We start from the raw sequence: 129918 nt of genomic DNA, 5'->3' as shown, positions 1-129918 counted from the left end.
ATTTTTGCATTATGCATCATACATCACGCATCATGTTGAGCATCCATTCTCATTAGTTAATAATCATCTGCTTGGTTTGAACGAGATTTCAAGTCTTTGTACTTTGCCTTGATAAGAGAGAGAGAGAGAGAGAGAGAGAGAGAGGAAGGACATTGGTAGCTGTTGGTGAGGTGAGGCCCCAAGATACTAGAAAGTGAGCTTCACCATAAGGGAGAGAGAGCTACAGGAAAAACTTACAGCGACAACCTCCTTGGCCACAAACAAAATGTCCCAAAGGAGAGAAAATAGGTTATGTGAGCTCTCTGTAGCCCTTAAGGATGGCAACACCTTCGGCTTGAGTGGAGCAAGTGACAAAACATAGAGAACATTCAGCTGCAATCAAGTTACCTTTGTACATCCCTAATAATATATCCATAGCGTTAGTGTTGATGGACAAGTTCCCATCACATCTCTTGTTGCATCGAAGGAGGTCATCGGTCGAAATCACCACCTTCCTCCTCCATAATGAAGAAGCTTTTTGTTTTGGAGGTTGCGAAAGCAGGAGTTGTTGCGATTTAACTAGAGATGTTAAAGTGAAAGGCCACTGATACTTGGTCGATCATAATCTGGAATAAGGTTGGAAGGATGCATTTCAAGAGGCCAGGAAATCTTGATGCCAAGTTTACCATGTCTACAAGGGTCAGAATATTGCTTGCACATATGACAAATATCCGTTTGAGAAAAAGTATTCTAGAGATATAGATAAAGGTAGGTGATCTGTTGAGCAGCAGTTTCGAAAGAAATATTTTGGTTTTGGGTGAAACATTTAGGCTCTACATAAGCCTTCATCATCAGGGTGGGTCAGTCATCTTCGTTTTTGTGACTCTCTTTTCTTAACACAAGTGATCAACACTTTTAACAAAGGCTTATTACCCATTTGGATTAAAGGGCAATACCCAAGATTCATCATCATCATCAGGGTGGATCGAAATATAAATGCTTTGAATCATCTGAATTATCAACGGGGTGAAACGATCTTTCAAAAATGTGAAAATTCCAATTGTTTTAGGAGAGTTGAGATTTAGGGTTGAAGAAGATGGACCATTTAAAGAGAGGAATGTTTGAGATTGCAAGGGTCATCTAAAGTATTTTTTTAAATAATAATAATAATAATAATAATAGTATATAGCATATGTATATTCATCAACTAAACTAATCAACACTATCATCAAAATCTATATGTTCCTATAAGTAAAAACCATTGATGATAATGGGTATCACATTTATAATGTCCGTCCGAGTGAGAATAATGAATAGTCAAGTCTCAATGGTCGAGTCTCATCCTTAGGATGAATCCACTAAAAGATCTCAATGGTATTCCGAAAAACATAAAAAGCTTTTACGACTTTTACGATGACTTTTTTTATGCTCAAAGTTAAAATATAATAATATTTAGAGGGAGGTAAATCTTCATGATCCTCGAAAGAAAAAAGATATGTTATTTTTTTTCTTCTTTTTTTAATTATTTTTTTAGTTATTATTGTTGCTTGTTATTATATAATCGCTTTACTCTATATAGAGATAGATTTGTTTAGTATTAAGAAAATTATGATACGTCATTATCCTATATAGTATTTAAAGGATATTATTTTTGTAGAGAAGAGTCATAGTGATAAAGTATCCTATGAGGTAGGAAAGGGATGACTAAAACTCACCTAGTTGATGAAGTTTACCATGGTTCCAGAGGTTGAACTACATGAGCATAGATTTGATATAACAAAAGTATTAACCTAAAAACATAAAACAATGACGAAAGCTATCTATCTCTACAAGACTTTCTTATTAATTTCTTTATACGTCGATTGTGCCCATTTTCTCTGGTGCATACATGCCAAAAGGCAAGAACACTGGGAGTGATAAATTTCTTTTAAAAAATAATTTATTCTATAATTATTATAAAATTATAGGTCATACACGAGAAGTGTTAGAAAGTTCACTTAGAACTCTTCCTAAAAAAGTGGAAGAAGAACAATTAAAATCAACATATGACAACTGCGATCATAAGGAATGATCAAACTAAACTAGCAATAGTTTCATACTTGAATTCTGAGTCTATATTTTCAAATTCTACCCATAGTCCAAAAGTTGTAGAAGAATTGTTCACTCTTAAGATTCGAATGAAACAAAAGTGACATTGATGCGATCATTAACTTTAGAAACTAAAAGAACCTCATTTCAACAAGCTTGGTGCAAAAGCTTGGACTCAAAACCACTTCTCATTTGAAGCTAATATCCTATAGGTTGAATCTATAAAAATATTGAGACAAAGATAGATCGTCGATGCACATTCAAATTTGTGGTCACTAACAAATACATCGATAAGATGACATACGAGATAGTGCCCCTTAACATATGTCAAATAATCTTCAGCAGTTTATACTTGTGGGATTGCAAGCCATCTTCTACCATCAGCCCCAATTATATATATTCCGAAAGGATGGAATGAATATCACATTAAGAATGACAAAAGCATATGGCTAATCGACCTAGTAATAACCGTCCAAGCAAAGAGGATGGTGAATACGTGCCAAAAGTTTATATTGCTCATCCGATCAATTATAATAGTGAGACATACATTAGCTTTGTCTTCAACACATGAAATCATATAAGATAAAGACCTATAGTAGTTCATCAGGTATCTAAAGCTATTGAAGAATACAATGGCCTTCCCCTGGAATATGTAATGGAGTATGAAATCCAACTTATCTATGATAGATGAAAAATAAAAAAAATTCAGAGTTAGTTTATTATGATTATTGAGAGTGGCATCATTCAACTAAGTAATTCTCCTTGTGGCTCGCCGATAGTGATAGTGCCAAAGAAAGACTAAGCTTGGCATATGTACATTAACTATCATATCTTAAACAAGATTATGGTGAAGAACATGTCGGAAAATCTAGGGGGTGACATCACAAGCGTAACGGAAGAACATTAAAAATAAAATTTTCAATTTTCCAAAAGATGTGTTCATCATCTTGCGAAGATTGGTGCGCAAAAACTATGAATATGAAATATTGTGTTACCTAGGGAGATCGTATATCCCTAAATCCCTATAAATCTCTAAGAAAGGGTGAAGGAGGTCAAGCGTCCTCCTCTCTAGCGATATCCATATAGCAAGGTTTTGACGATACTCCACAAAACTCCAAACCTACTATTTGAGGAAGAGAAGGGGAGAAAAATAGGAGAGACAACCCAAAAAGGCTCTAGCCTATGAACCATTAGTTTCCTCCTATTTATATAAGTCTTCTGTCAACTTAACCCTAATGGATCCTACCCTATTGAGTATTAGATCTCCATCCAACTACCCAAGCCTCTTAGATTAGTGGATCTCTATCCAATAATCTCTTATTGGCTCTTATTAGATCTCATCCATAGGATCATTGGATATCTAATAATTCAGGGGCTTATTGGATATCTAATAAAATATGGGCTCCGACGGATATCTCATATCTGAACATATACTCATCACAATGCCTACCATATGTGTATGACCCTTTAGGCCTAATATCGAGCTGGTCGTAAGTCATACCTGTCATAACTCCTTTTGGCTCAGTCCCGAGACGATACAAGGGAATCCAATCCATTAGACTTGTCTGTTCTCAGTTACCATATACCTATAGTCCCTTATTCATCTAATATCCCAAAAATCGTATACTAGGCATGGTGTTGTCAAAACTATACGATTTTTGCTCGAGTCTCGCTCTAATCAGATTCTCCCGGAAAACTTTTTTTCTCTCAATCTGAATGATCCTAGCCAGAGATTTGTCTAAGCAAGAATATATGAAATATTTCTCTCATGACTCTGAGAGTGGATGATTCTCTATCGACACTTAATAATTCTTGTATGGTTGGCTACCACTCCCGATGACCAGTTGTACTAGATTTGGAACCTTCAGACCTATAAATCTGGTATCAAAGAATGGAGTACTCATATAGGACATCCTTAGTGTCTTAAGTCTAAGGACTAGATACACTACTAGGACTATGGAATCATTGTATGATAATAAGGCATCATCAACTATCTAGTATTCTGTAAGCGGATCAATCAGTGAACTCATTCTCCAATAAGCACTTATACTGTATCTCCAATGTCCTCACACGAGCAGTTATGAGACTAGCTGCATCCATCATATGAATGAGTATACAACATACCCGTCTGTCTGGTTATCTCAATGTCCCTCTTGAGTAACCTATAACCGAAATTATTTAGGATTTGTGTTTAAAGGCGAATCGGTCTCATTATCATGAACTCATCACGATCTGATTCCCATTTTACAGCTCCATGGATATCATAATATATTCAAGCAACAAGCAATATAAAGTGATAAAATATCAAATAATAATAATAATAAGCAAAAAGACTATGTGTCAAGTCACACGTGCTATCCAAGACACCTATAACGTGATTAACTTACAGGGCACCTATAACTAGCAGAACCGATAGCCGCTATCATAAATCAATGATTTACTGGACCAATTATAACTTATCATAGTCTTCTTAAAATTGGATTTCAAATCAAGATATCATCAATTTTGAATCCGAAAAGAAGATACTTGAAAAATAGTATTAAAGATAAGACAAGGCCCGTTTGAACGATTGGTAATGCCTTTTTGCCTATATAATAAACCAACCATTTTCATGTGACCCATGGATGATGTATTATGCTCTTATATCAGAGATTTCATCATTGTCTACCTCGATGACATCTATAGCAAGTCATAGGAAGAACCATTTTCATGTGACCCATGGATGATGTGTTATGCTCTTATATCAGAGATTTATAACAAGTCATAGGAAGAACCATTGTCTACCTCGATGACATCTATAACAAGTCATAGGAAGAACCATTTTCATGTGACCCATGGATGATGTGTTATGCTCTTATATCAGAGATTTATAACAAGTCATAGGAAGAACCATTGTCTACCTCGATGACATCTATAACAAGTCATAGGAAGAATGTTGAGCACGTGTGAAAGGTATTCGAGCTCACGATGAAATACTAACTATGGCTTAACATAAAGAAGTGTGAATTTGACAAAAAAAACCTTGTCTATCTTGGCTTTATCATTAATGGAGGAAGAATTCATATCAACTTGGACTAGGTCAATATAATTCGAGAGGAGCCAAAATTAAGAATGATCATAGAAGTTTGAAGCTTTCTAGGCACATGTCAAAACCTACTTGAGATCATTTGAAACTTCTCTATTCTTACAGCTCCTTTATATTCCCTTACTAAGGCAAGTAAAGATTTGAGTGGATGAAAGAGCATGATGATATGTTCCACTTGTTGAAGATGAAAATTTATAATAACCATTTGAGTTGGAAGTGGACACATCGGGATGTGCAATGAGAGTTATTTTGATGCAAGATAGTCAATTTACGACATATCAATTTGGGATGTTATAAGAATTTCAGAAGAATTATTTAACTTATGACAAAGAATTGTAAGTACTATACCAAGAAATCAAACATTGACCTATATATCTCCTAGGAAAGGAGATAATTGTCTATACCAACAATTGACCATTTCAATACCTTCATATGTAATCTAAATTACAATAAGAACAACACATGAAGTAGATGTCATATATATAATAATTCAACTTAGTGATCATTGCGACCCCCCGATTGTGAGTATTTGCTCTAAGGAGAATTGCTAATTAAAGTAAGAATTGACATGAAATTTATACTCCAAGGTGAATTGCTCTACAAAGGCTCAACTTTGCTTATCAAAGAAAGCATATCACGTAAATTGAATACGAAAAGCATATGCATCAAAAGTTGATGACACTTCACTATGCACAAAACTGTGATGATTCTACAACATGTTTACTAGTCCCGCATGCAAGAAGAGATAGCTAAATTGGTGCAAGGATGTGTCCTTGGCAACACTTTAAAGTTAGCCAATGGGAAATTGAAGTTGTACACTCTACTGTGCATTTTGTTGCAACTATGGGAGAGCATATCTATTGATTTCTTGATAGGTCAACTAACGATAAGATGAGTACATGATTATCTCTGTGTGATGGTCAATAGGTTTTCAAATATGACTGTAGTCATGCCTTGCCTTGCAATCACCGAAAATGGAGCAACCCGACTATTTTTTTTAATAACTATGGACACATTCTTTTTAATAACTATGGACACATTATGACGAGCATTTTAAGTAACTTTTGGAGTTTACTATCAATCATGATGGACACTAAGATAAAAAAGAGTATAGACTTCCATCCACAAACTGATGGTCAAATTGAAGTAATAAACCTACATCATGGTTCATCTCCTTCAAAGATACAACTCTTTATGCTTGAAGACATAGGGTAAAAGCCTATCATACATTCAATTTGCTTTTAATTAAGAAGTGCATAGTTTGGCCAATAAATCATCATTCGAGATATGCTCAGGTTATTTACCTCAAAGCCCTTTTGAGCTATAGTTTATGATCGATTTAGAATTAGCTACATCTAACAAAAGCAATACAACACAATAAGTCGAAAAATCTTTAACGAACATTTATAAGGTGCATAAAAAGGTTGAAAAGTAGTTTCGGCGAAGCTAACAAAATTACAAGAAATGGCATGATCGATATATGTTGAAAGATGATTTCATAAAAGAGACCTTATTTAGCTACACCTTGGAGAAGAAAAGCTAAATGGAGAAGGAAAGAAGCTAAAGGCCATTTGATATAAACTGTTTAAGGTCTTGAAATAGATTGGAGATAATGCATGTCATCTTAACTTGTCACCCTACTTGTCACCCTATATGGAGATGTATTTAGTTATGAACATTAAAAACTTGAAGTCATTTAAGTCTTCAATGCTAGATGATGAGTCAAATGAGACGCTATTATCTATCGAAGAGTTGATGACCGATTAAGAAAAGCTTCTTGAAGAAGGCACTATCATAAAATAGAAGTCCACTACCATCTAAGAAGCGTTTAAGTTATCTTCTGAATTAGATGCAAAGGGCAGAATCCAAGTGTAGCAAAATGGTTCTACAAAGAAATTGTTGAAGCTGAGTTTTTCCTATTTCAAAGTAAGATTCAATAGGATATGAATCATTTAAATAGGGGAGCTATGATTAGGGACGATCATAATACCACTCAACCAATTTAGTCAACCCCTATCCAAGAGCTTCTTAAAGATTTGAAGCCCTATTTGGCTAAGCCAAATCGGAAACATAACAACCTACTTACCTTGGTCCAAGTCCTAATAGAACTTGGATTATAGCAACCCTCATCTAGATATGGGGCAGCCATCATGCAATGAGGTGTAGTAGCCAATGAGCAAAGAGTGTAATAGCCCTACAAGAAAAATTCTTAAACCCTAAGAACTTGATAAAACAAGTGGTGCATCCCATCTAAAGACAATAAAAAAGGTCTAAGTAAGAATGCCCTAGCTATTCTAGACTTAAAAAGAGAAAATAGAGAAGGGAGAAACTTTGCGAGGAGTAACTAGTTTTTTTAGTCATAATTTTCTTTCTCGAGTTTCAGTAGCTGAAGCTTTGCATCAAGCTTCGCTCAACTGTTATAAGAAGTTTCTATTTCTTATTGCCTATTATCCAAACCTCGGGATGAGGTTCTAGTAACAAGAGAGAATGAGAAGACGGAATCCAATAGCAATATGCAATCTGTTGAGAATTCTCAGATGATGTCCAAAGATAACCTACACTCTACGCTTTCATAATCTCTTTAATTTTGTCACTTTAAGACTTATAATTAGTACTTTAGCTTTACAAACAATAAATATTCTTCTTTATTCTAGTCTTATGCTTGATCTTCTAATAATAGTTCTTTTCTTATCAAAATTTTCATTTGAAGGGTGATATCGAGTTGTCAAATCATCGAACCTAAACCATATATCGATAAGTTCCCGTAAAAAGCTCTATTAATATTAAGTATAATTCAAATCTATAAGAGTCTATCTTAATGTACTTAAATATATATATATTATTTTTCCGTATTCTTTTAGAATACAAGATTTAGTGTCGTTCAGGATGCTTAGTATCATTATTCTGAAATATTATTTGGACTTTTAGTTTTACAGTATGTTCTACAAACTTAAATCAAACATCTATTTTGCAGTAACATAAGTATAATATGAAAGGAATATATCCTTCAATCCATAAAACTAGTGGCAATCCATCATCGTGCAGCTTAATTTGCTTTAGAAGAAGAAATCTAAAAAGCAAGGCGGAGTACATTATTAGAGTCCTCCACCTCAAGGAGCATCATTACCGAACCACCAGCACTACCGTCTCCGTGCTTGTAAGGACCGTACATGCTCGGTGGGCGACATTTCATTTTCAACCGCACCATAATAACAAAGAGATCCGTCTTCCACACCCACCCTCTCTTCATCCCTGCCCAGTGATCCCTAAGTAGCATGCATGCAGCCGACGCAGAAGAAGGCGGCTGTTAGGAACTAGGAGACGCGGACACACAGTCCAGAGAGAGAAGGAGATCAAAAGAAGGCGAGGGAGGAATGGACGGCGCGGAGCTGGCGACGATGCCAACACCAGCTTTGAATCATCCCTCGAGACCGACGCTGGGGTTTCCGCTGGGCACCGCGCTTCTGCTCATCGTCATCTTCTGCCTCAGCGGCATCTTCTCTTGCTGCTACCACTGGGAGAAGCTCCGTTCCCTCCGAGACCGCAGCCGCCGCCGCCACGGAAACCAACCTTCCCTGGCCGCCGTGGAAGATGGCCAGCTTCCCCAGTTTTCTCTATCATCTCCTGCGTCCAAGGTCGCACTCCAGCATCAGGTACCAATCACCACCCGTTTCATTGGCAACTGTCACACCTCTTTTCTTTTTCTTATTTTATCTTCTCTCTTAGATTTTTGTTTTTTTAATGTGTGTTATTTCTAAGGCAGAATTTTGGATCGGATTCCCCTTCCCTCTGAAACTTTCTTACATCTCCCAACAAGTTAGATTCGGTTGCATCGCTAAAATTCACGCATGATCCAACTAAATTCCACAAATAGCACTAATTTGATTATATATATATACATATATATATTTATATATACATGTATATATTGATAAATAAAAACTATAAAGACAGATTTAATAAATAAAAATGATAAAATCATCCATTAACAGCACCCATAGTGTTTTGTCCTTTTAAAATGTTTGTTTCATTTTAATAATAGATGCCTTGAAATTGAGTACCACACATCCAGAAGTAAAGATTTTAAACAAAATTTACTTTCAATATTGATTGATGTATAGGTTATAGTGATTTATTTTAGGAGAAAAAAAAGGGGGAAATTTTTAATAATTTGTAAAAAGGTTTATAAATGCAAACCATTTTACGTACGTCCGAAAGAGTAGCTTAGTTTGATTATGAATTATATGAAAGATCATTTATTAGTCAAGTTTTAACCGAGCTATTTAGTATTGTGAAAAAGAGCCTTAATTGTTTTTCAACCATGGATATTTGTGTAAAATAAATTGAAGATGTAGAGATGTTATTCCATAAATTGAAGTTTAGTGAAAGATAACATGATCAAGTAACAAAGACCAATTCCAAAGTCATATGAGAACTTTTGAAGGCCAAACTGACTAGGAGAGCGAAAGAGTGATCTATAGAAAGAAACATCTGCACTATGTATTTTATTTATTACATACATGCAGTAACAAATTCTCCCAACTTGTTCCTTCCTTGTGTGCAGGAGAATAAGGCGGAAAGAATCCCAAGCTTTCCTGTCATAATGCCGGGGGATAGAATGCCCAAATTCATGGCGTGGCCTTGTCCACCCGGAGGACACCAGGAGGCATTCACGAACAATCCCTCCTCCATTTCGTAGAGCAAGCAGTCACCTCCTTTTTGTGTTAGTTGAACTACAATATGCATTGCTTCTTATTCTTGTATTATTTAAGCAGCAGTTGTAACCTTATTTATTGGTTCTCCAGCCGGTTGCCTACTTTCTAAAGAAAACTATATCTTGTCATTGTGTATAGTTTCAAAGTGCTACTAAAAACAAAAAAAAGGGGTTAATTTTCTGAAATTTCTATTTTTTTTTTCTTTATGAAGAAAAAAATTACAGAAGCAAGATTTGTTGCTGTCGCACCGCTAAAATAGCAATCATCAATATATCTCCACAAACCTTTTACTCTAAAATTCCATCCAAATTAGCCTAATTCTTGGAATTTTCCATCGGTACCATATTATCTATAAGATTTTAAGTTGTAGAATTTTTGCTGATTAACTCTCTCATAGGTCTTCAATAAATTTACTATTTCAGGCCAATTCCACATTGACTTAGCTGAATCATTAAATCTGATACTCATCTCATCATCGCATAAGTATTACATACATACATACATATATACATACATACATATATATATCAAAGATATTCGTGAAGATAGAACAAATATAATATGAGGTTATGTGTAGTCAGAGGCACCAATATCTTTATCCAATTGAATACTCGAAACTAATTTAACTTGGCGTACCTGTAAGGTTTGCTGTAGAATATTTTGGTTACCATCAACGTTAACTCGCGTACGTGATGAAGTGAGTTAGATGTGCTCGAGACTGATCATTTGGTAAATAGCTATAAAAGGCTCAATTTTTATCCTTGTAATGACTATGAAATATGTAATAATGTTACAATGCCATAAGATCGGTTGTTCTTATCTGTATCTAACATCATCTAGGATCAATTTTTCAATCACATATTTCAGAAATATTAAGAATCCTCATTCGTAACCTAATTCATATAACTCAATATACCTACCTTCTCTCTAATTCTTATCTATATAATTATTATAACCACCTTTAACCCATATCTTTTTCTTTTTATTATTTTTATTCTTAATTTTGTGGAAATATTTATATTAGCGTGCATGAGAGTGAGCAAATTGTAAAATTGCTACTCAGCAAATCTAGGTGATCAAAATGCTAATATTGAAAACATTCTCAAGTTCTTAGCTTGAAAGTATTAGGCAGCTTAGTTGGTAAAAATCTTGATAACTTATCACAAGGTCTTGGGTTTAAATTCCATCTTCACTACTTATCCTTTGTAACAAATATATATATATATATATATATATATATATATATATATATATATATATATATATATATATATATATATATATATATATATATATATATATAAAGTTCTCATTGGCTAAAAGATGACTTTTGATGCAGTGTCATAGCGGGTTTTGATGATAGACGAGGTAAGAAAATGAGAGATGTAAGTTTCAAAGTAGAAGATTCGACTCAAAAACTTCTAATGAAACCATTAGACATTCATCCGGTAACATATGTTATTCGGTACGTTTGATGAGAGGGAAAAACTCACAAGTATGTCTCTTTGGGCACATACTTATCCGATAATCACTAAGTTTTCTTCTAATAATTTCTTCTTCTTCTTCTTCTTCTTCTTCTTCTACATACGAATACATTAAGAGTGCTTATGTAGATTTTATAGGTTTTTGATAAAAGTAAAAATTAGAGTAGCAATGTCGTTGGAGTTCTAAAGGAAGCCACCTCCACTATAAGTAATTAGAGCTTTTGTATACCCAATGTGGCCTCTTTATAGCAATCCCTTGATTTTTGGTATGATAAATGCTCTTTTCTTATTTAGATTTGCTTCAAATGGGGATGCTTTCTATGACAAATTTCTCAATCTTATCCCATGGAAGCTTAATTTCCAACTTATGTTGGAAAATGTCACTACTGCTCTTATGTGGATCCATTTGAATATTGGAACAATGAATCCATTTTTCAATTAGCTTCTTTTATTGGTCGGTTGGATAATCCATCTTTAACCTTTGAAAGGGGTCGTTTTGTATTCATTTTTGTAGAGATTATATTAAGTGAATGCTCTTCTTTCAACCCAATGATGAACAACAATAAGTTAATTATGAGGGTTCCAACATCAGATGAGCAATCGCTGAAAAGCTTCGATGGCTCATCTATGCCTTTCATAGATGAAATCTTATCTAAATAATTTGCTATTCAGTAGTTAATCTGTCTTTATCTCAGGTCATAATACATATGATAATATTTTAGTTATCCAAAAATTAACCAATATTATGTTTGATTTCAAATGGAAAGAGACTCTTTAATCTTAATTAAACTAGACATAAAAAAGGCTTATGAAAGACTTTCATTCATGGATTTATGAGTGCATTTCTTCATCTAGTTTCAAATTCCATATTAATGGTGATCTCTTTACAGAATTCTAGTATAAGGCAATTTAATCCACTCTCACTTTATCTAAATATTATTACTGCCCATACCCTTTCATACTTCATTAATGAGGTTTGAGATGATATTTTACTAATTTTTAGAGAAAAAAAATCAAGTATTTTCATACAAAAGATGTTTTAATACTATGAAATATTGACCAACTAGAGGATTAATCTTAGAAAATCGAATATTTTAATATATATATATATATATATATATATATATATATATATATATATATATATATAGGGGTAATTACCCTTTTAAACATCTTGGTACTATGATTTTACCTTATAAGCCTACTTTATTTTTATTGTTTATGAATCCCATATTACTTTTCTAAGCTGGAAGAATATGTCTAATCTATGACTCATATACTATGTAAGTGTTACTTGCATGCCCAAGAAAACTCACCATCTGATTGAAAACTCTATGAGGGACTTTCTATGTCAAAATTATTTTAATATTAAAGGAATTCATCTCCTAGCCAGGGACACTATTACTAACACTAAATTGGATAGTGGTTTAGATATTAGTGATCTTATGACTGCTTTGCATGTTAAAAGAATTCACTCCCGTGTTGTAGGAGTGTAAACAGATGAATCACGATGGGAGATCAAATCACCTTCTAGCGCACGCAAACCCACATTTGTGAGATCTTTTTATAATATAATATACAGAAAACATAGGCAAATCAATATTTGACATAGTAATTTTGAACTTCGACGCTACTATTATCATAAAATTAAATTTTGAATGGTGCTATCACTGCTATAAGTGATCCCACCGTCACTATAGGCTAATAAGCATAAACAATACTTGTTGGTTGAGTGAAGTGATATTATCACTTGGGCCTAGCAGTACCTTCACCCATGCTTATTTTATTGATATTATCACTTAAACTGAACTGGTATTATCACTTCAGTGGTATTATCACTTAGGACTAAAGTGGTATTATCACTTAAGGTCATCAGTCTGACCTTTTAACAAATCCAATTTGGTCTTACTTTAAACTCAATGATTTTTTCGATAAATTAATATTGTTTCGACTCAATACCAAGTCAAATTGATTCAAAATGATCTTATCAAGACTTTTAGCTTTTAGCATATTGTATGCTAAAGCTTTTAGCATATTGTATGCTCTTATGGCAACATCTAATCTTCCAACACTTCTGTGCCACATCGCACTTTCTTTCATTGTATTACTCATTTTATTGACATATTGATTTTCCCATGACATCCAATCTTTTGACGCAATATCCGATCCTTTCGGCATGATGCTCGAATTTATAGCATAAAGTTTGATCTCCGACACATCGATCAATCCTTTGGCTCAATATTTAATTTTTGATATAATATTTTTTTAGTATGACATCCAACTCTCTTGCTCGATAGTTGATCCTTTGATAGTCTAAGTATGAAGTATTTCCTACATTATTTATCTTAAAAGTATATTAATCTAATAAACCCATCAATTGATCTCTTCATTAAAATTTAATATTCAACTCATCAATTTATGAAGAAAACACAAGTCAAAATCATAAAAGAAAATATTGAAAAAAAATTAAGCCCAAGTCAAAATCTTTTGATGTAATGAGACAAGGTAGTGATTGAATCATAAGTTTTTTTTTAATTTCATTCTTACAATCATATATATTATATTAAATATTTTATACAAAAATAACATGATAAAAATATCTTGGTTTCTTTAATCTACATAGATACAAAGGAGAGTATACAAAAATCTTGAGGTACTCATCTTCCTCTTTCGCCTCGGTGCCCTTTCCTTCGTTGCTTTGGCTCCCAAGCCCCTCAATCCAAGAAAGAATAATTCTAACATATTTGCAAGTATCAATTGTCTATTTCACATCATATACGTATATTCATAATATATCTATGCACTCCTATATCATACGTCATCATATATGTATACATATAATATATTTTTATTACAATTTATATTTTTATACTTATACAATACGTATATTAACTTTGAGCTTATGACAATCTTATCATTCAAATCATACCTTTCAAAATACATTATGAATATAATAATTTATATTGCTATTTTATAGTAAATTAAAATTATACTTACATCATTTAACTAAAAAATGATCGAGTATACTATATAGTAGTAAGCCTATCAAATTAAGAGCATAGAGTCATGAGATATCTTAATTAAGAATCCTATCTCTTGAATTATTAATTTATAATAGTTTATAGAAATAATTTATAAAAATTTTGATAAATTCCCTTCAAAAGTAAACTTGTAGTGCTCAAGTCTCGCCCACGTTAAATTACAACCAGCATATTAATATGTATATATTACCCTCACTTAGTAATATGATTTGTGATGTCTATGTTTAATAAATATGATAAATGACATACTCATATTTTTAGCTTCTAAAGTTGAAGTACATGTTTTTCAAAATTATTATTCTCGATATTTTTTTGAAAAAGATACTATCAACTTCTAAAGTTGGTTGAGCATGCATATTAATTAATATTTACTTTAAGGATATTTTACAATGAAAAAAGTATAATCCTTCGACGCAATAATCTTAAGTGTACTATCAAATTTAAGTATAAGATTAAGTTATAATAATAAGCATACGTGTAGTAAGTAGAAATGATGATTGAATTGTAGTTGACCTTAAATGAATCTCAAGACTTGAATGAGTTTGAACATATGATTAAGGCAAGAAAGTTTAAATTTTAGACATAATATATATAGAGTATAATAAGCTACCTAGTATGGATGAAATAATATAAAATTAAATAAAAATACAAATCAAAGAAGAGTGTTATAGTAAAAAAATTTATGATACATAAGTGAGATTGAAGGATGAGTTTAGATAAAAAATTATCATCTTTATCAAACCAAATTAGATTTAATTGAAGTTATTATAACCTTATAATTATATTAATAAAAAAAACTTGAAATAAAATCCAATGAGATTGAACACTAGACCTCAAGGTAACCTCCTAAATACCTCTATATTATTTTAGCCTCATCCTCTTTATATCAACCTGATAACTCATAACCCTTTCTTTCTTTCTTTAACCATTCTCTTAACTTTTCTCGTAAAAACTAGGAAACCCCAGTTCTAAAAAAGGTTGAGGTAAGAAAAACCTAAATCTTCTCATGCTATATCTAGGATTTTGATTTTATAGATTATAGACTAATATTTTCGGTTACTTTTGCATAATCTAGACTTCAAATTAATATTTAAATTTTGGATATATTTTGTACAATTATCTTATAGTTCAAAAACATTTTGTATGATTTTAATTTGAGATCGGTGTGTAGAGTTTTGAGTATCTCAATATAAGGTACTCAAGATCTACTATTTTCTATGAAAGGGTTCTATTTGAGTTAAATTGACCTGTGTGGGGGATATGATTAGATTTTATCATTTTGATATGTTTTAGAAGATTCCTTGAAGGTACTGTGAGATTTAGAATTGAGTAAATATCACCTCTACACACTAAGATATGAGGTTTATAAATTCATAATTCCTAACCCAATTTCAATATAATAGAATAGGTGTTAGTAGCAAATTAAGAGGGTAGTTTAGCCTCCAAATGATCCTTTTTTAGAGCTAAAAATTTATGTGCATTTAGTTATATATCTTCTAGTTTCTTACAAAATTTCATAATAATTCAATATTGTTTAATCAACTAAAATAGTGAAGTAAATTTTTTTATAGACTTGTGTGATGGTTTGAATAATACTAACTAGTTCATTGATTATAGAGTGAATTATTAAAAAAATAATAGTAAAATTTAGATAAACTTTTAAGTTGAATATAATCTGTCTTATTATTGATTTTATTAAAATTTTTCTATGAATTATTGTTATGAGTTATTATAAGTCAATAATTTAAGAGGTAGGATTCTTAATTAAGGTATCTCATGACCCTATGCTCCCAATTTGATAGGTGTATCACTCCCTATCACACTTAATTATTGAAAATTTTAATCTTTCACTAACATCATTGTGTTTAAATTAAATTAGGTAAGTATACATTTAATTCACTATAAAATAATGGTTGTATAAATTTTTGTATTCATAATATATTTTGAAAAATATGTTTTAAATGATATGATTGATAATAGCTATACATGAGTAAACATGAATATATATATTTTATAAGCATAAAAATATATGAATTAAGATGAAAATATATTGTATGCATGTATATACGAAGGTGTGCGATGTAGGAGTACACGTGCACATGTTTTTTATAGCATATGGTGTAGAAATGCACAGATATGTTATGATGTATAGTGCATGTATATACTATAGCATGCAATGTGAAAGTACATGTATGTATTGTGACATATGGTATGAGAGTACATATATATGTTATGATAATATGTGATATAGGAGTGCACATATATGTTATGATATTGGATGTATAATTATACCTATGAATTTATTATATTTCCTACGTATGCATATAAATATTTTAAATTATTTTAATATAGAATTTTATCTCTTTATTTTACATATGCAATGTTATAGGGCTATTTTTGCTAAAGAAGTCACAAAATGAAGTATTTACCATTAAATATCTTATGCCAATGATTTTTAATTATTATATATATGACATGATACATGCTCACCTAAATAAAATTATAAAGGCTTATACTTATTAAATAATTAGTAATTATAGACCCTATTTTGTTGGTAAAAATACTAGTAGCCCACCCAAGTGATTGGGTTGAGAAATAAGCATGTGTAAGCCAATGTTAATACATATATAGATGATCTATAGACATTTATATATGTATAATTTTTAGACATATTGTATGGGTATATTTTTCTTTTAGTTAGAGATCAGAATTATGTACAGGTGTCAAAATCACTATGTATAGAAAGAATGTGTTATTTTGTATAGTAAATTAGTATATTTTACTTTTTAGATTGTCTACTTTTTTGCTATACACCTATTAACATGGTAACAAAAAAAAATAAAAAGTAACATTCTACTTTAATCATACATATAGGGTATATAGGGTATGGATGAGACTAGGAGTAGGGTGTTACGAGACTATACTCAATTAAAAATTTATCTATATTCTACCATTAATTTTTTAAATAATTTACTCTATAATCAAATGAATTAGTTAATATCAATCAAACCACTACACGATTCTATGAAATATTCTTACTTCACTATTCTAATTGACCAAACGATAATAAATTATTATAAAATTTTATAAAAAATAAAAGATATATAAAATAAAAACACACCAAATTTTATCTTAAGATAGAATCATTTGGAGGCTAAACTATCCTCTTGATTCAACTATCATAATCTATCCTATTATGCTAAAAATGGGTTAAGATCATTTAAATTTATACACCTTATATATTGATGTACAAAATAGTATTCACTCAATTCTAATAACTATAGAACTCTAAGGAGTCCCTTTAAGACATCAAAAAATTAGGATCTAATCTTATCCCTAAAGAGATCAATTCAACTTGAATAGAAATCCTTCATAAAAAATAGAAGATTTTGCATACTTCAAAGTGACATATTCATAACTTAAATTACAAAATTCATATTATAGTGATTCTAGAAGCTATAAAATTCAACTTAACCATACAAAATATATCAAAAAATCATATCTTAATTCGAGCCCTAGGTCACACAAAATCAATCAAAAATAATAGCTTGCAAGTTGTAAAACTAAAATCGTTATAGTAAGAGAAAAATTAGGTGTTTTTTATCTCAATCCTCCTTAAAACCGGGGTTCTTAAGCTTGAATGCAGAAAAGACTTAGTATTTTAGGGAGAAAAAATAAAAAATTAGGAAAAGGGGTCGAGCTAGTGAGGTGGGTAAAGCCAAGATAGGAGGTTGTTATTTAGAGTTGCTTGCTTAAGAGACAACCTAGAAGTATTGTATTCAATTCAACGTACCTCCGTTAATATATATTTTATTTTCTTCTTCTTTTAGTTATAGTTCGAGGGTTGACATAGCTTAATATGAGTTTAATCTAGATTGATATAAAGAAAAGGTTTTTACTTTAAAATTATCTTTCAATCTCACTTATTGATCTCAATATTTTTTTTAGGGTAGCACTCATCTTTGATAGAAATCTCACTTATTGATCTCATTTTTACTTAATCATCTACTACTCCACTTATACATATATAATTCAAGTTGTTATCCATCATACAAATGATGTTTAAACCTCAAAGTCATTTATTTTAATTATATTCAAACTCATTCAAACCTTGAGATTCACTTAAGACTTATTATAATTCAATCCTTATTTCTAGTCACTATATATATATGCTTATTATCATAACTTAATCTCATACTCAAGTCCATCAGCACACTTAAGCTTGTTATGCTAAAGGATTATACATTTTTGCTATAAAATATGCTTAGGATAGATTGATATTTATTCATACTCAATCAATATTTTATAGAATATTATATATAATGCCTTTGAAAAGTATATATTTCAATATTAAAAGTCAAAAATATGAGTATATTATTTATCATATTTATAAAACATAAACATTATAAATTATATTACTGAGTGAGATAACACATATATATTATTTATGCTTCGATTAGCATGCGATTGGATTCATTTCATGGTAGACTAGAGTGCAATCGAGAACAACTTCAAGTTTTCATCACTAATCTTGAATCATGATTGTATAACAGTACCCTTACTGCAACATCCAACCTCCCTTTATGATTATCAAATAGCTTTGATTAGGCATATCAATCTTAAATGGTGGCCTAAGGCTAAATGATTTTGGGTTAATGACAGTGATAAAAATGTCAAATATTTTTAATGTACCATCATCATAAAAATTTTATTAAAGCTATAATAGGTCCGGAAAAGGGTCTAATACATGATACTAATAATATTATGGCTTTATTCTATCATAACTACACTGAGCTTTGGAATACATCTCACTTTATTCCTTCACAAATACAAATGTCTATCCTACGTTGAATAACCTCTATTGTAAGCTCCTCACTTATCAAATCTTTTCACTCTATAATCCACTTTTTAGGTCTTAACTAAAGTTCAAGACATGACAATTTCACTAGTGAATTTTACGAGGCTTATTGGGACACTCTTGCACCTTCCTTTATTAACATTTTTAATTAGTTTCAACAGCATACTCATATCCCAACGAGTTAAAGGTTAAAAATTCCTATTGTCGTTATGCATTTTGGACTGATTGTTCTATCTAGTGTGAACTATATAATCCATGCTGAAGCTATTTCTAATCACTTAAAACCTATTTTATCTAATCTAATTTGTTTCAATCAATGTGTATATATATATGTGTGTGTGTGTGATGATGATATTCTTTTATGTTTTTTAGCTAATAGGAAATCTTGTTAAACTATTCAATCCATTTTTTAAACCTATGAGTTGCTCACTAATCAACATGTCAGTCTTTCTAAATCTAAAATTTATTGTCTCATATCCATACCCTAACATATTCGTGTTAACATTTGTTCTTGACTTCGTTTCAGAGAAATTTTCTTTTGAAAATTAATCCTAATACTAAAAGTATTCACCTTCTTAACTAGACTAGTGTGACCAATGCCAAAGATGTGGGGGTCTTTTAATTTAGTATCTTTCTCTATTTAAGTACACCCTACAAGCTTCTCGAATTCATCATTACCTCAACATTGATAATAGCTTATGATGCACAATTGTTCATGCACAATATGGTTCTTTCAATCCTTGATTTTAAACATTGGTAATGACTTGGTTTCTTCTTTATGTTAAGCATGTTAGTTGTGGTTGGTTCCTTTTTTTATGCAAATGTTAATTAAGCTTAGACTTAGTTTTATTAAACTGATTGGAAATGGTTTTCTAACTAGTATTTTTAGTCAACCTTGACTGTTTGACTTACCTATTTTGCTAAAACCTACTTTTGTGAATCTTTTACTCATCTCTAAGGAAGTTACTATTGATGCTCTTAGTCCATCTTTTAGAGTAGCTGGGACTTGTAGTTGCAATCAAAAGGGTTTAAATAGAAATTGATTTATCGTATTAATTTCATTGAAATTGCTCACTCTCCTTGTGATGATAGATGAGTTTGGAAAGCATACATCACATAGGGAAGGCTACTCTAAAGGGAGCTTACACTTTTCTTGAACAGCAAAACTATGCCTCAGATCCTAGTAGTTGGCATAGCTGGTATGCCTTATGGAAACTTCTTATTGCCTCCAAAAATTCAACTTTTGTATTGGAAACTACTACACAACAAACTTCCTACTACAAATTGACTTCAAATACTTGATTTAAGGCCACAGTAACTTTGCCCCTTATGTCCAACTTTTTTTCCTGAAATCATAGTTCACTTTTCTTTTTTTTTTTTAATACTCATTCTGTATCAAAATTTGGGATTGTTGGAAACATAACTTTCCTAACACATTCTATCTTAGAACTTCATAGGCCATGGGTGATTGGTTTTGAAAAACTTCTCCAAGCTGTCATTGCAAATCAATTTTGGTTTATCTGGAAGGAGCAAAATTATTCTCTGTTTTAAAGAAAACTTCCTTCTATTATTCTATTTTTCATTAGCCACTATTTTTCATTTTTCAGTGTGGGTTAAATGGGACAAAACATCTCATGGTTGATGAAATTGAATATTTGATGGGTCCTTTTTATTGCAGGACGGAGGAATTGACTGCATGCTTCAAAATCATGAAGGATTATGTATACTTGCTGGCCAACAATATGTCCATAATAAATCAGCAATTTTATAAAGCTGTGGTAATTGATATTGGTTTTCAAATAATCATTGATAAAGGCTTTTCAATGCTGTTTCATGATGTTTTACTAAAAATTTGGGCTCACCATGGAGCATTCTCACCACTATCAGCAGCATCAGCAACCTTCTATGTACAATGACTACTTACACAACTCTGTATTGTTACAAGCAGCTAACTAGGATACAAATAAGATTGGATCAGATAAGTCTACCTTTCAATGGATGGACTCTTTCTCATTTGATTTGTTATCCATTTTAAATAATGACCAAGCAAGGATATAACATTGAAATCTTAATAAATTTTGGAAAAAATTATATGTCACCTACAATTTCACAATAAAGATAGTTGTCAAATCCAATCAGTATCTAAGCGAAGTGGAGAGACAATATTATCAAGTATTTTGTATCATTATTTTGGTGCTTTCTAAGTTCACACTTTTACAAGAAATAAATAACATTTAGATTGAATAGTATAAATCTCTTCCCGAAAATCATGAAAACAAACCGTATTTATGTTAGTTTATAAATAAACCAAGGATTGAAATTTAATATCGTATCGAAATTTCGAGCTTCGCTTAATACGGTACAATATTGTATACCGAGCAATACACCTAATTTAGATGTAAAATCCTTTGGAAATATATGAAAATAAAAAAAATAAGATAAAATTTTTAAGTTACAAAATAAATATAGTAATAGTATAAGTTTAGCAAAACCAATGTAAATTAAGTAAGAATAATATCATATATCTTTTTCATACTATGAGGAATAGCGTTATGTAAGGTTCGTATTTTGATTCGTTACGAATTACTCTTCTGTAAATATTAAAATATCTATAGAAAAATCATTTGAATTGTCAATTCACAAATCGTTACTGAGTTTAGGAGAGTGTAAACGTGAGAAAAAATAAGTTTGAAATAGTTTAAAAGAATATGAGAGTGAAATGGAGTGAAATAGAGGAGAATATGAGTTTAAAAACCCATGAGAAAGGGCTCCAACGATCATTTTGACTATTGAAGTACTGTAGATCAGTAACAATCGATTTCGATCGTTACCGAGCTATGCCGAGCAGTAACAGTCGATATGCTGGGTGATAATGATTGAAATTTCAACTATTACCGTCCAATATACCCCTGTATCATTCGATACAGGATGATATTGAGCGTTTTGCCCGATAACAAATGGTTTGCGTATTGGCATGCTGTGAAACCGATACGTATCGTCCGACCAAACTGTATTATTCAAAATTAAAAATCCTAGAATAAACAACTTATAAGATTAAAGCAAACAAAGGACCAAATAATGATGATACATGTCATAGATGGATGGGTATGAAAGTAATTAAACCTAGTTTTTTTAAACCTCAGTTACGTGTTGATTGCACGTAAAATTTTCCATTATTTATTGGGTCTTAGCTTCTCTTCCAAAATCCACTTGTACCCTAAAGGTTTGTTCTTAGAAGACAAATCAGTGAACATCTAAATGTTGTCAGCCAGACTAATTCAATTTCAGTATTTAGTGCCTCCTAGGCTTAAACAACATTCTTAAGATGAACTTGGTGATTTTTCTTTCAGAAATGTGACAAAAGCATCAAAGTTTCTTTTAGTTTGGGCTCTCTCCTTCTAAATTTAGGCTAACTAGTTAAATGTATAGAAGTAGTAAGAAAAAATGAAGATAGAAAACATAAATCCTAGATTTGATAATATATATCCAAAGATAGGGGCTTCTTTTTTTTTTTTCAATCATGGTGTCATTAAAATTTTCACAAATCTTACAGCCTCAAACCACTACAGAAGAGTATGCTTATCACTCGTCTTGCTACATATATATTTTTTCAGATCAAGTATATATCGAAACAATACATTCAAACTCCTAAAGATCAATCACAAACACTAAGATTTTCTGTTTTGGGATTGATGTTGAAGGCAAAGGTATAATGATAGAAACATAGGACAACTGCAAACATGTTAGGTAATCTCAATCAGAAAGACAATAAAATATAATGCAGCATAACACATCTTGTTAGGGGCTCATTAAGATGTATCTACTCTACAAACCTCTAACAACAATCAGTTTCACAGGGAAAACTAGATCAACCCACTGAGTTTGGCATTTGTGTTTGAATTGTACAAGGCAGGGAACTTTGCCTACTTTTTCCGATGCCGTGCAATATGTGGGTATGCATTACGTCATACATTGCCGGAAACAGCTCAGGTTGGTTTTGATGGTCGGTAATAAGCATCTCATTTATTTCATGGCAAGTGTATGCATTCACAAATTTTGTTGGCAGCTCCAATTGATGTTTTGATCAGTTCTGGTTTGCAAATACACCATGATGAACCACCATTTCTTTGTCAGTTTGTGATATCAGCATTTCCAGAACATATCAGTTGTAATTATCCACCAACTACAAGAACAAAGGCAATGATAGCATGATCACCAATTATACTATTAACCATCTAGAATCATATTGTGACAATGAAAACAGACTTGAAAGAAATTGAATCAGATAAGTGGGCTAGTTTCATTTGTCTACATCACTAGCCTACTTGTTTAAGGTTTATTACAAGTAACACTACCTCAAAGTTGCACTTCTTTAGTTCTAGGTGAAGAGGTGGTCTCCTATGCTATCACCTTGAGATTGAAGCCACTAAATTAAACTAACAGTATTGCAGGAAAATATTGAAAAATACAAAAGATATGTAAAGAAAGGTTTGTCGTGTGTATCAAGCCCTGGCCAGACAGGTACATATCAGTGTCAGTCAGCTCTGGTGTACACAGTCCCGATGAAATAGATGATGGTGGAGGAAGAGGAAGAAGGATGAAGAGGAACAAGGAAGAGGAGGAAAGAGGAAGAGGAAGTAACGAAGAAAGAAGAGGAGGAAATGTTCCCAAATTCAGGTGGTGGGAGGTAAATATGACTCGCAAGTGCATGTCGAGGAAGAGGGCTCCAAATGCGAGCCCTAGACCTATTAAATCATTTTTCTCTTTTCTTTATTAGTCAAATCGGACTACCTAAAATAGGGGCAATCCAACTATTATTTGGGTTCACAGTTATAGTTCCTTTTGGACCTATCCTTGTGGTCCAGTGAAAGGAATAGTGTATTGAACAAGATTTCCTCATGCCCATATTGGTAGGAAAAGGTTGTATGGATCCTTATCCCTCTCACTTTCCTACTTTAACACGATTATAGTAAGAATAAGACTCTCACAAGACCTCCACTATATGGTGTTGTGCTAGATACATGTTGGATATTAACTTGGCTCCTTTTAGCGCCTAATGCTTTCAAAAATACTACTTGAGACTAACACTTTAAAATATAACTTCCATAGGTACTGCACGGGTTACATAGTCTCATAGCAGAGATAGCTCCTTGTAACAATTCCATACCCCTAAAATCCAACTTGCTCCACAAATGGAGCTAGGAATTATGGGATTGGATAATAATTTTTAGTTTCTTTGTTGTTTATTTCATCTTCACATGATTTCATATATAACAATAAAAAACTTGATGCTTAAGTTAGATAAAGTCATCAACTCCTTATGTTGTTGCTTCAACAAAAAAAATCTAGGAACTTCATGTCATTGGAATGGCGTGCAATTAACTGTTGCATTATAAGAGAGATCCATCTTGAATTTGTTGTCCACCATGCAAGTTTATATATCTTCAGTGCCTTTTCTTGTTGTCCTTGTTCATCATTATATATTGGAGCTCAACCCTAACTATGGATATGGTTCCCAGATCAAATAGCTGTTAGTTGTATAATCATATACTTGCTGTTCTAGGGTTGTCATGTCAAATTAAAGCTAAAATTTTCAACTTGCTACAACTTCTAAGGTATGATTTGGGGGCTATTGAAACCTTTAAAGTTGTCCTCATAGAAGGAAGATGGTAGAGCCTTTGTTTGATACACTAGAATTTTTAGTTAGAGATTGTAAAGGTGGAGATGGCGATATTATTTAATACTCCAGCCCATTATCCAATGAAGACTGGAAATTTCTCTAGAACTCTTGTATACTACTTTGTTCGAGCCCTTATACATCCATTTGATGGACTTGTAATTGCATAAGTTGAGAGAAGATGGCACTGTAGATAGTCCATGTAAAAAAATTTCTTTAATGCTCGTGGCTTTAGTAGAGGATTCATCAGCAGTAATTGTCACCATGGAATCTCATAGGAGCACCATTGCTGCAGATGTTGTCCAAAAAATTTGCTTGAAGATGATGTCACTATAAGGGTGAGCACCATTCATATTATGCTGCTTTCTCATTATTGTACCAAGACAAAGAAGCACCACAATATGATGGTTGTGGCAAATGTCTAGTCACAGTAATGGATAGGTCATGGCATTGTTGTGCAGTGGGGTTGTCAGAGGTAACGGGATCTAAAATGCACCAAGGCTCTAAAACACGCGAGGCACTAGGCTCTCGTCCTCGCAAAGGCGCTCGTCAATATAAAAATTGTAAATAAGATGATTATGGAGAAAGAAAATATTTAACATAATAATTAGATTATACAAATTTTATATCATTTCATAATCAAAATATTATTTTTTCCAAGATAAAAACAGGTCTTCTATTTAAGAAATAAGGTTGTATTACAATGCTTATAGCATCAGCACCCAAGAAAGAAGAGGGAGGATCAAGGCAATGATCCATCCACAAAAAAAAAGTTCAATGGGCATATTTTGCCAACCAATCAGCACATTGATTTCATAATCAAAATATCACCACTAGAACATTGAATTACATTCATTTAACCATCTATAAAGCATTAAAGCATTAAATTGTCCAAATATAATAACAAAAATAGCTAAACAAAATAAAATTAACATCAAAAGTCCAAGAATTTTGACAAAAATTCTAGCAATGAAAATTCAAAATCCTAACAGTTACAAATTCAATAATTAACTTATTTCATAAACTATTATCAACTAGAATTACATATTATTAATTATAATTAACATTACTATAAGTAACAACCCAATAAGAGGTGGGGGTTAAGAATAGGAAGAGATCAGCTGCATGTAGAGGAAGGCAAGGGCTGGGGTCTAACAACAACAGAGGATGTAGGTTGGATGGTAGATGGGGACTATCAGAGAGAGAAAGGAGCAGGAAGATGAAGGGGCATCGATGGGAGGGGAAGGCTAGTTAAGAGAAAGGGAAGTTGCTCAGGAAGACGATGAGGGAGAAAGAAGAAGAGGGGAAGGGGGTACCATCAATCGTATGTGCTGCTGATAGCCACCAAAAAAGAGAGGGAGAGAGGGGTTGAGGGAGAGGGGAGATGACTTTGTTAGGGAGAAGCGCTCTAGAGGGGTCAAGGGGAGAGAGAGAGAGAGAGCCCAGATAGAGAAGCGGGGTCCGACTCTGTTTAGAAGAAGCAAAGAGCGAGGGAAGGGGTTGTACCGTTGACTTTTGGCGCTATCAAGAGAGGAGGGGGGTCAAGGGGAGGGAGAGGCAAGAGAGAGGTATCATCATCGGGAGGTGGAGGCGCCAACATAGTAGGGAGCATGATGATTAGCACCATCAAAAGGTGGACAGGGACGAAAAGAGAGAGAGGGAGAAAGAGACAAAGATACCTCCATTCATGAGACAAGAGGCACCATCGGCTTACAAACGTGCTCGGAAGACAGGATCTAGCTGCCTCACACAAACACAAAGACGGCGTTTAGATTGCTAGGTGAGGTGTGTGGTGTGAGAGGGGTTAGTAAGTTAGGTTATGTGCTTGATTGAACCGAATCAATAAATTTGGGTCCAGCTCAAGGTTAGTCAAACTGATTTGGGCCAAGTGAGTGATAGGGCCACCCATTGCCTCCTAAGCTATGCCTAGTTAAAGGCACCCACTCAAACCCTAATCGAGGCACTCAAGCCTCGTCTTGCCTCAACTTGTATAAGCGTCTAGGTGAGCGCATGAGAGCATATTGATTTTACTAGTGTAGATGATAAGAAAATACGAAGATTGTTAGCTAAGTCATAATAGATCAGAGTATCACACTCTTTCTAATGGTCAGACTCTTTCTAATGCATGCTTCTGCAATTCGAGATAGAGAATAGACCTCCCATACTATAAACTAAGAAAATATATTGAACTAATATAACTGTAGAAGAATCCTAAAAGATATAGAATTAATTGCAAAGAGATGTCTTCACATCCTCTTCGGTCAGTCCACTAAGCCTCTTATTTATAATATTGCAGTAGTTAAATGCTAAGTAAAATATTGGACACATAAATATGTTTCTAGAGGTTTCCATAAACTCATTGATAGAGACTATCCACAAGGTGTCATGCAGTCCATGTGGACAGCTATTTGGGCATTGTACAAGGTCTGATGACTCCTATTTTAGTAGGGGAAGGTCTTCTGGATCATTATCTCTCTCCCTCACATTCCTGAATGCAATTTTGTTATGAACAAGACATTCACAAGCATTCTGATCTACTGTTTCTTGCCGGATTCCTGATAGAAATTGTTGAGACCATTTGTTGTAGGATTCTCTCATTGGTACATGTTGCACAAGGCTCATGGCCAGATTGGAACTCTGTAACAGGCTTATATTAAAGAATAAAGAAGTAAAGCTCAATATCAATAATAAAAGTTAGCTTGTAAAGTAGAAACAAAACCTAACTTTGAGGCTTTTCCATGTCCTGCTATACACATCAAAGGACCAAGTCCAAGCTTCTACAACAGATCTTTTATCATCAACAATATTCCTAGTAGTCCTAAATACCTATCAAGATTTAAGTGTTTGTCAGTAGATATCTGAAAAACTCACTACATTAGATGTTAGATCAAGATATTCTTCTGCTGTGATTGAACATAACCTTTTTAACCTTGAATGGGGCTTCAGTAGAGATAAAAATCTCAAAACCAACTAGTTGATAAAAAATGCAATTCAAACATATTTTGAACCAAAACTCTCAAGGGAGTCTGCTTCAAGACATTAACACAACCAGATATTGGGCACTAAGCAAAACTTGATATTCATATATAAGTCTTCATCCGCCAAAGGCAACAGAACAAAGAAAAACCTTGATTAACCTTTAAATGCTTTCTCATCCATTAAGCACTAGTTGTCTTGTTTCTTTTTCTTTCAAACCACAGCAACCAGGAAAATAAATCAGTTAACGCATGAGTGAACCTCTTTGAAGCTACTGTGGCAGCCAAAAAGGGATGGTTATAAGGCAAACTTCTTGATTTAAAGGTGAAGAACCAAATTTGTAAATTAAGTTATTTATCACTTTTAAAGCTATCAAACAAATGAGGCAAGATGTAGGGAAAGGAAAACCAGAAACTAGCAGTTGTTCCAGTCATCAGCCAACAGAAATCATTAAGAAACTACCAACTTGCTAGCATGCATCTCAGGTTTGGGAAAATAGAAAGGAAGTAAGCATGATTCGAGCTCTTACCATTAAGTTGTGTAGCCCTTCTCCTGCTTAAACTTTCTCTGGTTCCAATCTTTGATCCATCTCTGTGATGTTTTTCAAGGTCCTGCAACTTTTAACTTCTTTGAGGCACCACTGGTCTGAACACCTGTCTTCAAAGGACTCAACAGATCTCTTGGGCACTGGAGTATGATGCTCCTTTCAATTGCCTCTTCCCACAGATTGGTTGCTTGCTATAACCTTCTGCATCTGCTGATCTTGGCTATTAGCAAGTCGTATGTAGGCTCATTGCCCTGTCCACAATACTTCTTCATCCGCTCAAACATCTGAAGGGCATGATCCACCCTATCCAGAGCGCATAGGAGTTCCACCAGACTCTGGTAGAAATGAACATTGGGCAGCAAACCTGCCTCAAGCATCTCATCCACAAGCGTATTACCTCTGACGAACCTTCCTGACAGGTACATAAGCCTGACTACGATGTGGTAGCTTGCCCAGTCGGGGTGGCATCCAGCTTCCCCCTGTCGCATTAAGTATAGGACTCGGTAAGCTTCCTTGATCCTTCTCACCCTAGAAAGGGAGGATAGTAGGATATTGAAGCTGACGGTTGTCGGGGGGACACCAGCGGTCCTCATCTCAGTCATCAGATTAGTGGCTTCTGGAATGATTGCAGAAGGGTTGAATTTGACGTTTCTCTTGCATATGCAGAGAAGCAAATCGTTGTATGATGATAGGCTGGGACAAAAACCAAGCGATTTCATCTGGTCCATGACTCGGCGGACCTCCCTGGCGTTCCCACGGATGCACCATCCGTGAAGGAGGCTCTGATAAATGATGCGAGTGGCCTCCCCACCTGCTGACAGCAGTTCGCGCCTGTGGCGCCAGACAACTCCCCGGGCCATGCCCGGGTTCCCTCTAGCGCAGAGGGCATGTACAACGATAAGGATGCCGGAACAAGCGCCGCCTACCACTCCGTCATTGTCATGGTGGTCCTGCAGTAGCCGCGCCCTCTCCAGGCTACCCAAGAGGCGAACGGCCTTCTCCTCTTCGCCAGCTTTCACGAGGGTGTCAGTGACGAGGGCAAATGTCTCCAGGGCCACGCTCCGGCCCTCCTTCTGTAGATCGCAGATGGCGATGCCCATGGCCGTAAGGTCCTTCATCTTGGCAAAGGCCCGGATGGCGCGGTTGACGATATCGTCCCCGTACCGTTCTTGAGGTCTCTGACGCTGCTGACACCAGGAGAGGAAGCGGAGCAACCTCCTGCTGCTGATGCTATTACCGACGCCGGATTGGCTACTGCAAGCGTCGATGACCTCGTTTATGAAGGCAGGGGTAGGCACGATGCTTGACCGGTCGAGGGCCGTTACCATGTCGTCGAGGCTGCCAACGCCCGAGGCGACGATGTGGAGGACCATCTGACGAAGGTTGGTGTCGACGGGTGGGGTTGAAGAGGAAAGGAACCGGTGCCATCGGCTCGTGAGCAGCCTCTGCATCGTCGTTAATATTGGGGGTAACTTACCACCTCCTGCACAAAAGCAGCAGAGAACATGGTAAGTCATCGTTCCAAGAGACGACCGGAGAAGAGCCAACATTAATTTGCCGTTGTCCACCGAACCATGGCCAATTTGAAAGATGGCCTATTTGGGGCGGTCGCCCATTTTTGATGGCGCTGTTCAATCAGCAAGACGAAGAGGGCGAGTTTAGATAGAGCTGGTTTTTAAATAAATCCCAAAAGATAGAAAACGTCATATGCCCATGGTTATTATTCTTTTTCTTAAGTGGTGGAGACATAATTTGATATTATTCTTTTGCCCATTTTTCTGAACAATATCTCTTGAGTATTTTCCAAACGATACCATTTCATTATTCCCAAATAGTCTTTTTTTATTTTTAAAATTTTAATAATATTCCTCCAAAAGTTATAATCTATTTTTCTGCTCATTTTATGAGCGGATCGATCCATATGAATGGATTTATCGGTTTGATCCAATGAGAATTGCTTAGTGGAAAACGGGTCATTTACCTCTTTTCTTTTCTCTCTATTTATGAGTGTAATCTTATCTTAAAAAAGATTACGGTAGATAAGTGATATATATATATATATATATATATATATATATATATATATATATATATATATATATATATAAAGTGTTTCTCATTTATGTTATAATATTATGGGTTTTATTGAATCCAATATTTTGATGATAAAATTAATTGATCAAATTACGAGACTAATATATTTTTTAAGATAAGTGATATAAAAAAATACTTTGATAGTATAATTGAACCATTAAAGAACCAACTATCAAGTAGGAGAGTTGGATATTATGTCACAAATATTATTGTGTCAAAAATTGAATATCAAACTAGAGAAATTGTCGATGCGTTGGAGATTAAACTTCGTGCTAAATGTTTGGGCATCGTATTGTAATGATCAGATATTACATTGAAAGATTCAATATCGTGGAAAAGTCAACATACTGGTAGAATAGGCAATGTATCGAAGGAAAAAGTAATGAGCTGGAAGTTCGAATGATGTATTGAAAGATCGGATGATATATCAAAAGAGCGTACAACCTACGAAAGATGCCAGATACATGGTTGATTTATTAAGGTCTTAATCGAAATCATTTTTGATCAATTTAAGCTAGTATTAGATTAAAATAAAATTTACGAAAGACATTAGGCTTGAAATCAAGCCGAATTGAATCAAGCCAAATTGAACCCATTAGAAGGCCGGTTGCCTAAACTAGACCTCGATAATGGTACCATTAAACCTAAACGATAGTACCACTTGAGTTAACTGACAAGTAATGTTTGTGCTTTGTTATCTTTTTCAACGGTGATATCACCTATAACGATAATAGTACCACTTAGGTGGCGATAATATTGTCTAAAATTTAAAAATTATGATGGTAGTGCTACCAAAGTTTAGAATTATAATTATGTTAAAAGTTATAGCGATAATACTGCTCGTACCCTAAAATTTTGGGATTTAAATTTTTTGCTCCATTCTTGAAGCTGTTGGGACCTATAAATACTCCACTCAAGTTTAGCTGATGGAGCATCCATTTATAAGCTAGTGAAGTATTGTAAGATATCATTTTGAGCATAATTTAAGTCTTTTTTTCCTCTTGAGTTAAGTTAAAATTTTAAGTTATAGGAGGTGAGAGATCTCTTGTAAAAAGAGAGTGTGAATGCTATCTCCCGAGCTTGAAAAAAGAAAGAGTTATAGTAAGGATAATTGATATTCGTCCATTGGAAAGAAGATATATAGGAGTCGTATGAGTATGAATGTTATATTTGTCTTTTAATTCAATTGAATGTAAAATGTAAACTTTATAATGCTACTTTTGTAGAGCTAATATATTAGAAATTATTTACATTTTGTCTTCTAGTGTGGTACCTTACGAACCGATCGAACATTCACTTTGTGCAAACATTATAACCGTCATATTTTTTTCATGAAATGACATTTATATAACTTCTTCAGGCTAATATCCCAATGGTAGACATTTTATTTTTTTGAGATGGTGTGCTAATAACTGATTAAACCTCCTCTTTGTATAAACATTATAACCATCATTTTTTTTTTATAAAATAGTGTTCGCAAGACTTCTCTAGGGCTAATATGTTGAGAATGAATGAAACTTTGCATGTTCAAGATAGTGCATGAAAATTCGATGGAACCTCCACTTTTTGTAAAGTTTATAATCATCATAGTTTTTTCATGAAACGACATACATACAACTTCCTCAAAGCTAATAGGGTGGGAATGAATGATATTATATTATTTTAATATAGTGTATGAAAAATCGATCTAACCTCCACTTTGTACAATCTTTATAACCATCATTTTTTTTTCATGAAATAATGTTCATGTGACTTTTCAGGGGCTAATTTGTTGGAAGTAAATAAAACTTTACATTTTCAAGATGGTGCACAAAGGATCAATCAAATCTCCACTTATGACCATTATAAATTTTCGTGATATAACATGACTTCTCCAAGGCTAATATATTGAGAATTATTGACATTTTAAATTTTTTAGATATGCAAAAAACCGATCAAACCTCTAATTTGCACAAACTTTATTACCATCATATTTTTTTCATGAAACGTTGCTCATACTACTTCTCTAGAGCCAACATATTGGGAATGATTGACATTTTATGTTTTTAAGACGAGGCACCAATAACTAATCAAAACTCTACTTTGTATAAAATTTATGACGGTCATTTTTTTTTGCTAACATTTTGCATATTTGAGATAGTGCATGAAAATTGATCGAACCTCCACTGTGCACAAACTTTTTGACCGTCATATTTTTACATTTTCAAAATGGTGCACGAGAAATCGATTAAACCTAAACATTATGCAAACTTTATACCCTCCCATTTTTTCATGAAACAATATTCATAGGATATCTTTAGGGCTAATAAGTTAGGAATGGTTAACATTTTATGTTTTTGAGATGGTGCACAAAAAACTGATCGAACCTTCACTTTTGCAAACTTTATATCCATACATTTTTTTCTTCAAATGGCATTCATATGACTTCTCTCGAGCTAATATATCCATACATTTTTTTCTTCAAATGGTTGACGTTTTGTATTTTCAAGATGGTGCACGAAAAACTGATCGAACCTCGATTTTGCGCAAACTTTAGAACCTCGCATTTTTTGTGAAATGATATTTATAGGACATCTCCAAGGTTAATAAGTTTGAAATGGTCAACATTTTACATTTTTGAGATGATATGTAAAAAATCGATTGAACCTCCATTTTGCGTAAACTTAATGACCGTCACATTTTTAAGCGAATGATGTTCATACTTCTTCAGGGCTAAAATGTTGAGAATGGTTGACATTTTATATTTTAAAATGGTGAATAAAAATCCGAATGAAACCTCTAAGTTGTGCAAACTTTATTATCATTACTATTTCATGAAATGGCATTCATATGACTTCTCTAGGGCTAAATTGTTGGAAATGGTTGATATTTTATATTTTCTAGATGGTGAGTAATAAATCGATCAAACCTTCACTTTATTAAACTTTATTAGTGTCATATTTTTTCTCAAAACTATGTTCAACTTCTTAAGTGCTAATAATTTAGAAATGGTTGCCATTTTATGTTTTCTAGATGGGGCACAAAAATCCGATCAAATCTCCTCTTCGTGTAAACTTTATGACCATTATGTTTTTTCATAACGATGCTCATATAACTTCTCAATGGCTATTATGTTTGGAATGAATGATATTTTACATTTTAGAGACCATGTATAAAAAACCATTTGAACCTCTACTTTCTATAAACTTTATAACCTTCGTGTCTTTTTATGAAATGATTTTCATTTGACTTTTCCGGGGCTAATATGTTGGTAATGGTAGACATTTTACATTTTTAAGATAATGCGCGAAAAATTGATTGACCCTCCACTTTTTATAAACTTTATGACAATCATATTTTTTTCATAAAATGACTTTCATACAGCTTCTCATAGGCAAATATGTTGAGAATGGTGAACATTCTATGTTTTCGAGAAGATGCATTGAATCTCAATTTTGTATAAACTTTAGGACCTTTACTGTGTTTCATGAAACAACATTCATAGGACTTCTCCAATGCTATTAAGTGTGGAATGGGCGACATTTTATATTTTTGAGATGATGTGCACAAACTCGATCAACCTCCATTTAGCATAAACTTTATAACCAATGTATGTTTTCATGAAACAATATTCATATGACTTCTCCAGGTTTAATATGGTAGAAATGGTTGACATTTTATGTTTTTGAAAGAGCAAAAAACCAATCAAACCTCCACTTTATGATGATCACATTTTTTCACAAGATAATATTCATATGACATCTCATGGGCAAAATATATTAGGAATAGTCAATATTTTATATTTTTGAGATTGTGCGTGAAAATTATATCAAACCTCCACTTTTGCACAAACTTTGTGACATCACGTTTTCTTGTAAACTGATAGTCATAAGACTTTTGCTTGTCTAATATGTTGGCAACGGCCTACATTTTATCTTTTAATAATGGTGCACGAAGAATCGATTGGACTTCCACTTTCTGTAAATTTTATAAAATGAGATTTATACAACTTTTGTAAGGCTAATATATCCTAACAGTCGATATTTTACATTTTCAAGATGGTGCATGAAAAATCGATCGAACCTCATTTTTATGCAAATGTTATGACCATTGCATTTTTTAATGAAACGACATTCATAAGACTTCTCAAGGGCTAATATATTGTGAATCAATAAAACTTTACATATTCAAGACAATGCGTGGAAAGCTGATCGAACCACCACTTTTTGCAAACTTTCTGATCATCATTTTTTTTTTACAAAATGGTATTCATACAAATTCTCTAAGGCTAATATGTAATGAATGGATGACACTATGTGTTTTTAAGATGATGCACAAAAACCAATCTAACCTTCACTTTGTACCATCTTTATGACCATCATGTCTTTTCACAAAACAATATTCATTTTTCACAAAACAATGTTTATACAACTACTCCAGGGTTAATATGTTGGGAATGAATAAAACTTTATATTTTCAAGATAATGAACACAAAATTGATCAAACCTTCATTTTACACAAATTTTGACCATCATTTTTTTTTCATGAAACGATATTTATACGACTCTTCCAATGCTAATATGTTGGGAATTATCGATATTTTAAATTTTGAGATGTTGCATAAAGAATCGATTGAACCTCTACTTTGTACAAACTTTATCACCATTACATTTTTTTCATGAAAGGCTTATACGACTTCTCTAGGGCCAACATATTTGAAATGACCAACATTTTATATTTTTTAGATGGTATGAAAATAATCGACCAAAATATCACTTTGTGCAAACTTTATGATAGTCTTTTCATTTGTAAAATGATGTTCATATGACTCATCTAAGGCTAATATATTGGGAATGGTTGACATTTTGCATATTTGAGATAGTATATAAAAAAAGATTGAACCTCCATTTTATGTAAACTTTTTTATCGTCATATTTTTTTTAGTGAAATAATATTCACATAATTTTTTGAAGGCTAATATGTTGGAAATTGTTCATATTTTATATTTTTGAAATGCTACACAAAAACTGATTAAACTTAAAATTTTGATAATTTTTAGACCCTCTTATTTTTTTACGAAATGATGTTCATAGGACTTCTCTAGGGCTAATAAGTTTGGGACAATTGGCATTCTATATTTTTGAGACAATGTGTAAAATATGATGGAACCTCCACCTTGCACAAACTTTATATCCATCATATTTTTTTTCTGAAATGGTATTCATATAACTTCTCTTGGGCTAATATGTTGGGAATGATCGACATTTTACGATTTTAAAATGGTGCATGAAAAATCGATCGAACCTTCACTTTGCATAAGCCATCATATTTTTTTATGAAATAACATTTATATGACTTCTCCAGGCTAATATATTAGGAATGGTCAACATTTTATGTTTCTGAGATGATGTATGAAAAACCAATTGAACCTCAACTTTGTACAAATTTAAGACCCACATATTTTTTTGGTGAAATGACGTTCATAGGAACTCAAGACTAATAAGTTTAGAATGGTCGACATTTTATGTTTTCTAAATGGTGCATGAAAAATTGATCAAACCTATGATTTGTGCAAATTTTATAACCATAGTATTTTTTCATGAAATAATGTTTATGCAACTTCTCTAGGGCTAATATGTTGAGAATTAATGAAAATTTTAATTCTCAAGATGGTATTCAAAAAATCGATCGAACTTGTCATTTATGCAGACTTGCTTATCATCACATTTTTTCATGAAACGATGTCCATAATGCTTCTCCATGGCTAATATATTGGGAATGAATGAAATTTTATGTTTTCAAGATAGTGAGTGAAAAATCGATTGAATTTTCACTTTGTGGAAACTTTATGACCATCACATTTTTTTTTTATGAAACAACATTCATGCTAATATGTTAGTAATAGATAATATTTTATATTTTCAAGATAGTGCACCAAAAATAGATTAAAGCTTCACTTTGAATCAACTTTATGATCATCACATTTTTTTCATGAAATGATATTTATACAACTTTTCCAAGGCTAATATGTTAGGAATGGACAACATTTTATATTTTTATGATAAGGTGCAAAAAATAAATCATAACTCTACTTCGCATAAACTTTATAATTGTCGTATTTTTTCACAAAGCGATGTTCATACGAGTTCTCTAGGTCTAATATGTTGGTAATAGATAATATTTTTACACGAAACAATGTTCATATGACTTTTCCAAGGCTAATATTTTGAAAATGATTGATATTTTATATTTTCAAGATGGCACACTAAAAATGGATCGAATCTTCACTTTGCACAAACTATATGCTCATCATATTTTTTCATAAAACGATGTTCTTATGACTTCTATAGGGCTAATATGTTTGGAATGAATGACATTTTAAGTTTTCAAGACTATACATGGAAAATTACTCTAACCTCTACTTTACACAAGCTTTATGACCATCATGTATTTTTTTTACAAAATGACATTTATACTACTTAACCATAGCTAATATGTTAGGAATGGTTGATATTTTGTATTTTCAAGATGATGTACGAAAAATTGATTGAATGTAATCACATCAAATATTTAAGTTAGGAATTGATTTTCTTTCCTTACTTGTTATTATAATTTAAGGAAATCATAATCTACTTCCTTGTTTGTTGATATGAATTAAGGAAATAACTAGTAAGTATTCCAAATATGATAATATCATATTTGGTAGTATATTAAATGAAAATAATTTATATTAAATAAATACGAAAATTAAAATTTATTTCCCTTAATAGAGGCTCACCTCCTCCTATTTAAAGGGGAGGGATCTCTCTCCTTCGTTCCTCACCTAGTCGAGCCTGGCAGCGGGAGGAACGAGGAGTTACACCATGTTGACAAGAGAACGAGGAGTTACACCCTGTTGACAAGAGGTAGGTTTCCCTATATTTCTTAAAAGTTTTAGCTTTTATTTTGATTCTTTAAATGTTGAAAGTTTTATAGTTTGAAAAATGTGTATCAATTCTTTAAATGTCAATTTTTTTGTATTAAAATAATCAGTTAAAGTTTTCATAATATTCTTTGACCCATGATTAAGGTTTTTATTGTAGAATTAAATATGTTAAAAAGGTATATATTTTATATGATATATTTTCTGTATTACAGTTTATCTTTAATCTTATTTGGATTAAAATCTTGTTAGACTAGAATATGTTATCTAAAATCCCTTTTTTTGATATTCTTTGATCTGAAATTTAAAATATATTATTCTGAATGATTTAAAATATGACTAGAATATGTTGAAATTTTATGTGTTGAAAACATGATTTTTATTTGAATTTAGAAAGCTATTTCCTTGTGTTAAAACTTATCTCCTAGTCCCTCTTTTAATGTCTTATGATTTCTAGTCAAATTGAGAATGTTATTTCTTTGTATTAAAGCTTTTCTCCTCATCTATCTTTTAATGCATTATTATGTTTTCATTTATGTTGTTAATGGGTATATGCTATGACTAGTCCATGGGCCAAGGCTGGGCTAGTTTTATGTAATGCATGCTCAATCATGTATAATGCACATGACCAATAGATAGACTGGCTCAATCTAGCCCAATATTATTGTTGAACTTGAGCCGAAATATTGATTGAATTAAACTATACTTGATTAGTCTAGATCAATTCAGGGTGATTCCGAATTGATTGACTTATTCAAGTTAGTTTAACCTAAATTGAACTTAATCTAGTCTAAATTATACTAGTCTAGGGTGGTTCTAGACCAGTTAAATAAGGATTAGAGATCAGTTCAGTTAGGCTCTAGTAAATCGAGTTCAATTGAATCGATTAAACTAGAGTTCAAGTCAATTGAGGGTTAATTTATATTATTTGATATTGATGATTTTTTGAAAGAGACGTTTTAAATATGTTATTTCATCCCGAAATGGATATGACCAGTGTGAGATTATATTCCTGCCGAGAGCAGGTAGGGCGATTCCCTTCGGGGATTAGCGGGCCGTCAGACGTGGATGCTGGACGGTTCCTCCATCCGCTGTTGGGAGGAACGTGTCCCCACTTTGGCGGGTGTGGGACACCACTCCATCCGCTGTTGGGAGTGTGATATGAGTTTGCCTCCATCCGCTGTTGGGAGAACACAAACTTATCCCGTAGGATAAAGCCTCTCCATCCGCTGTTGGGGGAGTACTCCTTCGGGTACTTGATATACGTCAATGGGATGATTGATTGAATTTTGGTCATGTATTTATCTTGATTTAACTTTTGGGGTTCCTACTCAGTGTTGTTGAATTTTCTTTGTTTTTGATTTTCAGAGCAGCCTCCCTCTAGTACTAAATCGGATTCCAGTGGAGAGCGGACCTTCCTCTACCGCTAGGTAGAGCCACTAGGATGACTCTTGAAGTTAACATCACTAAGTTTACTTTTCTATTTGTAATTTGATGAATAAATGAATTGTAATAAATGGTTATAGATGATGAATAAAGTGATGTTTATTTATTTGGCCTGTGTGAAAATATATGAAAAAAAAAAAATCCTGTGACATTGAATCTCCACTTTGCATAAACTTTATGATAATCATATTTTTTTCTCAAAAAAAAATTGTGTTTTTAAGACAGGGCATAAAAATCAATCAAACCTCTACTTTATGTAAATTGTATGCCCATCTCTTTTTTTTTTTTAAATGACATTCATACAACTTCCCGAGATCTAGTATATTGGGAATGGATGAAATTTATGCTTTCACGACATGTAATTCATATGACTTTTTCATACATAATATATGTTGGGAATTCATGACATTTTGTGTTTTCAATAAGGTGTGAAGAAAAACATATCAAACCTCTATTTTATACAAACCTTATGATTATCATGTTTTTTCATGAAACAACATTCATATAACTTCTACATGACTCATGTTGGGAATGAATGGCATTTATCTTTTTTAGACGGTGCATCGTATTTAAAAAAAATCGATCGAACCTCCACTTTACTTAAAATTTATGATCATTGTATTTAAAAAAAAAAAACTATATTGTATGACCTTTTCAAGGTTAAATATGTTGGGAATGGATGAGATTTTGCATTTTCAAAGTCAATGCATTAAAAATCAATCGACATTTTGCATTGTTGGTGTATAAAATCATACACGAACAAAGCATGGGGAAGCCTTTCACATCCATTTCATTGCAAGGGTGACGTTGATGATCAATTAATTCGAAGTCAACTCAGCATGGTCTTCAATTAATGTTGCCATATGCGCAATCAACTAAATTGTACTAGTAGTAGGACCTCATCATAACCATACGCATCTTATCTTGCTACTAAAAATATTTATTTGTGTGAAATAAAAAAAACAAAAGAAAATTTCATCACTAAGGATTGAAATAGTCAAGACTATACAAATCGGGTTTGGTCATCGACTTTAAAGATGTATGTTTTCAAGATAAATTAGTGTTTAATCGAATATATATATAAATCCCCAAAACATGAATTGGTAATAAATAAATTTACTTTACCGTATGATATCTTATAGAAATATTTATGTCTAGAAAAATTCAAGTTGCTGTTGACCCGACAAACAATGGCATTCAAAGTGACACAACTCAACAACCTCCTCTACTAAAGTATTTATGGGTCGAGACGTGTTGAACTTGACTTGTAGTATCCACGCATCGATGGAGATGGTTGGAGCCATCCAATTCCTTCCATCGGTATTATTAATTTCTCGCAATTATTACAGTTCAAAGTGGCATACATCAATTTAGCCAACGTTGGCAATAAATGTGACCTTTAGGAATATGATTATTTCATGGACCTTCGACAAGATTTATTTATTTATTTAAGAGATTACAAATATAATAAATCGAATGCATGGATTAGTTAACCCCATAAACTTCATAAACCAAAGCTATCAAAGTTGGGCTAGAAAAATAGAACCAAAGATTTAGTAGTTCCATTACCAATTCTTGTACAGTGATTGTGAGTTTATTCAACAAATAATAATAATAATAATAATAATAATAATAAAAGAAAATATTATCTTCATGGTGATATGAAAAATTGAATTCTAACTACACCTCATAATTTATTGTAGTCTTGTGTGACGGACAACCCTAAAATTGACCAAAATCTAAAGGAGATGCACCTACCACAATAAGATGCTGACGTTGATCTAACCACAATTCAACCGAGTTAAAGCCATGTTAGTATGGTTGGTTGATTGTCCTATCATTAATCATATTAAATGTATATATATATATATATATATATTGTATCTCTTTAAATTCATTGCTCTTTTAACTTGTAAACATGTGAGTTAGACTAGTCAAACTTACGTAAAGATGAATTAGATTATAGTGTTCATATTTTTGGTTCCATTGTTTATAATTCGCCTCAGACAAGTGATATTTTGAGAAAGCTTGGTGCAGAGTGATTTCGTTTCAGAAGTATCTTTGTCCTATCTGACCCTATTTTTTGTGCCCACCAAAAGTTGCAGTAATATTCCTATAGCATAAAATATTATGGAAAAGAAAGGAAGAGGAAGAGGGAGAGGGAGATCATTATTTATTCTGAGTAAGGTTCAGTTCAATCATTTCCCACAACAAAAATGCTAAGTTTAGGGGTTTTTGGTTCCTATTTTGCCCTCCTAAAATTCACCCAATTGATGGATGGGAGAGAGGAGAGGAGAGGAGGTGTTGTTGGCTTGTTTGAGTTGTTTTGGCAACTCCCCAACGGAGGAGGTTCTGTGTTATGGGTTGGAATTGTTTTTGTTTTTTGGCTCGTTTGGGTTCTTCCCCCACTCCCATAGTCCATAAAGATGTGGGGTCGTCACATGACACAGACATCCGTGTCACCAATCTTTCTCTCAGTGGATTGCAGATGCCATGTTATCACCGGCCCAGAGCAAACTTATAATACAATTTTCCAATCGATTGATTCCCTCCCTATCGGCGGCCTATCCACCTTGCTGTCTCTCTTCTGCTGTTGTTGTTGTTGCTTCTGCTGCTGCTGCTACTGCTGCTGAGGTTGTCCCTTCACCTTCACCTCGTCTTTCTTCGTCAACAGAAGGGAACCCAACGGAGGAAGGAAAGAAAACATTGGAGCAGCCCCGAAAAGATCGCAACTTTCCATGCTCTCGGACCTCTAAGAGGCAGCGGGTGGCATCTCCAATGGGAATCTCGTCGGAGGAAGCTCAGGATCGAAGGATGCAGGGGTGGCTGTACCTGGTCCGGTCTAATCGACTTGGGTTGCAGTACTCGAGGAAGAGGTACTTCGTTCTTGATGGCAACGCCCTCAATTGCTACAAGAACGTACCCGCGTCAAATAAAGAGGTATGTACGACCCCTTCTTGATGTCCCTTCACTTGGTTTCTTGGTGGTCTGGACGAAAGGTAGGTGCTTGACCCGCTGGCTTACTCTCTTTACGGCAAAAGATGACATCTTTTAGTTGTTTCATCGATCTTGTTGATCAGCAAGAGAGAAGCCAGGTTATTTCTTTGCTCTTCTTTTGTCTTTCAGAGATCCTTATAGATGTTTGGTTGTTTTGTTGGTTCGGTTTGATCCGACTACTGTCTTGAGCATAAATGGATCCAAATGATGAAGGATCTTCAACCGATTCATGTGTCTTGGGATTCTTCTAGCGATGAAGGGTGGTGGTAGATTTTTTTTTGTTGGACTGTGGGCGGTGACAATGCGTGGTGGGTATGATGGCGAAGGTGAATTCGGCGTCAAGGAAAGATGATAGGCGGTGGGCTACTACAGGAGGGGGCTAATAATGGCGGGCACTGGACGGTGATGACTTGTGATTGGTAGCTGTGATGAGTGTAATAAAGAAGACTTCGTTGGGGACAATCGCTAGACATAATCAGACAGGCAAAAGGGAAGCTGCCATATTACTACTTAGTTTTCATTTAAGTTACGTTTTTCATTGAAAACTAAAAGCAGATTTCCTATATGATTTTCTTTTCGTGTTCTTTTGGATTTTCCAGAATAGAAGGCTAAATGAAATAGGGCTTTATACTTTTTAGATGAGCATGATATTATAGACAGGCATGCAGTCTTAATGTTATTGTCGGTCATCTTATGTGAAATGACCCTTTCATTTTCTATTTCTTCATCTTGTTCCTCCTCGTGGACATTTGAGTGATTTACCATGAGACAAGTGGATAAATGATCGAACAGGACCAGGATGAGACAGGTCATTCATTATAACTTTTTTGAGCTTGCGAATCCCTAGTTGAGATCAATCATCAAACCACAGATTTTTAGTTTTTTTGTTCCTTTTTGTCCTTTGTGCTATTTATATAGTCATAAACTTATCCGCTTCTTAACTGATTTTGCATTGATATGTAACACCAGTCTGCTGAAGCTTTATCCACCTAGTTGCAAAGAGTTTTTCATTTTAATGATTTCACATTCCTATTACCAACCTGCAGGTGAATCATGTGTTAACAGATTGTCTTTAGTCAACAGGATTGTAAGCAACATGCATGACTTGTTCTTATTATAAGAATTTGTGACAAATCAGGACATACATTTGTGATATGCACAAATTATAGTACAACTCTGTGCATTGTTTCTGGATCTGATACTGGTCATCTTGCCATTTATCCAATCTAGAGTGAAATTTGAATACCTAGATATGTTTCTTACCCATGCAGGGCTCTGGCTTTGTAGGATCTAACCGAACCTTAATAGGCTGATTAGGTATGACTAGGACTCACATCTGATCAAAATATTGGACCCTAGAGCATGGTAACTTCTCTTCTTATTATTCAATAAACTGGCTGAACCTGTGCAACAATGTTGCAAATCATGATACGTGTTTTCTTGTTCAATCATTTGTTAGCAACTTATTGTGATGCTGTTTGTATCTGCTGATAATATTTTTGAGTTTTGCAGAATGTTATTTTTTTTCTTTTTAATTTGTTACGCATAAATACTCCAAATCATATCTTGAATTTTCTGTGTTATCAGGAACCTATTAGAAGTGCAGTGATTGACTTCTGCATACGCGTCACAGATAATGGGAGAGAGAATATGCTTAGAAATGTACAACATAAACCTGACTTATATTACTAACTCAAAATTAATTAACCCCGTCAATATAGTTACATGATAATTTCCACTATCGCAAAGTTCATCACCCAGTTATAGATTTGCATGGTAATTTGCAGGTCATGTATGTATTTACGCTGTGCAGTGCCTCTAATCACAAAGATCAACTTAAGGTGTGTTGGAATTTCACTTACTTTTCTAGCATTTTCTATTAGTAGTTTTTTTTTGTTGCTTTTTTCATGGATATGAAGAATGGCCAAACCTTGCAGTTGGGTGCCAGAAGCTCGGAAGATGCTGCAAGATGGATCAGATCTATAATGGAAGCAGCATTAAAGGTTTCGATGCTTTCTTTTACCTCATTCATATTCCTTGACAATTATATATAACATCTTTCCACACTTGTAGGAGGGCCCAAACAAAGAAGAAAATGTTGTAGCTTGTTCAAAGAGAAGATGCCAATCATTTAGGTTTAACGTCAGCCCTTCTTAACCAGTAATTGATTTTATATGTTTGTAGTTTCTATGGATTGACTGTAACACAATTTTTTGCTTGTGTATGGAATAGGCATGCATTAGCTTGCAAAGGATTGGTTCCTGTAACTAACATTTTCATGTTTTTCATTGATTGTTCAATTTTCTTCCTTAAATTTATCCGTGTTCTGACTACTCTTCTGGTATGAAAAAGGGCCTTAAAAATTGATCATTCTAGATGCTAATATGGGCAACTACTTTTGTGTTTTATGTAATTAGAGAATTTCCATTCAGCATGGAACAACTGCTATGGCTTTAAAAAGATGGTCTTTGTGGCTTTTGATGGTCTCTACTACTCGTCATTGCCTTGATGAGACATTGGTTGAGTTATTTTCTTCTTTATTCCATGGAGAATCCACAGGGCAGAAATTTGTATGTTGTTATTGTACATAGACTACATACCAAAGCCCTTTAACAGAGAATGGAAGAAATTTTTCATGGGGGTGGACAATGTCAACTTGCCAATTATTTGACACTTGTTCTTGATAATGTTATTACTTTTTGTGCATTTAGTTCATGTATGGATCCCTGATCTGTCTATTGATTGCTTTAAGAATATCTGTCTAGTGATTTCTTTAGATTATGGACTTAATGAAGTCATTTTACCTTTTTCTTCTGAAAATTTATTTTTTTTATCAATATTATGATTTTATAGGCTGTGTCATGCAAATGGGAGAGGCAGGAAGCACCCTTTAGGTCAGTGTATATGTTCTTTTAACCTCTTTTAGTTTAGCTCTAGTTTCTCCAACAAAAATGTTTGATCATACAAAATGTCAAATTCCTTTGACAAAATTCTAGCATCCTACCAAGTATTGCTATCATGGACCACATCATGTTTCAATTGTTGTTTTCTAGTGACCATATGTCAGCATGGTCCGAGATTTTGGCACACTGACTAGGACAACTCTGAAGTAGGAGGAAAGCTATACATATTATAACATCACATATTTTCTTATTCTTGTTCTTCCAAAGACCCAGCAGATCCATTACTAATAACTATTAGAACCAATTTGGCACATTTAAGCAAAAAATTATTTGACCAAAATATTGAGATTGTTACAAAATTTCTAAAAAATCTTATTGTGTTTACTGGCTCTTCCATTTTGCTTACCTTCCACTAAATTATTTTCCTACAAATTGCTCTTAGATTGGACTGTGTTCACATCTGTTCTTGCGGATCCTACAACAGCTGATGTAATTGCACCTTCCACATGGACAATAGTTGGCTGCAAAAATGGTAATCATTTATCTTTTTCTTTTACCAAAGGTTCATTTCTAACTGCAGCTTTTATGCATAGGCTTACGGCTGTTTAAGGAGACAAGAGATGCTGATTCTCATGGAATGGTACCTATTTTGGCAAACAATAATGATTTATCAAGTTTTTGGGATGCTAATGGGGATTATCTTATCAGCATTGGGATGATCATCCAGCTTTAATGGCAGTAGGTGTTATTGATGCAACCTCTGAGGCTGTTTTCCGGAGAGTTATGTCTCTTGGTCCATCAAGATCAGAGTAAAGATCCCTACTTTTTGTCACCTGCATGTTCTATCAGTTTGAGAAAATATTGATAATCTCCTCACTGAGAAGTCACTTTACCAAAATTTTAGATATTGTTGTCATGATGTGATTGCAACCTATTTTATCAGAGAATGATGTCCGACATTTTTAACAGATAAGAGATCTAGATTATGTAATGTTATGAGTAGCATATACTGAAATCTTGTAGTCTTGTACCATATTTCTGAAACAAGAGAAACACGGCATCAGCCATAAAGGAAATGAAATGAGAAGTCATATTACGTCCTTGAGTTTGGCAATTTCTATTTCTAGAAAATAAGAATTTTGTTTTACTCTATTCAGGAAGTAAACTATGAAGTTTTCTTGCAGATGGGATTTTTGCTTACTAGAAGGTAATGTTGTTGAACACTTGGATGGTCACACTGATATCATTCACAAAAAATTGCGTAGTGATTGGTTGCCATGGTCAGATTCAAAGCTCTTAGATTACTGAAATTTCATCTATTTCTACTTATTCAATAATCACTCACATTATAGTGTTAGTTTGCAGGGGAATGAAAAAAAGGGATTTATTACTACGGCGCTATTGGAGAAGGGAAGATGATGGAACATATGGTAATGGCATTCGTGAATGATTGGTAATTCGTAAGTTACAGAAATATAACATCATATATATTTTGACTTTGTGACAGTAATACTCTATCATTCTTTTTCCCACCAAAAATGTCAACCTGAGAGAGGCTACGTTCGTGCCTGCCTTAAAAGTAATGTATGCTTAAAACTCAGGCTGTCATGTTTGTTTGTTCGTGTATTCATGTTTTGTCCTATCTTATCGAACCCCAAGTGTTGGTACTCTATGTTCTTTTGTAGGTGGAGGATATGTAATATCTCCAGTGAACCAAGGAAAACAATCAGTTGTAAAGCACATGCTTGCAATTGATTGGAAATTTTGGAAGTCTTATTTGTTCACCTCATCCGCAGAGTATATTACAATCCGAATGTTAGGGAGAGTTGCGGGTATAATCTAGAACATGAATTTTATTTTTTATTCATGTCTCACCTTTTATTAGAACAATCTAGTGAGTATATGTTGACAGAATGATTAACTATGTAATTTGCAGCTCTCCGAGAATTCTTCCGTGCAAAAGTTGGTAGCTGTGCTTGCTCTGATTTTTCATCAGGTGAGTCAACAAGGGAGATAGGGTTGCCACAGAATGAGAGGGAACACATGAAACTAGAGCAGCCAGCAGAGGAAATTAGTAAAAGTGAGGATTCTGCAGATGAGACACAAAGATCGCCGGCCAAAAATGCAAAAGCAGGTGGATCATTCCTTCAACTGAATGATGCAGCTGATGAGTTTTTTGATGTTATCAATGAATCAGAGTATAATGAAGTGGAAGCTTTGTGGCCTTCTGATGATGGCTTGCAAACCCAGGTGTGTGCTTCTTGTGAAAATTTCCAATCATGAAACCTTGTTTCTGCTAACTGTTTTTCAGCTTGGAAGAAGAAATATTCAGTACATTGTACTTTTCTCTTTCTTTATTCATTACACAACATCAAGCTGACTTTTAGATACCTGGGCAACAACTTCTTTATATGGTGTGTTGTGGTATATCATTACGTAGTATGATCTGCTAATATCCTAGCCTGTACAAAATGATTGAAGAACCTTTGTGACAATTACAATAATGCCAATCAAGGTTCGCAATTTTGTTCTGTACTAGCGTACTGAGCCTTGCTCGGTATGGTACGTACTGAGGCGTACCGAACGATATACCTAAAATAGGCATAAAACCCTTCGAAAATATCTGAAAATAGAAAAAAAATATTAGGATAGGGTTTTTAAGTTAGAAATAAATATACATTTAGTATAGTTTTAGCAAAATTAATGTAAATTAAGTAAGAATAGTGCTACATATCTTTTTCGGGTTTTGAGGAATAGCCTTGTGCAAGGTTCATAATTTCGGTTCGTTAGGGATCGTCCTTCTGTTAATATTGAATTATCTACAAAAATTATTTGAATTGTTAGATTATTTTGTATAGAACTTAAACTTTAAGATTCAAATGAATTAAGTAATCATTTGTGTAGATATATATTTGATTCTACCACCAAAACAAACGATGGGCCTCCACGGGTGGTGGATCGAGGTCTTTGATCTTATATATCTGTATATCAATATAATATGTTTGTTGGATCCAATCTTAAAATTGATCACATGACATAGTGTATTGATACACCGTATGCCATTGGTACATCAATGTGGTGATGGTCGTAGGTTGTGTGTAGGAAACTCTAGGGGCGACAACATGCGCAGCGAAAAAATATAAAACAAAAATATCAAATTTCCTAAAAGGTGTTCATCGTCGTACGAAGATTGGTGTGCAAAAACCCACAAAACTAAAAAACACGTGTGAGATAGTTATGTTACCTAGGGAGATCGTATATCCCTGAATTCCTGCAGATCTGTGGGAGAGGATAAAAGAGGTCAAGTGTCCTCTTTAGCGATGATTCATATGGCAGGAGTTGCGAAGACGCTCCTCAAATCGCTGCCCAAATCTCCATACCTACTATCTGAGGAGAAGGGGAGAGGAGAATATGTGGCAGCCAAAAATGCATAGCCTATGACTCTTTAGTTCTCTTCTATTTATAGAGGTCCTCTATCAACGTAACTCTAATGGATCCTACCCTATTGGGTATTGGATCTCCATCCAACTATCCAAGCCTCTTAGATTAGTGGATCTCTATCCAATAATCTCTCAATGGTTCTTATTAGATCACATCCATAGGATTCAATAATTTAGGGGTTTATTAGATATCCAATAAGATAGGGGCTCCGATGGATATCTCATATCCGAACATCTACTCGTCGCAACACCTACCATATATGTGTGACCCTTTAGGCCCAATTTCGAGCTGGTCGTGAGTCATACCTGTCAAAACTCCTTCTAGCTTAGTGAATTATTATCTTCATAATAATTCACTCGACTCATCCACTACGAATATACTAAGCCACTACGCCGCAATCCCCAGACGATATAGGAGAATATAATCCTTTGGACCTATCTGTCCTCAGTTATCGTGCACCTATAGTCCCTCATCCATTTAATATCATAGAGATCGTACATCAAGCATGGTGCTATTAGGCTCATACTATTTCTCCTCGAGTCTCGCACTAATCGGATTCTCCCGAAGAACTCTTTCTTTCTCAATCCAAATGACCTTGGTTAAGGATTTATTTAAGTAAGAACATATGAGATATTCCTCTTATGATACCGAGAGCGGATGATTCTCTATCGACACTTAATGACCCTCGTAAGGTTGGTTGTCACTCCCGATAACCTGCTATACTAGATCTGGAACTTCAAAACTTATAAGTTCGGTATCAAAGAGTGGAGTACTCGTACAAGACATCCTTGGTGTTTCAAGTCTAAAGACCAGGTTCACCATTGGGATAATGAAATTGCTGTCTGACAATGAGGTACCATCAACCATCCAGTATTTCGTGAGCGGATCAATCAGTGAACTCATTTTCCAATGAGCACCTATACTGTAGCCCTAGTGTCCCCACACAAACAGCTATAAGACCAGCCGCCTCCATCATATGGATGGGTATGTAGTATACCAGTCTGTCCGGTTATCTCGATGTCCCTCTCGAGTACCCTATGACCAGGATTATTTAGGGTTTGTGTTTAAAGGTGAATCAGTCTCATTATCGTGATCTCATCACGATCCGATTTCTATTGCACAGATCCATGGACATTATAAATATTTATGCATCAAACAATATATAGTGAGAAAAGATCATAATAATAATAAGCAAAAAGACCGTATGTCATGTCACATGTGATATTACTCATGTGATTGGCTTGCAAGGCACTTATAACTAGCAATCTCCCACTTGACCTAAAACCAATCACCTATGTATTGGATCCCCATCAGACGCCTGTGATGCTCAAAGACAATATGAGACAACGACTTTGTTAGTGGGTTTGCGATGTTATCTTCGGATGGAACTCTTTCCACTACTATATCTCCTTGGGCCACAATCTCTCTAATAAGTTAGAACATTCTCAGAACACTTTTGATGAGACTCGGGTTTCCTTATTTGAGTAATCGCCCCATAGTTGTCGCAATACAAGGGAATCAGCTCCTCGCTGCTCGGCACGACTCCCAGATCTGTGATGAACTTCTTCATTCAGACTTCCTCCTTTGCTGCCTCTCCCGTAGTAATATACTCCGCCTCTATGGTCGAGTTTGCAATAGTATCTTGTTTGGAACTCTTCCAACATACTACTCCTCCATTCAGGGTGAATGCATACCCTGAATTATACTTACTATCATCGACATCGGACTGGAAGCTCGAGTTTGTGTAGCCCTCAACCCTGAGGCTACTTCCTCCATATACTAGTAAATGATCCTTAGTCCTTCTCAAGTACTTAAGGATATACTTTATTGCTTTCTAGTGCTCCAAGCCTGGATTTATTTGATATTTGCTCGTGACATTTAGAGTATACGCTATATCAGGCTTGTTACATAGCATAGCATACATGATAGATCCTATCGTTGAGGCATAGGGTATGCTATCCATGTCTGCCCTTTCTTCATGAGTTTTTGGGGACATACTCCAAGAAAGTGATATCTCTTGTCTCATCGGTATGAGACCTCTCTTGGAATTTTCAATGCAAAACCTTTTAATAATGATGCCTATGTACCTGGATTGGGACAAGCCAAGCATCCTCTTGGATCTATCTCTATAGATCCCAGGGTTCTTAATTTTGATATATACAGCCTGGTATAGGCGGTACGTACCGGTCCGAGAGGATACGGTATGCAGATCGTCCTCTATCGGGCAGTACCAGTGTTTTGACCAGTACCAAGGCGTATCAACTGGTACCGCCCCGGATTTCGACTGTTATCGAGGCATACTGATCAATACGCCCTAGCGTGGTAGGTGAAGGTATTTTTAAGGTTTTAGGATATACTATCGGTACGCTCTAGCATACTGACGATATATACCAGTATGTACCGTACCAAGTAGAGCTCGGTACATTGATACAGACCGATATTCAAAATTGATAGATCCGAATTCCCAATATGTATGATACTTCCTCTAAATCCTTCATGGAGAAGTGTCTAGATAGCTAAGCCTTTACTGTGGAGAGCATTCTTATATCATTCCCAATGATTAAGATGTCATCCACATACAACACAAAGAAGGTTATAGCACTCCCACTTATCTTCATGTACACACAAGGCTCATATTCGTTCTTAACGAAGTCATAAGATTTGATTGCCTCATCAAATTCGGGAAGCTTATTTCAGTCCATAGATGGACCTAAGCAACCTGCACATCTTATCTAGACTTTCTTTGGACACGAATTCCTCAGGCTATATCATATACACCTCCTGCTCGAGGTTGCCGTTGAGGAACGCGACTTTCACATCCATTTGCTAGATCTCATAATCATAGTGTGCTACAATAGCTAATAGAATTTAGATGGATTTTAGCATGGCTATGGGTAAAAAGGTTTTGTCATAGTCAACACCTTGCCTTTGACGATACCCCTTGGCAACTAGCCTTGCTTTATAGGTCTCTACCTTTCCATATACTCCGATCTTTTTCTTAAAGATCCATTTACAACTAATGGGTACAATACCCTCGGGTGCATCAACAAAGTTCTAAACCTTATTGGAGTACATAAAATCCATCTTAGAATTTATGGCCTCTTGCCACTTCCCGGAGTCTATACTCGTAATAGCCTCCTCGTAGGTCTGAGGATCAATATCCTCAATATCCTCTCCTCTAATATGTCCCACATATCTCTCAAGAGGATGAGTTACTCTGCCGGACTTACATAAAATTGGAACTTGTGTGCCAGGTACCTGAACAGACTCGGGCTGTGGAATGGTGCTTGAGCTAGGTTCTCCAACCTCGCTCAACTCTATCACACTCTCACTGTCTCCACCAAGAATAAGTTCATTCTTAAGGAACACTGCTCTCTTGGTTACAAAGACTTTTTGGTCCTCTGAGTGATAGAAATAATATCCACAAGTTTCCTTGGGGTATTCTATGAACTTGCACCACTCCATCTTGGATTCCAACTTGTCGGGATTGTGTCTCTTAACATGAGTAGGGCAGCCCCAAATCTTAAAAACCTTAAGATCGGGCTTCTTCCCTTTCCATATCTCATCTGTTGTAGACACTACCGACTTAGTTGAAATTCTGTTCAGAAGGTAAGCTGCGGTTTTTAGGGCATATTCCCAAAGTAAGATGGTTAGGTCGGCGAAACTCATCATGGACCGCACCATGTCTAATTGTATGCGATTCCTCCTCTCGGATATACCATTGAGTTGAGGTATATAAAGAGGTGTCAATTGGGACAGAATCCCATGATCCTTGAGAAACGGGGTGAACTCTGTATTTAAGTACTCACGTCATTCTGATTGAAGAGTCTTGATACTATTTTCAGTCTGATTCTCCACTTCATTCTTATATTTCCTGAATTTTTCGAAGGCCTCGGACTTGTACTTCATCAAGTACATATGTTCATACCTTGAGAAATCGTCAGTAAAAGTAATGAAGTAGGAGTAACTACCTATGACATGAGTTGACATGGGACCACATACATCATTATATATGAGTTCTAACAACTTAGTGACTCTCGCTCTCTAGTTCCACTAAATGGAGAGTTGGTTAGTTTTCTGCGAAGGCAAGACTCGTAAGTTGCATATGACTCATAGTCGAATGGATCTAGGTATCTATCCTTTAGGAACTTTTGAATCCTTCCTTTATGGATATGACCTAGCCTATAATGCCACAGGTATGCACTGTTCACCTCATCTCGTTTCCTCTTGGACACACTTACATTCATGATATGTGGAGAGCAGTGTCTAACATAAACAAATCATTATGCAATATTCCTTTCGTGATGATCTTATCATCTAATAATGTTGAACAACCATTGTTCTTAACAACTAATTTATATATACTAACTATCAATCATGAAATGGAAATAATATTTTTGATAATAGAAGGAACAAAATAACATGTATCCAATACAATAATAGCTCCACCAGGCATATATAGGATGACCTCGCCAACAGCCACTATAGTAAATTTTGCTCCATTGCCTATCTTAAGGTCCATCTCGTCTCTCGCCAATCTCCTAGGTCTTGGCAGAACCTACAACGAATTACAGATGTGATAAGCAATGCCGGTATCCAATACCCATGTGTTATCATAAGATTCTGACAAATGGAGATTGATCATGAATATACCTGAAGCTTCTCCAAGCTTTTATTTCGCCCTCTCTAGAAGGTAGTATTTGTAGTTCCTTTTCTAGTGCTCATCTTTGTCGCAGTAGAAGCATTGACCTTTGTCCTTTGTCGGGTCTTTCTTAATAACCTTTGCTTTACCTGGTCTGCCCTTGCCCTTGTCATTCTTAAGGGATTTTTCTGCCTTCCTTTTCTTTCTGATCTCACTAGCATAGACAACTAGCTTCTCCTTCTTGATAGTGCTCTCAGCCTCCCTCAGTATATTGAGGAGTTCAGGGAGAGTCACCTCAAGCTGAGAAAAGGAATCTGGTAGAGATTGAAGCACAAGATCCACAGACAAGTTATCCTCTAGGACCATTCCTAGACTTATGAGTTTCTCAATCCACTCAATCATCTTTAGGACATAGTTCTGAACTGGTGTCCCCTCAGTCATCTTGACGCGGGAGAGACTCTTGGATATCTTATATCGTCGAGTCCTTCCTTGTTCCTTAAATAATTTGCGGACATGCAGGAGAATGGATCTGACATCCATCTTTTCATCTTGTCTCTATGACTCAAGGGTCATAGAGCCCAACATGTAACACTAACCAAGAGTGGAGTCATATATGTACTTCACATAGCGAGCGATCTCTTCCTCGCTTGTCCCTTTCTCGAGTGTAGGTATCATCACTATATCAAGGATGTACACAATTTTCTCCGTCGTGAGAATAATTTTGGTTCAATGATTGAAAAAGGCGCTCGGGCGCTCGCCTAGGCACTCGGGCGAGGCGAGGCGAGGCTCGAGCGCCTCGTTAATCACCCAGGCGTCGCACTTCAAACAAGCACCGCCTGGGCGCTCGCCCGAGCCCAGGCGCTGGGCACTTCGGGCGAGCGCCTGGGTAAACCAAGGCGACTGAACCAGGATTTTAGGTCTGGTTCGGTCTTGGTTTGGTTGGTTAGTTGGTTCAATCGAACTAACTAAACCGATATAACCCTTACCCAACCCTAACTCGCTGCCGCTGCCACTCCCGATCTCGCTGCTCGCAAACACTATCGTTCTCGCCGTTGTCGCTGCTCGCAAACGCTGCCTCTATCGCCGCTCGCGCCTCCTGCTGCTCGTCGCTCCTGTCGCCGCTCATCGCTGTCGCTGTCACTGCTCGCAAACGTTGCCTCTGTCGCCGCTCGCCGCTCCTGCTCCCGCTGCCGTTGCTCGCCGCTGTCGCTGCTCACAAACGCTGCCTCTATCGCCGCTCGTGCCTCCCACTGCTCGCCGCTCCTGCTCCCGCTGCCATTGCTCACCGCTCGCGCCTCCCACTGCTCGTCGCTCCTGCTCCCTTTCCCGCTGCCGCTACCGTTGCTCGCCGCTTGCCGCCGCTCGCCGCTGCTTCCTCGTTTCTCAGTCAGCAGGCTCAGTATACAGTATACTGTTAATATTAAGTTTATTTGAAATGATTAATTTTCAATACTGTTAATATATTTTCTTAATTTAATGGCATATTTTTATTTAAAATTTTAAATAATTATATTTATTAATTATATTATATATTTTTATATTTTAGCGCCTCGCTTCGCTCGGGCGAGCGCCTAGCGCTTCGGGCGTTTTTTGACCTTGGCGCCTTTTGGCGCCTAGCACTTTTTAAATCACTGATATATAGTAGGTATATAAGCAATTACACATCACATGAGCAATTACACCAAATGATCATGGACCAAAGCCTAATATGATTAGGCCCGAGCCAGTGGACCCAATCACTCACATCACAATCTATGTGTGCATCGACGCATCTCCATGCCCTATGATCGTCCATCTCGTCCTCATCGGTTCTGTTGACATCTCGACGTATCTCCATATATCGTGATCGTCCATCTCAGCCTCGTGGGTCCCGCTATCGCTTCCATGCTCTTGCTGCGCCTCCTCGTATAATTACAACTTAATCACAGGCACGCAAGCCCGATAATAAATGAGAGAAAAATTAAAGGCTCATGGTCCCCAATAATAATAATGATCATAATCACATCATATACATATATCACATCACACGGTCGATGATCATCCATCCACATCATACATCACATGTACATATTATTATATAGGACTACTAGATAAATAATAATAGTTAATTAAACCTTTTAATTAACTAATATTTTTCTAAAATTTAGGACACGTAAGGAATTTTCTGAATTGTGAAGGGTATTTAGGTAATTTAGATAGAAAGGACATATTATGAAAATTTTAAAATTCACAAGGGCAAAAATATCTTTTGTCCAAAATCCTAACCCTATCCTTGCGTCCGCATTGTGGCCGCCGCCACCCCACCAGCGGCGGCCTCTGTGGGGGGTGGGGGGGGGAGGGGAGGGGGTGCCTCCTTTGCCCGCGGGCGCTATCCCCGCAGGCGGCCTGTCTGCACGCAGATGGCAGTCAAGGCTACCATTTGCGAGGGTAGTAAGGGCAACAACAGTTGCTGCCCTTTCTCGCTTTTGCGTCAATGATTTTGACGTCAAAAGCCTTTCTAAAACACAACACACGTAGTTCAAAACTAATCTTTCGCACGAACAACCTGGCTCTGATACTATTGTAGGGAAATATAAGGGCGACATCATATGCGTAGCGAAAAAACATAAAACAAAAATCCAAAATTTTTCTAAAGGTGTTCATCGTCGTGCGAAGATTGGTGCCAAAAACCTATGAAACTAAAAAACATGTATGAGATAGTTGTGTTACCTAGGGAGATCGTATATCCCTAAATTCCTACGGATATGTGGGAGAGGATGGAGGTCAAGTGTCCTCCTCTCTAGCGGTGATCCACACGGCAAGGGCTGCGAAGATGCTCCTCAAATCACTGCCTAAATCTCTATACCTACTATTTGAGGAGAAGGGGAGGGGAGAATAGGAGATGACAACCAAAAAGGCCTAGCCTATGACCCTTTGGTTCTCTCCTATTTATAGAGGCCCCCTATCAACTTAACCTTAATGGATCCTATACTATTAGGCATTAGATCTCCATCCAACTACCCTATTGGGTCGAGCTTCTTAGATTAGTGGATCTCTATCCAATAATCTCTCATTGACTCTTATTGGATCTCATCCATATGATTCAATAATTCAGGGGCTTATTGGATATCCAATAAGATAGGGGATCTGGTGGATATCTCATATCCGAATCTCTACTTGTCGCAACACCTACCATATGTATGTGACCCTCTAGACCCAATATCGAGCTGGTCGTGAGTTATACCCATCAGAATTCCTTCTGGCTCAGTGAATTATTATCTCTATAATAATTCACTCGACTCATCGACTACAAATGTACTAGGCTACTACGCCGCAATCCCCAGACGATACAGGGGAATCCAATCATTTGGACATATTTGTCCTTAGTTACCGTGTACCTATAGTCTCTCATCCATCTAATATCATGGAGACCGTACACCGGGCATGGTGTTGTCAGGTCCATATGGTTTCTCCTCGAGTCTCACTCTAGTTGGATTCTCCCGGAGAACTCTTTCTCTCTCAATCCGAATGACCTTGACCAAGGATTTGTCTGAGAAAGAACACATAGGATATTCCTCTCATGATACCGAGAGTGGATGATCCTCTATCGACGCTCAATAGTCCTCGCAAGGTTGGCTATCACTCTTAATAACCGGTTGTTCTAGATCTGGAACTTCAAAACCTATAAGTCTGGTATCAAATAGTTGAGTACTCATACAGAATATCCTTGGTGTCTCAAGTCTAAGAACCAGATACACCACTGGAATGACGAAATCGCTGTTTGACAATGAGATATCATCAACCATCTAGCATTCCGTGAATAGATCAATCAGTGAACTTATTCTCCAATGAGCATCTGTACACGAGCAACTATGAGACCAACCACCTCAATCATATGGATGGGTATACAACACATCGGTCTGTCCGGTTATCTAGATGTCCCTCTCGAGTAACCTATGACCAGGATTATTTAGGGTCTATGTTTAAAGGTTAATCGGTCTCATTATTGTGATCTCATCACGATCCGATTCCTATGACACAAATCCATGGATATCACAATTTATTTATGCATCAAGCAATATAAAGTGAGAAAATGTCATAATAATAATAAGTAAAAAGACTGTATGTCATGTCATACATGTCATCACTCGCGTGATTGGCTTGCAAGCCACCAATGACTAGCAGGTTAATCGTCATGAATCATATGTGTCGTGGGCAGCTCATGAGGCATGTATTAGTGAATGTCAGAACTTCTATTTTCGCTACTGATCTGCTGCTCCGTATTATATTGTTGCTTGGAGAAGTATGACCAACTATCACCGTACTGTTGTTGGCCGTAAGATTCTCCATAATACGACAACTGTGAATATAATGAACTTCGTTTTGTGTCTACGTTATGTAGGCTCTATCGCATCTGTTGAAAATCATCCATTGGCTTGTCCTTCTCCTTCCGTGCATAAACTTGACCAGTACCTCATTGAGCTCCATGATCTGAATCTTGGGTGGCATGTGTGAAATACTACTCTTCGATCCATGCACCACCCATAAATTGTGTAAATGGGACCAACCACTCCTCGACATTACCGCCATCATCGGTCGAGGCATTGTTGTCCACGTCGTTGCCATGTCTCTGGACCGAGCGAGTTACTGAATGCGATTGCAAAGGTGTCTCATCGTCCAACTCGATTCTTTGCAACGGTGCGACCGATGTTACAATTTTTCCCTTTGCCTTTGTCTTTGTACGCTCGGCGGACGATTGTGATGGTTAAGTGTCTCTAGTTCCTAGTGCAATTTGACTCGATATTGTTTGGCTCCTTCCGCCACGTTCTGACCGAGGGATATATTGGGGATGTGCTTTCTCTTATTCTATTGTCTTAGTGATAAAATGTGTAAGACGTTGAGAATCTCCTACCTCATTAAGTAGAGGATCCTCTTGGTTCTCTGTCACTTCAACCCACTCTAACATCGGTTCTGAATCTTCATTATAGAAATAGAGTTCGATGGGATCAATCTAGTGTTCCTCTAGCCCCTTATCCAGCTCGGCACACCGTGATCTTAGCCGCATGTTATAGTGGACATATACCAGTTTTTCCAACTGTCTATACGATAGTTTGTTACGGACCTTCGTGTGAATCAATACGAATGTTGACCAATTATGTTCACAACCACTATATGCCGTCATCTGTTAAAGTACAGGAACAACAACCTTCCTTAAATTTGGTACGTCCCCTCCAAATTATAGCCACCACTCGACTTTAAAAAGATATAAATAAGACTTTATTTGCATAACAAATAATTAATATCAAATATAGTTGATAATCAATATGTGTAACTTTTCCTCACCAAAATCCATAATGTAACGACACAATACAACTGCAACATTGAAGAATAAACCAATTGTATCTCGGAATAATCGGCCCTCTATAATAGTATCAGCTACATTACTAGTGTTTGACAAGAGTCGATATATAACATTTCTTAGTATCGATAGTAAATCATTTCGCATTCCAAGAGTATACCGAAATTGAATTGTCGAGTTTAGATAATACGCTACAAGACATAATTTTGTTAGTAGGAATTTTTTATACAACAAAAAATTATAAATTAAATTACACTAAATATAAATTTACTTGTATTATAGACATCTTGGTCCATATGAACTTCAGTCCTACGATTAATGATCTGTAAGTATTGCTCGGCTTTAAAATCATTTTTGAATGCTTTTTTTGACCTCCTCTCTTGCTATAATCAGCATATGTTTAAGATAAAACATCTATAGACGCTTGTCCATATCGATCTTACGGAGGACAACATAAAGTGGTTCCACACCTTTTTATAATTTTAATCACGGTCTCCCAAAATCTAGAAAAAAGAATGGTCTTTTCTCTCTTCTGTCCATCGCTCGATCTCGAATACCTGGAATCAGACCATTCCTGTGAGGTGACCATTGCCTTGAGGCCCTGCCTCTTTTACTGTAATTACTTTAAGGTAATGAAATTGGTAGCAAACCAAGTGACTTCAGGTCGGAGTATCTCACCATTTATATTATTTTGTAGTGGACACAATAATGATTATATATAAACTTTGTAATTGACTCTACCCGAGCTACCCACTTGCTAATCGACGAAAGCTCGCCAATATCCTTCAACATTAGATCCATGCAATTAGCTGTACATGGAGTCCAAAACAATGTTTTTCTTTTTTTTTATCAAATGTAAATCGGCCCTCTTGAAATTCGTTACATTATTAGTGACTACTTGGACAATGTACTAAAGTCTGATCTCCTCTACTACGGTGTACATCAAGTTTTCAATATAGTTGGTATCTTGAATCTTATCGGAAGCATTAACTTGACTTATGAAACACTACCCATCTATTATAATAAATAAGAAAATTGATGATACTCATTCTTGTTGGTTGTGTCTAATCGTCACACATCAATGTCGCCCTATATTCGTCCCATTACCTCTTGAAGGATTTGATCAAATCCTTAAGTTTTGTCACCTCCTCATCTAAATACACATCGTAGATCTTTCTCGATATTAGAGATTGGATCCCCATGCTAGACTTTTGAATAGAGGAGACCATGCTATGATAATATGGACCTTGGGCTATATTTGCTGGAATCCTGTGGAAGTTGAACCATTTTGAAATTGCTTTCCCAATATCCCACTTCTTTTCTTTTATGTATGCATCGTCAATCCGCGTCTATTTTACTGTTTGTAGAGGATAGGCTTGTGGATCAATATCAACAATATCTGGTGCGGACCTCCTACCAAGACCTCTCATAAAACTACGGAGTCTACCATGCCTCATGCTACTAGTTCGGCTTAACTGAGAAGGGGCAGTTGGCTGCCTTATACTAGCCGACCTCTGGATTCCTTGTGGCGTAGTTCCATTGCCACCGCTATGCTCCTATTGTGAGTCAGGTAGTCGAGATAGTCGATGCCTCATTTATTCGTCGTACATATACTGATGCTCTAGTAATGCACGAATACTAGCTATGAGATCCGAGTTGATTTTATCGTCGCGACTCTCATAGTCATCATAAACTAGTTGATGCATAGCCCTACAGTATTCTTCCTCAGCTCTTGCCTTCTTTTTTATTATATCTTCTTTTGCTTGTTGTAACTTGTTTTGAAATGATTTACAGATCTCTGTCGGAACCTTCTTGTATTTTGCAATATTAGGATACCCGTCGGTCAAATGCATCCTCACCCGAGTGATTCCTCCACCCTTGCCGATGTAGTCACAATAAATACATTACCAATGATGACGGTTTCTATCCATCTTTCGAGCATGAGCCAAGCATCATCATATGTCTGTTTCTTTGGTGTCATGTTTCCACCAAATTTAAATCAAATAAACTATAAATATGTCAAGTACCCTAATAATGTTAAAGATATTGAATTGACGTAATATCGATCAAATTTTGATTAAATCATCATTAAAATTACTAATCGCAGCATTAAAAAACTTTATTAAAATCTAATTAATTTTGTTTTACCACCATAAACATGTTAAGCAGATAAAAGAAGCTTTAAATACATAATTTTAATCCGATATAGGTCAAATTACGATGAAATCATCATTAGATATACTAATCCCACTATTAATATAATTAATTACCTACTAATTATTTTTCTTTGAACATTATGAACATATCAAACACCCTAATAGATATTCAAGACATTGAATTGATCCAATATCAATCAAATTTTTAATTAAATCATCATTAAAATCATTATTCATAGTATTAAAAAACTTTATTAAAACCTAATTAAATATATTTTACTATCATAAATATGTTAAATACATAAAAGAAGCATTAAATACGTAATTTTGATCTAATATAGGTAAAATTACGATGAAATCATCGTTAGATACACTAATCACACTATTAACATAGTTAATTACCCACTAATTATTTCTCTTTCAACTTTATAAACATATGAAACACCCTAATAGATATTAAAAACATTGAATTAACCCAATATCGATTAAATTTCGATTAAATCATCATTAAAACCACTAATTGCAGCATTATAAAACTTTATTAAAATCTAATTAAACCTATTTTACCACCATAAATATATTAAACATATAAAAGAAGTATTAAATATATAATTTTGATCCAATATAGGTCAAATTACGATGAAATCATCATTAGATATACTGATCATACTATTTACATAGTTAATTACCCACTAATTATTTCTCTTTAACAGTATAAACATATCAAACACCCTAATAGGTATTAAAGACATTATAAATTGGACAGCGAAGTTGCGTGAACTAATGCACCTTCAAGAAACATAATTTTCTCATTGCCCCTCAAGTGTGCAATCTTGGTGAGTTCCAAATAATGTTGATTAGATATTGATAATAAAACATCGATTCCATTGATCATCCTGGCAGTGGGATGTATGCTGACAAATCCTGGCATAAAATGATCTCTTTCTTGCCTGTTGCTTTGCCCTTATGCCTATGCAGCATGAACCAAAAATTGGCTGTCATATAGTAGCACCTTCTTCAGAAATCAACAGATACATGCTCATACCTTTCTAGCATGGTATGTTTTGATCCATGCTAGTATGCCGTTTGACACAATAATCCTTGAACTTTTGATTGTTATTGTAGCATATAGCAACTGCATAAAGGGGTAATAAAGTCTAGCTACCTGGGAACACATATTGGTAATTGGTTAAACCTTCCCACCTAGAGAATTAATTAAGTTAGGATAAAAAATTGAGGATCTTTGAACCAAATTATGATGAAGTGAGTACAACACTAGAATTATAATGAAAAATAAATTTTTTTCTATTAAAAATACGACTAGCTTATGTACAATTCACTAGACATGACTTAAAACCAAAAACGTTGCAACAACTAGAGGATCCAATCATGGTTCGTCTTACCGGTCTGTACCGGTGTACCAACTGACTGTGGGTACGATACGTACTGAACCATACTGATGCATTGACACATGGTATAGTAGGATGTACCAACAAATCGGTATTTACTGCCAATACCGATCCCCTATTGAATTGGTACATACCGCTCATATCGGACGGTACATCATGGTACGACAAACCTTGGATCCAATAACTAAACCAAGTTAAACCAAGATAGTCTACAAGTATTTCTCATGAAAATTAAAAGATCCATTGTCTTATATGGTTAATTGCCAAATGCCTATGTTTTTCTTGCCGTGTTGATGCCTTCCTTGTAAGGCATAAAGAGATTTTGGCATTATTTGCAATGCTAAGTTTTTAGAGAGATTCTTGTTGTTACTGTCTATGAAATTTGGATTCTTTGGATTTCTTGTGTACTTCATCTTGTTGGGATATCTGTATTCATAGGATATTTCCTGGATGCTTATTAGATACATCCTTTTATTATCCAATTTTATTTAGTTATTGAATGATCAAATACTTGTTATTATATTCTACCTCTGCATTTTCTAGACCACTGTATTAAACCAGAGTAGCAATTTTTTCCTGATCAATAGTATAGTTGTGCTTGTTGATTTTTGTCATAATATTATGACATATATCTAAATTTTTTAGACTTGTTAGGAGAGTCAATAGGTTAGGTTGTGTTGGGTCGATTTGAAATGCAGTAGTAAGGATCGATAAGACTATGCAACCCACTAATGCATCAGGGTTTCTTGATTCAAACCAGACCTTATATTGCTTGTTAATAATTTGCTATATATAGTGACCTATATTTCTTTGCTGTGTATGTTAGAACATCCAAGTTGGATTGGGTTAGGATGAAACTGATGTTTAGGGCAACATATGCTCGACTGAAACCTGCCCTGTCAATGGGTCCAAAATCTTTCGTCTGAATCTAACCCATGAACCCATGAGTCACTGAAAATGGTATGGATCAGGTTGGTATGGTTTCCTTCAAATAGGATCAGAAGTTTCAAACATGAAAAAACCCATGCAAAGATGTTGTAATGCAAGGTTGAAGACACTTTGAAAAATAAAATCTTAAAGTTTAATTTGCAAATTTGAAGTAATAGAACATGTATTAACATGTCTGTGGACCTAGAAATTTTAATTTAGTCCAGAAACACTTGAGGCCATGTCTACACCTCAAACACTTGAAAATAAAAGGTCATTGAACCAAGGTTATTCATTTCTAGTATCGGAACCGTGCTGGTCACTGGCTGTTCTATTATGAGTTTGTTACACAAAGGCATACTAGCAAGGAGGAGGAGGAGGAAGAGAGGAGGAGGATGAGTAGGAGAGGAGGAAGAGGAGGCAAAGGAGGACCGGAGTACCCAGGAAGCTCTAAGAGGCAATGACGCAAGCATAGAGAAGGGCACAGTAGTAAGCCCTGTACTACCCCTGGATTGCATGAAATTGAGCTATCCATGTTCTGGTCCAGGCTCAAATTGGTCCAGGTGAAATGTCGAACCATGCATTGAAGATCTCAATCAACACAAAAACTATGATCAAGTAGCTTTTGATTGTCAACAAAGTTTGCATTAATTTGACAGTTGGACCCTTAATTGTTATTTTATTTGACCAAATAGTAACAATGTCCAAGTATGTCAAATGACAAAAAATTAATCTCTTAGCTAAAGTACTTGAATTGCTAATTACTTTTCTATTTAGAAGCTTTTGTCGAATTCCTCAAATCAAGTCATTTCAAATTCATATATAACATTTCAATTTAAAGATGCAATCTTATTTCTATGTGTATCACCATCGGCAGTTTATTTCCTTAATTGTGTAATACACTATAAAATTAAATTGTATAGACAAAGAAAAATCATTTGTGTAGGTTATTTGACTGGACATGGAGATACATGTAGGTGATAAATTAACTCATGATAAGTTATATCCAATTATATATGTTGTATTGTCATGTATTGAAGTTAAAACATTTGGTGTTTATTGTTTCTATCAAAAAATTCAACAATTAAACCAAGTATTTTAGTTGTCTTCAGTTCATAGATGAAAGGGATACAAGGTAATAAAACAATTGCAAATTTGAAATATAAGGATTTTGTTGATAGCTGTTGAAAGCTTATAACCTAAGTGATCACCAACAAAAGGTCCAAGAGTTAGGAAGGAAAAAGTAGCTTCCTAAAACTCTGCACGTAGAGTGGCACATTTGATTTTTTTTTCTTTACCTACCTCATAATTATTATTCAAGGGTGTCTCAGATTACCACCTATGGATGCCCATGTCAATGTGTTCCTCAAGACCTTTTCTCCACCAAATTATTGTGGAGGCTTGTTGCACTGCGAAAACTAACTCAACTAAGCATTGCAGTGTTAATTCCCCCATTTTGGCAGTCTATTGACAATACAAAGGATTGCAAAATTGACCAATTACATTGCATCATAAAATGTCCCTGGCATCTCACAATTTGATCATGTCAACACTCCCATCGATGCCTTCTCATATGATGTGATCCGATCTTCCTCATTTTATAATGCATCATTAGAATTCCATCTTTTCTTTGACCTGGAAATCCTCTTCCCACCACCAAGAACATAATGTTCATAGCTCCATTAGTTTAGAGAAGCAATTGTGGTGGTTAGCTAAGTCAAGATTTTCGTGAAGGATCTTGTGGATCAGCATGGCTACGGCTTTATTTTTCCTGAAAAAAAATGTATTGATGAAGCAAACATGTACAAACTAAACCTCTAGCATCAGAGGTCAGAAGTGTGAAGAGTGGTGTAGGCTACTCATCCTTCCACAAAAAATTTTGTTTAGAGGATCTAGCTAACCAGTTAGCCACCTTACTGGATTCTCTATACACATGACAACGTTTTACATCAGAAAACTGGGTATTAAAGCATTGATATCCTGCAAACAAAATATTTATGATTTGCCACAGCAGTAGAGATTTGTGCTGTAATACATCAATAACGGTGGAGAGTAACGATGGAGGAAGCAGATTCAACGAAGACTCTCTGTACAACCTCCTTCAAACAAATCTCAAGTCCCTGTTTCAAAGCCAAAAATTCACAGATTAGTCGATTTTGATATTGTGTATAATTGCAGCCTGCAAAGCAGCAGTTCCCAATTTCATTTCTTAACACAAATCCTGTTTCCCCCTCGTTAAGGTCATGGTTCCATGAGCCATCAACATTCCTCTTGTTCCACCTAAGAGGAGGGAACTCCCATTTCACTTGCAGTTGACATATCCATTTCCTACCATCAGAAAAATGAGAAATATCATAAGTGCGTGCAGCAGCCTTATAAACCAGGCTCAAAGCTTGCAAATTATATGATTATGATTGTGCATTGTGTCATTCCTAACTTTCCAAATAAACCACAAACAATTATCAATCAAAGCTCTCAAGACAGTTAGAATAGGAGCAATCATCAATACTCTCATCATTAAGCCATCCCCCATTAGGCCAATTGTGCAAGTAGGAAAAGGTAATATGCAGGTGGAGTTGAAGGAGGTTCCAAACCATCACAGAGAAGTTACACATGCAAAAGACATGGTTGATTGATTCAAATTCCCCACCACATAAGAAACAGGGTTGCTGTTCCTCTATATCAAGACTTGTTATCCAATCAGAACTAGGGAGGCGATGATGGCAAAGCTTCCATAGTTGGGAGACCACAACAATCACCACGTGTCCCATAGTACAGCAGGAACAATATTATCAAGTATTAGGAAATCATAAGCAGGCTTAGAAGTTGCCTTTCCAGAAGGATGAGGCATCCAAATCCAGGTATCCTGATTCAGGGAAAAAGAAGTGTCAATGGAGAAATCCTGGTTTCTCTGTTAAGAACAATAAAAACTTGTGCAGATATAAATGTCCATTGAAAGGATAAGGAATTTATCTTACCAACTGTATCTCCGAGCTTGTCTAAGAATTCATCCAATGTTTCATATAAGCAGCCTTAAGTCGGTGATATAAATTCCTTATCCTTTCAATGGTTATTTATATCTGCACAATTTTTTTATATTTATTAACATAGAAACAAGGATTTAGGTTGCGGCTTCTCATGCAAAATATCACCTTTCTTGTAGTCCTGAATTTCCCCCCATCTAATATTTGTGGCTAGATACTTTGGCGAAGCTTATGTGACCTTTGCATTTTGGTATAATTCTTTGGTTGCATGATAAGCAATTTGGTTGTTTCATATCCAATCACCAAATTGTGAGAGGTTATGGTTTTTGCCCAATGTTAATTTTGAAAAGCTCTTGTTTAATGTAGATCTTCATTGCAAGTTATTCAAGTATGGTGCTGTGTTCATGATTTCTATCCAATCTTGTTTTTGGCACTTATGAAATGCAGCAAGTATTGCCCCAAAAAATCGTGTATTATTCTCATCGTCATTTATTTGTTGCCAAGACTTGTGGAGAATTGCAGTTTTGATCATAGAAAATTATCCTTCATTGATTTCGTAATTCTATGTCTGTGCAATCCTCTTTTAGATTTCTATTTGTCCTTACATTAACTTTATCTGTCATTTTAGTTATCTAAACTTGAGCCTGCATGGTCAAACAGTTAATTTTTCCTGGTTTTTTTTTTCTTAAAACAGTTAGTGCAAGACCAGCGCCATTCCAAGCTGTCAACAGCTGCAGTTTTCGTGAGAAAGTTGCATGATATTGCAGGTCGATTCATTAGATTTATTTTAAATCTTCATATATACTCATGCCTTATTATATAGTTCTTAATTGCATTTGTATTCATTCTCTTATCTTCTTTGCAGTTCAAAAAAGAGGTTATGTTGACTTACAGGAAGCCTCAACAGGAGAAAGTGTGCCATGTAGTTATGGAGCCACACTTCCAAAAGACCCATGTTGCAGTTTGCCTTCCAGTTGGGCAATGGCAGATCCTTCAACATTTTTAATTCGTGGTGAATCTTACCTACATGATCATCTAAAGGTAATGACTTCTAATTCTGTGATCAAGTTTTGTTTCTACCTACATAAATCATGTCATGAGAACACACACACACACACACACACAGATTTGTTTAGGAGACAAGTTGACTAACTAAAATATTGGTGGCAAGTTTCTTTTGCCAAATAAATGGAATATGCAAAATAACTTAATATTGTGAACTACCTATTTAAAAATGACTTATGATCTTGTTCAAACTTTGAGATACTGAATTTTGTTTTGTGAGCTGGTCCTGTGTGTTTACGAGTAATAATAGTTTATGTTTACTTTAATCTATTTTCTTGTCCAACAGATAAAAGCCAATGGTACCTTGATGCAAATGGTAGCTGCTGATTGGTTAAAATCTGATAAACGTGAAGATGACCTCGGTGGTCGACCTGGGGGAATCGTTCAGGTGTTTCTCAAAAACAAATATGTTGTGACCCTATTCTTTTGTTTTCTATGCGATCGAATTAGATTTTGATTCTTGCAGAAATATTCAGCACACGGTGGCAGTGAGTTCTTTTTTATTGTACACATACAGGTTAGTGGCTAAGACTGTTTGTCATATCTACTGAAGTGAGGAGAAAACAATAGTGAGACAGTAATGTTAAAAATAAGATGTAAATATTGTGTCATGTGGGCAGGTTCCAGGTTCTACCACATACAGCTTAGCTTTATATTACATGATGGATAGTCCACTTGAAAGTTTTCCCCTCCTAGAAAGATTCGTCAAAGGTGATGATGCATATAGGAATTCAAGGTTTAAACTCATTCCATATATTTCTAAGGTATATATTTTGCAATATAATTGTTTCTATGCCGTTCTGTGTTAATATCTACTAATTATGCTGAAGTTTGTTATATAATCTTTTTTTTCTCTGTTCGGCTTACTTGTAGGGTTCTTGGATTGTGAAGCAAAGTGTGGGAAAGAAAGCATGTTTGGTGGGTCAAGCACTTGATATCAACTATTTCTGTGGGAGCAATTATATTGAGGTATACTGAGATAAACATGGCAGCACCATCTCTGTCGTCTGAGCTTTTGCATATTATTTAACTAATCTGTTGTCATGTTTGACCACATTGACTATATACATAGGATTTGTTCACTCAGCTAATTGTAGATTATCCATGGGCTTATGTAAGCCATGTTTTTTTCTGTAACATTTCTGCAGTTAAAATTAATAAATTTATCAGTTTGGTGAATAAGTCAGCAAAGTATCTTCAAACAGCAGTAGATGTTTCATATAAGTGACCAAACTTCATTATAATTAATGCGTGCTATTTGTAATACTAATCTGCTGAAACAGAGGTTGACCCTTGTGAGCAGGTGTCAGTTTGGATGCTTTTCGAAAAGAGGAGACTCTTTTATGTCATTACGGTCAAGGGACTTGGCTAGTGTATGACTCCTTTTGTTGTCAGTACTATTGTGAGACTTGGCCAGCATATGACTTGTCAGTACTAGTTCGCAGGTTCCGGTTGAAGAGTAAATAAACCTCGAGTTGTTGGACTTCCTTGGCTATGGCCTCAGGATAAGGGAGTGAGAAATGGAAACTGGATGAAGATATCGAAAGGAGTGTAGTAATAGATATAAACCCGAGGCAGAAGTAAAAAATTTCCATGTGTCCAAAAATTAATTTTCAGCAGATGAAACATGATCTCGATGCTTATGCTTTAAGCTCCTTATTGTTTGAAGTATTAGAAGATAATTTTGACTAAAAGCCTCAGATAACCAAAAGGGAAAAATTAGTCTATTGTAATCATCTAAATTGCTTCTTTGGAATTGGAATAGGAGTTGTCTTCTTGACATATATCCGGCTTACATATACATATCTGACATGTACATGGACCCAGATGAATTTGATGTGGCGTTGAGAAACCTTGTAGGTGACTTTTTGTTACTCCTTTTCCGACTTTTTACTTTTTGCCACAGATTGTCTATTGAACTACTTTAACACTCTCGTGTAATTGTTTGTCACTTTAGCTTTATTTAGGGAAACTGTTGTCTTTCTGAGACCATTAACCATCCTGTTCTTTGTGGCTTTGTTTTGTGTGGTTCTCAAGCTTCAGACCAAAGTTCTGATGGCTATTGTTTGGCCCCTCTTTATTGTCCAAATTCTGAATGACATGGCAATATAGGCTTCATTTGTACAAGTTTAAGATTGTTTTGTGCACCTTGGACACTTGTGAATATTAAGTAATTCAAAATCATCCAACAATTTTTATCGCTCATTGCTGAGTTGCTATTGTTATACAAATAGGATAAGAGCCCATGAAAAGTAAGTTATGAACATAACATGCAGTTTTTTGTTATATAATCTTTTTACAATATCTCCTTTTCTTCTATCCTAGACCCGTGATCGAACTATTGTATCCAGCTGCTTCTCCTCTTTCGTCAACTTGAGCGCTTTATGATAACTCATCCACAAGTTGTCGCTACTATCTACAAGGCTCAGTAGCCTAAAATACCCAGTTTTATTAACTCAACTACCCTATTTTGTGTCTCTCTTGTTCCACTAGCACCAAGTAGCACTTGCAGATCATCATAATTCATATCACTCTGCAGTTAGCCATTGCTGCTAAATCCATTGTGGTTAAATATCTGCAAAATGGATGGACTATGATGTGTATCATTGGATCTGGTGGTGGTTATCTGCGATATTAGATCTGACAGCAACCCATGGTGGAAAAGTTGATTAGTCCTTCAGTTGCCCCCTAATCAAGTATTGTCTCTTGAACCCAGTAACTGCTGTTTTTATGTATGGCAAGTGCCCACATGTTTAAATTCTTGTCATGGAAATGCATCTTGATACAATTTACAGCATATATGAGTAGTCTTACATTGGATGGTTAATTATCATCCATAACATATATGAAGCTTCTTTACGGTATTATCACGGAGCACTATTATGAGATCAGCAACGACATTTTATGTATATGTACTTTCAGCTTGGTGTCGACGTTGGCTCATCGACAGTTGCTAGGGGCGTTGTAAGTCTTGTTCTTGGTTATCTGACCAATCTAGTGATAGAAATGGCTTTTCTAATTCAGGTATGCATTCCAAGTTCAAATTTTAGCTTGCTTAACCTGCATCAGTTGTTGCATTCTTGTTTCATTCCAACACTTGAACATACAAACATTCATGGAAATAAATTGGACATTTCACTCAATAAAGGACAAGCCAGTAGTATAAATGAAAGTACATCATGGTATTTTGGGACATTTTTATACTCTTTACAGGCTTTACATTTAATATACAACACTAAAAATAGAAACCACTATTATGTGTATTTCTTTGGCATAATGTTTTAGGATATTTGATAACTTTCTGGTACCGCAGAAACATAAATATTTGTTTCAATATTTCGATGCAGGGTAACACAGAAGAAGAGCTTCCTGAGTTCCTTCTTGGAACTTGCAGGTTGAACCATCTTGATGCTTCCAAAGCAGTTCCGATTAACCCATGGTAAGTGTTATGATTAAGTGAATTCATGACTTGAAATCGGCACACTTACCATGTTCTTTCCTTTTTCTTTCGCAGATTACAAATTACCTGTATATGATTCTTTCATTTGATAGAAGTTCGACATCGAAGCAAGTAATGTATGCCTCAATAAGAGGTGCAATAACAACTTGTAACGATGCGAACAACTACTTTGTATTTCGGCTCTTGTTGACCTTGCAATCGGTTCGTAATTACCATAGAATTTGATCTTTGATTTGCAATATTTAGTCACAAAGTAAAATCCTTCAAAAGAACCAAAAAGAGCTATTATTTACATGTTTATAAGTAATCTCACTTGAATCAAGCAAAGGATGTCCAATTGGCATACTCTATTGAATCAACAATTTGGATATGACAAGTGCTAAGATTCAAGATAATTTCCAAATCTCTAAACATGAGAATAATGGCACAAGAATTTTGAGTAGCATTTTTCCAAAGTTGCAAGTTCATTTGTTTGAAAAACTTTCTTGATGGCAACAGCTAATTGATGCTAAAGTCGACAAAATATTATTTGTATAAGCAAATGAATGATAATAGTTTTGGAAGAAGTCAAAAGAAATTAATTTGTATAAGCCAAAAAGTAATATAACATAAGTTAGAGTGAACAAAATATAAGTTAATAATAGCAAAAGAACAAACCAGTTTCAAAACCATTCAATTATTAATTGATAAAGTAGAAAGTTATTTTTTTCTTTCCGAAACTAATCAGAAACTTAGTTTGGCAGAAAAGCCATCGATAACATCATATTAATAAAAAATAAATAAATAAAAAAAGAGTGACCTAAGACTCTTGTGACCATCAAAATGTCATCAATATAACAATATATATTAAATAATAGCCGTTCTCAATTTCACCTATTTATTTATATATCAAGAACATAACCAAATAAACAAATAGCATGCTATGGCTATTGAAAGAAAAGAAGATATCAGACCATACGACGAATAAAGGACATACTCGATGGCGTTCCTTCAAACTATTTCCCCTGAGCATGGCTACCAAATCGAAAGTTGTCTGGTGTATCTTCTTCACTCATCATCAATGCTAATAATTAACACGGTTTAGACTAGTCAAAGTTGGAAAACCCAACTTTGCCTCCGTGTCTCCTTTCCTTCTCTCTCCTCTCCTCTCCCATTGGGGCATCTTAATAGCACCATCGATAAGCTAGCTTGGCGCCATAAAACATGGCAAGAGTAATGTGGGGTTATAACATCCAAGCACATGCAGCCACTTAATTAAGCCTTAATGTGCCATTAATCTCACAAATTCAAAGGTCATTTAGAACATAGAAATGGCCAACTTAGCACATTTTCTCTTATAATGCCACACCTTAATCATTATGTAATTGCTTCTAATAAATTTGTAGACATAAATTATTTTTCTTCGTTCAAGCAAAGTTATCGATCTCATGCATCCATCGACACTCAGCATATGTTTTGCTACAGTCTCACAAACATCTCATGTGTCGTGTGGTTTCATGTGTGCAGAGACCTCGATGATAAGAGTCACAAGGAAGAAATCACTGCATGTGATATATATATATCACATGAACAGGCGAGGGACAAGATCATGTCACCGATGGCATCGGCGGTGGATCGAGCGCGGTGGTGGCACGCGCATGAACAGGCGGCGGCACCGGGGGCGGCGCACGCGAGACGACGTCGGTCACGTGGGGTACGCCTGCACACAACCCCGGGAATCTTTGTTCGTGGGACGACGACAGCCCACCCCGTATGACGACCTACCCGGCATTAAACAATCAGGTTTGCTTTCTGCAAGCTGCATGCACCCCACAATGAATATTGAAGCTCCTCTCCCCTTCTCCTTCCCTAAACGCCAAGATAAATTTATATCTTGTTTGGGCGATCCCGATGCAGTGCGTTCCCAGTATTGCGGCGCAAGAGTAGGGTCTGTGGGAGGACATGGAATTCTCAGTAGACTGCACACAGAATAAGTGGGTTGAAGAGTGGTTGAGATGTCACGCGTTGCGTGAAGCTTCTCTTTCGGTAAAGCTATAGGTTTAAGGCCGCCATCAGATGAAAGCTCCCTTTGATGGTTGTTGCGTGACTTACTATTTGCATGTGCATGTTTTGCCTTCTTTATTCCATGTGTTGGTCAGAAACTTCGGTGCTTTGTTATGTTGCTTGGGATGGAGAAGATGATAAGATGCGTGGTTGACTTTGTTTGGTCGAGTCTTTGCAACGAGCGAAAGAACTCGGGATTTGAACTTCCAAAGACAGCAGAATCGTTGAGCGATCGACGCTGCGGTCTTTGGATGACATAGAGCAACAGCATCGCCATGTAAGCAAGGAGACATCTTCCCGTGGAAATGGCGTCGAGGTCAACGAGGAGAACTTACTTTAGATCGACGGAATCGGATTTGCAAATAACAAATTTCTCTGAGAAAAAAAAATATAAATAAAACTATGAAAAATCATAAGAAAAATAAGAAAGTGTTATTAATCAAGCCGTTGGAAGTTATTCGTTATTGAAAACAATAATTGCAACAAGAAAAGGTCACAAGACATATCCTTGTCATGTACAGCCAACCATACATGACATACAAAGGACTGTGGCTGCAAAATCGAATTTGTTTAATTGGTAGGAAATAGTCAAATGTACGGCTAGGAAATAGTCAAATGTATGACTGTTGAAGTATCATGTCATGTCCGATGGGTGCTGAGGAGTAATTATCCGATGGTGAAGATGATGAATAGGATGCATGTTCTTGGAATTTAAATTATTCTTTTCACGGAATAGAAAACTTACATAAAAATATAAAAATACATAATGTATTATTTGAAATATTTCTACTTATCAGATCATATAGATTCTTTAATCCTAAAATTTCCCTTTTCTACTGCTGACACATATTTCACTATTTTTTTTCTTTCTAATTTACACTTTGTTTGATCAATAGGGACAAGGAACACATCAAACATCATTTCCTCAGCTTCATTTTGACACCAAAGCATGGAGTCTTCGAGCACAATCGAGCTTCTCCTTCACCCTTCTTGTATCTCAAATTCTCGCGAGCAAAAGTCAACACATCGACGAGTAGTCAACCAACCGAGATCTTAACGCAACCACATAAACAGCAACTGTGACGGCGATTGACGACGACCAGAATTAGACACGTTCGTTTGGTTCGTCATTCTTGAACTCTTATATGGCGTCTCCACATGATGCTACGCGATCATGCATCACGTTGCTTGGTGCGAAGCCATTAGGACGACGACGACGACGACGACGACGACTGCCCATCTGATGTCCGCACAGGATCGACACTCGTGGCATGTCGGAGGCCAGCATGAAAAGCTGGCGCGGCTCGTACACGTCTTATCCCATAACTTCGCACGGCAACGCCAGCATGCAAAGCTGACATGGCCGGCCGACACAGCTCGTGGCCATCGGAGGCCAACCATTTTCCCCCAGATTTAAGATCGTGGCCGTCTTTGCTTCTCATGGCTGAACTCCCCCTTGCATGTATGAGAGATTGACTTGGAACGAAAACCAAGTTAGAGAAGTGAACTGTTTGGGTGGCGTTGTCCACTGACTTTGACATGTAACAACCTCCAAGCATCAGAACATTATTTAAGAAGGTCTTCTCCCATGGTATGCATGCAGTTGGCTAGCTTTTATACGTTTAGCTTGGGAACACTGCGCAGTGAGTCTACATACATATCCCAGAGAATGATGCCTTTTTCTTTGGGATGAAACAGGAGACCGACTGTGCCGAAGAGGTTACTACTGTTTGTGAAGGGCCCTCTCTACGAAGACAAAGGACAAGACAGTGGGGGAGGAGATCAGACCTTGTGGCTGGGGAAGAAGAGAAGCAACAATGGGTTCAGTACAGCTGTTGGGGGAGATGGGAGTGTTGGGAAGAGGAAAGGCGAACAAAGTGAGAACACAAATGATTGATCCTGCACGCATTCATCTCTATTCATTTGTCAGTTTCTTTGACGTGGTGCCTTGTTCTTCCAACCATATTGTACTGTACAAAGATGAAGTTTTAGCTTGAGATTATGATCAAAGTACTATATATATATATATAAAGGACACTCTACACCACTTTTTTCTACAAAAAGTTCGATCCGGATGTGAGAGTAGAAACTGCTACAATCCTTGCAACATCTTCCATTTATTCTCGTGTATTTGACATGGTCAATAAGAGATAGAACTGGGTTTTCATGCATTAAGTTGGCTACAGGGAGTAATCATGTCAGCATCCCTCAAACATGCTACTTGGATCCTACAACAGAATCAATCAGCTGTTGGTCGGACACGACAGCATATAAGACTTATCCCAACAATCTACAATTACAATAAGACTTATCCATACTATTAAGGATCATTCTAATAGGTGCCATCGAAACAAGACATAATCTTAAGGGATATCTTATCCTTGAATCAAGAAAGCTAGATTGCACCATCATCCGACATGTGTAACATCTGATTGATCTTTCAGAAGTAGAATGGTGGGTTATTGAGAAACGGAAGTCAAACCTCAGTGTTCATCTGTGACATGTGAAGTGATTTATTGCACTTAAACCTAACAATATAATTAACAAGTACAAGGTTTTTAAGATGATAGCTTTTGGTTTGTATCTTCAAGTTAAATACTATGGCTTTTTAATCTAGATTTTAAAGTTTCGATTTGCACCTCAGTTTATGAGCTTAATTTACGAGCAGATAAATGCCAGTGAATAACTCGAAGAACGTTGATATATAAAACTGGGAATTCTAATCAACGATTAGGTTATAGAATAACTAGGAAGAGAAGCTGTGTGATGCATAGAATATAAAACAAATTATGATGATGTCGCGTTAATTAGATAATTAGAGAAAAAAATGTCACGAAAAACTAAAAAGGCTAATTAATGATCTAAAATTCCTCAAATTAATTCATAAACCCAAGTCTATAAAGAAAAATGTATCATAAAATTTTCACTGACTTCAAATTTGACATCATGCTACATAATCTGGTGTCAGCTTGACAATCAATTATGAGATAAGGTCAAACCTTTCAAGAAACTTGACAACTTCTCACTGTGTTCATCCAGCAGACTCGAGTGTGATGAAGAAAACAACACTTAGTCGTCTCTCGATGGATTTTGGGTTTTTGATTCTTCTTCAAGATTACTGCCAAAACTGAAACAGGTTTTGCCGTCTCCCAACACCGGCGGTTCGTGGAAGAAAACGCGCGTCTCCCGAGTCCTCCGGATCGGCGAGGAATTGGCGAACCGTCCGCCGACCAAAAGATCGGAGTGGTCCAGAGCGCGAAACCGAGACGGTACACGCGTCGCACAGAGGATCCCCTTGCAAGATGCGCAGCGTAGACGCACAGGACAGCTGATCCTGCCTCCCATGCCTCTACTGCCACTTCTACAGTGTCCATGACAGCGACATGACATCAATAATAATTCTCTCTATTTCTTTTTTGTTCTCGGTTTTTTTTTTAACATACCCCCGTAGAAGATCTTAATTTCGTATATATATATATATATATATATATATATATATATATATATAGGAGTGAGAACAGTTCTAGAAATTATTGCATATTACCCCTGAGAAGGGGCAACGACATTATTTCGATCTTGGTGAGAATATATATGCAAAAGTCTCATTCTGGGGTTCTATTTTTTACGGGCGGAGAGGGCTCTTTACATTAAGATCTGAGGAGAGAGTGGTACCAGTGCGGCGATCCCTTTCTCTCTCTTCCCTTTTGATTAGCAACGGATTCGGGGGCGATGCCCTCTGAATTCTCGCTGGAATCGGGTGGATCTTAGTCGGGAGAGGACGAAGAAGGAGAAATATTCCGCCTTTTGCAGTGTTGTCTGCTGAATCTGGAGTTAGAATAGATGATACCTGCGGTCTTTGGTGGTGGATTTGTGTCCGTCTCGGGCCGTTGGAGTCATGGGTGAAGAAATGGTGCTATTTTGTTTCGAAAGTTGAGATTTTTCGGTTTAAGATAGGGATTTCGGTAGTCATGGACTGGGTTTTGTAGGGTTCGGGAGTGTAGTATCGAGGCGTTTAGTTGAGTTGTGGGGTGTTTGTTTCCTGTTTGTGCCTTAGGTGTCGTGGAGAAGGGAGGGAGTGGTGTTCGGTGGAGGTGACTCGGATTTCAGATTGTTGGGCTATTCTGAAGGGAAGTACGAGGACAAGTGGAGTCGATCGGTTCTCCACTTTAATCTGATTTTTCTGCTCTCCAAGCAGTTCTGCGCACCGAAAGGTAAGAAACTGATTCGATTTATTGATTACTGCGGTTCCGAATGAGTTCTAGGTTTTGTTCTTTCTTTTAGGTATCAGAATCCCACCCACCTTCGGGGTTACTTTTGGGTCACTTTGTTCTTGTAGCTTAGGGATCCTAAGTCCTGTTTTGATTCCTTATCTTCAGGAGATCGCGAAAAGGGTGGGAGTCTTTTGAATCTATACATCGGTTGGCTAAAAGGTGAGAATTTTTGGAACCTTGCTGTATCTCATGTTTTTCCTTTTCCTGATGTAGTTCTTTCTGTAGAACTTGTGCCTGAAACCAGTAGAATTTTCTTCTTCTTTCCTTTTTTCTTCTTTTTTGCAGCATTCTTTTGAAACTAGCTAGAATTGCTCTTGCCCATGCTCACATTTAGCAAATCGATGAAAGAATCATCAATGAAGCAAAGTGACAAGTGCCTGGACTCCCAGCTGTGGCATGCCTGCGCCGGTGGAATGGTTCAGATGCCAGCAGTGAACTCCAAGGTCTACTACTTCCCACAGGGTCACACGGAGCATGCCCAAGGCCTTGTGGATTTTGGGACCTCCCAGCGAATCCCACCTCTGATCCTTTGCTGTGTAACTGCTGTGAAATTTATGGCTGATCTGGAGACTGACGAGGTGTTTGCAAAAATCAGCCTGGTTCCACTGAGACCCAACGAGCCAGACTTTGGAGAAGATGATGGACTGGGTCTCAGTATAAATGGAGTTGATGTACAAGAAAAGCCGGCATCTTTTGCCAAGACTTTGACACAATCGGATGCCAATAATGGTGGGGGCTTCTCTGTCCCACGTTACTGTGCTGAGACCATCTTCCCGAGGTTGGACTACTCGGCTGACCCTCCTGTGCAGACCGTGCTTGCAAAGGATGTGCATGGTGAGATTTGGAAGTTTAGGCACATATACAGGGGGACACCTCGTCGGCATTTGCTGACAACTGGGTGGAGCACTTTTGTTAACCAGAAGAAGCTTGTGGCAGGCGATTCAATTGTGTTCTTGAGAACAGAGAATGGGGATCTCTGTGTGGGAATCCGACGGGCTAAACGAGGTGGGATTGGTGGGGGACCAGATATCCCATCAGGATGGAACCCACCGGGTGGGAATTGTGCATCTAGCTATGGGGGCTTCTCTGTCTTCCTAAGGGAGGAAGAAAATAAATTGATGAGGGGAAATGGCAATGGTGGTGGTGCTGGTGGGGCTATGAGGATTAGTGGAAGAGTAAGGGCAGATTCTGTCATCGAGGCAGCAACACTTGCAGCTAATGGGCAACCTTTTGAGGTTGTGTATTATCCTAGAGCAAGTACACCAGAGTTCTGTGTGAAGGCTGCATCAGTAAAAGCTGCAATGAGGATCCAATGGTGTCCAGGGATGAGATTTAAGATGGCTTTTGAAACTGAGGATTCCTCGCGGATTAGTTGGTTCATGGGGACGATATCTTCTGTTCAGATTGCAGATCCTGTACGGTGGCCTAATTCGCCTTGGAGACTTCTGCAGGTATCCTCTTTATAGGTCATTAAAAATAAGATACATAATTTTGTTATTCTATAGTGTTAATTTGTTTGTTCATTTTCTTTTATCTTTTACAGATTATTCATAGTTTCTGTGCTTGATCTCTTTTTGTTGAAAACCTTCCTATTCACCTTTCTGATATGTAAACCTCATTGTTCTGATCAATAGCTTAATTGATGTAGCACAAGCTAAATTAGGGTTAATGGTTAATAGTTTTCCTTCTCTCTACTTCCATTCCCATACTAATTGTGCTTGTGATTTGTTAGTTAGCCTCTTTTCTTGTTTATGGTCCCTTTTCGCGTGGTTGTACCTATGATTATCTGCTTATTATTAATGTTGATTTTGGATTATAGGCATTATGTTTCTCGGATAATCATGCCACCGATGGAGGCACCAGATGGAGTTTCTAGTTCTGGAGCATAAGTAATGGCTATCTTAGTAGGCATGATGAATGAGGTCCCTTGAACATATATCTTGATGATTGATTTCTTTCAGTGTCGTACATCCTTGCTCCTTGTGGAACCCACCTAACAAAATTCACAAATTTACTGTAAAATTTGTTTCTAATTTGAATCATTTGTCAATGATTCATCTATTTATAAATCATTATGTTGTAGCACTTGGATTTCTTCAATTAGTGATAAGCCAATAATGACTTTGCGTAAAGGAAGTCTCTTCAAAAGATACCTGGCAGAAGGTTGCTTGTCTCCTTTGACATATAGTATCTCAGTAGAAACATCAAGAAAATGTCTTGTGCTTTCTAGTTGGACACAAAGAAAATTGATTTAGAATATGCCAGTCTAGGAAACAAGAAAAAGGGAAAAAAAATCCATCAAGGCTTCATGCATTTGATACCTCTCGTTCTCAAATAGTTATGTTGCTGCTTTTGACAAGTTATATTTTGTTTTCTGTAAGTTTTCATTGTATTTTGTGTATTACCCAGAAATGTTTGCACTATCATGCTTTGCATATACTAGAAATGAATTATTTGCTTTATGACTTAAGACTTCTGGTTGTTTTTTCTTAGTTTCATTCTCTCTCTGTTCCTGCACTTCCCTGCTGAAATGTAACCATCATTCAAACTGCCTTTGCAGGTCACATGGGATGAACCAGATCTGTTACAAAATGTGAACCGTGTGAACCCATGGCTAGTTGAACTGGTCTCAAACATGCCAGCTATCCATCTTGCTCCCTTCTCTCCGCCGAGGAAAAAGCTCCGCATCCCTCAACACCCTGATTTTCCCCTTGAAGGCCAACTTTCAACACCAATGTTCCCCGGAAATCCCCTTGGTCACTGCACCAGTCCTCTATTCTGTTTCCCAGACAGTACTCCTGCAGGCATACAGGGAGCCAGGCATTCTCAATTTGGTATATCTTTATCAGATCTCCACCATAACAAACTGCAGTCAGGTCTGTTCCATGCTGGCTTTCACCGCCTTAATCACACATCTTCACTCTCAAGAATATCAGCAGGTGTAGCCGTTGATAGTCCTGCCATTGATAAAAACATTTCTTGTTTGTTAACAATTGGCAATACTTCCCAAAGCATAAAGAATCCCTGCAATGCAAAGCCACAACAATTAATGCTTTTTGGGAAGCCAATACTAACCGAGGAGCAAATTTCTCTGAGCAACTCTGGGGATATGGTCTCCCCTGGAGCCACTGGATACAGTTCTCCTGATGGGAATCTAGAGAAGACAACCAAATTTCCAGAAGCATCTGGTTCTGCAACTAACAAAAATGTGGCTGTGGATAATTCATCTTGTAACAGATTTGAGTGGTACGGGGATCACCATTCATCAGACCTTGGTCTGGAGACTGGACATTGCAAGGTTTTTATGGAATCAGATGATGTTGGCCGCACCCTTGATCTCTCTGTGTTTGGTTCTTATGAAGAACTATACAGAAGGCTAGCCGACATGTTTGGGATTGAGAAATCTGAGATGATGAGCCATGTGATTTATAAGGATGCGGCTGGTGCAGTTAAACTCACTGGAGATGAACCTTTCAGGTTAGGATTCCGATAACAGCAACAATCAAGATTTTGGAGTGTCCATTCTCTCTTGTGGTGGTTTTAGATTGTCATTTCATTGTTGAAGAACATTTATATGTTTAGACCATACTTAACAATCTGCATCCCTCTTCCATAAATTGGGTCTTTTGCCTAATTTCGCTGAACATTACACCTATTTAATTCTTGCTTTTTCCCACTTGATTTCTTTGTGTTTGCCTGTTCAACCCGTGGTATGGTTCTATAACTGATGACTTCAACTTGAGTCTTATTAAGGGATCCATGAGATTAGTTAGCTTGTTTTAGTACACCAGTTCAAATTTGTAGAGTTTCACAAACTGTGTCATAGTTTTCAGTCTGTAATTGGTTGTAACTTCTTTCTTTCCATGGACTATGTCACAGATATTGTTTTTTCGTGGGCTGCACTTTCAGTTGTGTTTATGTGATAGGAGGCACTCATTTGTTTAAGAAATGTGAACATGTCTTTTTGACCCAAGAGTGTTTTTCTGATGGAACTTGTTCTGGTCTTGTTGCAGTGACTTTATGAAAACGGCACGGAGGCTGACAATATTAACAGATTCGGGCAGTGATAACATAGGAAGGTAGGAAAAATTGTCAGAATTTACTTTTAAATAAGCATCTTGTTCAGTGTTCCTCCTTGGACAATTTTCCTTCCAAGTATTTTTAAGATCCAGAATCCAGTCTTATCTATCATTTTGTTTGAGATGAGCTTTCGAGCGTTGGTCATTTATGTCAGATTAATTTACCTACAGGACTATTCTTTTTTTTTCCTTTTTCTCCTGGGCATTGCTTTGATGCTTTCAGAAAGTGCAAGCTTTCTGATGTCCTTTTTTGTATAGTAGATATATGGAGGTTATAAACTCTACTTGAACATTCATCTGTATCTTGGTTATTCATAGAGGTAAAGTCTATTTCTTTTCTTGATGAACCTGATAAGAACCTGGTTATGGTTGTTGTTAGTTCAAAAGACAATAGTCTTCAAAGGAACATTTGGCTTCTGAGACATGTTGGTGTCTTTGATCGATTGGAATTGTTATTTTTTTTGGTTTTCAGATCGATGCTACCAGGATCGTTCAGCACAAACCTACAGTGCTGCAGTTGATTCACAAAGCCGTGGGGAGCTGCATGGACTTTGTTTAGTTGTCTGGAGTTGGAAGAAATACAAATCGAGTAGAGAATGTATTCAACAAACCCTTAATGCTGGTTGTTGCTTCTTCATTTTGTCTCCTTGTTTGCCAAGTGATAGACGGTCTGTTTCGAGCTTTTCTTTGCGTTTGTGAACCTGTAATAGCTAAGTAGCGCACTCTTCGAACTGTGTTTTTCAAGCAAGATTAGCATGTTTGCTTTGAAGGACGTAGATGCAAATTGTCCTTATCAATAACCATCGTGGATCTACTTACTTGCAACTTTCTATTTCATCAAATGTTGCTGTCGAACGAGGTAGGTAGCATTCTCTTCAATTGGCGACGGTGTTTCCTTCATCAAGAGACCAATGCACTGAAGAATGCTCCACCGAAGAATGTTTCCCAACTGCTGTGTCGTTGGTCATGAACACAGTAACCAGCAGATGTGACATGAGGTTAATCAGCACGTAAATCTCATATGATTTGATTCCAAGATTATAATAGTAAGAATCCCATCAGAAACACACAGAATTAAATAGGAGCCTCGTCGAAGACTGCACCGCGAATTCTTCCCATCTCCCTCGGCGCAACCGTAGGGATAGGGAATAAACTACTGCGTCAGACTTGGGGATCGCCGAACCGACACGATTATAATAACAAAACATACGAAATTGAATGCTATAGGCCCGGACCGGACCGGTAGCCGTGCGGTCCGACCCGCACGTGTGGGACAGGTCAGCGACGCCGTCTTGTGGGCCCCGCCTGTCCGTTGACCGGGAACGGTGGTAGCGCCGTAGTTCAAGGCGCGGCACAAGCAACGAGGAAGAGGGAATTGAATCGGGGACACACGCATTACTTACTTCCATCCTCGTTTTTATTTATGGATTTCTTCCATGTTTTATAGCGACATCATGATCTATATTTGTCTGTTGGAGACTGGCTGGGTGAGTCAAAGACGTCCTCGAATGCTGTGCACAGAAACAAATGCCACTTTGCATTCAGTGCCTTGAAACAACATGGTAAACCCAAAGCACTTGCCTAAACCACCACGCCCTTGGCCTCCCTCCTCTCGCAGCACAAAACGAAGCTTGGGCGTTGAAAGATCCAACACGGCGAGAGGGACACGACATGGGGTGCCGAGGCAGTGTGACATCAACCGTGTCCGGTTCGGGCTTCGTTCCCGGCCGACCGATCCGGTTCCTGAGCCGTTCCGGTCCGCGGAATCTGCCCCCTCTCTCGCCTTCTCGGCTCCCGTAACGTCCCGTTTGGGAAGCGGTGCTGCTGCGGCCTTGGCCTCGACGGCAGTGTGACACAAGTCAAAGGTGTCGACCTGATCCGCGTTTGCAGCTTTGTGCCATCTCAAGGATATGGCACTCGTTACAAGAAAGCTTTTTTTAACTTGCTGTGATGTCTTTTCCCGTGTGGTCAGAGCCGAGACATTGACTCCCGTAGCTCGAAGAACAAGATGAGATGTGGACTAAGAGAAGGCTGTCTTGTGGGGTGGGGGTGATTTAGGGTCGCTATCGGTTTCCAGCTTCTCAAACTTTTGTGTATAACACTTTTTTTGTTTCTTCTGTGCCAAATTGTTCATACGGCAAAAAAGATGGTAGAAATAATAAAATATAGACCACCAGAAAAAATAAAAATAAAAATACATGGTAAAAAAAAGAAAAAGAGATCCAAAGAAATACTACAAAACTGAAGATTTTAAGATTATACATGTAATTTTTTTTTTTGGATGATATATTTTTTGGGATTTTAGAGCCAAATGTTTTAGAAGGAATGTTAGTACATAACTATAGAAGGACTCCTTATAAAGAAAGAATATTTTAAAAATTAAAATTTAATTATTATATAAATATCATGTGTATTTCTACGATGCGAGAAAAAGAATAAGTTTTTTAAAGATTTATTTGAAAAGGTGTACAAAAAGATTTGTGCTTGAGTTGAGTTAATTCAATAGCTTTGCAGTTGATATAGAAAAGAAGTGTGGAATCATATTAATCTTACATCAATTTATATTTAACCCATCAGATTATACCGCAAACGATAAAACTTAAATTGATAGATCGATTTAAATCCAATATGTATAACTTAGTTTGATTAGAGTATTAAAAATATTTATATGTATGAGATCAAAAGATATATATTGAGAGGAGAGTCTCAAGTTACATGTATTAGGTTTGATTCATAATTTATAAACTTTTAAAGTTGTTAGATAAAATTTGGTTTGAATGAGTAAAAAAAAAAAAGTTAGAAAAATGAGTTGAGCCAATCATATTAGGGTTTAATTGAATGAGTAGATGTGAATGAGTGAATTATCTCATAGCATTAAAAAAAATACAAACTAAGTATGAACCCTCAAGAGTAACAAAAAAATAATCAACACACATATATATAATGAAATTATTAAAAATATTCATGTACATAAAATAAAAAGAGATATACTAAGAGCATAATTCCATATAGCTAAGAATCAAAAGAGTCAACTTACATATATTAACTTTGACCTGTAATATAAAAATTTAAATTTTTGGATAAAATTAGTATATGACTTGAAACTTTGATCAGTTTGACTGAAACTTACTTATAACAATCAGTTTTATTTTCTTAATACATAGCTAAAATAAGATTTAAATATAAAGTATTTTTGTCGAATATTGTATTATATTGTTGGCCATTATCATAGATGAGAAATAATACATGATTTTATGTAGAACCCATGCATTTAATTAATTGATAAGAATATTTAATCCTATATTAATTGAGAAATAAGCGAATCAAGAGCTTATAAACTCATCGGATCACTCTTATTTTTAACCTCATGAACTTAGCACCAATAACCATCAAATCAAATGTTAACTTATCACCAATCAATCTAAGTGGTGGCAATGATATGATGCCAATTCCCAATCGCTGTGGCAATGATATGGTGCCAATTCTCAACACAACTATCATCATCACCCACCACCACCAGGTGGGATAATAGTTCGGAATGGCAAAAGGCCAGGCTGGGCCGGTCCATCATAGTTCATCAAATATTTTCAGATTTATTATTGATTGATGAGACAATTTATCGTTTATCATTTGACCTTTGAAATCATTCAAATATTTAAGAAAACTGCTGTTTTGAAATCATTCAAAACGTCCTCCAATCACTAAACGAATGGCATTTGGAGGATGTTTTGGGAGTATCAAGAACTGTGGTTGGTTAGTTCTGGACTTAATTTTAATCGAATTCTATTCTCTAACATGTTGACGTCGTCAATTCCGAGTTTTGAATTAAAATATTTTGTACGTGATAGTAGATCAAGAGGTCGGTACTAAGAGGGGAGGTGAATTAGTGCAGCTGAAAAATCATGTCTTCAAAAACTTTCCTACGATAAAATCTACGTTGTAAACGATTTCGGAAACTTAACTTAAAAGCGTACGGAAGCATAGTAACTAAGTAAAGTAGTTTGCAGTATATAAATGATAATAATAGAAATGCAAACAAGATTTTAGAGTAGTTCGGTCAATGTGACCTACATCCACTTTCAGCTTCCTCCTCCGATAAGGTCACCAGCGTCCACTAGAGGTCTTCCTTCAATAGATGAAGACTAACTACCTTTTACACCCCTCTTTTCCTTTTCACAGGTTTGGGTGACAACCCTTATAAGCACTCACACTCCTCTTACAGGATTCTAAACTTAGAGTGGAGGAGAGAATTTCTAAAGAGATTGCAGTAGTATTTTCTCACTTTTGAATACTTTGTGCTTATGTCTTTTAACCAGGGATGAGAGGAGTATTTATAGGCTTCAAGTTGATTTAAACTTGGAGCTTAAAACTTTCCCATCCCGGGTTTCCCGAGCACGGGCGGTACCACCGCTCAATGTCAGTCTGACACTGATATTGCCCTAGGCAGTACCACCGCCCAGTTTAGCGGAACCACCGCCTAGGGGGTAGTGCTTAGCGGTACTACCGCCTGGCACCCTGTCAGGTGCAGTACAACCACCTAGACTGGCAGTACCACCGCCTGATATAGTCTCAAAGACTATGCAACGACGGTGAGACTTCTTGGGACACTGTTTGGCCCTCTTATTGGGCCCAACATAATCCTTACATAGGCCTAGCTGACCCCTAATTGGGTTGGCCCAAATCCAAACCCAATTACGTACTAACTACGATTCCTAAGACATTTGCTAAGTTAAACAAGTCCCTACGTCTTGGTTTCTTCCGGCGAGCTTCCGGTGAACTTCCAATGAACTCTCGGCAATGTTCCCGCGGACTCCCGGTAAGCTCCTGGACTTCACGATGATCTTCTTGGCGGGTTCCGACGAGCTTCTCTAGCAAGCTCTAAGACTTCTCGGTTGGTTTCGCCAGAACTTCTGACGAACTCTCGAACTCTCAATGAAATCGCGTCCTTGACTCCGAGACTTCATTTTGCTTCATGCCTTGCTATTGTAGTTAATCCTGTATATGTAAAACACATTTCGATATAGACAATCATTACTAAGCATTAATCATGTTGTCCGGCATGTCATTGGTCCCTCGACGCTTCGTCCGAATCTTCGGCGCATCGTCCTCTCTTGCAACCTATTGCCCAATTGGCCAGTTGACTCCGCAACTCCGATATCCTTGGCGCAATATCCGCTCTTTTTAGCCCGATGCCTGAATCCATAGCCCGAAGCCTTCTGTCGATACGTCGACCGATCCTCTGGCTCGACGTCCAATCTTTTAACATGTTCCTCGGCCCAATATGATTCTTTCTACTTTAATTGTCTCATCTTGATCTAAGCATCCTGCGTCGCTCAAAATACAAATTAAACATAAACAATTATCAATTGGTTTCATAATCGAGATTCAAACATTTCGATGCACTCATAAACTATCTTAATTTTATAGTTTTAATTCTTAAACTTCTTCAAAGTTTATAAACTATTCAATCATATATATTTAATTATAGTTCTATTTAAGACAGTAAAAGAGAATAAACGAAATAAAACATTGGAAGACGATGAGCACATTCGGTATGACATAACTTCTACGCTATTCCATGTGGATGCCCACTTCTGCATCAACTCATTAATGCTAACAAATTGGCATGAAACAAATGATGGACAAAGCAATCCACCAAGATCAATTTGTTTGCTTGACTTGAGAAGCTTGAAAATGTTGAATACAACAATATTCAAAGTATCAACTTTTAACTGTTCAATAATGTTATATTGTCATTTTCCTACAGTCCTATTTGAAAGAACTCTATCAAATAATCATCTTGTAGCTACTAAGACAATCAACTATCAGTAACTTAGACTTAAGAATCAAATTAATAAGTTAGCTGATTTATCCATATGATACAACTCGAAATACAAACACCTCTATAAATAGATTCGGAGGGATTACTTCTTTACTTTGAAATACTATTCTATAGAATTAATAGAAACAAGTTTTGAATTAATAGAAACACAAAGGGTGCTTTTTTTATCAAGACATTAATTCAGGATTAATATCTAACCATAATATCCATTTCGAAAATACATCTACCTAAGACTAACATTCTTTATCATTAATAAATATGACAATTCAATTCAGATTTATCTTCCTCATTAATCAATAGAATTTAAGTAATTTATTAAATCATCATTAATATCAAAGGAATCAAAAAGGATACATGAGTCATATTAATTCTAAAATTCGATATATTTCTTTCTACGTATCACAACATTAGTTTTTTATTTAACATAATTCACTATGATTTTTTCATAATGGTCCAATGATAGTATCTTTATTAAAGATAAATCTGGCCAAGTTGTACACAATGTAAAAAATAGAATAAATTATAAACACATAAATGAGCTTAGAGTGTCAAATAATTATTCATGAACATAACATAATATCAATAATAATGTATTATGCAGTCTTTTGACATATTTATTAAATAACTTGGGAGACAATCTTTTTGTTAATACATCTATAATCATAAGAGCGTGCTAATGTATTCAATTGACAGAAATTCCTTTTTTATAATCAAGTATTTTACTTCCATATGTTTAGTACTCCTTATAATACTTATCATTTTTAGGATGAATATTACTGTAGAATTATCAAAATAAATTTTCAATAGCTTGGTAATGCTTTCGACAATCCTAAATTCTGAAATAAAATTTTGTAATCATAATCCATAAACTATGACTTCAAAATATGTCACAAACTTTGATTTCTATAGTGTCTTGGCAATGATAGACTACTTTGCACTCTTCTTTAAAATTGCTCCTCAAATTTCAAGGAATAAATTCTTTTATATTAACACATCCAACAAAATCTGAATTTAAATATCCAATCACTTCAAGATCATTTGATCTCCTATGAGTAAGCATGTAGTCTTTCTAAGTATATTAATATTTTATTTGTAACTTTTTAATAATTTATTTCAGGATTACCTTGATACTTGCCCAATATTCTGATAGTAAAATTCTGGCCTGATTCAAGTTTCGACATACATTAAGCTTCCACAATATATGTATAAGGAATTCTTTTTATTTGTTCTCATTCTAATTCATTATTTGGACAGTTAAATTTATCCATTGAACAATTTTTCATCTTAAATCCCTTAAAAACTTTATTAATATTTACTTTCTAACACAACCTAAACAATTCTTATGGTTTATCCTGAAATATTTTAATTCCTATCACATAGGTTGCCTCTCTCATATCTTTCATTTCAAAAATTCTTAGAGAGATATTTTATGGTTTCATATAATAAATCAAAATTATTAGTAACAAACAAAATATCATCAATATATAGAATAAAAAAGAAAAACTTACCGCCATTGACCTTTATATGTATACATTGATTAATAATATTTTTTAAATCTAAAAAAATTATAGTATCATTAAACTTAAGATATCATTATTCAAAATCTTATTTAAATCTATATATTAATTTCTTAATTTTACAGACCATATGTTCCTTCCCTTTAACTTGAAATCCTTCAAGTTGGTCCATGTAAACTACTTTCTCTAAGTTCTCATTTAGAAAAATAATTTTCACATTTATTTGGTATAACTCTAAGTTATAATGAGCTATTAAAATCATAATAATTCTAAAAGAATCTTTTCTAGAGATTTAGTGAATAAGTTATTTGGTGAAAAAGTATCTTTGTAGTCAATGCTACATATTTTAGTGAGACCTTTAGTAACAAGTTTGATTTTATACTTTTTCAATATTATCATTTGGGTATTGTTTGGTGGCCTATTTACAATCGATATTTTTATGTCCTTCAAACAATTCAACAAAGTCCCTAACTAAATTTTTATTCATCGATTTCAATTATTTTTTTATATCATCGATCCAATTTTTAAAATTTATACTTTTAGTGACTTGTGAAAAGGAAACCAGATTATCATATATACCGAAGTCATTTTATAACTTCTGTAAATAGATCAAATAATCATTGAGAATAGCTGATATTTTTTTATCATTAAGATCTCCTTAATATTATTCCTTATAATTCACTTGCTGTAGATTTATGCATGATAATTCATTATGAAATGGTTGATCATTTATTTATTGTTGAATAATTGACGGAACAACGACTACTTTAGCTACTAGTAAAGGTACTTCAATTTGAATTTCTTGAATAACCACATTTCATGATTCACCACTCATACTAATCTCATCATTTCGAATAAATATAGTATTCTTAGTTTCTATAATTTTTGGACTATAATTAGGATAATAACATCTATATCATTTGGATTTTTCTAGATAACCAATGAAAAATCCATTGGTCTTTCTAAAATATAAATTTCTTTCTTATAAATTATAATTTCTTACTTGTGCTTTTAAATTAGATGTCTTCCTATTTCATATTTCAAATAAAATCTTTAAAACTATATTATTAAAAACTCTATTTTATATATATATATATATATATATATATATATATATATATATATATATATATATATATTATATGTATATTATGAAATGGGTAAAGGTAAATGACTTAACATACTCTTAACCATATCCATCAAGATATGGTTATGCCTTTTTGCTATTATACCATTTGGTTGCATTGTACCTGACAGTATATTAAGCACATATGTCATGACTTTCAAAGAATTTGACAAATAAATCTTGACATTGTTCTAATTTATTATACCTATAATAATACTCACCATCTCTATTTGATCTTATAGTTTTTAATGTTTTTTATCTAATTACCTCTAAACCTCCTTAATGTACACCTAAAAGCATCCATTCATTCATTCATATTTTTTATGCATAAATAAATATAATCATAATATGAAAAATCAATAATAAAGGTCATAAAATATTTTTCTCCATCATAATATACTATAAAAATCAATAATAAAGGTCATATGGAAAAATCAATCAGTATCGAGAAGTTTAATCTGATAAATAAGGAAACAAACGAGGCATGCGAATGATGGGATAAATGACCATTGCATAAATCAGATTCTGACTTGCAAATAAACTGTAAATGCATATCAAAAATTTCCTTTGGGCGAAACAATTGTTGAATCTCGGATTTTGATGATGAAGTCAATTGTCATTTGTTATCTAATCTATATGTTGAGATAAGTGTGCAGGATTAACTACGATGAAAGTAAGACATGCAGCAGGAGTTACGCTGGAGTCAAGACAATGATCACGTTGGGAGTTCGAGAGTTCAACGGAAGTTCGGACAGTCGTCGGAGGTTCTGCGGGAACAAATCCGAGAAGTCCATGAGCTTGCCAAAGAAGCTCGTCGAAACTCGCCAAGTGGATCGTCGCAAGTCCAGGAGTTTGCCGGAAGTCTACAGGAGCATCACCGAGGGTTCATCGGATGATCGACGGAAGTTCGCCGGAAGCTCGCCGGAAGAAGCGATTGACGCACCGGAGCAAGTTGCAGTAATTGTCTTAGGGAATATCGTAGTTAGCACAATGATTAAGTTGGAAATGGGAGGTGATCCCATTAACTTAATCTTGGGGCAATTGGGCCCCTGAAAAACCCAAATTGGGCCAAATGGATCAACCCATTCGGACCCTGATTTTTGCCAGGCGGTTGAACTGCCCAAGCCAGGAGGTGGCACCGTCTGGGCTAAGTCTCCGAGCGAGACTGGGCGGTGCAACCACCCCAGCCAGGAGGTGGCACCGCCTGGGCTCAGTCTCCGAGCGAGACTGGGCGGTGCAACCTCCCATGACAGGAGGTAGCACCGCCTAAGCTCGGTCTTCGAGCTCTGGCAGGAGGTGCAACCGCCCCTGACAGGAGGTGGCACTGCCTAGAGGCTCAGTCTTCGAGCTCTGCCAGGCGGTGCAACCGCCTCAGTCAGGAGGTGCAACTGCCAGATCCCGGAATTCCGAGAATTGACAGTTTTGAGCTCCAAATTCGAACTGGGTTGGGGCCTATAAATACCCCACCCTTTCAGCACTGAAAGTACACAACATACACCGAAATCCTGATCTTGTTCTGTGATTTTTAGAGCTCAAAATTGTTGTAAAGGTCAAAAGTTCTTCTCCCTCTTTTCTTCCAAGTTCTGAGCTTTAAAGAGAGGAGAGAAAATTCTGTAAGGGTTGTCTCCTAAGCCCATCAAAAGGAGTGAAACTGTAAAAGGGTGGTTGGCCTTCGCCTATTGAAGGAAGGCCTCTAGTTGATGTCGGTGACCTCGTCGGTGGAGGAAGCCAAAAGTGGAGTAGGTCAAGATTGACCGAACCACTCTAAATCTTGGTTTGCATTTACTTTGAGCATATTATCTTTACTGCAAACCTCCTCAAAAGCTTACTGCTTTCTACGCATATACGATCGGGTTTCAAGCTTTGCACCTTCCGAATCAGCATTTAGACGTAAATCAGTTTTATCGTACGATCATCATATTTCGGTTTGTGTTTACGTTTTGATTTCTATTATAACTGCAAACTGCCTTTATATCCTTGCTTAAACTGCATCTCGCTTAATCAAGTGATTTACGAATCAGCATTTAGACGTAAATCAGTTTTTTTTTCATACGAATATCATATTTCAGTTTGCGCCTACTATCTGATTTGAATCATAACTGCAAACTGCATTTATATCTTTGCTGCATCTCGATTAAACAAAAGTTAAAGTGATTTACGAATCAACTTTCTTACCAAAATCACTTTTAACGTACGAACGCAGTTTTTGATTTAATCGTAGAAGGTTTTCCGCTGCACTAATTCACACCCCCCCCCCCTCTTAGTGCTCTTGATCCTAACAATTGGTATCAGAGCGGGGTTAACTCTCAAACGGATTAAAACCCAAGAGAGATGGCATACGCCGGAAACCAAGAGGGCCATTCTATTACACGTCCACCCATGTTCAATGGGACGGACTACACCTATTGGAAGACCCGAATGAGGATCTTTCTTATTTCTATGGATTTTGAACTTTGGAATCTTGTCGAAAATAGATTTTCGAAGTCTTTTCTTCCAATGATCGATTGGAATGAATTGGAGAAGAAAGCTTTCGCTCTTAATGCAAAGGCTATGAATGCCTTATTTCGTGCGCTTGATAAAAACGATTTCAACCGTGTTTCGGTTTGTGAAACCGCATTTGATATTTGGCACACACTCGAAGTGACTCATGAAGACACAAGTAGAGTGAAAGAGTCAAAAATCAATCTTTTGTTACATTCTTTCGAACTTTTCCGGATGAAACTGAGTGAGACTATTGGCGACATGTTTACCCGTTTCACGGATGTCGTCAACGGCCTAAAAGGACTCGGAAAAAGTTTTTCGGATTTTGAGCTCGTAAATAAGATTCTAAGATCCCTTCCTAAGAGTTGGGATCCTAAAGTCACTGCTATTCAAGAGGCGAAAGATCTAAACAACTTCCCTCTTGAAGAACTAATCGGGTCATTAATGACCTACGAGATGACTTACAAAGCTCATGAAGAGCAAGAAGATATCCTTCCAAAGAACATGAAGGATATGACACTCAGAACTTTAGAAGACCACTTGAGAGAAAACTCAAGTGATGAGGACTGTGACGATGACTTGGCACTTCTAATAAGAAAATTTAAAAAATTCATTAAAAGAAACAAGTTTAAGAATGACACAAAAAATAAACTTGAACCTAAGAAGGACCAAGTTATTTGCTACGAGTGCAAAAAGTCGGGACACTACAAAAGTGATTGTCCCCAAGTCAAAAAGAGAACATCAAAGAAGAAGGCGCTCAAAGCAACGTGGGATGACTCAAGCGCGTCCGAAGAAGAGGAGTCCAACACCGAGCAAGTTGCTCATTACGCCTTAATGGCCATCGGAGAGGAGGTAACAAATTTAATAGATGCAGATTTATCATTTGATGAATTATTAAATGCCTTCCATGACTTATTTGATGAATGCAAGATTATTAGTAGAAAATATAAATTGCTAAAAAAGGAGCATGATAGTCTTACTTGTAATTTTGATAAGTTAAAAACTGAATATCATGATAGTTCAGGTTCATGCATAAAATGCCATGATCTAGAAACTCTCCAAAAGGAAAACTTACTACTTAAGGACACCTTGAAGAAATTCGAGGTTGGTAGCAAGTCATTGAACATGATCCTTACAAACAAGGGTCACGTTCCCAAAAGAAGTGGAATCAGATTTGTGAGAAGTCCTCACCAAAATCCAACCACATTCATAAAAGGCCCCATCTTACATGTTCGACACCAAAGCAAATGCAACTTTTGTTACAAACTTGGACACAAAATGCATTATTGTCCATTCAAGAAAATTAGTCCGAACAAATTAATTTAGGTTCCTAAAGGAACCATGATAAATTCTATGCAACATGATAAACAATGTAGATCTATTTTTGAGGCATCCAAAAGCAAATGGGTACCTAAAGATCATCCTTTCTTGTAGAAACCTATACCATCGCAATCTAGGAGCAAGAGATGGTACATTGATAGTAGATGCTCAAGGCATATGACCGGAGATCCATCTCAATTCTCTAAGCTCACTAGTATAGATGAAGGCTATGTCATCTTCGGAGACAACAACAAGGGTAAAATCATTGGCAAAGGAACCATAGGTAACAAATCCAACTTCTTTATTGAAGATGTTTTGTTAGTTGATGGTTTAAAACATAACCTCTTGAGTAATAGTCAATTATGTGATAAAGGATATATTGCCAGATTCGAATCTAATGCTTGCATCATTGAAAAACCACACAAAAACACGTCTATGATTGCATTAAAACAAAATAACGTATACACTATCGACATCAATGATTTGTGTAATGAAATGTGTTTTTCGGTTTTGAATGAGGATGCTTGGCTATGGCATAGAAGATTAGGTCATGCTAGCATGAAACTAATCACTCAAATATCATCTAAAGAACTTGTAAGAGGAATTCCTCATATCAAGTTCATCAAAGATAATGTATGTGATGCTTGCCAATTAGGTAAACAAATTAAGGGTAGTTTCAAATCTAAGAATCAAATAAGCACCTCTAGGCCCTTACAATTGATCCATATGGACTTGTTCAGACCAATCTCTACATCAAGCCTAGGAGGTAGCAAATAGGCCTTCGTCATTGTGGATGACTATAGCAGATATACATGGACTTACTTCTTCAAATAGAAAAATGAATGCTTTAGATATTTTACCAAGTTTTGTAAACTTGTTCAAAATGAGAAGGGTTCTATGATTTCGTCAATTAGAAGTGATCACGGTGGTGAATTTCAAAACCATGATTTTCAAGAATTTTGTGAACTCAATGGATACAACCATAATTTCTCTACTCCAAGAAATCCTCAACAAAATGGAGTAGTAGACAGAAAAAATCGAAATTTACAAGAAATGACAAGAACTATGTTGAATGAACATAGCCTACCCAAATATTTTTGGGCCGAAGCCGTAAACATTACATGCTATATTTTGAATAGAGTTCTAGTAAGACCCTTACTCACCAAAACTCCCTATGAGTTATGGAACAACAAAAAACCCAATGTTTCATATTTTAAAGTCTTTGGGTGTAAGTGTTTTATCCTGAATGAAAAGGATAACTTAGGAAAATTTGATGCTAAATCCGATGAAGGAATCTTTCTTGGTTATTCTTCGGTTTCTAAAGCTTTTCGTATCTTCAATAAAAGAACTTTAATTATTGAAGAATCTATTCATGTTATTTTCAATGAGATTTCTGAAATCAGGAAAAATGATTTTGATGATGATGTTAATTTTGATTCCTTGAATTTAAATGAAACCCCGTCTCCAACTAGCAACTTGGATGCATCCACTTCCGAAACATCCTTACCCAAGGATTGGAAGTATGTAGATGCTCATCCTAAGGAGCTAATATTAGGAGACACATCAAAGGGGGTTCAAACACGATATTCTCTTAAAAAATTTTGTGCCAACACCGCTTTTCTCTCCCAAATTGAACCCAAATGTGTTGACGAAGCCATGAAAGATGATTCATGGATTATCACAATGCAAGATGAATTAAATCAATTTGAGAGAAATGAGGTGTGGAAGCTTGTTCCTAGGCCAACTGACCATTTAGTTATTGGTACTAAATGAGTTTTTAGAAACAAGCAAGATGAATATGGTATCGTGGTTAGAAACAAGGCTAGATTAGTCGCCAAAGGTTTCAACCAAGAAGAAGGTATCGATTACGAAGAAACCTTCGCTCCTGTGGCTCGATTAGAAGCCATAAGGATGCTCCTTGCCTACGCTAGTAGTAATAATTTTAAGTTGTTTCAAATGGATGTTAAAAGCGCTTTTCTTAATGGCTTTATTTCCGAAGAAGTCTATGTTGAACAATCTCCTGGATTTGAAAATAATAACCTCCCCAATCATGTGTTTAGATTAACTAAAGCTCTCTATGGTTTAAAACAAGCTCCGAGGGCTTGGTATGAGAGACTTAGTTCTTTTCTTATTGAAAATAATTTCACGAAAGGCAAGGTTGATACTACATTGTTCATCAAGAATTTTGAAAATAAGTTTCTCATTGTTCATATTTATGTTGATGATATTATCTTTGGTTCTACGAATGAATCTCTTTGTGAATCTTTTGCTAAAACTATGAGTCTTGAATTCGAAATGAGTTTATTGGGAGAATTAACATTTTTCTTAGGCTTACAAATCAAACAACTAAGCAATGACATCTTTATTAGTCAAACTAAATATGCTATGAATTTGCTAAAAAAGTTTAATATGAATAACTCAAAAGCTATTAACACTCCTATGAGCACCTCCACTAAGTTAGAAATTGATGAAAGTGGAGAAAGCTTCGATCAAAAAACTTATAGGGGTATGATAGGAAGTTTACTTTACCTCACTGCAACTAGACCAGATATCATGTTCAGTGTAGGTCTTTGTGCTAGATTTCAATCAAACCCTAAGATATCTAATCTCAAAGCAGTTAAAAGAATACTTAGATATCTTAATGGTACCACAAATCTAGGATTATGGTACCCAAAATCAGAGAATCTTGAGTTAATTGCTTATGCTGATGCGGACTTTGCTGGCTGTAGACTAGATAGAAAAAGCACATCAGGAACATGTCAATTTTTAGGACATGCCCTTGTTTCCTGGTCATCTAAGAAACAAAACTCGGTTGCACTATCAACAACCGAAGCTGAATATATTGCAGTAAGTGCATGCTGTGCACAAGTTGTATGGATGAAAAACACCTTAGAAGATTATAAAGTTCATCTTAAAAATATTCCCATTAAATGTGATAACACAAGTGCAATATGCTTAACAAAGAATCTTATACAACACTCAAGAACAAAACATATTGATATTAGACATCACTTTATACGAGATCATGTTACTAATCATGATGTAATCATAGAGTTCATTGATACTAAACATCAATTAGCTGATATTTTTATAAAACCTCTAAGTGAAGAATAATTTGATTTCATAAGAAGAGAATTAGGAATGTTGATGTGTCCGAATACATAAACTAGTTAAAATTATTTTTCGGACTTAATTGAATGATCAAATCACTTGATTGTCATTACATGCCTAAATAACATGTTGGAAATTATGTGTTGAATACAAAAATTTCCATAACAATAAGCATGTTTTGTCTTCATGATTGTATTTGAAAATCTATAGCATAGTCTTGTCCGAATGCATGAAAGTGTTAATTTCATTTTCGGATTCGCTTAACAATTGGTATCCTAAAAATCGGATTTTCTCATACACTTATATGAAAAATATTTTTCTGAAATGGATTTGATGAAATGATTCCTACTTATGAATTCCATCTTGAAATATGGATGATAATGTTCTTGATACCTGAAGCATGATTTAATCTCTCATCGGTTTTAACTTCACTCAAAGTAAACTCACAAATAGCTGGTATCACAAATGGCCTTCCTCCTTCATGCAAAAAGATTATAACAAATAAAAAGGAAGAAGTATTCAAAGCAATCTACATATCATGATTTCCTTTATATGCTTGCACAATTGATTTCCTATCACTTACTATTGGAAAATAACATGAACCTAGTAAAGGCATGAACGACTATCACACTTATGCTCAAAATTTGCTTATATTGTTCTCCTGGTATCACAACTACCATGCTTTTTGTTGATGACAAAAGGGGAGAAATATATGAGTATTAATGCCATGCTTACATCACCAAGAGATGCTATGATTGCTATAATTTGCATTATGCCTTGTTTGTATCATGTCAAGATATCAAACAAAAAACTTGCATCGTAATTTTACATATTGATATCTTACCATGTGATGAAATGCAATAATTGCGAAAACATTTGAAATGTGTGCATCATGTAATGATATCAAAATCTTACTTCGCAGTTTTACATGTTGATATCTTACAATATGATGAATTACTACTATTACCATCATTCAAACTTGTAATGTAAAATTTGAAAATGAATGTCAAGCCTTGACATCATCTTCAGAGAGATACATCATGATGGGAGTATTGATAAGTTTAAATGATTTTAACTTATCAATATGTCTCTTGAATTCAAAGGTTTTGAATTCAAGAATGACTTATCTCAAGTATGGCATATAGACAGGGGGAGTTAAGGTTAACTCCATTATCAATTGATTGTCATCATCAAAAATGAGGAGATTGTTGAATCTCGGATTTTGATGATGAAGACAATTGTCATTTGTTATCTAATCTATATGTTGAGATAAGTGTGCAGGATTAACTACGATGAAAGTAAGACATGTAGCAGGAGTTGCGCCGGAGTCAAGACAATGATCACGTTGGGAGTTCGAGAGTTCGACGGAAGTTCGGACAATCGTCGGAGGTTCTGCGGGAACAAATCCGAAAAGTCCATGAGCTTGCCAAAGAAGCTCGTCGGAACTCGCCAAGTGGATCGTCGCAAGTCCAGGAGTTTTCCGGAAGTCCGCAGGAGCATCACCGAGGGTTCATCGGATGATCGACGGAAGTTCGCCGGAAGCTCGCCGGAAGAAGCGATTGACGCACCGGAGCAAGTTGCAGTAATTGTCTTAGGGAATATCGTAGTTAGCACAATGATTAAGTTGGAAATGGGAGGTGATCCCATTAACTTAATCTTGGGGCAATTGGGCCCCTGAAAAACCCAAATTGGGCCGAATGGATCAACCCATTCGGACCCTAATTTCTGCCAGGCGGTTGAACCACCCAAGCCAGGAGGTGGCACCGCCTGGGCTAAGTCTCCGAGCGAGACTGGGCGGTGCAGCCACCCCAGCCAGGAGGTGGCACCGCCTGGGCTCAGTCTCCGAGAGAGACTGGGTGGTGCAACCTCCCTTGACAGGAGGTAGCACCGCTTGAGCTCGGTCTTCGAGCTTTGGCAGGAGGTGCAACCGCCTCAGTCAGGCAGTGGCACCGCCTGAGCTCGGTCTTCGAGCTCTGGCAGGAGGTCCAACCGCCCTTGACAGGAAGTGGCACCGCCCAGAGGCTCAGTCTTCGAGCTCTGTCAGGCGGTGCAACCACCTCAGTCAGGAGGTGCAACCGCCAGATCTTAGAATTCCGGGAATTGACAGTTTTGAGCTCCAAATTCGAACTGGGTTGGGGCCTATAAATACCCCACCCTTTCAGCACTGAAAACACACAACATACACCGAAATCCTGATCTTGTTCTGTGATTTTTAGAGCTCAAAATTGTTGTAAAGGCCAAAAGTTCTTCTCCCTCTTTTCTTCCAAGTTCTCAGCTTTAAAGAGAGGAGAGAAAATTCTGTAAGGGTTGTCTCCTAAGCCCATCAAAATGAGTAAAACTGTAAAAGAGTGGTTGGCCTTCGCCTATTGAAGGAAGGCCTCTAGTTGACGTCGGTGACCTCGTCGGTGGAGGAAGCCAAAAGTGGAGTAGGTCAAGATTGACCAAACCACTCTAAATCTTGGTTTGCATTTACTTTGAGCATATTATCTTTACTGCAAACCTCCTCAAAAGCTTACTGCTTTCTGCGCATATACGATCGGGTTTCAAGCTTTGCACCTTCCGAATCGGCGTTTAGACGTAAATCAGTTTTATCGTACGATCATCATATTTCGGTTTGCGTTTACGTTTTGATTTCTATCATAACTGCAAACTGCCTTTATATCCTTGCTTAAACTGTATCTCGCTTAATCAAGTGATTTACGAATCATCATTTAGATGTAAATCAGTTTTTTTTCGTACGAATATCATATTTCAGTTTGCGCCTACTATCTGATTTGAATCATAACTGCAAACTGCATTTATATCCTTGCTGCATCTAGCTTAAACAAAAGTTAAAGTGATTTACAAATCAGCTTTCTTACCGAAATCACTTTTAACGAACGAACGCAGTTTTTGATTTAATCGTAGAAGGTTTTCGGCTGCACTAATTCAACCCCCCCCCCCCTTAGTGCTCTTGATCCTAACAACTATAATATACAAATGTAATGATACTTTTTTATATCTCATTTTACTTGACAATTGAATATATTCAAACCGCTATCTTTGGATACACAATGCAATCTAGTAGAATATATCAATTATCATATTTATTATTATGTGATCTTAATGTTCAACCACTTTAGCATCTAATAAATCACATAATACATAAAAGTTAAGTTAATCATAATTTTAACTCATGATATATAAAATAAAACTATAATGTCATAATTTAATTTATTACCATAATATGACATATAATCATCCATTTCATAAAAATGAAAGAAAATCAAGTTTCATGGGTGGTACAATATAAACAAAGTTAAATTCGATCGTTAAGAGTTAAATTATAATCGAAATCAATGTAAAACAACACAATCATAATTTTAATCAATCATAAGAGGAACAAAAACTCAATATTAAAAAATCACAAGTCCTAAAACATGGCTAAACATTTAAATCTATGCACAAATAAAACTTCAAGATGAGCAACATAAATCCTATGATCTTTGAACTCAGTGATTTTCACAGATATAAATTTTAATTGAAAAAAACATACCCCGATCCATCAATGTATACCTTAAAGAGATTCTTTAAGAAATCCGAATTTCCTAAAGAACAACTCAGATAAATACATCTTTGGTTTCTCTCCCTTACCCCTTTATTTTGACATATGTTATTAATGAAAATATCATTTCTGTTCTATGGGTGGAGAGAGGACTAGATTCTGAATATATAGTGACATAAAAAAGATGCCTTCCATCAAGACATCAATTCAGAATTAATATCTTATTAATACATATGATAATTCAATTCAATTTTATCTTCCTCATTAATCAATAACATTTAAGTCATGTATTAAATCATCACCTATATCACGGGAACTGAAGGTTATGTGGGCTACATTAATTCTAACATGGTTTGTCCATCTCCGAGGGGTCGTCTAGGCATTCTAATTCGTTTATTCAATCTTGTCCTTTCTACTTGCATTGCATAATATTGATTCCGAGTTTTGGAAGTTTTCTTGTGACAAAGACTCAACATTTAGTTTCTTTGATGAGTGGCACGAAGGAATAACCTGAGTAACGAAGATCGGAGTGTGTGTGGTCAAGAAGATGAACGATGCATTCATTACATGCCAAATGTGCAGCACTGCCGAAAGTGTTTGAGCTAGTGGATGATTCTGATTGATTATTCACAGATTTGGCTTCCGATTGGTTCATCTCAAGCTGTCAAACTTCGTGACGACTTTGAGAACGCTCTGTCGATTATTAAAATGACACACAATTATAGTTTCTGAATTCTGTATATTTATACCTTCTGTATTTACATTAGTCTTAAACATACATTATGATTTCTGAATTTAATAATCATTATTATGGTTCTAAGCCTTCCATCTTCTCTTAATTTTGGAGCTTATTTGAAATAGTTGTCTACAACCAGCTTATTTAATTGCTACCTATAATGTGAAGCCACACAAATAACTCAATCAAGAAGAATTTTGAGTAAGCTCGGCGACTCGACTAGCTCAAACTTGACTCAAACTCGGTCTGACCGAGTGAGTACCTCTAAATTTCATGTGGTTAAGAAAGCCATCATCTCATCACCATTTATTCTAAATGAGCCAACAAAACACTATGAGGTATGAACTTAATCCAACAAAAAAAGTTGAGAGACTTTAAATGTAGTTTTGTATGTCTTTATTTGTACCTTCAAGCCAGGAGATAATTTCTATGTAGGTTTTTGTTTCTTTTTGTTCATACATAATATAATTATGAAAATTTTATTTAAATGTTAGATTTTAGTGGAGAACTAATCAACTCAACTCAGTTATAAGGATCATATATGTTAACTCAAAAACATGATTAGGTCTAGGAGTAACAATATAAAACTACATAGATGATTTTTCATTTTGATGCAAAATTATATTTTCAAGAATTAGATTATGTCAACTCAGATGACTCTCAAATGAGAATTTGAAGTTTGGTAAAAATCATGTACCATCTCACCTAAAAATCAACAACATTTAAGGTAGGTCTGACTATAATAATAGCGCTCTTCTTGATAGAAATGAAATGAAACCTAAAAATCAACAACATTTAAGGTAGGTCTGACTATAATAATAACGCTCTTCTTGATAGAAATGAAATGAAATAGAAAGAAGAAGATTGTATTGATTAATTGAAACAGTACACAATACTCCATATTTATACATGAGAGAATTTTTCTCAACAGATTTAGGATATCTTATCATGTAGTTAGGGAGATCTTGACTGTTGTTATCACGGGAGATCTTGACTGTTGTTATCACGGGAGATCTTGACTGTTGTTGCGGTTGTTATCACGAGAGATCTTGATTGTTATCACTTCTTATCCTCCTGACCACTTCCAACTCAGAATATATATTTAGATGTGGCCATTAAACAACTCTTGACAAGGCTAGCAAATTCTTGATGGTGATGAGTATTTATGTTCTAAAAAGAAAAGGTTAATGAATGAAAGAAAAGTATGAAGATTGGACCAAATGAAGTGGCATTTATAACTTGTCCACATCATTAATTTATCTTCTATAGTAAATACTTTAATCTCTCTTGACCCCTATATGTCTAATATTCCTTTCGACAAATGACCCACTTTTGTTAACCTTATTATCCTTGATTCACTCCAATCGATGAGTGATCTAATCACTCCAAATGGATAGAACACCTCTCTCCTCCATCATGGCTTCTACCCTTCTTTTACTAAAAAAATCTTTCAAATTCATCTAGCCGAAAGCCCCAATGAGTACAAGTGGGTTTGATCCTTTTGTCGAGGAAAGAAAACCTTAAGGAGGTCCTCAAGGTTTATCTAAAAATTAAAATCTTTCTTTGAAAACATCTCTACAAAAAACTTGCCACCTCTTTGTATCTTTCTAAAACTTTTCACTCACAAATTGACTCTTGCCATATTTGATAGTGTTCATAGTATATTTTCTTTGAATGTGAATTGGCTCTTGAGCTCTGAAAATACTATTAAGTATTGTTTGAAAGTTGATTTCTCAAACTCTGGTAGTTGGCATATTGGATCTTGGCTTTTTGAATCACTATTCTTTGCTTCCATTGACTCCTCCTCTCTTCTTAGAAAAAATATTGCTATCACTTTATGGAACCTTTGTCTAAATAGAATTGATTGATATTTTTGCAACCATTGAGCCAAGGCTCCCATCCTGTGGAAAAGGTGATCTCATTTAGTGATGATTTTATCTGATTTAGTACAAAATAAGAGGCTTTCGCTTCCCATCCCACAACCTTACTCTATAACCTCTTCAACCACAAATCAATGGATCAACTTCAACTTTCTCATCACTTGCGAAGGCTCATTCAACCCTCCTTTGGTTTGTGCAGGTTTTGGTTTTACCATAGAAGACAAGGAAGGAATTTGTCTTGCAACAAGTGCGTCATCTTATAATGTCATTTCCCCACTACAAGCCGAAGGCTTTGCTATACTCAAAAAGGTTTACAAAAAGCAAAAGCCCTTGAACTTAGGCTCCGACTAGTCTTGCTCCAAACGAATTCCCAGACCTGTGTTGACCTTATCAATAAAGTTAACTTGGTACCTTCCCTCTTCATTCGAAGAAGAAAAAAAATGAGACAAAAGTAGAAGTAAAAATATATTAAAATTCTTATAATATCTTAAATCTAACTTTATATTTAAGCCCTATTGGCCTCGAGACTTAAGACTTGGTTGGATCTATATATATGTAGATTTCAACTTAAACTAAGAGAATCTTATCACATCTCTTATTTTAAACAACTAAAAAGACTATTTAGTCAACTTATCTAAAAGATAATTATCTTTTAATCATGATAAGACAGAAGATAAGAATCTTAAAATCCTCTAAAAAGATATAATTTCAAATCTAAATACTCCTCTTAAAATATACTTTTGGAGATAAGTCCCAATTTGCTTCCAACATCTTCAAAAAGATATTTTAGAGAGAGATTTGATAAAGATATTTACAATATTATTTTTGCTCTTGATCTTCCTTAGTTCAATTACTAGCATCTTTTCCTAGATAAAATAATATTTAATTTTAATATGTTTGGTTCTTGAATAATAAAACATATTTGTAACTAATTTTAGGGCACTTTGATTGTCACATTATAAAATAATTAGTAATTTGATAGTAAACAACTTCGATCAAACACTTAACCATATATATTCTGTTGGATAACTTTAATAAAGTATCACATGCATAGTGGAAGGATAAAAAATAAAAATTGATTTCCCAAGAATCTAATATCGGATGATCGTGTGAAGATTGATATACTAAATTCAAAAAATTGCATAACACATGCGAGATGATTTACCTAGGAGGGATTGTATATCCTAAAAAATACAGATCCAACTGGTTGGATGAAGGATGTCAGATGTCCTCCTCTCTAGTGGTGATTCACATGGTAAATGAAGCAGTGACACTCCTCTTTTTGCTATGCGAATCCTCATAGTCTTCACGCATCACCTTGCAACAATGATCAAGAAGGACCAACCTATCCTCTTAAGGAGGAGAGGGAGAGAGGTGAATAGAAGGTGGCAACCAAAAAGAGTCTAGCCTATGACCCCTTTGGTTCTCTCATATTTATAGAGGTCCCTATCAACTTAACCCTAATGGATCTTGCCCTATTGAGTACTGGATCTAATTCCAACTACCTAAACCTCTTGTACTAATGGATCTCTATCTAATAATCATTATTTGCTCTTATTGGGTCTCACCCAAAAAATCTAATAATATAGGGGCTTGACAGATATCTTATATCCAAACCTCTACTCCGAAACATCTACCATATATGTGTGACCTTCTATGCTCAATATTGAGTAAGCTATGAGTTATACCGATTAGAACTCTTTCTAATTCAATGAATTATTATCTCCATGATAATTCACTCGACTTATCGATTATGGACGCACCAGGCCATTACGCCAGAGTTTTTAAACAATACATGAGAATCTAATCTATTGGACTTATTTATCCTCAATTACTGTGTATCTATAGTTTCTCATCTATCTAATATCCCACAGATCATATATCGGATATGGTATTGTCAGGCTCCTACGAAATCTACTCAAGTCTTACTCTAATCGGATTTTCCCGAAGAACTCTTTCTCCTTCAATTCGAATAACCCAGGCTAGGGATTTGCTTGAGTGAGAATACGTGAGATATTTCTCTCATAATATTAAGAGTGAATGATCCTCTATCAATGCTCAATCGCCCTCGTAAGGCTGGCTACTACTCTCGATGACCAACTACACTAGATCTGGAACTTCCAAACCTATAAGTCCGGTATCAAGGAGTTGAGTACTCATACAAATCATCTTTAATGTAGTGTCCTCACACAAGTAGCTATGAGACCAGCCACCTCTATCATATGAATAGGTATATAGTATATCGATCTGTCTAGCTATCTTGATGTCCCTCTCGAGTAACCTATGGCCGAAAATATTTAGGGTCTGTGTTTATAGGTGAATTGATCTCATTATCATGATTTCATCATGATCTAATTTTCATTATACAGATCTAATGACATCACAATATATATAACAAGCAACATTCACATGTGTCATAAGCAAAAAGACTGTGCAGCATATCACATGTGTCATCACTCACATGATTGGCTTGCAAGACACTTGTAACTAGCACATTCTTGAGTAACAAATAAAAAATATACTTATATTGTAGAAAGATAAACTAATTTTGTTTCTTATTTTATCTTGAGATTGAGTAGAACTATACAAAAAAAGATAGCTAGAAGTGAATCTACATAATTATGCAATTCTTATAAAATTACCCTAAATCAAGGATACAATTAATATATTTTAATATTTCTCTTTGCTGCATTAAGATGTAACTTTCTTGGAGATTACATAAAGTGATTCACCAACAAGAGCACAAAAGGATCTAGGATGAGAAAGAACTTTGTCATCGTTACAACTTAGCTTTATATTTACATCGATTATTGGAGTATAAACCATTTTACTTTTATTAATTCTATATTTTTTAAATATTTTTTTTTATAACTTATTTGAGAGATAAATATGACTTCTTTTATATTTATTACCTCTAGACAACAAAAATATTGAGCTCCTCTAAGACTTTCATTTCAAATCGAAAAAAAAGATCACCACAAAGCTTTGAAATATCGACTATACTATTATCGTTGATAATCATATCAACCATATATAGAAGAATAATAATATGTAGGCTTTCTTGCTTTTTAATGAATAAACTAAGATTTAAATGAGAAGAAAACTAACTATAGAAATATAAATATTAAGTAATTTTTTCATACCAAACTCTAAGAGCTTGTTTTAACACATAAAGAGTCTTCTTGAGCTTATAAATATAATTTGATTTAAAAATATAAATATACCTTAGTGGTTGCTTTATATAAATGTCATTATCAATTTTACTATATAAGAATACATTCTTCACATAAAGTTGCCAAAACTTCCGCTCAAGATTAGTTGCTAAGAAGATTACCACCGAGACAAATGAAATCTTGGCCACAAGACTAAATATTTCCTCATAATCTTCTCCATATTTTTTTAAAAATCTCCTTATAACAAGTCTTATCTTATAGTGATTTATACTTCCATCTAACTTATGTTTTACCTTGTAGACTCACTTGCAAGTAATTGGATCTATATTCGTAAGCTTTGGCATAAGATTCCAAATTTCATATATATGATAAGTCTTTATTTTTTCATCTATGGTACTCTCACATTACTTAACTCCTTAAGTAGGCCCAAGATCATCAATTAGTTCCGAATCAAACTTTACTGGAGTACTTTGAATATATATCACTTTTATTATTGTGATTGATATTTCCAAAAGAAACTAGTTGTGAAAGATAATACGAAAAAACTTATCAAACACATCTTGAGATATCAAATATCTATGTTTTTATGGATTCATATATTTTCAATATTTTTTCTTTTTATTATAGCTAATAAATATGTATTTCATGGTCTTAGCATTAAGTTTATTTCTCTTTGAGACTGGTATGTGAACATAGACTGAAACATTAAATACTCTAAAATATTTAATATTTAGTTTCTTTCCAAACATGAGCTCATTTGAAGGCCAAATTGATTGAGTTAATAAGACTTTGATTAATAATATAAGTTATACATGTCATACCTTCTACCCAAAAGGCTTTGGGTAAATTCTTTGCATAAAATCAATACTTAAAAGTCTATATGAGATGTTGAATCTTTTATTTTGTCACATCATTTTGTTGTGGTGTATTTATACAAGTGAACTCACTTTGAGGCTATGCTATTTGCAAAAGAGAAGAATATAGCAAAAGTGAACTCTCCCTCGTTATTAATGCGTAGCTTTTTAATTTTTCTTTCAAAATCACATTCAACTATTAACTTTAACTCTTGAAATTTGGTGAAAACCTTTGATTTTTTTCCACAAAATAAAGCTAAGTGAACCTTGTAAAATCATCAATAAAGAGAAGTATATAATAAAAATATGAATAAGATGGAGTTTGAGTAGGCCCATTAGATTATTATGAATAAGTTCTAATAGAACATTATACCTCGAAAGTAATTTACCATTAATTTAGATTATATCATGACCTTTAATGTGAGATAATTTATATGACTAAGTCTAGTATGTCATATTGATATATAATCATTTGTACTCATCATATCACCATAAGAGTTAGATGTTAACAAAATATATAAATCTTTAATCCTTTTACTAGTGTGTACTATATTAATATTTATTTATTTTTTATTATGAAGAAACTTGACTTTATAAGGACTAGAAAGAATATAATTTTTTAACATCAACTATATTTATAATAGAAAAAAGATTTTTCTTCGTACCTAAAACATGATAAACACTCTTCAATATAATAGAATCATTATCTTTATCTAATGTTATGTTGAAGTATTCTTTCTCTACTTAGTGAATAGTATTGTCTATCATGATAATTGCATCATAACCTTTACGAAGATTGATAAATTTGGTACCATCACTGGTAAGATGATGATCGCATCCTGAATTAACTATCTAAGTCATGTTTGAAGTTGATAAATGTCATGGCCTCCACTATAATAATTTTAATCATAAAATATTTGATCCAATCTTCATCAGTAGCATTAGAATAATTTTCTTTATTTGTAATATTTTATTCAATGATTTTAAAATGATAGTTTTTCTTAACATGACCTCTTACCACACCTATAACACTTGATCTTCTTTAGATTTGCACATTATTAGATGAAGACTATGGCTTACTATTAGTATCATCCTTCTTCTCTTTATCTTAATCATTATCCCTTTTCTTATATGTAAAATAAGTATTTTTATCTTCCCTTGAAGTAGAGACTCTCGACAAATTACGGATTAATGAGAAGCGAGAAGATTTTCTAGCTCTACTAAAGATAGTTGTTAGAACTCATCCTTGAATAGATGTAACATATTGAATAGGCTCATTTGGATATCTGAATATAAAGTTTTTAATCTTCAAAAAAATTAAGAAATTAAGAGATTACATCGGATAGTATTTGCTAAATTATTCTCTAAATACTAAAGTCGAATCATATTCTTTTTATTGAGTAATATATTTGATTCAAATCTTTGAAGCTAATTAACAACCAATAATATATTCAAAGAGATAAAGATCTTTTTAACATAAATTTAGCTTGCTACTAATCGCATCTCATAGATTCTCTTGTATGAGATATGACTCCAAACAAGTCTTTCAAATCTTTTAGTTAGACTGATTGATAAGTTCAATATCAAATTCACCAACCCGACTACTGTAATTCTTAGTCGAAAAATATCATTTTTTTTATTAAGAAAATCTTAAAGTACAGATTATCAACCTGGTAACACTAATACCATATAAGTATAATCATTTCTCAAATACTAGTAAAAATGTATTAATGACCTAAGATCAAACCAAATAAAAGAAATAAAAATCGAGATAGAAGTAAAAATAAATATATATTAAACTGTTCAAAAGAAAAATACTTACCCTAGACTTAGAGATATGAGACTTAGATGGATCAATACTTGTTATCTATTTATAGGTGTAAGAACATCAAATTAAATTAAGAGAATATTATCATATCACTTATTTTAAACAACTAAAATATCATCTAATCAGTTTATTTAAAGGATAATTACCTTTTAGTTATGATAAAAAATAAGAATTTTATATAATTTTAATTCTTAACACACTCAACCTTTTTCTAGTTTTCAGTGCTTTTGCCTCTTTTTCGATTTATCACCGACTGTTGCTTTTAATTCTACAAATTATTTAAGTCGTGCATACTGGCTATTTTCTTTTGCTCCTGATTCATCCAAAATCTCATCAACTCGATCGTGATTACTCACTCATTTTTAAGTTTTAATTAAACAAACTATATACTTAAATTTTGATGTCATATATCTAAGAATTCCGTCATGACCATAACATCATTAATTATCAACTATTTATTTCATTAGATGCATAATAATTATCATATTAAGATGAATTTTTTGAAATTGATTTTTGACCGATCTGAGTGTTTACAGATGCATTGTTTTGATAAATCTTCTGAAATGTTCCTATTGCCACAATTTTCTCTAATATATTAACCTCATGTCAGAGGTATTCCGATATCTCTTTATTGAATCCTTCAATTTGGCTTTCAAATATATAATAAACATTGATATATCATTAGGCGTGAAGAACACCTTCACTTCGCACGAAACACATTCTTATCATTAACACGTTAATCACACCGTCGAAACTGTGCTCACCGGCGAAGACTAGTGATCGATGTCGACGCCAATACGGTACCATAACCAGAGACGTCTCTTGTTCTCATCTGTCTCCATTCTCCGTGCTTATTCCACAAGACTTTTGGTTTCTTCCACATCTTCTCCTTGGCTGGCTAGTTCTTCTTCACATAATTTCTGCAGTCTTGATATCTCAAGAGAGTCTTCCCTTGACTTATCAAGTCTTCGCAGACTGAGATTCCAAATGGAGTCTTCCATGGGGTCCTCCAGATGCATTCTCTTCCAAGGCTAAATCCACGAGCTTGACTTCGTCTTCCCCGTCAAGCACTAAACCACCCGCACCCTGCTCGTTCAAATGGAATCCGAGTTGCTGTGGTTGCAGCTTCTTGATTGATACGAGAACCCGGATATTGTCTTCACTGGTCTCAGGTACTGCTTCGATGTCTTCTTACAAGATCAATAGAACAGCGTCTGTTCATTTGCCTGCTAAATCTAAAGAGATGTGGAGCCTAACACCACCACACAGGTTGGGAGTCGTTATTGTCAGCATCTCGGTTCTGATTTCTGTCGTGATATTTGTCCTCGTTGTATACCTTTGTGTTGTTCTCTGCCGCCGCCAAAGAATCGGCATCTCGGAGCAGGAGGAAGCCGAGACGAGCAACTCGGACTTGTTCTCGATCTGGAACTACGACGGGAGGGCCGTTTTCTGCGACATCATCGACGCGACGGAGGACTTCGACGATGCCTACTGCGTCGGAATTGGTGGATGTGGCAGCGTGTACGAGGCAGAACTTCCGACCGGTCAGGTGGTGGCCGTGAAGAAGTTCCACCTCGCCGACAACGGGGGGCTGCTCAACGAGAAGGGCTTCGGGAACGAGATCCGGGCGCTGACGGAGATCCGCCATCGCAACGTCGTGAAGCTCTACGGCTTCTGTAACCACTCGCGGTGGATGTTCCTGGTGTACGAGTACATGGAGAGGGGGAGCTTGGCGTGCATGCTGGAGGAGGACGAGAGAGCCGCGGAGCTGAACTGGGAGAGGAGGGTGACGTGCGTGAGGGACGTGGCCGACGCGCTCAGCTACATGCACCATGACTGCAACCCCTGCGTGGTGCACCGCGACGTGTCCAGCAAGAACATCCTGTTCAATTCAGAGTTCAAGGCCTGCGTCTCCGACTTCGACACTGCGAAGCTCATGCAGCTTGATTCATCGAACTGGTCCACGCTTGCAGGCACCATGGGATACGTCGCCCCAGGTATGACCCCATATGCACCACCGAATCATTCTGCTTAAGGACAGGAGAAGAATCACAGCCACATTTACTTCTCACAGAGCTTGCTTACACGATGAAGGTAACGGAGAAGTGCGACGTGTATAGCTTTGGGGTGGTGGCGCTGGAGGTGATGATGGGAAGACACCCCGGGGAGCTCATTCTATCGCTGTCTTCGCCTTGCGGACAACTCACACTCCTCAAAGATGTGTTGGATCGGCGTCTTCCGTGCCCCACGGATCGCGTCATGGAGGAGATAACCACAGCCACGATGATCGCGTTGACGTGCGTGCGAACTGATCCCAAGTCACGACCGGACATGCGGTGGATATCCAACGAGTTGTCCAAGGAGAAGCCCGATGCTGCGTATCATCAGCCCATGCACACCATCAGGTTGTGCCAGTTGATGAGTCTTGAACTATGAAGGAGGCATGATGGGGCTGATGATGATACGATCGAATGGAAGCGGATGCATGTCACTGGCACCGGGAATCCAAAAAGAGCAGAGACTATTATCTCATGCAGTGCCAATAGAGGGCAGTATCAGATACAGTACTTTCTCTTGATCAGATTTCTACTGGCAAATACCGCCGTTGGAAAGGATCGTTCAAGATTCCAAGAGAAACATGGATTCTAAACCTTCGTGTTGTAATAATCAAATTAGATTGTATGACTATGAATCTTCTGATCCTGAGTATTCGAGTTGTCAAAAAGAATATTATCTACGTTTTTTTTAGAAAACAATGTAAATGGATTTCTGGAATATTTAGGTCCAAATTTATGTGCTAACTTTAAAATGCTTTATAATCTCTAAATTCTTAAGATTTTGATACCTTCTCATATAATATACGACTGAAATATGAAAAAAATACAGGTAAACAATCTCTAAATCGTGTTTCGTTGTTCTAATAATTTCTATGCAATCCTAAAGTCCTCAAGTATGAGTTAGCATAAAACTTTCTTAATAATTAATTGTCGAAAGAAAGCGGTATAACAGACTTTCGAAAGACATTTGGGCGTTCAAACGTTATATTCTTACTTTGAACGACACACCTGAAAGTTCAAAAAATTTGGGTTTCTAAGCTTAAAAAGAAATAACGAAGCGAGACTTTATACGTGACCATACATTTTGATCCTAAGACTTTAGGATAATTTGATAAAAATGTTTATCAATCAAATCGGTCGATGTTTTTAAAAATATATTAAATAAAATTTTGATAGGTAGACCTGAAACATCATTATCACATTCTAAACTCTCAATCTTTGTTTCGACAATTATTGTAACTTATTTGTGAGATCATGAAGTGAAAAACCTGAATGAAGATGTAAAAAATATATTGAATAAGGTTTTGACCCTTCAAATCTTATTTCAATAACTTAACTGTGGAATACTGAATCCCAATAGTCAATCTCACACATGTTCTGTAATCTCTCCAATGCTATTGCACGCAGCAACAATAAGCCTCCACTCCATTTATGTTGCATTTGCTCTGTTAAGGCCAATGCCATATGACACCGGAAAGAACATGCTGTAGCATGATCATTGTCATTTAAGGCTTACATGGTATCAAAAGATGAAAGTCATATATATTAACAAAACAAATCAACGATGCAATTTTATAAGACACTGGAAAATTGAAATTACATACACTAGTATAGCATAACTCTGGGATATACACAGCAGCAGAGCATGCACCATCAGGTAGTGTTCCATTTGATCTCAAGATGAATAACTCCATTGTGTGAATTTATCAAATGATATCTTTCGTTTATGCGTCCATTGTTTACAACATCTGAAAGATTGATATCAACATAACCCAGGGACTCCTGCCAATGAGAAAAGAAAATGAAAATTAATAATACTAAAGAAGACAAGACACAAGAAAAAAAAAAGGAGAAAAAAGCTTTATCCAAATATGTTGTTAACCTTGGGGTGAAAGCTAAAAAGTCTCCCCTTGCTCAGTACTTCCACATGAATTTTCTCATCAATTGGGGCATCTTCTAACATAAATTGGAAGTCTTCCTTCCATCTTGGATCCCTGCTTTTCTTGATGACCTGAGAATGCCATAGCATTAGCAAGCCAGATAAATATTTGTAATGATGATCATTCAGATACAGATACCCAACCCGGCACATAAAACCTAAATTATGTGTTCTTCAATTCTGAAAGGTAAAGAAGAGAAAAGGACCCTTTGACATACATCAAAAAGCAATAGTAAAATGGGAAGGATATCATTACCAAGCTTAGTTGCACCATATGCCTACAAATAGTAATGTAAGCATAATGGATGAGATTATAAATGTTGAAACAATGCTACAAACAAATTAAAAACTAGATGTTCTCTGAGGCTAGAATTTTTTTGATCACTATGAATAAATTGAAAATCAAAGTCAAAATAGCTAGACACAATGAAATAAAGCTCTGATGAATGTGGGATCTAAGGAGAAAAAAATGTACATAGCCAAAGGTCAATGTGAAAGTAAAGCATAGTAAAACTGAAAAAATAAATAATTTCATAAGCAAAAGAAGACATTATTTCCAGAAATAATACAATGACCAGAAATGAAATTTAGAATAGCATTTGAAATTCGAATGTATGGAGTTGGATTAGTAATAATGGTACAAGGGGAGATAGAGGAAGACTTATAGAAAACTTTATTAAAAATATGACTTAAATATTTTAATTTGATTAAGGGTCTTGCTTTTATAGAGCTCAAGGCAACAAGAAATCCATGTAAACGATCCAAAATAGTTGGGCTATCATGGCTTGTTTTTGTTGATATTATTATGCATGAAGGAGCTGGACGTATACTTGTAGAAAAGTGAAAAAAAAACAATGCATATTAAAACTGATATGTAGCTGATAAAGAAAAGCTAGTCTATGTTTCATAAAATTTATAAATGGATGTACTGGTTGGAAGACTCCAACAACAAGGTCATTGGCATGTGAGTGCACTTCATAAAAGATGTATATGTAATGTGCCATTATCTTGCTCAGTAATCATCTATGACCTTGGACTTACCTTAGTTTTCTTCTTTTCACCTCTGAAAAGGATCATGGCATAAGGATTAGTATGACGTTTTCCTTCCACATCTTCTGCAGCTTCTACCGTCACCAACAACAGCCCACCGTTATATGATGTATCTTGGGTAGCTCTATCACTGCCACTAAGCTTCTCATCTAAACCCATATTGAAACTGCCATTATCCTCTTTAAAAGGGTCAAATGTCAATTGCACTATGATCTTTCCTCTGTTTCTTGTATTTTGTGGGTCATTGGGGTTTAGGTTCTTGAGAAGATCAAGAGTGAACTCTTTTGTTTCATGAGGAGTAAGCAAACTCAAAGGAATCACCTGCATGCCCAACTTGTCGTGCATTTTCACCTGTTTAATCATATCAAAATAAATCGAATTTTTTATGATGCCCTCATTCATCCAAAAGGATAAGTGATGTTATGCAAGAGTAAAATTATCTATCACAGTAAACAAATTAAAAAATCATCAATAATAACCAACAAAAATTAATTTGGAGTGAATATTTCAGTGTCTTGAAGTAGTTAGAAACTTCAAATGGAGATAAACCAGGTAAGGAGATAGACTAAACAAGAGAAAAGAAGCATACAGGGATCTAAACCTTTTCCCAGTCATAGACATGCAGCTGAAGAACTTGAGTTTCTGGGTCTTTCACGGTAAGCTTGAACTGCTCATTCCATTCAGGATTTAGATTACGCATCTTTATTGAGGTCTTTTTTGAAGGCAGTCTCTCCCCGCTTAAGCTGAGTTTAACATATGGATCTGATTTACCGAGCAAATCCATCTTGAGAAGATTAGATGCCCGAACAACGTTGACATGCAATATTCCCACGGGCTTCTTTGTTGCACAACTGCAAGGATAAGAGGATAAGACTTTAAAAATCTTGCCCAACCATTTGTTTAACAACAAATTGATGCCAGCAACCCTTCACAAGGCTAGGTTGATCAAGGGCATGTTAACAATATGAAGCACAAATTGAGTTTATATTATGTGCAGAGTTCTATTTCCATCCCCTCAATAAGGATAACAGATCCATTTATAATATAAAAAAAAGTCTCACATCAGGCCCCGCATTTGCAGAAGTCTCTTGCACTGTATTACCATTTTTTAATTACTTTTAATGACAAGTTCGACTCAAGTTTCCTGTTGTCATTATGTAGTTCATTAGACTTCTTGTTGCATGTGTCTGGGAATAACAAGCCCAAATGTCTACATTAAGACATAATAGCGCCATAAAACATACATGCAGTAGAAAAGAAACCTTAACAAACCATATAAGGGATACAAGCAATATACTACAGCAATCAACCAACCCATGAAAGACAAATATGCAATTGTTAGCATCCTTGTGAACACTCTAACAATGAGCTTACCTAGAACTATCTAAAATAGGCACTTCTATAAGCTTTGGCCAATGGTATAGATTCGAAACTTCTGTTGCAATTGTATCCTGTGGTCAACAATGGTTCCAAAAGTAGTTAGTTGGGTACTAAACTAATTGCAAAACTAGAACTCAAAAAAGAAGAAACAAAAAGAAATCTCTATGATTTGACCATGTTAATAATATGTTATTTGGTCAAGTATCTCGCAGTTAGCCATAGTGTCCAAATTCACCTGAATAAACCGATACAAGCCAGGCATCGCCATCAAATCTCCACCCAAAATTTTGAGCCCAAAGTCAACATATGGCTGCAATTTTGTACAAGAGAAAAATACCATAAGTGATGCCTGGAAAAGTTAATCTTGTAAACAATATGGAGAGGATCCAAACAACTAATGTTGATTACCTTTTCCATCAATGAGACAGTCAGGTTGGCAAAGCATGGAAAACTTGGAACTAGTGGCTTCAAAGTGACACGTGGTACCAAAGATATTTGTAAATCCAATAGCTAACAACAGAAAAGTGTTATGTTAGTTGCATGAACTGCAAGTCATTTTCACCTAGTAATTAATCAGGAAATGTCTGACCTGCACTGTCACTTTGATGGAAGACAACTTTAGTACTAAAACTATGTTTGTATTGCCAGCCCATCGAACTGCAGGCTCAAAGACTAATTCTTTCTCTTGAGTTTCATAAACCTTAACTCCTAATAAGAGGAGAACATAAATCCAGCTCTTGTTACAAAATAAGTGAAAGGAAAGGATATCTGCATTAAGTTATAAAATTTCTACAAGAATATAACTGCAGAAGAATACAATCAAGATCAAAATTACAGGGCTTTAGTCTAATGATAGGAACCCCTTGTCATCTGGAATAAAACATTCATTAATTTTTTCATATGTGTTTAATTACATTAGATATGATGTTTAGCATGGAAGCAGGGCGTCAAACTTTCTATTTCTCCCAATAATATAGGGCCCCATGCTTATTATCCACTAACCGTAATAAACGTTAACCCTTGTCTATTATCATACTGTAATTTTACAAATAAATTTGTTACCAGCAATTATATGAAGCATGAGGTAAATAACACCATATTAAAAGTGCTCATTTACGGTTACGAGTTAGAGTAAATGTGAGATGAGGTTGTTCAACCCAAGGTTTAACATACCGAGTAATACCGCTCAGTATGGGTAGTATGTACTAGTCCGACGGGAGACCGGTACATGGACCGCCCTCTATTAGGTAGTGCCCATTACATGACCCTCTATCGGGGTCTGTACTGGTCGATAACGGTCAATTTGATCGTCTAAACCATGGGAAAGGGTTTTTTAACCCTTTCCTCTTCTCTCTTTTAACTCATTTCACTCTCTCAAACTCTTCAGCTCTCTCAAACTCTTTTTCACTTACATCTCTCTCTCATTCTCATATTTTTCGCTCTCTTAAAGAAGTACTGGTCAAGTTTAATCATAATTGTCCTTGTCTCAAGAGCCATCTCGGACATGTGGTTCACGATGATCAAACTACGATCATCGCTGCATTGATGCACCAATGGTATACGGTGTATTAATGTACTATGTCGTGGGATCAATTTCAGGATTGGGTCCGACAAACATATCAAATTGATACATAGATACATAGGATCGAGAACCCTAATCCATCGCCCATGGAGTCCCATCATTCTTTTTGGTAATAAAACCAAGTATATCCATCGATTGATTACTTGATTCATTTGAATCTTAAAGTTTATATTGTTTAAAAAATAATATAATAATTCAAATCATTTCTTTGTAAATAATTCAATATTAACGGAAGAAAGGTCTAGAACCTTAGTTCAATCTATATTACCTTTAAGCTTATAGTAGAAATTTTTAAACAAATTTATAGTTATCTTTTTATATATATATATATAAGGGGTAAGTGGCGAAGACGAGATTCAAGATTAGGACCTTATGATGTCGAAGTCTTTTTTCGGTTAAACTTTTCAAGAATAATCAATTTCTTACAAGAAATAAGGATGTTCTTTAAAAACTTGAAAACATATATGGTGAGAACCATTATAAACTAGTGCTTTAAGCCCTAGTGTAATTCCTAACATGTGAATAATCTTCCACTAGGCTATGCACATCAGGAGCTAACCTCACATGGAAAATACTATTTCAAACTACAATGGAGATTTCTTGTAAAAAGAAATGCTACAACTTAAATATTCTTGACGGCAAAGAGTAATCAATGATATTGAGATCGATGCCAATCAAAGAATATTAGTTGTTAACATAACTTGTATGATAGATGCCACTCAAATCCTTTTTTTATTCTTATTACAAGTAATGAATATATGAAATTGTCGTTGCTTGATAATTATCTCTTGGGAGAATGAATATTTGATGAATAATTGGTATTTGAGTTGAAGAAGCATTACAGAGACTAACATTTCAAGTTTTAGTCTTGTACTTAAAGACTTTTGTAAATGGAGCAATTGATGGTTACCAGATTTCAGATGAATGATGCTGCAATACCCTTCATGCCATGGTGCTAGGTTATGTAATCTAAGATACCTTCCAACTTAAAATTGACTTTACAGGCACATGACTCCCATTGGTTACTCACTGTTATATTCAAGAAATGCAACAAATTTGAATCAAACCACAGGAGGATACCATCACAATTTTTTGCCGCACATATTATAAGAAACAAATACCTCAAGTGTGAGTAAAAAATTATCCACAATTCTTTCCTTTTTTCTTATTTTTATAACTTTTGTCACAATTTGTTTTGTCATCAGATTATTAGTACCGGTCAAGTTATTTATTTTATCTAATTAAAAATAAAAACTAAGTTCAATACACAAGGCTTTTGTCAATGTAGGAGTGAAGGAAAGCTAATATAGTTAGCCTTAAGTCAAAAGTATAATTGTGCATTTTTATGTAATAGAACTTTTGTTATTCTTTCTTCATCAAATAACTTCCTTCCTCTTTTTACATATTTTTATATGATCTTCTACTTTTATTGAAATCTCACCATGAATTCTATTTGCTTTTAAACATACCTATATCCTTAATTCACAAGATTGACATTGGGATCAAGAATCAAGATTAGCTAAGGAATATATGATTGGGACCGGTAGAATTACTGAATCATACTAAAGATTATCTTAACTAATGATAAAAATACAATGAAAAATAATAAATAATTAACTAGTAATAAATATTATATATATTATAGAATAAATTGCAACAATATTATACGAAAATATTACTATGGTAAATAACTATAATATAAAATTATAAATAATTAAAAAATAAAAAATTTCAATGAATAAACTTCATTGTGGTCCACTTCTTTTCTAATTGCTCTCTATTTGAAGTGTATGCAATACAAAAACAAAAAATGTAAAATATAGTAACAGCTTCATCCAGTTACATCATTGTCACTATTATACATGATGATGGATAACAAAGATTAAAACAATAAATGCTGGTAGACAACAAATGTGATGGTTGCGATACAAATCAAACACTATGTCTCCGTCTATTTCACATTTGTGATCAACTAAATTTTTTGTTTTTCTTTCATCTCAACTTTCCTCTTCTTCTGTATCCTCTCCAACTCTGCTCTCCTCTTTCTTCTTTAAGGATGTAAAACCGTTTAGTGAAAAAGATCAGTCAACTCCAAATGAGTTTGATTAATTTAATCGCTTCCTACCAATTTCTAATTATATGGTGAAAAGAATAACCAAAATCAGATTAGCCTTCGATAATACCAGTATTGATGCCACATAATGTATCGCAAGTTATAACTGCAACATTGTATTTATACTCTTGGAAAAGCAGGCTGCTGGATAATCAATATATTAATTTCTATTTTAGTTAAATACGAATCTAGTCAAAGGTCTATTTTGGGTGAATTTGATAAGATTGGGAAAGAGGATTGTGCTAGTTCTTATCGAGTTAAAAAGTTCTAGTCCAGTAGGAAGAAGAGTTGACTTAGAGCTGCACATTCATTTTATGCTGAGAAACAATGAAGTTATCAAAATGTAAGTTACTATCTCCTTGCCTTAATATCTCCAACTTGCTTGCCTTTGTTATCTTTATTGTTCTCTATATATATCTTTTTCTAACTTACATATCAACTCTGTTCAGATTTCAGAACTTGATAATAGCAGCAGATATGCTTCTTCATTTCTATATCAACATTTTTTTCCATTTTTCTATCTTGTCTACAACTTAATGTTGTCCTGAACATTCCACTGTTCTGTTCAAGTCAATTTCGAGTAAATATATCTCAACCAGGAATGTGTTATCTTCACTTGAACTGCCACAGAAGCATACTAGGATTACTAGAAAAATTTTCAAGGTCATAAGCACACAAGAACAGCACCTCCTATTTTGCCTTTGTAAGCCAACTATAGTTGCAAATTGGATTTTCATCAAAGAAAGAACTTTAATTGACTCATATTTTTATATTGATCCAAGAGTTAATCACTGATGGCAGAATGGTAGAATATATATTTTTGCATTAACGATGCCTAAAGTTGCATCTTTCAAACTAGTGGTCAAAATATATGTTTCCATTTTCCAAGGTTCACTACAATATAATAAAATAATTCCATATTACTGATAGTTTTAAACATTCACATACATTCATTATTCTCAGATTAAGCATCTACTTATCTGTACTTCAATGGTCAAAAGCAAGGTTCTTAATTTTGTACCGTATCGACGTTTCGAGTTTTGCTCGATATGATACGGTATGAGTGAACTGAGCAATATGTCAAGGTGTACCACTCATAATATATTTATATATATATTATAATATATAATATAAAAATATAAAAAATAAGAAAAAGGAGGCATACGTTGCCTCCTTTTCTTCTCCTCGTCGCGCCAGATGAGGAGAAGATGCGGTCCTTCTCATCTATGGCGTTCGACAAAGACATCAAAGGCCGTAGATGTCTCTGAAGAACACAGTGAAGGCTGCAAGCATCTTTGGCCTACGACGATGAGCGCGACAAAGAAGAAGCCGAGTCGTCATCTCTCCGTTACCTCCTGGATCAGGATCGTCGAGGGAGGGTGGCGCCGGATCGAGAAGCGTCGAGGTTCTCTCGATTCTCCCTCTTCTCCCTTGATGCTTCTTTTTCCCTCATCGCAGCTAGGCTGATACCGCCCAATAACGGGCAACGACGATCAAAATTGACCGTCATCGACTTGTCTCGGGCGATAACGGTCGAAATATCGACTGTTATCACCCAATAATGTCCCGTATCGTCCGATACAAGGCTAGATCAATGATACCGCCTGGTAGCGAGCGATCCGCGTACCGGTCTGCTGGCGGACTGGTACGTATCGCCCGATACGGACAGTATCATTCAAAATTAAAATCCTTGGTTAAAAGCATGAACATGAGAAAGCCTCAGCAACAATACACATTGGTAGTGATTTAGTTTTGTAAAATCTACGGTACAAATATTTTCTGTATTTTAGAAGAAATAGCAATAGATAGCACTATTTGGATCTCTTTATAGTAAATTTTATTATATTACAACTGAAAAATCTCAAAATTGTTGTTTTTGGTACAGTTCTCAAAGTATGCAAACACACATTACAGGAATGATCTCATTATGTCCGAAAATGTAGATTATATATGTGTACACATTTTCTACATAAAAAGTCAAGCTCATGAACCGAGAAGGGTGTCTATGGTAAAATCTAAAATTTCGAGTGTCATGCATGGAGTACAAATTTGTTGGGGATAAACATGTAATAGAATTTTCAAATGCATATATGCAAATTTATCTTCATCAACCAGTTGAAATGTAGCCAGAGAATATAATGAGTGTTAAATAAATATTAGCTAACCCTTCTTGTATGATCTTTTTAAGTATATATATATATATATATATATATATATATATATATATATATATATATTGTTCACCTTGTGTTAACAAAGATAACAAACCATTGCAAAATGAATTGTCTCTATCATGGTCGGTGGCTCAGTTTTGTCATCTAAACAAGTTTTCTGGTTTAGTTGTGCCATGCGACCAGGTTCGATGGCTCAGTTATGTGTCATGTGACCAAGTTTCATGAATGTGTAAATTATTTTTGGCATTGAGTATTATTCAATTGAAACTAGAAAAAATGAAAACCCCTCAAACTAGATACAGGCAACAAGTGTGTACCCTCTATGTGTAACTCAGTACTTTATTTGTGAAAAAGCTCCAAATAAAGGTTCTAAATTATGTTCTCTCTAGTTCATAGAGTTCTATCTGATATAAGTTCAAGGGAGAGATACAAACCGTGAATTGTTGGTGGAAGAGAACCAAGAGTTAGATTATGAAACTCGATTGATTTTATCCAGTACTTTCCAATATACTGATCAAATATTGGCTTTGTTTCACTCTGTATTCTGTTGCATATTGCCTGCAATTGTAGGTGAATGAACAAGTACAATTTTTATGAGAAATCACATAGTGCACACTTCAAAATTCCAAGATAATCATATCTTATTAGGACAACCATATAAACATATGAAACATGGAAGAACCTTATCTAAGTAAGGCCACATGTTGAGAATAAATTTGTTCAGCCAATCAACCTGCAAAGAGATTTTAATATTAAATAATTGAAAATATAAATTTTAACACAAGATTTTTCTAAGCATTATACAACAATGAGACTTGTACAGTAATATTTTTAATGTATATAGGAGTGAGAATGTAAGACCTAGAAGCCAGTGAATTTAATATGTGGCTGTATTCTTGCAGCAGGGATCTTGCATTAAGACCTAAAATACCCAATTAGGCATCGTGCTACCAATTATGTGAAAACTTGAAAAATGTAGCAATCATGAATCTTAACATTCAGAATCCTTCTCTGAACCATGTTAAAAAATTGATGTGCTTTATCATCTTTCACAATCTTAATAGAAAAAACTAAAATCTTTCTGCTACGCAGAGATGCTTTTGCAAAACAAACCTGAAAAAAAATGTTCAAATGGAAAAAATATTTACCTTTATTCAGTCTTCTATAGAAGGCAATTTTGCACAAGGTTCACAAAATCAAGAATCAAGTGGACTGGAAGTCATCAGTTCAAACCTGATAATCCCTAAACCCAATGTAAGTTTTTCTATTTTGACTTGCTCCCCCACCGTGATTGAACGAGAAAGGATAAGAGGCTTTGACCAAAAATTACTTTGAATGAAAGTTGGAAAAATTAAAAATAATAAAAAAGAATATAACTTCTACAATTGAAGGTGTGATTTTTTAATATATTATTTGTGTAATTCTTTAATATATTATTTAACTTGTACAATTGAAGGTGTGTTAGTTACTAAAAACAATAACTTGTGTAATTTTTTTAATATATTATTTAAACTGCACCTGAATCCACACCTAAACTTTTTAGAAGAAATAACAACAATACACATGCTTCCAAAGCTTGTCACCTGGGCTCCATACAGACCTGAATCCCTACCCATACAACTGCTTCAATCTACTTTGGGTGTATAACACCTTCAATAATATTTTGCTTTTCTTAATTCCACCCTTGATACTTTCAAGAATTAACATGATATCAAAGAGCTATATCAATTCCCTTTTTCCTTTCTCTCATTTTTTTTGCAAGGATATTCTTACTATTAGATTGACTATTTGTGCATCCAACTACCATACATTATAAACCCCATTTTTGGCTTAGATTGATGTTATTAAGAGTGAAATCACTACTATCATTTGAGAAGCTTATAGTGGTTTACTTGAGCCACCCATCAAGAGCAATAGTTGTCTTTATAATAATTAATGTTATAGATTGGTGTACTATGAACAACTCAAAATATATTGTACAATTTAAGCCTGAGTTAGAGAATTTCAACTAGTTATTAATAATTAAGGTTGAAAGTTTACATCCAGATTTAAATACTTTGATTTATCTTACAATACTACATATTTGCGTACAACTTCAAAATAGCATTCTTCTGACTCTTTACACAATTACCAAATAATTTTATTGTTCTCATGCCAAATAACAGGCCGTGTAAGGATCTTTTTTTCCTGTTAATTTATTTCATATGCATGCCTTGCCTTGCTAATCCTAATCCTGGTTATCTCAATTTCTCATGCCAATAATGTAAATTAATATTCTTTACATGTTTGGTTCAACTACAAGTTTGGAAGTATTTGTGACTAGACATAATACAAGGACTGGCTTCTGATTGAAGAACTCATACAGAGAGTTTGTCATTTTTTATAAGCTTCTGATATGAAATGCAGAGCACTTGGATTTTGGGTCCTTAAAATAATTCAGCCATTGGACTCTCCCAAGAATTAGTCCAGCTCTTCTGGAAATATATACTAAAGTTATAAGGTGCAGACAAGATTGTTCTGTTTATCTGCTTTCTTGTATAGGGAAGACATTAATATATTCAAAGTACCAGAGAGGTTTTTTCCTGCATAATCCATAGACCAACACTTGTATTATGCGTTTAGGAAACTGACACTCAGTTAAACATCTTACATGGAAGTCATAGTAAAGATGTTCCTGGTGCAGCTATTTTCATATGTTATTTGAGAGAATATATAGCATGTAACCTTTATGATTAATCTTGGCAGGGACTAGTCCACGTCATCAAAGATGTAGTCAATATTTCTAAGCATTTCACAAGTTATCGATTGTCTTCAAAATATCTTTTTGTTACCAATTTACATTTGCCATCAAATAACCTTAAGTTATGGGACTTAACATCTCAGTTATCGTCTTCGGTCAAGGATCTCTTTTTATTACTATTTTTTTCTGAAAAAGTAGAAAGGATCTGGTTTCAATTGTGTCAATCACAAGTAATGAAGCTTATTCTAATCCACCATGCAATGATCTTGACTTATTTTGTCCAAGTCTTTGATTCATGTTAGGGAACATCTAACAAATGAAAGTGCTCCAAGTTACACAAGTTTATTAAACATGGTGAGAAAAAATTATAACATCTTTTAACACATTTATAGACCATAATCATAAAGTAATTTCAATTGAATATCAGTGATCTGTATCTGCATCGTACAGTCTGGATTTGAACCTTTCTATCTTTAGCAAAGGCCTCGCCCATCATGAATGCTGATACAAAATATAACAAAAAGCCAAAATACATTGGCCCATATTGTTTTTGTAACTAATAAGATTCTAGTTGAAACTTTTTTAGCCTAATTAATAACCTTCGGCTTCTATATTAACAGTTTATCATAGGAAAGGGATACATGGAGAAATAATTAAAACGAAAGAAATATAAGAGTAAAGTAAACCATTCAAAGAGAACAAAAAAGAATATTGGAAAAATTCCAGTGTAGCAAAACTTGCATTTTGTTCTGCACAAGGATAAAATAAAAGGACAAGTATAAAGGCCTAATATTAAAACACCAGTGTACTGATGTGAATAAGAGCCATGCTAGTCTTAAATAACTAAGCTATAACCTTATTTTCCTAAGAAATAAATGATATTCAAAATTTGTGGCCAGAAAACTTTTCCAAGGAGGATCCTAGACAAGCTACAAGCTCATCATGTCAATGGGGAAGGATTCTGATTTTACTAGCTTCAACTTATTATCATGAACAATTACTTTTCTGCAGAAACTTGAATTTACATGACTTCTAAACATCAGAAAATTTACTCAACACAGCGTCTGACAGTGTTGCCATCAGTTGCAATTTCCCTAGAATCTCATCCTTGTGATCCTTATATGACACTTCCATCTAAATCAGAATATTCAATGGACCTTAAGCAAGAACTTTGCCAAGTGATTTTGCAACAGCTATCCTGGTTAGACCAGCAAGTAATAAGAAATAAATCATGTGCACATGGTTTTTAATAATCCAATTAAGAAGATACATTGTCCAAAATAGTCCTGTCGAACATAACAGAAGTTGTTGGTAATTCCTGCTAAACCACATGGTCTGTAATTGACACTGGCATTGAGTTTGTGCTTTCTCATATATTTACATATGTAGGTTTTATTGAAATAAGTCATCCAATTGTTTCCATCTTAATGTTAAGCAAATCCTAATTTCCAAAAAACACGGAATGTATTTGTTTAATCATCAAACAACTCGCTTTTTGTGGATGCATGTCATGATCAAATAAGTATATGTCTGGCAACCACTTATCCATGTCCGATATGATATGACCTACCATTTAGAATATGCATCTCATTATCCACAGAGTAAGATCAACAGCTAAACCGCACTAAGCAGTCAATAATTTGATGTATAGATTAATCACATACAGCAATCAGTCCAAACACAAGCAATATAACACCTATCATATAAGCTTTAATGACATAGTTATCTAAAAATTGATCTGCGAGTTTTACAGTGCACAAATAATCATTACCAATAGAATTATTATAAGGAAAAATACACATAATGGATATTTTGTAAGGTGAAGGAAACAAACTTACTCGATCATAGTCAGGATTTTTCAACCAAAATGGAATCTCCGGTAGAAGTTTTTGCAAGGCGTTGGAATCCAATTCATGCAATGGTCTTACAATTGGATCCTGCAAGGGGAACATCCATACCACTCATTTAATTCCTTTGGTTAAGAATGTCTGTACACGACATGATGAGAAATTCTGCTCTAGTGAAAAGTCCTTTTTCAATTTTTACTGCAAGTTCTGGTCATAACATGTGCTAAAGTGACAAAAATCAGTCATGCAGGAAAGACGAACCAACTTCTCTGCTGGAAGCCTCGACAGCTACACCCACGTGCACGGAACTGACCTAAACATTAGTGTTTGACCCCACAGAACACCTAGAAAGAGTTAATCTGATGGGAGTCTTTGACCAACAAGTAGTGTACAATTCGACATTTCTCTTTTGCTACAAATTCTCGGGGGAAAATTTGGTAAATTGTGCATGAAAAATCCGTCGATTTCATCTCCTATCTCTATTAACATCAAATCAATAGAGAGAGACCTGATGCTTATCACAGTCTAAAAATTGCTGAGCGATTTGAACCACAAATATGTTTGGGATGAGCCGAGAAAAATCATATCTTTTCCCCGTAAATTCAGCAGAGTTTTACCATCGAATTCGACAAAAATCTACGATAACCAAACAAGAAATAAAGATACAAAACCATGTCAAATTCCCAAAAAAGAAAAAGTCCGAGAAACGCCACCCCCATCTTCGAAACCATCAAGAGAACACCGATCTCGCAACTCAATCCGAAGAACCAAATACACAATAAGATAAGCCCCCGTCAAGACCGTCTCCGAACAATCGAAAAGGAAGCGATTGCTGATTACAAGGAAACCATCGATCGATTCCTCACCTTAACGTCGCTGGGCTGGAAGTACACGTAGAAAAAGTAGCCGACCACGAGGCCGATGGCAATGCCGAGCCCGAAGCCGACGACGCCCAAGAGAGTGTCCACCAGACCCATCTCCGGCGACGAAGTACCGCATCGAATCGGCGGAGGACCGATATGGATCGTAATAGGAACAGAAGAGTGTCAGTACCGGAAGAAACTATTTATAGGAACGAAAGAGTCCCCTCAGGGATAGCCGTCCCCCGAAAATAATAATAAATAAGGTAAAATAAATAAACCGCCAAAACCGATGCTTCCTCTCGAGCATTACTTTTAACATTACTCAACTACATATCACCCAACCACCTACCCATCCTGTGATTAGATTAATGGGGCCCTTGCGGGACCTCCTACGGCTACGTGACTTGGTAGATGTCAAGCGAAGTGCCGGTTGCCTCTGCTTATTTTTTATAGGTTACAGACGGTGTTACAACAGCCAACCCGTTATTGGATCGCATCGACAGCATATATATACCATTAAAAGTGCACTAAATAAGAAAAATAATTCCCCCCTTTACACGAAACAGTACAAAATAAAAATAATTTCTTAGCCGCTTTGGTCAATGCATCCTCCATTTGTCGCGATGTCGGCAAGTGCCAAGTACTCGTTTTCCGTTGATTCATACACACGAATCCGAACTGGAGCTGTCATCATATTTTCTTGTCCATTTAATTTCAAATCGATATTTTGATGCGTTGAAGAACATTAATCTTGTCTGAAACTTTGAATTGCTTTCTTCGAGGGACAGATTTAAATCGTGAAAAAGATACAGACAAAAGTCGAATGAAATATTTATTTTTTTATTTTATTATCGATACTGTTTATATCAGATGCTATTACCGAGTATATACAAGATCTGTAGATGGATCAAATGAGATGCTGGAAGCACATTATACTAATATGGCATCTAACAGGTATGTTTGCTTCATGCTAACGCAAATGTATACCGAGCATTCGTGGTGTATGTATATTGGTGATATACTTAATTGATATATGGAGCATCTCAAGTACTTTCAAATCTGTGCACAATCCACCCAGAATCATATACTCCAAGGAGATGCAACCCCTTCTTATCTTTTTATGTGCTTTGAGGGACGAAGGGGAAACAGCTGGATGCATTATGTGATGCTTTGAATCCTTCCAGTCGTGGTGGTGGCGTTTATTTACGGGTTCATGCAGCACACGTGTTGGCTTTCGACGTGATAACCTCAACCTCAGGTAGCTGTTCCATTTTGGCTTACTAATACTAAATTGTACATCTTGCATCAAATACTGGTATTCCACGAGCTACAGTAACATAAGAGAGAAGTCAGAAACAGCCATTCTGAAATAAGATAAGTATATAATATACTATCAAGTCTGGAAGATGAGAAATGCTACTGCAGTTTAATTTCCATGGTGATGTCAAGAAGATAGAGCCAATTAGAATGCTGTCGTTTACATACTGCATGTTTTGTCCAAGCGCACACCTGCAATATGAAGAGTCTTACCTTATTTGGATTTTTCCTCCCTCTATGCTTCTGGCTTTGTTCCTCTCCGGCCGTCTTCTTCCTCCTTTGTTTTTGTCATTTGCTTTTTTTTTACCTTTCCTATTGTCTTCTATTAGATCTTTTTCTGTATTATGCTTGATAAATTTGACTGGTCCTCTTCCACGGTTTCTTTCTTTCTTAAGAAGATAAATCCTGCAGCAGCTATCTTCCAAGTCTGATTGCTTACAACAGAAGGTATTTATAAATAATTATTAAAAATAGATAAATGCTGTAACTATCATATTTCAATGCTTGCATGTAAATTTAATATTACAGTAATTAAGATAGATAACGTTAAAAAGACACAATCTGCATGTATGATATAAAATATATCAAATCATATAGATGTGAAATTGCAAAAAAAAAAAAAAATCATATAGATAACCAAATGCTCTACCAAAAAAAAAAAAAAAGTTACAGATAATTCACTTGTAGCAGCTATTCAAATTCCTCTATGTGAAAATGCAAATACCAAGTGCATATTATAGATATAGAGTTTCTTTCTATAAGCATTGAATAGCTTAGAGTTGCTAATTTCATATGAATCACATGCCATGTGGAATTTGCCACCTCTCAAGTTTAATGTGCATACATTTCAAAACCCAGCAACCTGCTCCAATTGGACCTACCAAAGTCAGGAGAAGTACAAACGTGTTCCTTCCCATATCACATGTTTTTGTAGAGATAGAAGTGGATTGTATGTACGTTCTTGCTTGCTTATGGATGGAAAATGGAAGGCTCTCTTTGATCTTATCAACAAAGGTTTCTTGGTGGATGTCATCGTTCCAATTGTCTCACTTGCAGCTCCTGGAATGTTCTATGAATGAAAGAAGACAGAACAAGTTTCCATCTCTCGTTCCACGAGATTGGTTGAGGACGCCACCTAACTCGATGGATTCAAGAACTAATCCACTAAAGAAAGACCGCATTGAGTCATCACTGCAACAAATGCATTACCTGCCTCCATGGAAGAAAAGTTTTGCTGCCTCTCTTTAGGAATAGATTAATACCTCTCTTTTTGTCCCCATAAACAAATCAAAATGATATATATATATATATATATATATATATATATATATATATATATATATATATAGAGAGAGAGAGAGAGAGAGAGAGAGAGAGAGAGAGAGAGAGAGAGATCTTGTTTGGGACTTGATATTATCATCTCAATACTCTAAAGATTCTAATTTTTCTAATCAAATGGAGAAAAAACAATTTTGATGACAGAGAATGTACTCTGATTTGTTAAATAGTAAGAAGTATTAAATAAGTTTTATTTTTGTACTGTTCATCAAGTTCTATGTTCCATTATAGATTGCTTAGATTATAATTGCATGCATGAACATTTTGTACTGTTCATGCAGAATATCCACAAATCATACGAAATTTAGGTTTCTAATGATTTAAGGACCATAGAACATGCTTAACGGAATTTATCTATGAATTTAGAGTGCGTACGATTGGTTTTGAGATGATAAAACTGATGATACCTGATTCCTCGGACAAGATTCACTGTTAAATTAAGATTGCATTGTAAGTTATCATTCAAATGATTTCAAATGCAATTCTCACACTTAAAAAGGAAAATTTTCTTAATGGAAGATGTGAACTCAAGATTTCGATACCTCAAATCAATAGGCCAAATATGTTATTTGCAGTCACCGATTCACACTGCGGCAGAGAGACGAGTCACAGCGGAACTCCTCGAAAGCAAGACACTCATGTAAAGTCCTTTCAAAAACATTGTCCATAGGAATAAAAATCTTTAGCGCATGCACTTTTGTTTTTAGAGATTGCAATTTAAATTTGATTAAAATTAGATTAAGAATTTAAGATAAATTAAAAGTTTGTATCTAATTAGGAGTAGGAAACTATTGATCTATGGTTGGTTTAGGGCTATAAATATGATCCTTTATTTATAACCCTATTAGCCCTAAGCCAAAGAGAGAGAAATAGCGTTGTAGAGAGAAACAGCACGATTTCTTTTCTTTTCTGCAAAAGACCTCTACCAATATCTTATTGGAGCCTTGATTGTATCCTATTAGAGAGAGACAACACTGCTTAAAGAAATAAATAGCACTATAGAGAGAGAAAAATAGTGCTATTTAACGAAAGAAATAATACTATAAAGAGAGAGAAATAGATTTGTTTTAGAGAGAGTCCCTACTATTAAAAATAGAAATAGTAGAGAGAAATCTGAGGAGAGAGAAAGTCTAGAGAGAAAATTTCAAGACGAAAGAAACTATAGAGAAAGAAAATTTGATAAGAGAAAAATATAGAGAATAATTCTTAAACTAGCATTCATGGTTATGCCTGAGTAGAATAACCTGCTTGAACGGGTTTGGACTTGGCCTATGCCAAGAGAACCAATATTGTCTATGGTGTCAAAGGTACCCGATGTGACATCGAACACAAGTTATCTTCTTCTTGTGCGAAGATCAATATCGGGAGTGATTCCCAATATGATCCCTCCAATTCATAAGTTAAGGGAGAAGTGACAAGAGAGTTCAACCTAAAAAATTATGTCAGTAGTCTTTTTATAATCGACATCTCATTATAATTGAGTCTTTGTTTTATTCGATG

General features: G+C 35.4%; 6 protein-coding genes across 11 annotated transcripts; 4 read left to right on the top strand and 2 right to left on the bottom strand.

Moving 5' to 3' along the window:
- The first annotated feature begins 8346 nt into the window (after positions 1–8346).
- Positions 8347–9995, top strand: LOC135609081 (uncharacterized protein At5g65660-like). Its single transcript, XM_065102171.1, has 2 exons — positions 8347–8805; positions 9717–9995. Exons 1-2 carry the CDS (start codon positions 8527–8529, stop codon positions 9849–9851), a joined length of 414 nt encoding a protein of 137 aa, XP_064958243.1. The 5' UTR covers positions 8347–8526; the 3' UTR covers positions 9852–9995.
- A 13003-nt stretch (positions 9996–22998) lies between these two features.
- On the bottom strand, positions 22999–30126 carry LOC103981928 (pentatricopeptide repeat-containing protein At5g61370, mitochondrial). The gene is made up of 2 exons (XM_009398695.3): positions 28433–30126; positions 22999–23433 (listed from the first exon to the last, which is right to left on the bottom strand). The coding sequence occupies exon 1, from the start codon at positions 29998–30000 to the stop codon at positions 28642–28644; it is 1359 nt and encodes a 452-aa protein (XP_009396970.2). The 5' UTR covers positions 30001–30126; the 3' UTR covers positions 22999–23433; positions 28433–28641.
- Positions 30127–41304: 11178 nt separating this feature from the next.
- Positions 41305–70452, top strand: LOC103981929 (protein ENHANCED DISEASE RESISTANCE 2). Of its 3 annotated transcripts, XM_009398696.3 has the most exons (23): positions 41308–41831; positions 43476–43550; positions 43676–43729; positions 43826–43891; positions 43962–44023; positions 44742–44782; positions 45234–45323; positions 45385–45431; positions 45500–45600; positions 45976–46071; positions 46157–46221; positions 46299–46370; positions 46477–46623; positions 46728–47041; positions 66383–66455; positions 66554–66729; positions 67040–67141; positions 67220–67270; positions 67374–67517; positions 67627–67722; positions 69676–69777; positions 70101–70192; positions 70268–70452. In XM_009398696.3, coding segments are annotated over exons 1-23 (2514 nt in total). In that variant the 5' UTR covers positions 41308–41384; the 3' UTR covers positions 70269–70452. The 3 variants fall into 3 exon arrangements, 2 of the variants coding, with proteins under 2 accessions (XP_009396971.2, XP_009396972.3); XM_009398697.3 differs by lacking the exon at positions 70268–70452 and having other exon boundaries at positions 70101–70196; XR_010486068.1 differs by lacking the exons at positions 69676–69777; positions 70101–70192; positions 70268–70452 and having other exon boundaries at positions 41305–41831; positions 67230–67270.
- Positions 70453–75857: 5405 nt separating this feature from the next.
- Positions 75858–81382, top strand: LOC103981930 (auxin response factor 18). The gene is made up of 6 exons (XM_009398698.3): positions 75858–76467; positions 76633–76686; positions 76813–77978; positions 79088–80004; positions 80541–80606; positions 81079–81382. Exons 3-6 carry the CDS (start codon positions 76848–76850, stop codon positions 81125–81127), a joined length of 2163 nt encoding a protein of 720 aa, XP_009396973.2. The 5' UTR covers positions 75858–76467; positions 76633–76686; positions 76813–76847; the 3' UTR covers positions 81128–81382.
- A 27534-nt stretch (positions 81383–108916) lies between these two features.
- Positions 108917–110755, top strand: LOC135584343 (MDIS1-interacting receptor like kinase 2-like). 2 transcript variants are annotated; one of them, XM_018824998.2, is made up of 2 exons: positions 108917–110015; positions 110113–110280. In XM_018824998.2, the coding sequence occupies exons 1-2, from the start codon at positions 109202–109204 to the stop codon at positions 110136–110138; spliced, it is 840 nt and encodes a 279-aa protein (XP_018680543.2). In that variant the 5' UTR covers positions 108917–109201; the 3' UTR covers positions 110139–110280. The 2 variants fall into 2 exon arrangements, with proteins under 2 accessions (XP_018680543.2, XP_064958242.1); XM_065102170.1 differs by having other exon boundaries at positions 108918–110015; positions 110093–110755.
- A 593-nt stretch (positions 110756–111348) lies between these two features.
- Positions 111349–125961, bottom strand: LOC135610210 (synaptotagmin-3-like). Of its 3 annotated transcripts, XM_065104422.1 has the most exons (13): positions 125767–125960; positions 124892–124990; positions 120996–121046; positions 120748–120871; positions 115034–115152; positions 114853–114954; positions 114680–114754; positions 114439–114515; positions 113666–113915; positions 113056–113415; positions 111958–112086; positions 111680–111857; positions 111349–111559 (listed from the first exon to the last, which is right to left on the bottom strand). In XM_065104422.1, exons 1-12 carry the CDS (start codon positions 125875–125877, stop codon positions 111729–111731), a joined length of 1626 nt encoding a protein of 541 aa, XP_064960494.1. In that variant the 5' UTR covers positions 125878–125960; the 3' UTR covers positions 111349–111559; positions 111680–111728. The 3 variants fall into 3 exon arrangements, with proteins under 3 accessions (XP_064960494.1, XP_064960493.1, XP_064960495.1); XM_065104421.1 differs by having other exon boundaries at positions 111541–111857; XM_065104423.1 differs by lacking the exon at positions 120996–121046 and having other exon boundaries at positions 111541–111857; positions 125767–125961.
- Between the last annotated feature and the right edge of the window lie 3957 nt (positions 125962–129918).

The sequence above is a fragment of the Musa acuminata genome, chromosome BXJ2-4, assembly GCF_036884655.1.
Source record: "Musa acuminata AAA Group cultivar baxijiao chromosome BXJ2-4, Cavendish_Baxijiao_AAA, whole genome shotgun sequence".
NCBI lineage: Eukaryota > Viridiplantae > Streptophyta > Magnoliopsida > Zingiberales > Musaceae > Musa > Musa acuminata.
Note: the sequence above shows the minus strand (reverse complement) of the source record. Positions and strands in the feature narration are given on the sequence as shown.

What these genes read in the sequence shown, in the direction of transcription:
- LOC135584343 (XM_065102170.1), top strand. Translation starts at nt 109,202, where the DNA reads ATGTCTTCTTACAAGATCAATAGAACAGCGTCTGTTCATTTGCCTGCT. An exon ending in CATGGGATACGTCGCCCCAG is followed by an intron (nt 110,016 to 110,092) that starts GTATGACCCCAT and finishes TACTTCTCACAG; the next exon opens with AGCTTGCTTACACGATGAAG.
- LOC103981928 (XM_009398695.3), bottom strand. Translation starts at nt 30,000, where the DNA reads ATGTTGGCTCTTCTCCGGTCGTCTCTTGGAACGATGACTTACCATGTT.
- LOC135609081 (XM_065102171.1), top strand. Translation starts at nt 8,527, where the DNA reads ATGGACGGCGCGGAGCTGGCGACGATGCCAACACCAGCTTTGAATCAT. An exon ending in AGGTCGCACTCCAGCATCAG is followed by an intron (nt 8,806 to 9,716) that starts GTACCAATCACC and finishes CCTTGTGTGCAG; the next exon opens with GAGAATAAGGCGGAAAGAAT.
- LOC103981929 (XM_009398697.3), top strand. Translation starts at nt 41,385, where the DNA reads ATGTTATCACCGGCCCAGAGCAAACTTATAATACAATTTTCCAATCGA. An exon ending in AGGCAGGAAGCACCCTTTAG is followed by an intron (nt 44,783 to 45,233) that starts GTCAGTGTATAT and finishes AATTGCTCTTAG; the next exon opens with ATTGGACTGTGTTCACATCT. An exon ending in GGAAGATGATGGAACATATG is followed by an intron (nt 46,222 to 46,298) that starts GTAATGGCATTC and finishes ACTTTGTGACAG; the next exon opens with TAATACTCTATCATTCTTTT.
- LOC103981930 (XM_009398698.3), top strand. Translation starts at nt 76,848, where the DNA reads ATGCTCACATTTAGCAAATCGATGAAAGAATCATCAATGAAGCAAAGT. An exon ending in CGCCTTGGAGACTTCTGCAG is followed by an intron (nt 77,979 to 79,087) that starts GTATCCTCTTTA and finishes CTGCCTTTGCAG; the next exon opens with GTCACATGGGATGAACCAGA. An exon ending in GGCAGTGATAACATAGGAAG is followed by an intron (nt 80,607 to 81,078) that starts GTAGGAAAAATT and finishes TTTGGTTTTCAG; the next exon opens with ATCGATGCTACCAGGATCGT.
- LOC135610210 (XM_065104422.1), bottom strand. Translation starts at nt 125,877, where the DNA reads ATGGGTCTGGTGGACACTCTCTTGGGCGTCGTCGGCTTCGGGCTCGGC. An exon ending in CCATCAAAGTGACAGTGCAG is followed by an intron (nt 114,955 to 115,033) that starts GTCAGACATTTC and finishes TTCTGTTGTTAG; the next exon opens with CTATTGGATTTACAAATATC. An exon ending in GTGAAAAGAAGAAAACTAAG is followed by an intron (nt 112,087 to 113,055) that starts GTAAGTCCAAGG and finishes TGGCATTCTCAG; the next exon opens with GTCATCAAGAAAAGCAGGGA.